Source organism: Vombatus ursinus, unplaced genomic scaffold (assembly GCF_900497805.2).
Source record: "Vombatus ursinus unplaced genomic scaffold, bare-nosed wombat genome assembly UNPS02014786.1, whole genome shotgun sequence".
Lineage (NCBI taxonomy): Eukaryota > Metazoa > Chordata > Mammalia > Diprotodontia > Vombatidae > Vombatus > Vombatus ursinus.
Genome location: NW_020954564.1, coordinates 142235 through 285007, shown reverse-complemented (window position 1 = coordinate 285007; position 142773 = coordinate 142235). Strand labels below are relative to the sequence as shown.

Here is a 142773-nt window from a genome sequence, read left to right as displayed (position 1 = left end):
GTGCTTAAGTCAGAAACCTGCTTGAAGGCACCCCCACCTCCTAGGACCTTGCGCTTAGGGATAACATAAGACCATTTTCCAGCGCAGTGTGCATATGTATATGTGCACACCCGTGCACTTGTACATACACAAAAATACTGCTTAGTTTTTCCCCAACCCCTGGGGGCCAGAGTAATGTAGTGGAAGAACATCAGATTTGAAGTTAAGACTACCTGAACCTCAGTTTCCTCATTTTAAAATAAAAAAGCTGTACTGAATATTCTATAAGGTCCCACTGGATCAGTGTCCTTTAACTCTCTCCCATCCCCCAAAATCTTCTTAGAGCCCATGCCTCCAAGTACTGTATCAGGCTCTTAATAACATGAAGCGCCCCCAGACTCTCTGTCCATACTGAGACTTGTCTCTGATGCCTACTCAGCCTTAGCTGTCTCTGGAGGAGGAAGCAGGCAGTATCTCTAGACTGCGGAAAGGGAGCTGAGTAGAAGAGCAGAATTATTCTGCCTTTCTTTCCAAATCCACTCCCATCACTAACCTTGGTCTCTCTCCCAGCTTCTCTCCTCTTCTTCCTCTTCCTTTGCCCTCCTCCAGAGTTCTGGTCCCAGCTCTGCCACTGACTTGCTGTATGACTTTGGGCAGGTCCCTTCCTTTCCATGGGCCTCAGTTTCCCCATCTGTAAAACAAAGGGGTTGGACTTAAATGGTCACTAAGATCCTTTACAACTCTAAGATTCTGTGATTCCTCCTCTTTTCCCTCCCTTCTTCCTCTCTGTCTTTCCTGCAGCTATGAATCTTCTGCTGAAATCTTGCCACACACTCCTCGGCTTACCCACTTCCCCACTGTCTCGGGCTCACCCGCCAGCCTTGCGGATTCCATGCAGCAGAAAGCGGCCTGCCCCCGCCGCCGCCGGCCACACAGCCCCAGCGCCCTGTAGCCCCCAGCGCCCTTTCTCCCTCTGTTTCCCTTCTGCTCTGTCAGGTAGGGCATCCCATTCTTCACCTTCCTACCCCCCCACCCCCACCCCAGCCAGCCAACACCACCTTTCTATACCAGCCCTTACCCCCGCCCCTTCCCCTAAGAGCCACTGGCTCCTTGCTCCTTTCTCCCTGGGGCACCGATTAGTGGTGGAATGTCAGCCCCAAAATGGTGTCCAGTTTCAGCTTTAGAGACAGGGCAGACCCAAGAGAAGCAATCATTTTTGTCCTTTTTCTTATCCATAACCCTGGGTTTCAGCCTGAGCCTCTCTTCATCTTTCTGGTGAGTTGGCCATCTTGTACTTGCCAAACACCTCTCTAGGGATCTCAAACACCTTGCAGACCTCAGTTCCTCCTACAGGGCAGGAGTGAAGGGTAGAGTCATTCTCCCTGTTGGAGAGATAGGGGTGCAGAGAAATGGCTGGTCCAAGGTGATGTAATCACACAGTGGAGCTGGGAGATGAGAGGCAGAAATCCCATCCTCTCCCTGTGAGCACTTGATGCTTCCCATTGAACCGCCAGGATGAGGGGAGAGAAATTTGTGTCACCCCAGGCTGCAACAGGCTGGTCGTTAAGGTAGAATTGTAGTGAGGCTGCTTGATCTGGAGTTGCCCTGTTTGCTGCCAAATAGAAATGAAGAAGTGAAGCTACAGGGAGGCACGGTGTAGTACAAAGAGCACTGGATGTGGAGTCGGAGAGACCTGGGTTCAAATCCTTGCTCTGCTGTGTATTAGCTATGTGACCTTGGGCAAGTCATTTAACCACTAGCTTCCATTTGCCCTGTCTATAAAATGAGGGGCTAAGACTAGATATTCTCTAAAATCCCTTCCAGCTCTAAATCCTGTGACTCTATGAATTAATCAGAGTGGCTACAAAAATGAAGGAAATGAGGCTTAAGTTTAGACTGCAGGGTCCCTGGACCTGGTCCCTTATATACTGTTTGGGGCCACAGCTTGGGTTATCTCCTAGTGGGCAGGAGAGGAATCTGAGCTGCTCAGTCCTGTCCCTTGTGAAAAAGGGAGTCCTTCCCTTCTCTCCGTGGCCTGTTTTTGTGGTGAGTGGGAGGGCAGCATTGATACAGACCCTTCCTCTTACTCCCCCAATCCCATCTACACCTTAGAACCCTCCTGCCTTTTCTGACCTGACATTTCTCCCCTCCCTTCCCTCTCCTCCAGTTACGAAGAGACAAATGACAAGGAGAAGGAGCCAGCCAGCGAGTGCAAAGAGGGAACACCGATATCGTCGTCGTCGTCGTCGTCGTCAACTCCCTCTGAGACGGAAAAGAAGGAGCAGTAAGGGTGGGCTTGGAGCCGGGGTTGGGGCCCTCCTGCCACCAGTGCAGGAGCTGTGGGAGACAAAGGCCCTGTAGAGCTGGGTGTTGATGTTCTAGGCCTCAGGCCAGGCCTCTCCTGTCCCTTCTCCCTCTTGAGCCCAGCCATGGATTTTCTCTCTTTGTTTCTGGTCGTGTATCTCCTGTGTCCTCCTTCCCAGCATGGGGCAGAGAAACCCCAGCTACCTTTTGTGGGGAGGGTGATGGGTGGTGAGAGGGCCTGGTTTTTAAATTTTTTTGTATTACCGTGAATCCCTCTCTCTCACATTAAAAGTCTATGTCAAGTGAAAAGTGAGAACCAAGGGGGTAGCACATCTGTCTTTGTCTCCACTTTGCCCTAGGCCTTGGGGAGAGGCATTAGAGGGTGGAAGCCTCTTGACGGCCAAAGCCTGGTTTCTCTTGGACCTGTGCTGGGTGTTAATTTCCATTGTTCTTTTCTAGGAGCTTAGGAGACAAGCCTACTCCTGGGCAAAGCTCAGGAATGGCTCCCCCTTCCTTCCTCTGGCCCAGAGCAGCCTTCCCTTTCTGCTGTGTGCACAAAATTCAGGGCAGAGAGTTTTTGAAAGGTACAAGAATCTTTGGTTTAGACTTTAGAAGGATTCCAGGTAGCCAGCAGGAGGTGCCCGCAATCCTGCCTTCTCTGGAGATGGAACCCAACAGCCTCTTCCAACCTTTCTCATTTCTTCCCCAACTATATTGACGTAAGAGGAGGAGAAAGGCAGAATTAGCTCAAAGTGTGTACTTGGTGTACATCCTTTATTCCAGTACACACTTTAAAAAAAAGAAAGAAAGAAACTAACTTGTCTCATCAGGGACCCATTTTTTTAACTCCAGACCCTACAACCTCCCACCCAGCACTAGCTCCATTTGGAGGTAGGAAGATGTGCCTAGTCAGAAGGTAGAGGGGCTTGGGTACATGCTCCATTGTTCCCTAGGCACTCCCCTTTTTCATACAGTACTCTTTCAGCCCTGAGGGCCCCTTCACCCCAGGAGAGGTTTGGGGGGTGGGGCCCATCATTGCCATCATGGGAAGAAGGGCACATGCTGGTCCAGGGAATTGCAGGGCTGAAGAAAACAGTTTTCAAGCTGTTTGAGAAAAGGAGTGACCGAGGGCTGCCTTGAAGGGGATGAGCAAGCTCCCTGGTAGTAGGGCTGTTCAGGTGGGGCTCAATGACCACTTGGGGATACTGTGGAAGGCTTTCCTGCATAAGGAGGGGTAGGATTAGATACCCTCCGAGATCCCTTCCACTTGTCTCTGATTTTGTGAATCCTCCAAACTAAATCCCAGTAGGGCTCCCCTCTGGTCATAAGGCCCCATCATTTAGCCATTGCTGATAAGACCGGGGTCATGAGTTTATAACTTTGCTTGGAGCTAAAGAAGGCCCCAAACTTTGACCTTGGATAGCTACCTTGCCAAAGTGAGCTCTTGAGTAAATGAGGGGTTTTGGCTGAGGATAGCTTATCCCCACTATTAGGAAAGTAAGACCTCAGGTCTGCCCTCCCACAATGAATAAATTCTATTATGGTACATGTTAGCTATGGGTTCTCTGCCCTTGTTGACCCACAGCCACTCTGATGTTCTTAGGTGGAAACCACAGAGCCCCAGCTGGACCCCAGACGAAGTCCACCCCACCCCCACCAGGACCACAGAGACAAACTGTCCTTGGAAGTCAGGGATCCCACTTGACATTAGCTCAGCTCTGCCCTGCCCACCCTGCAGCTGGGTGCTGATTTGAAGATGACTCAGAAGCAGTCAGTGCATCATAGGGCCTGTTTCCTGAACAGCAGGAAGGAGGAGCTACTGCTGGGTGGGGATGGCCCACAGGCACCTCAGCCCCAGGCACCAACCACGGGGACAGGGAAAGTACCTGGCCCTGGGGAAGGTGTCCAGGGAGGCCAGTGAGAGTAGGCATCCTAGTGGTTGGAAGTGTCAAACTAAGATTGGGTCTTTAGACTCTTGGATTTCAGCTAATAGAATTTAAAGCCTCAGAGATGGACCTCAGAGATGACCCAGTAATTAGGTTTCTAAGAGAAAATTAGAAAATCTTCCAAAGAGGAGATAGGACTTTAAGATCACAGCAAGTGAGTGGAAAAGCTGGGATATTTCAGCCCAGATCTCCTGAGTCTTCTGTTATCCAGTTCTGTCTGCTGTACCACCTAATCCCCTTGAGCCAAATAGCCAGTGCCCCCCACCCTTCTACCACCATTTCTCTGCCAGGAGAATGAGAAGAATGCTTGCCAATGGCTGGTATGATGAGAGTATTTTGCCATCTCTCTGAAAGGATCTCAGAGACCTTAAGCAAAGAGGGAGGGGTTGTCTCCCTTTCTCAGATAAAAGTAACAGGACCTACCTGAGAGTCTCCAGAATTTCACTCCCAGCTTTCCCCTCAGAGTTCCAAGACTGTTGGTATGTTGATGGTGAAGAACAGCTATTGGAGGATTGGCACTGAAAACGTGGACTCCGTGAAAGGGAGTGAGCAGCAATCGATGTGGCCTATGGGGAGAGCCCATCCAAACTTAGCTTGTTCTTGTACTCATCCCCAGCATGACCTCTTCCCAATTGAGATCACACTATCTGATCCCTCAGAGGTGCTCATACCTTAGGATTACAACCAACAAATCCAGAACAAGGCCTTAAACATGACAAAAAGAGGGCCTTTGTTGTATCTGTGAGGCCTGGATGAGGGATCCTGGAGGACCAGCCCTGAATTCAGAGGAAGGTGGCCTCCGGAGGAGCACTGACTGGCTCAGGTGACTGGCACAGGGTTCACGTGGGTTATGGTCTGTGAGTCCCAGATGTGGGGGTAGCTGGGAGGGACCCAGAGGAATCCTGTAGTAGAAAGTCAGCCCCTGGGGCCAGGGCCTTTTTCCATTTGTATGCCTAGTGCCTAGTAAGTAGTACCTGCTCTACATGCAGAACAGACTGGATGTCCTCTGCCCACCAGCCCTTTTGGAGTTGGCATCAGTCTATGACTAGAATTTCCCTGGTCTTTGGGAGCCTGGCATGGCATAAAACGATTGGCACAGTGGGAAGAGTGTCAGACTGAGTCAAAGACCTGAGGTCAATCTGACAAGGATTTAGAGTATCTACCATGTGCCAGGCACTGTTGTAGACTGGGGGCACAAATATAAAACCTAAGCAGTCCCTGCCTTCCAGGGGCATATCTTCTACTGGATTCATGACCTAGTGTGTCAGCTACCTAGCTGTATGACTGTGAAGAAGTCACTTGCCCTCTCTGGGCCTCACATTCCTCATCTGTAAAGTGGGTGGTCTCTGAGGTCCCTGCCAATTCTGATCTCTACCCCCACCATCCTGCTGCTTAATGCCAAGCTGAAGAATCTCGTGGCCGGGAGTGACGAGCCCTAGAGTGAGAGGCACAACAGTTGACATCCTCCTGGGCCCCTCTCTCCAAGGAGGTAGATAAGGAAAGAGGCCAGACCCCGGCAGATCCCAGCCTCCACTACCCACCCACACCCCAGCAGCAGCCCCCCAAGATCCCTCAGTCTGCCAGAACAAACATTCAGCAGAGTGTTTGCTGCCTTGGCAGCTTGGCCTGGCTCTGGCTGTCCATCCACAAAAGCGGTATTGAAACAGCTCTGCCCCACGCCGGCTGTGGCTGCTCTAAGCGGCGCCTCACATTCTGCCATCTAATGACCCCTTGCAGCCTCCCCCAGATGTTTTCTATGACTTCCAGCCCAGCTTCCAGCAGGCCTGTCCACAGGAACAAGGGAGGCCACTTTAATTCTAATTAAATACCTCCAGCTAAGCAAACAGTGTGGAGCAGGGCAGGCCAGGCCCAGCCTGGAAGCCCAGCCCACAGAGTCTCTGAGTCTAGACTCCAGATGTGATTTCACCAGCCTCCAATGTCCCATGGAAAAATGACACTCAGGCCAGGAAGGGCCATAAACGCTGAGGAAGATGGGAAAGGAAAGAGGGAAGGCTGGAGAAAGGAGCCATGACCCAGAGCAGCTTGCTTAGGGTGCCAAGTGGCCTTTTAAGGCCCTCTTTCAGAGTACCAGGCAAGGCATGGGATACAGATTATAGTGGATCTAAACAGCCCCATCTCTACCAGCTCCTCAGGTCCTAGGATTCCTTTGGGGTAGAGGTATCTTTGGGAATGTTCAGCCATAACTTTCTCCTTCCCCACCCATTGGAGGCTGAGTCAGGGAAAAGGAGGTCATGACCCTGCCTTCTGGTAGCTGTGTGGGTGAATGCCTTAACATCTCCAGGCCTCCTCATTTTCCTTTTCTGTAAAATAGGAATAAGGCTTGTCCAGTTTCATCTTGTAAGGTTGGGGGTGGGGGGTGCTTTGTAATCTGTAAAGCCTGGAAAGAGTGATATGAACTATTATTATCTTTATTAAAGTCTGTCCCTTCCTCTCTCCATCTACCTACCCAGCCTTCCAGTTCCTACTTCCTCCATCTAGTCCATAATGACTACTCCTAAAAAGGACCTCTTACTGCCCTTATGTGCATGTGTATTTACCACACAGTAGACTCTGTGGCAGAAGTCAGAGGGAGGAAACTTCATCTGCCTTCTTGGGATAGAGACCTGTGGGGTGGGGAGGCTGTGCCAGGCTAGGTGTCAATTCTGTTGGATTCTGCCAAGGCTTCAAGCCCAGGACAACTCAAGAGGGATTGTGGATTGTGCCTTGTGCCCTAACCTCCAAGGACCATCCTAGCCAAATCCAGAGGAAGCTCATTGCCAAAGGGCCGCCCGCTATGATAGTGACATTTTTAAAATCCAGTAACTTATGAAGAGAGGCTGTGGAGGACCTGGGAACTGTGGCAGAGGAGGGGACACTCAGGATGAAGGTCTGGGTCCTTAAAGGATTAGCCTTGCTCCAACGGTACTCACATCTTGCCAGGCCCTTGCACAGTTGTTCCACCAAACTGCGTCACATGCTGCCGCTGCCCCTGCCCCATCTTCCACCAGAATGGAGAGTGAGCTTCCTGGTCAGGGCTCGTCCATCACTGGCTAATCCTACCTCATCCTTCCCCTCCCCCCCCAATTCTCTCACGTTCTCTCTTTCTGCCGCCCAACTATTCCTCCACTCCACTCTCATCTTAACCTTTTTTGTGTCCTGGACGCCTTTGGCAGTCTGGTGAAGCTTACAGAACCTTCTCAGAATAATCTTTCTAAGTGCGTAAAATACAAAGAAATTACTCTGAAATAGTTATTAAAATACTTTTAAAATACCAAATTTAGGCTGTAGTAACATATGGGCTGTAATCTAACTAGATCCCAAATTAAGAACCCCCCACTCCACTCCTGCAGTGGCCTAGAGCCATGCCCTGGGAATCAGATGACTAGATTCTAGCCTGATTTTGCATTACAAATCGTATACCTTTGGGCAAGTCACTCCCACCTTTGGGTTTCAATAGGTGGCCTCCAGCTGCTCTTTCAGCTGTGAGGAGCATCTGCCAAAGCAAACCAGGACATTCTTTGCAATTTGCTGGCTCAGAGACCTGCCTGGGGTCCCACAGCCAATACATAACAGAGACAGAACTTGAACCAGGCTCTTCTGACTGATGGCAGCTCCGCTACACCACAGATGCTTCCTCTCTGTGGATGATCATAGTACCTAACATTTGTGTTGTACGTGGTTTGTTTCTCAAAGAGTTTTCCCCATAGTTGATACAATCCCCCTGGGAGGTAAGTGTAATAGGCATTATTCTCCCCTTTTACGGATGAGGAAACCGAGACTCAAACTGAATGACTTGCCCATAGTCACACAGTTTCAGAGGTAAGCTTCAATTCTGAATCACAGCTCCCAAGGCAGTCACTATCCACTGCCCTGCACTGACTCTCGATGATCTAAGGTCCTTTCTAGCTCTGACATTCTATGTTCTGTGACTTCACTGAGGGGGCATACTGGATTAATTTACACTTCCATGTTTTTGTGCAAGATACACCCTACTTCTTTTCCTCTCCACTATAGATCCTACCCTATCCTTCAAGGTCCATCTGAGGACCTACCTCATATTGCACAGGTTCCCCTGACCCCAACTCAGCGCTTGCTCCTTACACTTGGTTCCTACAGTTTCATGCCACACTGAAGGAGATCTCTTTACTCTGACTTGGCATGGAAGCCTGAGAATGGCCCTTGCAGAAAGGTCAGGCTGTGGGTCGCCGTAATCCATTCCAGGATGGCTCACTGTCCTCTACGCTTCCACGGCCAGCTCCTTCAGCCCTCAGATTTTGGTTCTTGGTCACAGTCTTGTATTGGTCACTCTTTTCCTATGAATGAAGCTTGTCTTCCCCCAAGCCAATGACCTCTGTCTTTGCAATAAGAGCTTACTGATCAAGTGACCTAAGACAAGACAATCAGTATCTGGAGATTTCTTTTGGTTTGTTTTTTTTAGGCAATTGGGGTTAAGTGACTTGCCCAGGGTCACACAGCTAGTGGAGATTTCTATTTGTGTAGCACCCAACACAATAGAATGGAGGTCCTCAACCATGCTGACTTTTTCCCCAGAGAACCCCAGGGACGGTGTGCTTTTACCAAGAACACAGCTAAAAATTATTTGACGGTGAGCATTAGCTCTGGGTACCCACATGACACAAAGCGCCTTGAGAGGTGTCTGGAAAGGGACTAAATAATAGCAAAGGTCTCTTCTAGCTTTGATGTTCTATATTCCAAAGTCCCTTCCAGCTCTGCTGTGTTCTCAGTCCTCTCAGTCGTCTCCCTATTCTGACAGTCTACGTGCAGGTAATCTGGTATTGGAAGGAGGTCTGGATTTGAAATGCATCAAATCCCAGCTCTGTCACTCACTAGCTATGTGACCTTAGGAAAGTCACTGGAACTTTCTTCAGCCCCGGTTTCCTCCTCTGTAAAATGAAGATGAGTTAAAGAAAAAAAAAAAAATAACAACCCTACTGCCAAGACAGTTGTGGGGAAAGAGATGGTAAAACCCAAAAGCTCTGTAGAAAAGAGTTAGGAGGTTCTGAAGGCCCTAGCTGCTCTGAGCCTCCTCGTGCCCTCCTGTTCCCGATGACCGCCCCCTCCCCCCAGGGCCCAGGAGGTGCAGCGAAGGGGGAAGGTCATGGGTTGAATTGCCCCCCACCCCTTCAGACCTTATGGCCAAAAACTTGCCCAGTTCCTGAGTGTGTGCAGCGGGGAAACCGGCTGTATCCTGCCCTTGGGGAGGGGAGGGACAGGATGGGATAGGACAGGGCGAGGCTGGGTTCAGGAACCCGAGGAGATGTCCTGCAAAAAAAAAATGTATATATATATGAAAGCAGCCTCCCCTAGCCTGAGCCCTTGAGTGTCTCTTCCCTCCCTCCCTCCCTCCCTCCCTCTCTCCCTCCTCTTTCCCGGCTTCCTTTCCCCACCACAGCCGCACACCTGGCCTCCTTACAGGCGGCCCGGCAGCTCCCCGCGCGGCGCCCCCCTCCTCCCCCTTCCCGCCCCCGCCCCAGCCTGGCTCCAGTGAGTCTGGGCAGCTGCGGGGACCGCCTTCCTTCGCCCCGTGGGGTCCGCCAGATGGGAAAGCCGGCGGGCTGGGGAGGAAACTGCCCAGCGACTCGTGCAGGAAATCTCGGGGTGGCCCTCCCGGCAGTGAGGAATGCGGCTCCTCCGGCAGGAGGGGGAGCAGGGCAGAGGCCGCTGGAAGGCTTTCCAGCGGGCTGGGGGCGCGTCTCCACCCCCACCCCTTCCCTTCCCCTACCTCCCCAATTCTTAGAACATACAGGAGAATGTTAGAGCATGAAAAGAATGTAAACTGGGACGCTGGAGCTAGAAAAGGCTTTTGAACATTGAATGACACTAGTATGTCTGATGTCTGGCACATCTCTTTGGGGTCTCTCCTTTGCCCCTCACATTTGAGCTTGCAGTTACTACTTTTTGCGTTTGTGTGCCCGTAGTTGTAAGCCCCTTGAGGTCAAGAACTGAATTGTTTTTGTTTTTTTTTCCTTCCCAAAGCCTCTAAGTATGGGGCTTTGCACGTGGTCTCGCTTGATAAATATTTGTTCAACTGAATTAGAAGGTACTTTAGAAGCCAGGATGGCAGAGCAGGAAGGGACCGGCTAGTTCAACCCTCTCATTCTACAGTTGGGGAGAAAAGGAGGGAGTGATTTGCCCACAGCCAAACAGAAAATTAATGACAGCTGAGCCTAGGCACCAAGTCTCCTGCCAGCCCGTCTTTCTCTCCACTGTATCCCAGCAGCATGTGGCATTTGGACTTTCTTGGGGAGGAAGGAAGACACCAGGCCTTCGGTCCCTTCTGGCTCTTTAGACTTGACACCACCCTGGGCCTCCCTATTCTCAAATCTCCCCTGCCCTCTCACCTTCTCTTTCAGTTCTTTGTCTCCCCCACCCCAACCCCACCAGTAGTATCTTCATGTTATAATGATACCTTACATGTCTTCAAGGCCTCATGGTTTTCAGAATCATATGGTACAGTGGAAAAACTGGCTGGCTCTGGAGTCGGAAAGGGAGTGTGTTCAAATGCTGCCTCTGCCATTTACCATCTGGATAACTTTGGGCAAAGCACTGTACCTCAGTTTCCACATTTATAAAATAAGGGGATTGGACCAGATGGCTTTTCAGCTCCCTTCCAGCTCTAAATCTAGGACTCCTGTTTAATCTTCACATCACCCCTGTGTGGGAGGCACAACAGAGATTATCATCCCCATTTAGCCGAGGAAGAAGCTGGGACCCAGAAAAGGGAAGTGACTACCCAGACAGTCCAAGTTAGTGTTTTACAGTGTCCATCAGGGCTGGAACCCAGGTCTTTTGCTCCCCTATGGCAGGTTTGTGAGAAATTCATGGTCCTTATGTCAATTCCTCCTTTTTCTTCTTCTTTTATTTATTGCATTGGATCCATTTCTCAACTTGCACTTGAGGGCTTGTGACTATGCTGGTCGTCCCTCAGGAGGCTAGGGCCTGCACAGGGGAGAGAGCGCCAATGGACCCATGGATCTCTGACTGGGCCAGGAGTCCTCCACCCAACTTTCAGGTGGCTACACACTCAGTAAACACCCATTTGGCCTCTGCATGCCTATCCTGGGCTAGATGCTAGAAGAGACAGATGTAAGCAACAACTTATTCCTACCCTCGCAAAGCTCACCATCTAGTTGGAGAAACAACATGTACCCAAAGTACTCTAATACAATAAAAACATGATAAAAAAGATCTGAGTTTAAATCATATTTCTGCTACTTGTTACTACCAGAGTGACCTTGGGTCTGTCACTTCTCTAGGCCTCTAGTTTCTTCTTCCTTAAAATAAGAGGTTTTCATATTTTAAACACGAATTACCCTAAGGCCAGATGGTGTCCAAGTTTCCTTCCAGCTCAAAATCCTATGATCGTAAGAAATGTCTACTGAGCTATGGAAAACTGGAAATGACTGCTTTGTTGAATAATGATCTCCCCAGTCATTGAAATGTTCAGGCAGGGGCTGGTTGGCCATTTCAATTCAACAAACATTGAGTGCCAGTTCAATGAAGGACACTACTCTCCCCTTTTGCCAGAAGCCTTTCCCAGTCTTCCTTAAGTCTAGTGTCTGCCTTTCTGAAACTGGCCTTCATTTGTCATCGATCTCGTTAATACATAGTTGTTTGACTAGACTTACAAAAACACAATTTAAAACAGTCTCTACCTTCAAGGAGCTCACATTCTTTAAAAAAAAAATTGTAATTATCTTTTGTTTTTCTGTCCCCTTCATTTCTGAAGATATCCCCCCTTTCCTCTACCCAGTGATCCATACTACTGCATCAAGAGAGTGATGATATATGCAATATTCCATATCCATAGTCAGTTCTTTGGGGACAAGCTTGGTCCCCCAGCATTTCAGGGTTTTTTTTTTTTAATTTTTATGTCCTTTCACCATTGTCATTGTGACTATCGTTTTCCTGGTTTTGCTTCCTTCACTCTGTATCAGTCTGTATAAATATTCCCCTGATTTGTGGAATCCTTCATATTCATTGCTTCTTACAGACTGGTATATTCCATTCCATTCATACACCACAACTTGTTTAACCGTCCCACAATCTGTGGACATCTGCTTTTGTTTCCAGTTTTTTGCTTTCTTAAAAAGGGTAGTTTGCATTCTATTGTTCAGGATCCATAGACAGAGTCCTTTACTGAGAACCAAGTGACCTAGCTTCAGATCTCTTCCATTTATGACATGTTCAGTTCAAATTCTAGCTTAGCTACATAACTGCGTAACCTTAGGTGGATGGGCTCATCAGAGGAGTATAGATTCAGAGCCAGGTAGGACCTCAGAAGTCACCTCATTTTACAGATGAAGAAACTAAGATACATGCAGAGTAAGTGACTTGTCCATGGTCATGGAGGTGTCACAGATGGGATTTGAACCAGGTGCTCTAAACACTGTACCACACTACCTTCTTCCAGATACAACTCCTGTGATCCACGATCCTTTAGAAAGCAAATTCCTAGATGACATGGGAGTTTGGACTACAAAACGATCTCTTCCAACTCTGACAGTCCATATCCTAAGGTTCCTTCCAATTCTGACATCCTATGTTCTAAGTCTCCTTCTATCTCGGACATGCTGTGTCGTATGATACTATGATCTCTTGCCTTCAAGATCCTGAAGTCCAGTACCAGGGATGGGGATTCATGACCAGGGGACCAGAGGAGAATCATTGTGCTATATGAGAAAGCCTGAATTTGGAGCTAGGAGACCTGAGTTCTGTTTCTAGTTCTGCTACTTGTCAGAGCCATAACTAGGAATTTTTTTTTCCAATGGGATGTGGGGCAGCAGTACAAAAGATACCTGACCATGGGTACAGCCATCCTAGGAGAGTCTGGCCCACACTTCCAGTGGGGGTAGAGGAGGCAGTGCAGTGTGGAGAAGGAAGGCCTCAGGAAAGGGCTTCCGTGGCAGAAGACCTCTGGGGTTTGCTGGCCTGGGGCCAAGCCAGTAGAAAGATGTCTTGCCCCAAACACAAACTGTCAAAAGTCTGGGTGGTTTGAGGAGGGAGGTCTTCGGACCACCACAAGTAGGAAGCATGCTTCTCCTGCCACCCTGGGACAAAGCCCCAGTCCTAGTCCTGGTCTCCTCACCTCTAACATGAGAGGGTTAAATTCTATACTCTCTAGAGCCATTCTTGGTCTTCTGACTCTCAGGGCAGAAGATACTTAAAAACACTCCTTGGAACAGCCTGGGCTGGGGGGGACACTCAAAAGGTAGTTTGGTACTGGGCAAGGAGAGCCCTAGAAAGGCAGGCAGCTGGAAGAATTGATTCTAGCCCTGTCTCCACTCCTGCTACCCTGCATGACCCTGGGCACAGCCCTTTCGTTATGTATAAACTGTATAGTGCCAGGAAATGGTGAACTATTATTACTGAAAATCAATGCTCATCCTTTGAAAATTCCCTTTTACTTCCCAGGCACTCAGCCTGTATGGAAGGTCCCCCCAGCTTGACCCTGAGCATAGCCCTCAGAAGGATAACTCCAGCCCCCAACCCAGTCCTCCAGAAGAACTGGGAATGAAGGCTAGAGTGGACACAGGGTGTCAGGGTCCTGAGTTTGGATGCCATGCCTGAGTCCTATCTTCCTTCTCCTCCAGCAAACCAAGGAGCCCCTGTTGGGTGGAAGCAAGGTTAGGAGACCCAGACCAGGTCAGGCTGACAGCTAGCCGAAGGAAGAACAGGGAATTGCCTTTAATCTCAGGAAGGGCTGAACGGCTCCAGTCAGTCTGGGCAAATGGTGCCCAGAGGAAGGGAAAGGGAAGTTAACTTGAGAAAACTGTGGTCAGGAGGGTGAGGAATTGAGGGAGGGGGTTGGAGGAGAAGAAGGGCCCCCTTCCTCATCCTCCCACCTCTACCCCTTTCAGTTTTCCAAGTAGCCCCAGGAAGCTGGGCCTTGTTGGGGGACTCAGCTTTGTGCCTGACCTGATACCAAGGGTATTCAAGGGTATACCACAGTCCTATGAGATAGGGAGAGCAAGTTATTATTATCCCCTTTTACATCTGAAGAAATCGAGGCCTAAAGAAGAGTGACTTGCTCAAGGTCTCACATCAAGCCTAGACTAGAATTCAAGCCAACTCCCAGGTTAGGTTTATTTGCTCTATTCTGCACTGACTCACATACCCTAGTGTTTGTTTCTATGTAAACATATCCTTCTTTCCTTTGAAAAAAAGAAAAGATGGTTTGTTCTGAAGAGGAATCCCCACCTCCCTAACTCTCAGTCCCCAGCAGAGGAAGAAGGTCCCAAAAATAGTAGGACCACTGGTCTAACAGGAGACTTGGGATAGAGTCTTGACCTCTCAACCTCAGTTTCCTCATCTGTAAAATGGAGATAACAATGCTACACTATTACCAGCAGAAAATTGTTTTGAGGAAAGTGCTTGGAAACTTTCAAGTTCTATAGCAGAAGGAAATGCTATTATCATCATCCTTATTTAATGATAGGAACCCATTCTGGTCAGGATGGGCCAAGGGACAGAGATTAAGCCAAGTTCAAGACCCAGCTCTTCTCTCAAGCAAAAGGGAATGTGTCCCTGTGTGGATACATGGAAGGAATGAGGTAGCTGGAATTTGTCGAGACCAAATCCGTGTCCAGGTTTGCTGAGGCCAACGTGAGAGAGCCCATTTGTTCAGAGCCCAGAGAGGTACTGCCCAGCAAGGCGTGTGTTCTTTGGGGTGGGGGCCCAGGACTCCTGGGCTCTCCTCTTTCCTCTCCTCCTCATACCCACCCACTTCATTTCTATTCCCTAGCCTAGGCTCTTCTAAGGCAGCAGGAAAAAAAGGTGGGTTTAGGAGAACACTCCCCCACCCCAGCCTCAGTGTCACTTCCTAAACAGAGATATGCAGACCTAGAGTCCTACAGTCTCTGAGCCAAGGAGGGTCCCCCAGAGCTCACTAAACCCAACCTCCTGTGATGGGGAAAACATCACCCCCCAAGGCAGCCCATTCTAGCTGGGACACTGAGTTGTGAGAAAGTTTTTCCTAATACAGAGCTGGAATCTGTTTCCTTGTAAGTTTTCCCTCATTAGTCCCAGCTCTGCCTTCCGGGGCTGAGCAGAACAAACCTAATCCCTCTGTCCTCTGAAGGCCTTGTACAAGGCCTTCAAATGTTTGAAGACAGAATATCCCTCAAACACAAATGGCCCCAAGTCTTGTGTTCTCTTCTCTGAATGCCTTCAGTCCAGATGCTCAGGAAGCCTGTTCTCCAGACCTCTCTCCTGCCTGTTTACCTTCCTCTAGCTCATTTTCTCCAGCTTTTGTCAGAGCCTCTCCTAAAACAGTGTCCTGAACTGGACAGAGTCCGACCAAAGCATGAATGAGGGGGGCAGAACCATTCACATCCTCATATCAGACACTCTGCCTACCCAGACAGACACAAATCTGTATGTGCTGAGACACACACAGCTCCGCAGGAGGGGTATGGGGGAAGATGTCCATACATACATCTGTGTAAGTTAATACGCAAACATACCTGCACCAACAGTCAGCATACCCCCGCCTCCCCAGCCTGGAGCCTTACACACCTGATAGCTGACTGGGCTTTTGCAGATGCCCAAGCAGACAGAGTTACACACACACACACACACACACACACACACACACACACACACACACACGAATCAACTGAGCTGAGCTGACACCCAGGAAGCTACCTTTATCAGGATTCCCCTCCCCCCTAACCCCTTGCTGGAAAAAAGGGAGATGGGCCTCCTTTAGCTCTGTTCTCTCACAAAAAGGAGGAAGGGGGGATGGTGTCCCTCAGCTTTGTCATGCTAAGGGCTGCTGAAGAGACAGACCCAAAAGCCACAGAGAAGGAGTCTCAACATCTGAGCTCTGTTCCCTCCTCCCCCTCCTCCCCAGCCCCTTCCTTTCCTCTCTTCCCTGGGATTAACTGTTAGAGGGGGTTTCCCAGAGCTGACCCAAAGGTATCCAGGCTTCCCTCCCGGTCACGCACACAGGGGTGGACGGTTATGGTCATGGTTGTCAGAATCATAGAACATGGGAGGCTGGAAGGCTAGAAAAGTGACTGGCCCAGAATAACATGGGAAATCAGTGATTCTCAGATTGCCCAAATCCTTTCCACTACCCCTCGGCAGCTTTCCAGTTAATGGCAGAGCTGGAACCAAGACACATCTGGAACATCTCCTGTCTCCCCAGGCTAGAGAACCTTTCACTACAACAAACAGCTGGAGTGTGTGGATGGTTTGGGCTAGCCTATCCCCATTGCTAGAGATATGGCACCCCAGGCACATATTGTTCTGAGGGGGTACCAAGAGCATTTCAGTTCCACAAATATTAATTAAACATATCAAATGTGTTGGAGCTGTGCTGTGAGCAGCAGGAGAAACTAGATCTCAATTTCCTCCTCTGCAAAATGTGATGGGGTTGGACCCTAGGGTCTCTTTCAGCTCCGAAATTCCATGTTGTCCTAGGTTCTGAGGTCCCTGTGGGCTCTGACACTCCCCCGTGTTCCAAGGTTCTTTCCAGCCTTGATATTCTAGATTCCAAGATCCCTATCAGGTCTGCCATTCTGAGTTCTAAGTACTCTCAGGGACCAGTTTGGAGGAAGAGATTGGAAACTGTCAAAAAAAAAAAAAAAAGGATCATTTGAAGGAAATGAAGTTGTTTAGCCTGGGGGTAGAGAAGACTTCAAGAGGCACGTGATAGCTGTCTTCAAGTCTTTAAAAAGCTGTCCTGTGGAAGAGGGATTACATTTGCTCAGTTTAGCCCCAGAGGGCAGAGCCAGGATCTGGCTGGAAAGGGACTGAGAAGTAGACTTCAGCTCACTTCATTAACACAGCCTCCCTAAATGAGGACTTCCCCAAAGTGCAACGGACAACCTGGGAAGAGCTGGAGCTGCCTATTGCTGGAAGGCTTCAGGCCTCTGTCACTTGGGATGTTATGAGTCCTAATCAGATATGAGTAGACATAGATCTCCAGGGAGATGTTTGTAAAGTGCTTAGCAGAGTGCCTGGCACATAGCAGGCGTGTAATAAATGCTGATTTCCTCAGAGGTTTCTTTCGATTGTAAAGTTTATTGATTCTGTGGCCTAACCCCTGTGTTCACCATTGTGGAGGATGTCAGAGGAGGGGGTCAGCTCCCTGGCTAGGGGAGCTCTTTGGGTAGCTTGAGAGACACACAGAAACAAATCAAGATAGACCAGAATGTGAGGTTCAGACAGTGGGTCAGGGCTATAGGACATCAGAAAGAGAGCCAGCCTCCTTGTGGGCTATGGTAGCCAGGGAAAACTCCCTGGAGGAGAGAGTCCCTAATTGTGAAGCTTAAAGAGCTTGAAACATAAGGACCATTTGTGATGTATGAGACACAGTTGTGACAGAGTCACAAGCAATGGTATGCTAGTAAGTGTTTAACAATAGGCTCACCAAAAAAAAGTATATAAGACACTTTTCAATTTAACCTGCATTATTAACATTTTCTCTTTCACTTTAAGTCTAGCTAATCAAAACAATAAATTAAGCCCTGATTTGTAGTGTTTGCAGATTTCCAAGGCATAAATGCTCACCCTAAAAATTTAGAAATCAATTTAACAAACAAAATTTAACAAGCTAGGTGGCAGTGGATAGAGCTCTGGCCTTGGAGTTAGGAGGACCTAGGTTCAAATCTGGCCTCAGACACTTGACACTTACTAGCTATGTGACCCTGGGCAAGTCACTTAACCTCGATTGCCTCACCAAAAAGCCAAAAAAAAAAAAAAATTAACAATCAGCTGTTCCTAGGAGCTGGTTCCTATCAGCGGCAGGCATAAGGGGTAATAAGTAGTTAGATGGCACAGTGGTCAGAGCACTAGGACTTGAATAAGGAAGATCTGAGTTCAAATCCAGCCTCAGATACTTAATAGCTGTGTGACTTAGAACAAGTCACTTGACTTCTACTTGCCTCAGTTTTATCATCTGTAAAATAGCACCTTCCTCCCACATCCGTCACGAGAATCAAATGAGGTAATAATTGTAAACTGCTTAGCACGGTGCCTGGCATATAGCATTAAACAAATGTTAGCTCTTCTTATTGTTATTGTTATTATTATTATTATCACTGAAGTAAGACACTATAGGCTCTTGGCTGAGAAATAAACAGTAAGAGCAGCAGTTCCATGCCAGAAATCAAAGGCCAAGGCTTAAGGGGAGGGCAGCCTGATTTTGCAGATGAGGAAACTGAGACCTTGCTGTGTTTCTCACTGTATATTTGTGGCTTCATCTCTGTGTCTCCTTCCGTTTGCTTCTGTATCTGTGCCTCTCTTTTTGTCTGTCCCTCAGATGATTTTTTTCTCATCTGTCTGTTTTTATCTCCCCATGACTCTTCCTATCAGTCTTTAATCACTGTCTCGGTCTCATTTCTCTCTAGCTATCTCTGTGGCTGTCTCTTTGTTTCCTGCCCTCCCAGCTGTTCCCTACTTCCTCACTTCCTAAGCCCTGCAGAGTGACCTGTCTCCCCCAGACCCCAGGGCAACCCTAGAGTTGGGGAGCAGAGCCTCCCTTCCCTCTAGGGTTCTCAAAGGACCTGAGCCCTGAGTTGAGCAAGCTGTGCCCCAGCGTCCCTGTGTGGTCTGCTGGGCCCTGGGAACCCTCTGTTGTCCCAGCCAGACCCCTTTGATTTCGGGAAAGCGGCTCCCAGCCACTCAAAGGGGCTACTCAGCCTGTGCCCCCCGCCCAGCTTAGCCCCAGCCACAGCACCATATGGCTGGGACAGTGTTACCGGTCTGGCCTCCCCTTTCCCAGAATTCACATGGTAATGAAGGCATTTGTCTTGGCCAGAGACACCAAAGCCTGGGCCAGTCGGAGCTTCAGAGAAGGAGCAGGGATCCTGCCATCCACCGCGCCCCCCTTCCACCCTTTGCCACACAATGGCCCCCAAAGTACAACCACCTGTTTGATTATCCCACGGAGAATAATGGAGAGCAAAGGGAATTCAATGCTCTCCCCAGCCCCAGCCCCTTTCTCCTGCTGGCCTCCTGACTTGCACTGGCTTTGAAGCCCCCCAGGGAGAGAGGTGGGGTGGGAGGACCTGGAACAGACAGAGATTCTAGACCCTATGGCAGGATTAGATTCCTCCCTTCTTTCCTCATTAATCTCGCCCCTCCTCTGCTCTAGCAAACCCAACCCAGACTTGGAATTGCAGACCTAGGTTCAGGATCCTGGTTTAGAGACCCCCGACTAGGAAAGGGAGCTGAGTGTTTTCTTTGTACTGTCCCATGATCCCCCTTGGTTCTTACTCTCCAATCCCACACCACCACCCCAAGATGAGAGAAGCATATGCAAACCCACTTTGGCTGGGTATCAGGAGACTTGGGAGCTGGTGCTGGTTCTGTCAGCACGGTGACCTTGTGTGACCTTGGGCAAGTCCCCTGCTACTCTCTCTAGCCCTCAGTTGCCTCATCTGTAAAATGAGGAGTTTAGGCAAGAGATATCCTCTCAGTTCCTATACTACTGTTTTGTAACAGGGACCCTTCCTAAGGAACCTCCTGGGAGTTAAGGAGAGGATGGCTCCCGGGCTGGCAAATTGATCCCAGTGGGGAGAGGGCCCCTAAGGGGATGACCTGTGGCCTCAGGGTCATGAGCTTTGACCTTGGGCTAATGAGAGCTTCCAGAGGACTCAGACCCAGGGAAAGCTAAGTGGAGCCTGAGCTGAGCTAGGACTTCAGTTGTTTAGTCCCCTTCCCCCTCCTTTCCTCTTAGCTTATCCTACACTGAAAGACATTCCTATGTACAATCTCCCTGCCTAACCAACCTCAAAAGAAGGCCAGCCCCCGCCCATTGGACAGCAGATGGGGCCCACTTGCTGCTGCTTCCCAGCTCGTGGGAACGGGAGGGGCACCCACTCTGTGCTGCCCAGGCTAGGGGGTTGGGGCTGGAGACTGAGAATAGTCACCAGGGCTGCTCACCCTGGGAACAGCCCCTGGGAATGGTGCGGACAGATGGGCTGGGGCCAGCAGATGGGTGCAGGGGGCCAGGCCCCAGGCAGGAATATAGCTCCAACCAGATGTTCGCATCCAGATGTTCATGAAAGGAAGGGGAATTGCTCTGGGGAAAAAAAAAATCATTCCTCCCTCCCCCCTGAGGCTACCTAGGAGTGCCCAGTATCTCAGCCTCCTAGGAGTAAAGGGGGCACACCAGGGTCCTGAGAAGGGCAAAGCAGGTATGAATACCACCAAGGGTTGGGGTTTTCACAGTGGTGAGGGCATCATTTCTCAGAGATCTCCAATGTCTCAGTAAAATGAATCTGAAGCAGTAGGGAGAAAGCAGAATTAAGAATCCTAAAGGAGAATACTGTAGTTTGCTGGTTGGAGGGGGGCCTGGCTCTCCAGGAACCCTCAAGACCAAGGGGCTAAGTGGGAACTGAATTGGTTACCTTACCCTCCAGACAAGTGAGGCAGGTAGAATTAGAAAGAAGGAAGGGAGAAAGAAGTAGGGAAAGAATAATGGGGAGAAATGGAGGAAAGGAGTAAAGAGAAAAAGGAGAGAGGAGGGAGACAGGGAAAAAGCGAGAGAAGGAAAGAGGAAGAGTAGGTGTGATGAGGGAGTGCTGGAGATAAAAGAGGAGGGGTCAAGGAGGGGCTGCAGGGAAAGGGTAGCTAGGCCAAATAACCTTCAGGAAGTGGGTCTAACTCTCCTCTGGCATTCCCCTAGCCTGGCCCAAGGCAGCAAATGGGTCCATCCCTCTGCACACCTGCTTGGCCCAGCTCCGCCCCCAGCCCTGGGCCAGGGTAGGACTGGCTGCTCTTCTGGGTGAGGAGGAATTGGGTAATGAAGAAGGCTCCTGCTCTCCAACCCTGTCCAGGAGGCTTCCCTGGAGGGAGCTTACAACCTGACATGCCCAGAGATATGGCATGTCACCCACCCACCTCTATGCCTCCTTTCCCCACAGCCCCACTCCCAGCTTTGCTTCTTGATGAAAGTAGAGCACTCAGTGACTTTCATGTGCAAACGTGTGTGAGTAAATGTGCACATCAGTATACACCACAGGCAGCTTGGGGTAATGGAAGGAACATGAGGCTGGGATTTTATTATTTGTTGTTCAGTTCTTTCAGTTGGGACATGACTTCTTGGGATTTTCTTGGCAGAAATACTGGAGTGGGTTTGCCATTTCCTTTTCCAGATCATTTTACAGATGACGAACTGAGGCAAACAGGGTTCAGTGACTTGCCCAGGGTCATACTACTAGTGTCTCAGACCAGATTTGAACTCAGATCTTTCTGACTCCAGGGATTTAGGAGGCCACATTCTAGCCTAAGTTCTCCTACCAACTCGCTCTACAACATTGGGACTCAGTTTCCCTACCTGTAAAACAAATGACTTAGACTTTATGGTAAGTTCTTTTCATCTCTGACACTCCATGTTCTAAGGTCCACTCCAACTCTGACACTGTATGAGTCCAGGACACATGTGTAAAGGGGGATTGGCCAACAGCAGCACCCTCCCCCTCTGCCTTAGAGCATGTGTATGTCTGTCTGTGTATATGTTTGTGGCCAAGAAGGAAGAGAAGTCATGGTGACAGGGGTGTGTTGGCACTGTGGGGAGAGGGTGTAGTGAGGTTGAGGTGTGACCTGGAAGAGCAGGGACAGTGGGGGTGGCTGGGGAGGGGAGGAGAAGAGGGTGTGGGCTGGTCCCAGAGGGGTGCTAGCCTGAGGCAGGGACATGGGTGGTGCTGGTGAGAGCAGCAGAATCATCCAGTTCCCCAGATTTCTAGAGCCCCCAGGGCAGGTGGAAGCCAGGTGTGGGGAGGCCTGTGAATCAGGCCAGTGGAGGAGGCTGTATCTTGAAGCTCTGGAGGGATAGGCCAGGGGCTGGGAGCCAGGTGGGAGGTGGAGGAGGCTGGAAGGAAAAGAGCTCTGGGAAGGAGAATTATTTCAGAATAGCAGATCTAGGAGGGGCAACTTATTCAATCCTGTCATTTTACAGGAAGAGGAAAAATATGTGGAGGGAAAGGAAGTGACTTTGCCCAAGAAAACACAGTGAGTGATAGGGAGAGCCAGAACTTGAACCCAGACCCCTTGACCCTTTTCATGGCTCCAGAGGCTTCCAGACTCACTCCCCATTCTAACATTCCATATTCTAAGGTCCCTCCCTGCTGACCTGCTAGGTTCTAAGGTTCCTTCTCACTCTTACATCCTATGTTCGGATGCCCTATTTACTGAAAATGAGGAAACTGGAACTAGGGGAGAGAGGCTGGGTTAAAAGGGGTATGCTACCCATCTGGTCGCTGCCTCATCATTTGTAAAAGCAGAGGCTGGGCCTGGTCTGCTGGGCCATTAGGGAGGGCCTAAGAAGAACAATGGGAGATCAGTGCAGGGGCTTGTGGGAGGGAGGGCCAGGCTGGAGCCCGGCTGTCTAGGACTCCCCAGCCCAACCTCCCCCTGGCTTTGTTCAGCTGCCGAGGCTATCAATACTTCCTGTGTCGGCCAACAATACCTCTGCACAGCTGGGGCCACTGCCTGCAGAGGGGTTACCAGGCCACACAGCCAGGGGAGGAGGAGGGGGAGGGGGAGGGAGTTTGCTTCTGGTCCCAGGCTCCTCGGCTCTCTTTCCCCACAGGCCAGAAGATCAGCTAGGGGCTAGGGAAGCACAGAGAGAGCTTGGCTGTGGGTCTTAAAGCTGGAGTAGGAGAGGAGGACATCAGGCCCTAAGTTCCCCAGGACCAGTCAGATCCCTGGCCAGCCTTTGGGCCCACAGGGCAGATGGGGGGAGGGGAATAGAGCAGGGGAGAAGTTGGGTGGGGTCAAGGTGGGGAGAAGATTAAAATAGAGATGAGGGTGCCTTTGCATGCAAAGGCCCAATTCACATACACATACAACCCATCTAAGTAGTTGTGAAAAGTTCTGTAATATTAGATTCTAAGTCAGAATACCTCACTCTAGATTGGGTATAAATCATTTAAATCACTTTGCCCCTCAGTTTCTTCTTAACATGAGGTTGGATGAGATATCCTCTAAGGTTCTTTCCTGTTATTATTGAACATGTACACATATACCCTAGACACACAGCACAACTATGCTACCACCACATACAACACATACCCTATAAAGTCACACAAATACTAGATATACCCAACACATGTATCCCCAACAAGTAATATACCAACTCAGTCTACAAACAGGACACCATAATAATAACTGAGATTTATCCAGTACTTGAAAGTTGCCAAAGCACTTTGCCTAACAGTATAATCCGAGACTCCCAACAATCCTTCAATGAAGGTGCTACAGGCTTATTATTAACAGGCACACAGTAGGAACACAAAAAATCCAGTCGACACCTAAATACAACTTACACATCCAACCACCCCCTACAAAGTATAACATCTGAACTTTACACAGTAAGTCAATAAGTAATTATTAACTGCTTACTATGTGCCAGGCACTGTGCTAACTGCTAAGGATACAAAGCAAGGCAAAAGCCAGTAAAAAAAATGATACACAAACAAGCCAGCCCTGCCCCCTTTTGTCAACCATAAAATGGAGACAATAATAGCACCTGCCTCCCAGGGTTGTTGTGAGAATCAAATGAGATATTTGTAAAGCACTTACTATAGTGCCTGGCACATAGTAGATGCTTAATAAATGCTTCATTTCCTTCTTTCCTTACAACAACACTCTATGAACTAGATATTAAAAGTGTGAGTGGACCCATGTTACAAATGAGAAAACTGAGGCTCATAATCACACAAGCAGGAAGTGTTGGAGGTGGGTAGAACCAGTATCCAGCCATCCAACCCTCTGTCTACTTCCTCATGCTGCCATCCCAAAACACATTCACCTGGACTGAGTGCATGCGAGCACACACACACACAGACATACACACACAGACACACACAGACACACACAGACACACACACACACAAGCTATCTTTCACACAAATATCCCAAGGTCCACACTAGAGTTGGAGACAATTAGTATCCTGCAACTCAAAGTTCCCACCCAGGGAGTGGGTGAATTCCTGCATGACCAAGTGAGCTGCGGCTGGTCCCTTCTGAAGCTCTCCAGAAACATCAGGGCCGGCCCAGGCTGGTGAGTGTTAAGTGTGTGTGACTGCATATTGGAGGTTAAGTGTAGTTCTGCATGACTTGGGGGGAAGGAGGTGGGGAAGGGAGGTGAGGAGGGAGTGAACTATATTCCATATGTGTGTGAGAGCTGAGTCTAATTCTCTGTGACTTGTGTGTAACTATGTAAGGGGTGAGTGCAGATGTCTATGACTGTGGGAGTCAGGGAATAAGTGTAGTTCTAGATGACTGTATATAATACACAGATATACATCACTCACAATACACACAGATAGCCAATATATATAGGGTGTTCCAAAAGTCTCAGTGAATAAAGTTTTAGGTTTTAAGTTATTAAAGTTTAAAACTTCACTAAGAAATTTGGGACACCCTGTATATACCACCAGGCAGAGTGAGTGTAGATTGGGAGGGCAGTAAGAAGAGCCTGCCCCTGAGTGGTTTCTGCCCCTATCTCCCTGGTGGCCACTGAGCAAGGTCCAGGGAGCCTCTCTCCAAAGCTCTGTTGGTCAGCTGCTGGCCCCAGGCCCTGAGGCGCCTGCTGGGCGGGTGTAAGAGGATGTGCTGCCCTAAAAATGTTGGCACATCTGGGGAACAGCTGGATATAGAGAGCTGTGTTACAGCAAGTCACGTGGGCACTGAATAGCCCCTTCACAGGCTTAAAGACATAGTCTCTCTAAGGTTATCAAGACCAGGGGCTGGCAGAAAAGTGGAGTTGGGGCAGGGAGGTGGGGGGAGGCAGAAGGGGCAGCATTCTCCATCTCCTACTGATTGCTGAGAGTGTGGTGGCTTTAAGTAAGATGCAAATTCCCCAAACCATACAAATATCCAGTACTATGCACACATCTGCCTGGAGTCACACATAGGATCTTCTACTCCTGTGCACACACATGTTGACATGCATTGGTATGTGAGCACATCATCCACAATGAGTAACAGCTCATATTTCTATTGTGCTTCAGGATTTACAAAGGGTTTTCCTCGGGACAAACAACCCCAGTAGGGATGGAATAAAAGTATTATTATACCTGTCCTTCAGATGGTGAACTTGAGGCTCCCAGAGTTCTTACAGATAATAAGGTGAGAAAACCTTGATTAAAATTTAGGTCTATTCTGATTCCAAGTCCAGTACTATTTACACACACACACACACACACACACACACACACACACACACAGAGCCTTTCCTCATTGCTTAACGGGTTTCAGACAGCCAGGATTCAAATCCTGAAGGAATCCCCCCATTGGAATTAAAGTCAGAAGGCTTGGGTTTGAATTACAGCTCTCCCATTTACCATCTATGTGACACTAGGCAAATCCTGTTCCATCTTGGAGTTTCAGTTTCCCCATTTGTAAAAGAAGGGCATTGCAGTCCCTTTCGTCTCCCTTCAGTCTGTAAAGATCTAACTTTGAGACAGGATCAGGAACCTATCAGTCACCTACTTCAGTTCATCCATTTTACAGATGAGGAAACTCATGAGGAAACTGAGTAGTTTCTTACCTAAGGCCATATAGTAGGACCAAGCCTCAACCTCAGATTTTCTGACTCTGAAATACAGTGTTCATCCTGTATACCACACTGCCTATGTCTCTCTCTCCCTCTCTCTCTCAGTGGCCCACGGGGTCACAAAGAACAGGACGTGACTGAACAACATGCAACTCTTATTCATGTGCTCTCATACATTTCTTTCTGGTGATGTCTATTCAACTTACTGACATATTAAACCGAAAATATCAAAAACATTTCCCCAAACCCTCTCCTCTTCTGTTGTGAGCTCCTGTTCACCATCCTTTCAATTACCCATACTTATAACCTAGTGCCATCCTCCACTTCTCCTCATATGCACTCTACATATCTAATCTGTTACCAAATTTTGTCTTTTCTACTTTCACAACATTTCTCAAATATGTCCTCTTCTCTTCATTCCTACAGCTGTTACTCACTGGTATAGGCCCCTGTCCTCTCTCACTCATACTACTACAACAGCCTTCTAACCGGTCTCTCCACCTCCCGTCTCTCTTGACAATACCTTCTCCATGTTCTTCTGTGTATATCTTCATTTCTAAGAGCCTGCAGTCTGCTATTGCCCACCATGTTCTTCTACGTTGCTTTCTGGGTGACTCAAAATTTTTAATTCTTCAGAAACTGGTGTTTCATAACTGGCAGCTGAACAGCATCACTAGAAGAATACTGATCTTTAAAAGATGTATATGTTTGGAGGAGGGACAGGTGGGACATATGTCTAGTGCCCTAGAGGAAAGGACACCACCCTGAGGATGACTGCTCTGGAGGGTGAGCCAACAATGATTGAGCTTTACAGGAGGGGTAGCTGGGGACTGGGCCATTTATTGGCAAAGACTCAGTTCCCTAGGGTTGCCTCAGTATATCGGGCCAGCAATCAAGTGATGATAATCGGGGTTCTGCTCTACCAGAAGGCAGATGTCCTAGGTTCTGATCTACTGACTTTGTGAATGTGGGGGGTGCCACTCCACACTTCAGACCTTCATCTGCCTTGTCAGTGAAATGTGAAAAATGCTTTACCAAAAGTGGGCAAGTGGCTGAAACTCACTTTCCTAGGCTTTGCTCCTGGAGCCAGCGATGACTGGAGGTCAGAGGGGAACTCAGAATTTAGAATATAGAACATTATTATCAGAAGGAGCCTTACTAAACAGGGTGTAAGAGTTGGATATCAGTTAGTCTTCCCAGTGTCCCTTCCCTCCCCCAAACCTTTCTTCTATGACCCCAGATCCCCAAGCTTAGGTAGATATGTAGAGTTTGAGGGTTGTTGTTGTTCATCCTTCATTCTCAGAGAGGACCAATGACATCCAAAGGGTAATGTCTTGACTTGCAAGTGTATTGAAGTGAGGCAGGGCTGTGCAAAGACATCAGACTCACTCTCTCCTCCAGAGTCATTGGGGTACAGTGGCAAGACATAGGTCAGAACAACTGGCAATGACCCAGGATGCAGTGGGAGACCCTGGCCTTTATAATAAGTTAAGGTCTTTCCCAGGTCTCAGTTTGTCTGAGTCACACCCATTCAGTGATTAAGGCTAGGTAAGAATTGAGGCAAAAGATGGCCTGGTTTGACTCCCCAAAAGAATCAATCTGGGGGTGGAAGACCCTCAGAGTTTCTGGCCAGAAGAGAGTTTGGGGATGAGGAAGCTCTAGAGCATCTGGGCTTTCCCAAAGGCCTCAGCCCTACGAGCAGGCCCCCATCTCACTCTGACATGTTTTGCTGAGAAGTTTGCACTGGGGTCAGCTGGAGGCTGGAAAGAGTTGAAAACACTGAATCATCTACAACTGCAAGAAGAAAGACAAGAATGCCCCCAGCCTACAAAAAGATAAACAGTGTCTCTTTATTTAAACTCCCTGTCATGCCCCAAAAATGCAGGAGATAAAACCGGGGAATGTAAAAATGTGACCAGAGAATGAGCCTGTACGTTAACTGATGAAAAGCTTCTGTTGTCTTGGGCTCTCCCAAACCATTTCAGTAGCTGGGGTGTGTGTGTGTTGTGTGTGGTGTGTGTGTGTGTGTGTGTGTGATTTCAAGGAGGGGAAGCTGCAGCTCTGGGAAATTGATTTGAGGGTAAAGTGACATTTGAAGTCCTTCTACAGGGGTGGGGAACCTTCGGCCTTGAGGCCACATGTGGCCTCTAGGTCCTCAAGTTTGGCCCTTTGATTGAATTCAAACTTCACAGGACAAATCCCCATCCCTGTTCTATCCCATAGCATCCATTCAGGATCCCCTTGGGTAGATAGGTGTGAAAATCTTCATCCTCTCCCTTAAAAAAAGGTCCAAGGCCCAACCAATCAAGAATCTACAGGTATACTGGCCCTGGACACATTGTGAGCATTCACCTGTTAACCTTCACAGAGCAAACTGAGGGAGAAATGAGGTATCTAGGCATGAAGGACAAAACCCTTAGCCAGGAGTCAAGTAGCCCTGGGTTCCTGCCCTGGCTAGCCTCTGCCTCTTTAATTCCTTTTTTTTTAATTTTAATTTTTTTTATTAATTTATTTTGATTTATCAATAATCACTTCCATATGCTTTTGAGTTTAAAATTTTTCTCCCCCTTCCTTCCCACCATCCCCCCCAAGACGGCGCACAATCTGATATAGGCTATACATTTACATTCGTATTAAACATTTTCACATTAGTGATGTTGTAAGTAAAAATTAAAACCAATAGGAAGAACCATCAGAAAGAGGAAACAAAACTCAACAGAAGAGAAAAAAAAATAGTAATTTGACTTCCATAGTTCTTTGGATGTAGATAGCATTTTCTATCACAGGGCCCCTGGAGATGTCTTAGATCCTCGTATTGCCAGGAAGGGTTAAGTTTATCAATATTAGCCATCACACAATATGGTTGTTATTGTGTACAATGTTCTCTTGGTTCTGCTCACTTCACTCAGTATCAGGTGCCTCTTTAATTCCTAATCATCCTTTAAAAGTCCAATAAAAATACCACCTTCCCCAAGGAGTCTTTCCTGATCCCTCCAGTGGGTAACAACTTTACCTGTGTATTTCACATGCTATATATGGGCTTCATAAATATCAACATATGTACAATGCTGTCCAGCACAGTGCTGGTGATTAATAAATGCTTGCTTGATTAACTAGAACTTTGTCTGCACTTACCTAATGTACTTATTATAACATAATACTGAGTGAAATGGTTGTCTCTGTATCTTAGCTAAACTTGGTTTCTGGTTCAGTACTATGCACAGGGCTCTCTCAATACTTCAATAGATCCTCGATTTCATCTGGGTGGCAGAAGCACAGCCACATTCCTCATTTTCTCATCCTGTGAAATGCATTTATTGTCATATAATCATAAATAATCAATTAGAGCTGGATGGAATATGAGAGATCATTTAGTCCATACCCCTCATTATACAGATTCATGCATTCATTCATTTAACAAGTATTACATGCCTACCTAGTGCCAGGCACTATGCTAAGTACCAGGAATACAGAGGCAAAAGAGTCCCTGCCTTCATGGAGCTTCAATTCTATTGAACAGAAACATAATAGACACAGCAAAATAAATATAAGATATATACACCGTAATTTTAGGATGACAGTCTATAGCTTTGGGAGTAAGGGATAGGTAGGAAGGAGGAATCAGGATGGGATTCCTGTAAGAGGTGGAACTGGGGCTGAGCTTTGAAGGAAGGGAGAGATTCAAAGAGTTGGCAGTGGGGAGGAAGTACATTCCAAGCATGAGGAACAGCCTGTGTAAAGATAGATAAATACGTAGATGAGGAAAGGGAATAAACATTTATTAAATGCCTACTGTAGGTCAGGCACAATGCTAAGCACTTTACAAATATTATCGCATTTGATCCTAAAAATATCCCTAGGAGACAGGTGCTTATTATTATGATCCACATGTTACAGTTGGAAAAACTGAGGCAGAGGTTAAGTGACTTGCCAAGGATCACATAGCTCATATTTGTCTAAGGCCAAATTTGAACTCAGGTCTTCCTGACTGTAGTTCAGTTTTCTAACCACTGTACCACCTAGCTGCCTCATGAGTGAATACAGATAGATAGATAGATAGATACATAGATAGACATACATAGGTAGATAGATAATTTCTTAAGTGCTTACTACATTCCAGTCATAGTGCTAAACACTGGGAATATAAATATAAATAAACAAGACCTTACCCTCAAGGAGTTTACATTCTAACGAGGGAAAGACTACACATAAAAGGAAACTGGAAAGGGGAAGGGTACCTACAAAGTAAGCAAGGAGGCTGGTGAGAAGTCTGGTAAGTGGAGGCATGAGAGAGGTGAAGCATGGCAGAACCAGTTCCTGAACTGTGTTTGTTTTCCCCCATTTTGAGGGTAGCAGCACTGACCTTATCTACCAACCCTCACATGCCATTCAGGATAATAGGATCCTAGATTTAGAGTTGGAAGGGACCTTTGAGGTCATCTAGTCCAATCCCCTGGATTTTATAAAAACAAGGAAAACAAGGCCCAGGGAGCATAAGTGATTTGTCCAAAGTCAGAGGGATTCTCCGTGGCAGAGTCACATTTGAGCCCAGATCTTCCATGTCCATGCCCTTTCCACCAGGTCACACTGTTCATTCAGGTCATACCATTTCTCAATGATATTGACTGTACAACTTCCTGAGTGAAGATCATCATTGGCAATATTCTGTGGCCTATTACATCTACCATGTGCCTTTGGGTCCACCATTGTCCTTTGGGTCCTCTCAAATGAGAACCTGTAAGTCATTTAGCTGAAAGTTATATTCTGGTTTATTTGCTGTGATTTCAAGAATATTGACATCTATGTGGTTCAGTTCTTCTAACAGATCAAATTATTAGTCACAAGACAAGCATCTCACATTTAGAGAACCTACAGTTAAGTTTTTACCACCCTATGTTCCGCCCCCCCTTTTTTTTGCCATTCCACTACTGCATAGGGCTGAGGGCCATTTAAATTTTTTTCCTTGGATTAATGGATTACTACTACCAAAGAATTCATCTCCACATAGATGCCAAAGTGATTCTTCAAGAACACAACCTATGTCATCCTTCTGTTCAATAAACTCTAGAGGCTCCCTATTACCTCTAGAGTTAAACTCCTTTTGGCCATGTAAAGTACTTTACAACCTGGCTCCAACCTAACTTTCCATCCTTATCATACATTACTCCTTTCTAGTCTACAAATCTTTGTACAGGTGGTCTCCCATCCCTGGAATGCACTCACTCTTCATTCCTCCTTGCCTCTTCAAGTTCCTAATATCCTTTAAAGCTCAATTCAAACACTACTTTCTAAATGCCTCCTTTCCTGATCCCCAAAGTGTAGCCAAAAAGACCTTATTTCAAGTCTGTATTGGCTGTGTGACCCTGGACAAGTCACAAGCTCTCATTGTCCCCAGAATACTGTCTTAGACGACAAATTGCAGAGAAGATACAGTGCTTTTGGAAGCCAGGAGCTCCCTATACCCAAAGAAATCACTGTTCCAATTCCTATCCCCATACTTACAGCCATCCACTTTATCTTCCCCTATAGAATATCCCATCAGACTGTCTAGTGTTATAGAACCTGCCAAAATTTACAGGCTCCCCAGACAAGGTAGCTTTCTGCAATTCAGAGTCAGGCATCTATACTCCACAATGGGGCATCTATCACTCTACACACACTAGGCATTTAATAAATATTTGTTGAATCGAAATGACTTTACTTTTAACCTGCTATATGACCTAGGTCAGGTTACTTCCTCTTTCAGGGCCTGTCTCCTCATTTGTAACATGAAGAATAGAGCTGTTACCAGAAATTTTTTCTTTCCTTTAATTAATCTTTATTATTTAAATTTTCTTACAACAGATCTAGAAGGGGCCTTAGAGGTCATCTAAGTCCAGCCTTATCATTTTTACAAATAATGAAACTGAGACCCAGGGAGATTAAGTTACTTGCCCAAAATCACAGCCAAGAAGTAACACAACTGAGAGATCAGAGATCCGCTCTCAGGACCCTCGGGATCTAACACTCTTATGTGCTAAGGTCCCTTCTGGACCTTTTTATGAATTGGGGAGTTGCTTCTACCCCCAAAGAAATCAACGCAAGAGGAAAAGGACCCATATGTAAAAAAAAAAATTACAACAGCTCTTTTGATAGTGGCAAAGAACTGGAAAACAAGCCCACGGTATGAAAAATCCTCTTGAGCTACATGTTTGAATTCACCGTGGTAAGTTTGCGGACCCTCCCCCCACTCTCAGCCTTCAGTTTTCCTTAAGCACCTCCAAAGTGGGGGCACTTTGGAAAAAGTAGTTTACAATTTCTCCCCAACTTTGCTCTTTGCAGGGAAATTTGGGGCTCTAGGGGAACACCAGAACAGCGGCGACAGCTGCAGGCAGAGCGGAGAAGAGGCGGCCGCGCTGAGGCAAGGGCTTAGACCTTAGCTGAACAGAGCCAAAGCCGGAGGAGGGGGTACGGCAGGGCCACGGCAGTTTTGCAGGTGCGAGATGTAGCTAATCTCCACTTCGAAGTTTTAAGGTGATAAATGACTGACTGGCTCCGCGTTGAGCCCCTGCCTTTGCACTTTTGCAGGTGACTAACTGTGAGAGAGTGTGTGAGTGTTTGGAGGGGCGGGGGAGAGGGAAAGGCGCGCGAGCCCCTGTTTGCGGTCTCCATGGCGACCGCCCGCGCGGCGCCAGCCTGACAGCCCGTCCGGGTTTTATGAATGGGTGACGTCACGGGACTGGCGTCTAACGGTCTGAGCCGCTTGTTTAGACACTGACACAAGGTTGGGCCCGCCAAGGGGGTCGGTGAAAGCTGGAAGAGGGGGAGGGAAGGCAGCAGCGGTCTGGGAGTGGGAGCTAGGGACCCCTAGACCGAGATCCGAGGCAGTGGGTGCTTAAAACCCCCCTCCCCAAGGAAACACGGCCAGGGAATGCGCACGGATTGGCGGGAGACTCCGGGGGGTAGCCGTACAAGGAGCCAGCTGGAGATTGGGGTGCGAGGGACCAGGGTCCTTTGATCCCAGCCCCAGAATCTGCAGTGGGAAGCCCAAACCCCGGAGGAAATCCCCGAGGCAGTAGCTACAAGCGGCTTCTGACGGAGGAAAGGACACACTCCCTTCTAACTCCCCAGCCCCCGCGGCCTCAGGTCCTCGCCTCGCCTGGGATTGAGGGGGGGCGGGTCCTCCTCAGAAATACTGAGGAGCCCCGAATCCAGGGGTGCAAAGAGACCCAAGGAGAGAAGTACTTTAAACTTCTGACATTACACCCAGGCTGTCTGAGCTGTCACCAAACCACTTAAAGAGGTTGTCACATTCCCGCAATCCCTTTCTCCCCTACCCCCCACCCCAGCTTCTCTAAACCCCCCAATTCCAGTCCCGCAGGGACCTTGGCTCCTTTAACTCCCTTTACGCTATGCCGCACGTGGGGAACGGGGGGGCGGATCCCTAACAAGGCGGCAGGCCCGCCCCCAACCTATGATTGGCTGCTTTTGAACGTTCTGGCTCCGCCTCTCCCTGGCTCCGGCTGGTATATAAATAAGAAATCAGGTCGTGGACCTCGCACAATTGCGTTCCTCTCTCTCCTAGGAATTTACCTGGTGTCTCAGCACTACCGGCTCCTCGCTCTTTCTCCACTTCCCCTACCTCGCGGTCCTAGCTCTCACCCGTGTCCCTGTTCTTCCTTGGTTCCTTGTTCGACGGCCGAGTCATGAAGGTTGCGAGTGGTAGCGCCGCCGCCGCTGGCCCCAGCTGCGCGCTCAAGGCCGGAAAGGTGTCCGGAGGTGCCGGGGAAGTGGTGCGCTGCCTGTCGGAGCAGAGCGTCGCCATCTCGCGCTGCGGCGGGGCTGGCACCCGACTCCCTGCCTTGTTGGACGAGCAGCAGGTGAACGTGCTGCTCTACGACATGAACGGGTGCTACTCGCGCCTCAAGGAGCTAGTGCCTACACTGCCCCAGAACCGCAAGGTCAGCAAGGTGGAGATCCTGCAGCACGTCATTGACTACATCTGGGACTTGCAGCTGGAGCTGGACTCTCAGGCGGCTGGCACCCCTGGGGGCCGGGGCCTCCCCGCCCGGGCGCCCCTAAGCACCCTCAACGGCGAGATGAGTGCCCTCGCGGCCGAGGTGAGCACGCTTCCCGGTTTTCGGAGCCTCTAATAGAAACGGCATCTGCTCCTGGGGTGGGTGGTGGGAAAGGCGGATTGGGAAGATCTGGTGGGGAGAGGGTCCTTGTCGTGCTTTGGGCTGAGTTAGAAGGGGCGTATTTATACGCTTAGTCCTTTTCAGTCCTGGGGTGCACTGAAGCTTGACGCGGCTCTTGGGGATCTGAACAGCCAACTCACCATCTACCCTCTTCCTCTCTTTCTCTTAGGCCGCCTGCGTTGGTGCAAATGATCGTATACTGTGCCGCTGAGACGTCCGTCAGACAGCCACGGACTCTGGAAGCTGGGGCTAGGGAGAAAAGCGCCCGTGGGTTTCCCAGATTTCCCCATTCCCCTCCCGTCTTAGTGAGGAAAGGGGCAGTCGGAAGGCTTACTGTCCTGCGTGGGAGGGCGACCTCCCACGAATCCCGTGGGATGAGCTGGCCCATCCCAGCGCCCCGTTGGGGCTGGGGGGCATGGAGTCGCAGCAGCCCTCGGGGCCAGAAACCTCCGGGCCCCAGTGAGACTCTTTGACTTCTCTGTGCTCGGGGGAGACCTGTTTATTATTTTTTTTAAATACACTTCTTGAAAAAAATGTAATTGTTTTTTGCTTCTCAGATTTCTGAGAAAATAATTGCCTGTATTGTATATTACAATGATTATTGAGGATATTGTTTTTTACAATAGTGTGTGGGGCGTTTTGTTATTAAACAAGTATTTGATAAATCGGAGTCTTCTTGCCTTGGTTTTGGGATGGAGCCCTGGTGGATAAGGGTCCTTGGGCTCAGAAGGGAGTGGAAATTGACAGCCTGTGGTTCTGATCTTTGATACTATCCTGAGTGAACAGTTGAATGCAAACCTTTATCGGACTCAACCTTCCTGGATCTTTAAAATCCTCCCTCTCCTTTCCCCCCCACCCTACTCCTCCCCCCAGCATAATACTTCAGCTGTGCCCTTTTACCCAAGCCAACTCATGACCCAGCTGGCCTGGAACAGTAGGCATTAGGCAGCCATTTATGTGCAGAGCTGGGGGAGGTAATACATGCCCTGAAAAGAGCCCTAGGCTGAAGAGTCAGGAGACCTGGGCTTCTTTAGCTCACCAGCTGTGTGACCTTGGGCAAATTAACTTGGCCTCCCTGGGCTTCCCCATCTGTAAAATGAGGGGGCTGGACTAGACAATCTGATCATTACAACTCTGAGGATTTATGACCTCTGCCACAAACTGGCTGAGTGGCCTTGGGCAAGTCAATTCCACTTTGAACCTGTTTCCCTAATTGTAAGAGGAGTGGTTTGTACTAGATTTCTAAATTCCCTTGCAGCTCTGGCATTCTGTGACAGATTGGTGGCAGGCAGCTATGTGCCAAGTCTGTTTTATCAACAGCAAAATGAAGGGGCTGGACAGGGTTATCTTCCAAAGCACCATCCCCCCCCCCCCCCCCCCCCCCCCCCCCCCCACCAACGGGGACCGCCCCGCGGGGAGAAAGGGGGGGCTGAATATTTAAAAAAAAAAAAAAAAAAAAGCCAAAACTAGGTATGGGGAAGGGGGTTGGAAAGGGTGAGTGGGTGTTCCCACCTGCAGCCCTGCCCTGCCTTTCCCACACACACACACACCTGCCCAAAGCCTTGGCCTGTTGGGGAAGGGGGATGGTACAGCAAACTGGAGGTGGTTTTATCTGGCCTTGGTGGCCAGGCCTGTGGGGGCCATGGAGGCAGGGTGAGCCTATTCATAGTTGGCATGTAGCCTAACAACTGACTTCTTCCTGCCCCTGCCTTGCCCTGGCAGCCACACCACTGCCCACTGGTCTCAGCTGCACCAGCCACCACCTGCCTAGGAGTTAGGAGGTGGGCCCTATTCCCGGTCTCTAGGCCCTACCCCTGAGACCAGTGCTCCCAGCAAGGGACATGGGGGTGGGGGCATGCACTAGGTTCAGACGTGGGAGAAGGAGGAGGATTTGGCTGGGACAGACAAGAAATAGGGAATGGGGGCAGAAAACTAAATGCCCAAAGAGAAGTTCCAAAATTAGGGATCTGGTCTAGACCCTAGGCTGAGAAAAAGTCTGATACACATACCCTTGTATATTTAGGAATGTATTATTTTGGGGTATGTGATTCATATTCATGAGTATGTACACATGTAGGCCATATAACTATATGTGTGCAAAGGTTTGTTGCCTAAAAGTATACAGGAATGTGCATATCACAATGTGTCCACTAGACATCTGTATGGGTAAATGTACATATATCTACATGTGATTCTTTGATTATATTTGTATGTATTTATATGGTCTCTTAATGGTTCATAGGTCACATTTCTATAGCACTTTACAGTCTGAGAAGTATTTTCCTTATAACATCCCTATTAGGTTAGTGCAAATAACTTGTTCCCATTTTACAGATGGGAGACAGAGGCTTAGAGAGAGTGATTAGCACAAAGTCACATAGCCAGGAAGTGCCAAACAGAGTGCTCCCACCCAGAACTAAATCTCAGGTCAGGACTCTTTTCACTCTATCAGATGCCTCTTACCAGTATATGAAAAGCACATGTATATGACCCGTATATGACTGCTGCATAAAAAGCTAGAAGGAAACCTGGGGGTCATCAAGTCCAACCCACTCCTTCAACAGATAGGAAATCTGAGGCCTAGAAAGGAAAAATGGTTTGTCCACATTTAGACAGCTAGTAAGTGATAGAGTTGGGATTTGAACTTTCATTCCAATTCTCTTTCCCCTATACTCTATTGTTCTTTTGTTAGATCTATAGATAGATATCGTATATAAATCTATATAGCTATATGTATGTGGGTCCAAACATTTATGTATATACATGGACATGGCCACACTGTCTGAATATGCAAATATCCATGTACATATATCCATATAGTGGTCAGAATGTCATAGGATTTGGGAATTAAATAGTTCTTAGAGATTATCTACTCCACTCCCGCCTTCATCTGTAAAAATAAATGAGGAAACTGAGACCCAGAGAGGAGATGCAACTGCCTCAGTATCACACAGCTAAGGAGTATCAGAGCTGGGGTCAGAACTCAGGATTCCTTTCTGACTTGAATTTCAGGGATAGGCTCTTTTATTTATGTACATATATATGTGTGTGTATCTATATCTATATCTATATATATATACATACTACCCTGCAGATATGAATGTGCATGCACATATCTACGTATCTCTGTGTACATGTGGTGTGGTCTTTAACAGGTCCCCTTAGCTCTGGGAGGGAGGGGTGGAGGTGGGGGTCCCTGAGCTGTGGACCCTCCCTACAGAGCTCAGCCCGCCGAGCTGAGCTGCTCAGAAATCTCTCTGTTTCTCTCTTTTCCCTTTTGGCTGGGCCCCAGCCCATCTGGAGCCTGGCGCAGCCGGCCTGTTTGTGAATGTTTCAATCAGCTGGGTGCAGAAGAATGTGTAGTCATTTAACCTGAACATCCCCAGGTGTACAGAGGCGCCTCTCTGTCTGGGGCTGGGAGGCCTTCCCAGGCAGCCGGCAGCTTGCCTTTGGCACCAGTGTATTAGACAAACATGACTCCCTCCCACCCTCCCTCCTTTTTCCCCTCCCACCCTCCCGCCCTTCCACACTGCCTGCTGGAGCTAACCACCTCTTCCACAGCTGCATCTCCGGCCTGGGAACTGCGGCCCAAGAATTGCACAAGAGACTCAGAGAAAGAGAAGGGGGGGGGGGTTGGAGGAAAAGAGAGAGAGCCTTTTTTTTTTTTTGAAAGCACACAAAACCCTTCTCGTTTCAACCATGGCTTGGGAAATCATTAGAAAGTTAACCCTTTCTGGGCTGGCTCTTTGGGAATAGGAGCAGGTCTTGGAAAGAAGGGAGGCCTGGCGGGTCCAGTCTCCTGAGTCCTTTCCCCAACAACCAGTATCTCTGAGCCAAAGGCAGAACCTCCCCTCCCCCTATTCAGGGGAAAAGGGTGAAGGGAAACCTGCAGGCAGAATGTTGGGGAGGATAGGATAGAGTTTGTTTTTCTGGGCAGGGTTTCCTGGGACAAATCAGTGGGTCTCTGAGTCCCTTGGGTGCTACTCTAGGATTTTGGAGATAGAATGATTTACTAAACCCTCTTGTCAAGATCATAAAATCCTAGACTCCAAATTCCAGCGTAAGAAAGGACCTTGGAATTTAGAATACAGACTCTTAGAGATGTAAAGGCCTGTAGCAGGAGGAATGTTAAAGCTCATCTAACATCTGATCATCTAGGACTCTCAATCCCTTCATTTGACAGATGGGGCAACGAAGGCCTAGGAAGGAAAATGAAATTTCATAGCCTAAGATCTCACAGCAAATGAGGAGCAAATGGGATTATATCCCAAGTCTATTGACTCTGGTGAGGTCCAGGGCCCTTTCCACTACTCCCCACTATAGCTGATTGGGGACCAGGCCCATTTTCTTATTTGTAAGGTAGTGATTTTAAAATGGTTCCTTCCCAAAAGCAGCTGCACCCAACAATGAAGTGAATTGAATCTGGAGGCAAAAGAGGTTCTCATTCTCCTATGACACCCCCTCCCCCATACTCATTTTTCTGTCATCCATTGCCCTTTTAGATCCAGATAATAATAGCTATCAACAAGCCTGGGAAAAAACTCAAAGGATTCAAGATTTCAAGGGACCTTAGACATCATCCAATCCAGGGGTTCTTAACCTGGGGTCCATAAACTTGTTTTTTTAAATTTATAATTATATTTTAATATAATAATATTAAGAAAGATTTTCTTTGTACTCCTTGTATTTTGTAAGTTAAGAACCCCTGCTCTAGTCCAATTGTCTCATTTTAGAGCTGAGGAAACTGAGGCCTAGAAACCTTGTCCCAGTGCTACACAGCCAAGTGTAAGTAACATGTTCAGGACCTCTAATTCAATTTACTAACTGCAATTCCAGGCTCTTCCTCCACACCAGGGGCCCTTCCCCAGGACAGTGGGGTACTCTACTTACTGATTCTTTGTGGGGAGAGCAGCAGGGTTCTGCATTCTGCCCCCCATACCCTCCCTAAATTGGAGGGGGAGGTGGTAATTCCTGGAATTGGGGTATGGGGCCTAGCCTTCTAAGAGAGCAGTCTGGAGCCCAGGCTCGTCAACCCCCCCCCCCAGTTGGGAGACGGGGCCGGGGAGGGACGACCTACTCCTCCTTCCCCAGGAGGGAGCAGCCCCAAGCCTCCCTCTTGCCCAACTCCCCAGCTGGGGAAGCTTCAGTTCCAGGGGGTGGAGTAAGGGAGGGTGGTAAAAAGGAATGACTCAGGACCCAAGGTCCCATCCGGGAAAGGGACAGGATCGGAGGAGGGAAGGGGCCGGGAGGGGCGGGGCGGCCTAGGGGAGGGGGTGCTCTTATGTCTCTGGGAACCGGGCGTCGCATTTCCTGCTGGCCAAGTTGCAAAACTCCTCGGAGGCTCCATGCTGGGGATTCTGGACTCCCCGCGCGGGGGCCCGGGCTTGTGCAATCCGGGGGTAACTAAATCAAAAGAGGGGGCAGCCAACGAGGGCCCTTCTGGATCCTCTCCCACTCCTTAGGGTTCCCGAGGACTCCTTATAAATTCAGAGAATGGCCAAACTGGCAGTGACCGTCTGGATCGATCATCCGATGGTCCAGTTTCTTCCTCATTTTACAGAAGGGGAAACTGAGGCCCAGAGAAAGGAAGTGACTTGCCCAAAGTCGCACAGCGAGGTAGTGACAGAACTGGGACTAGAACCAAGGCTCTGGACCCCAGGCCACTTAACACCTGTATACCCTGAGGGACAGCCCTGTCTGACTCCAGGGATCTCTGGGGAACGGAGCTGTTAGCTCAGGGAGAATGGATATAAAGTTCGAATCCTGGAGGCTGAGAAGGAGGAGGAAGGATGTTGAAATCTCTTAGTCGTCCACGCTTAAAGCATACATCTGGAGCCGTATTAAAAAAGAAAAAAATGTGGAAACTGGCCCAGATGTGCAGCCCCGGCCTCCGAGGTTTCACAGCCAGAGACACTACAGTGATGCTCCTGACCCGGTGCCCCTCAGATCATCTCCCTCCAGAAGGCACCTCCAGAAAGTGCCTTCTCCAGGGAAAAAACCTGGATTGCCCTGACGGAACCAAGCCAGGCATTCGAAGCTGGTGACTTGGTGTCCCCTGGTGGACAACGTCAGGTCTGCACCTGGCGTCTTTAGTCAGAATGGGATGCAGGGAGGGAGGAGACAGGGAAATGGGAGGGAGCAAAGAGAAGGGGGCTAGAATCCCAGTCTCAGGGATGGAAGCGTTATCTCGTCCAACCTTGTTCCAGATGCAGGGATTCTCTCTTCTTGGATACCTCTTGTGACATAGACCTCAGTTTCTTTATCTGAAAAATGAGAGGGTTGGACCAGATGATCTTGAAGGTATTTTCCAGTTCTAAAAATGTGATCCCATGTAATTTTTTAAAAAATCTTTCTCCCTTTCCTTTCTCTTTTTGTCTGCTTTGTGATCTCAAGTTTGTCCCTTCCTTCTATGGACTCACCTTGCCTATTGGTAAAATGAGGTCGGGTTAGATGATTATTATCTATTACAGCCCACATTTCTCCATGGGTCCCCTCAATAGGTCTGTGACCTTACCAGGAAAAAAATTGAATCTTTATTTTCACTCATTTCTAACTGAAGTTTAGCTTTTCCTTCGATTATTTAAAAATCATTCTTCTGAACAGGGATGTATAAGCTTCACCAGACTGCCAAAGGGATACATCCATGACACAAAAAGAGGAAACAACAGCTTCCATAGTACTATGTAGTTTACAGTGTACTTTCTTCTACAACCCTGGGACAGAGGTGGTGCATTGACAGATTAGGAAACTGAAATTCAGCTAGATAAGTAAATTTCTCACTTCTTCAAGTATTGGACTTGTGAGTAAAAGTGAGTAAAAGTGAAGTCTTCTCACTGGGTTGATGTTCCTGTCATATAGTCAGTTACTATTCCATGTTCTAAGGTCCTTTTCATCTCTAATATTCCATGTTCTAAGGTCCTTTCCAGTTCTAACATTTCAAGTTCTATGGTGCTTTTACCTCTAACATTCTATATTCAGAGATCCTTTCTACTTCTAATATTGTTCAGAGGGATCCCCTCCAGCTTAGCACAGTGCCTGGCGAGCCAAGAAATGATCACTTGATGGATTGCTTGATATTTCAATGTCTCTTTGAGCCCCATCCTTATATTTTATCCTCCGTTCACCACCTCTAGTATTCATTAGCACTGTCCTCCTCTGGAGTTGGTGTCTGGATCAGGAACAGTGGCTTGTAGGGCATAAAGGAACAGGAAAGGGAGAAGCTTCAGAAGTGCATTTTAGATTAAAAACTACCAGAGAATAGATTGGAGGGCACAAGATCTAGTTCTATGAGAAACAGATATAAAATGAATGTTCCTCCTGCACAGGAAAATGAAGGCCTTACACAGGGATGAACAAAGGTAGAGCCAGACCTGCCCTAGATTCTCCCTAGTACTATGGACCAGGGATTTTCAATGGATAAGACCCAGAATACTCCCTTTGGATTGCTTAACTATGGGCAGACCATCAGCATTCGAAAGAAGGAACAATGGCTGTCCATCAGAACTCTTGTGTTTAATCTCATCTCTTCTATTGCCCAATCTATGAGGATTTGGGAGGTCACTTTAGTTCAATTCAGCAGCCCCTCTATTAGACACCTGCTCTGTACCAGGCACTGTGTTAGGCTCTGCAGCTTCAAAGACAAATAAAAAAACCAGTCCCTGCCCTCAAGGAGCTTATGTTCTACTGGGATGTCTAGTTCTAATTTTGTTCTGTTAGTCTCATTTTCTAGATCTGTTAAATGAGGAGCTTGGGTTAAATGATTTTCAAAGTCCTTTTCAGATCTAAATTCTACAAAGTCCTATGAACCCTCTTCTTTAAAAAAAAATATTTATTTTTAGTTTTCAACGTTTACTTCCATAAGATTTTGAGTTCCAAATTTTCTTTCCATCTCTCCCTTACTCCTACCCCAAGATGGCGTATAAATTGATATAGGCTTAGGGCAGCTTGGTGGTGCAGTAGATAGAGTACCCGACCTGGAGTCAAGAGGACCTGAGTTCAAATCCGGCCTCAGACACATAACATTCACTAGCTGTGTGACTCTGGGCAAGTCACTTAACCCCGATTGCCTCACAAAAAAAATTGATATAAGCTCAACATATGCATTCATATTAAACCTATTTTCACATTAGTCACGTTGTAAAGAAGAGTTAGAACCAATTCGAGAGACCATGAGAAAGAAGAAACAAAAAAAAAAGAGAGCAAATAACATGCTTCCATCTGCATAGGTCTTTTTCTGGATGTGGACAGCATTTTCCATCATGGGTCTTTTGGAGTTGTCTTAGATCCTTGCATTGCTAAGAAGAGAGAAGTCTATCAAAGTCAGTCATTGCATAATATGGCTATCATTGTGTACCATGTTCTCCTGGTTCTGCTCACTTCATTCAGCATCAGTTCACATAAGTCTTTCCAGGTTTTTCAGAAATCTGCCTGCTTACCATTTCTTATAGCACAATAGTATTCCATTGCATTCATATACCACAACTTGTTCAGCCATTCCTCAAGTGATGGGCATCCCCTCAATTTCCAGTTCTTTGCCTCTACAAAAAGAGCTGCTATAAATATTTTTGTACATGTGGGTCCTTTTCTCATTTGTCTGATCTCTTTGGGATACAGACCTAGAAGTGGTACTGCTGGGTCAAAGGGTATGCACAGTCTTATAGCCCTTTGGGAATAGGAACCCTCTTCTACCTTAGTTCAATTTAACAAGCATTTTTTTTTTTTTTTGGTGAGGCAGTCGAGGTTAAGTGACTTGCCCAGGGTCACACAGCTAGTAAGTGTCAAGTGTCTGAAGCTGGATTTGAACTTGGGTCCTCCTGACTCCAGGGCCGGAACTCTATCCACTGCTCTACCTAGCTGCCCCTCAACAAGCATTTTTTAAACACCTACTTGTAAGCAAGGCCCTGTGCTATGTGGTAAGGAAACAAAGATGAATTAATGAAATAGCGTTTATTAAGTGCTTACTTTGTACAAATGCACTATGTTAAGCTTTGGGGACACAATAGAATAGGAAGACAGTTCCTGCTCTTAAGGAGCTAATTTTCTTTTTTTTTTAACCTTTCTTTTAAAAATGTAAATAATATTTTATTTTTTCCAGTTACATGTAAAGACAATTTTCAATATTCATTTTTTATAAGATTTTGAGTTCCAAATTTTTCTGCCTCCCTCCCACCCTCCCTAAGACAGCAAGCAATGTGATAAAGGTTATACATGTGCAATCATGTAAAACATATTTCCACATTAGTCATGTTGTGAAAGAAGAAACAGAACAAAAGGAAAAACCATTGAAAAAAACAAAGAAAGTGAAAATAGTATGCTTTGATCTGTGTTAAGACACCATCAGGTCTTTCTCTGGCTGTGGATAGCATTTTCCATCTTGAGTGTTTTGGAATTGTCTTAGATCACTGTATTGCTGAGAAGAGCTAAATCAATCATAGTTAATTATTACACAATGTTGCTGTTACTATGTACAAGGTTTTCCTGGTTCTGCCCACTTCACTTTACATCAGTTTATATAAGTCTTTCCAGGTTATTCTGAAATCTGCCAGCTCATCATTTCTTATAGCACAATAGTATTCTATTACATTCATATACCACAACTTGTTCAGGCATTCCCCAATTGATGGGCATCCCCTCAATTTCCAATTCTTTGCCACCACAAAAGGGGCTACTATAAATATTTTTGTACATGTACGTCTTTTTCCCTTTTTTATTATCTCATTGGGACACAGACCTAGTGGTGGTATTGCTGTAAAGGGTAGGCACACTTTATAGCCATTTGGGAATAATAAGAAGCTAATTTTTTTTTTTTTAGGCAATCGGGGTTAGGTAACTTGCCCAGGGTCACACAGCTAGTAAGTATCAAGTGTTTGGTCTGAGGCCTGATTTGAACTCAGAAACTTCTGACTTCAGGGCTGGTGCTCTATCCACTGTACCACCTAGCTGCCCCTAGAAGCTAACTTTCTAATGGAAGAGACAACACATATGGAAGGTTTCAGCTACAAGTCAGATGAAAAGGTGCTTTGGGTTCAATAGCAAAGTAGATGGTAATATATCTTCTTTAGAGCCATTTCCATTAATAAAATACCTCTTTCTGCTGTTGAACCATTTGAAACATTGAAACCATTTCAAAGTGCCAAAGACTTTGTTGACAAGAGCTTTCTTTTCCACTGAAAGGCAGTTTAGCAAAAATTAAGTATGTAGACCAACATCTCACACCTGCATTCTGATATAGATTCAAAATGGCTGCATGATTTAGGCATGAACTAAAGGAGCAAAGAGGAAATTACCTTTCAGATCTATGGACAGGGGAAGAATTCATGACTAAACAAGTGAGAGAAAAGATCACTGAAAATAAAGTGGACAATTTTGATTTTATAGAATTGAAAAGTTTTTTTTACAAACAAGTCAAATGTAAAGTTAGAAGGAAAACAGGTAACTAGGAAAAATCACTGTAATAAGTTTCTCTGATATCATATTCAAGATATATAAGAAACTGATTCAAATTTATGACTTCTGAGCCATTCTCCACTTAGATAAATGATCAAAGGATATGAACAGGCATTTTTGTCTCCTTTAGCAAGATGTTGACTTGTTTTTCATGATTTTCTTACATCACTCTCAGTTTTTCATCTACTTCTCTTACTTGCTTCTCAAAATCCTTTTTGAGCTCTTCCATGGCCTGGGATCGATTCATATTTCTCTTGGAGGCTTTGGATGTAGGAGCTTTGATTGTGTTGTCTTCTTCTGGTTGTATGTTTTGATCTTCTTTGTTACCAAAGAAAGATTCTATGGTATGATTCTTTTTGCGCTGCTTGCTCATGATCCCAGCCAATTGAGTTATAAACTCTTTGTTAAGGTGGGAGTCTGCTTCCACTGTGGAGAATATACTGTCCCAAGCTTTTCGGGTATTGTGCAGTTGTTTTCAGAGATATTTCTATGGACCTATAAATTTTCAGTTTTCCAAGGTGCTATGATCAGGGGCGAGGTGTTTACTCCTTTCCTGGCCTATGGTCTGGTCTGTGAGTGACCACAAGCGCTCTTTTCTGTCTTGGAACTGTGAGGAGGATTCTCTCTCCACAGCCACTACAAGCTCCACCACATCAGCGGTCCTCCTTGCCCCAGGACCACCACTCAGAACTATGACCCAGATCCAAGCACGGGCAAAGCAAGAGAATCCTGCACCAGCAGAGAGATCCCTGCAATTTCCCTCTGATCAGCCCCTCGATTTCCCCTCAGTCTGTGGGCTGAAAGCTCTGGAGGCAGCCGCTCCAGGGGGATGGAGTTCTCTCACCACAGACACAGACTTTTCCTACTTACCTTCTAAGTTGTCTTTAGCACTTTGTGGGTTGAGAAGTCTGGAAACCACCACAGCTGCCCGAGATTCAGTCCTCTGAGGCCTGTTCCAGGTTCACTGAGGCCTGCTTTGCCTATGTGCCCACACCAAACTGCACTCCTCTCCCAGCCCGGCACAATATACCATCCAGGTTGTCTTGGGCTAGAAATTTGTTTCACTCTGTCTTTTTGTGCGTTCTGCTGCGTTAGAATTTGTTCAGAGCCATTTTTTGCAGGTATTTGGAGGGGTTTGGGAGAGAGCTCAAGCAAGTCACTGCTTTTACTCCGCCATCTTGGCTCCCCTCTGAACAGGCATTTTGCAAAGGAAGATAGCCAAGCTATCAAGTAGCCATATGAAATGATGCTCCAGATCATTAGTAAGTAGAGAAGCACAAATCAAAGCAACTTTAAATTTCTACCTCTTATCTACCATACTGTTAAAGACCACAAAAGAGGAAAATGACAAATGTGGGAGAGGCGAGAAAACAAGCACACTAGTATATTGTTGGCAGAGCTCTGAATTGGTCTGACCATTCTGGAAACAATTGGGAACTATGCCCCCCAAATTACTAAATTGTGCATACATTTTTTTGTTTGTTTTCTTCTTTTTTTGGTGAGGCAATCAGGGTAAAGTGACTTGTCCAGGGTCACACAGCTAGTAAGTGTCAAGTATCTGAAGTCAGATTTGAACTCAGGTCCTCCTGACTCCAAGGCCAGAGCTCTATTCACTGCACCACCTAGCTGCCCCCTGTGCATACACTTTGATCCAGTGATACAACTTTTATTGTTGTGTCCAACTCTTCATGACCCCATTTGGAGTTTCTTGGCAGAGAAAAAAGTTTTCCTTTTCATTCTCCAGCTCATTTGACAGATGAGGAAATTGAGGCAAACAGGGTTAAGTGACTTGCCCAGGGTCACACAGCTAGTAAGTGTCTGAGGCCGCATATGAATTCAGGAAGATGAATCTTCCTGACATCAGACTGGCACTCTATCTAGTGCACAACCTAGCACTGTCATACCACTACTACACCTCTACCCCAAAGAGATAAAAGAAAGAGGAAAAGGACCCACATATATAACAATATTTATAGCAGCTCTTTTCATAGTAGCACCAAACTGAAAACTAAGGGGGCACCCACCTATTGGAGAATGGCCAAACAAATTGTGGTGTTATGAATGTAACGGAATATTATTGTGCCATAAGAAATGATGAAATGGACTGTTTCAGAGGAAATTGAGGAGACTTTTATTCAGTGATGCCGAGTGATGTGAGTAGAATTAAAAGAACAATTTACACGATGAAAAAAAATTACAGATAAAAATAACTTTGAAATTCCTTAAGACTCTGATTAATGTAATGCTAAACCACAAGTCTAGAAGAATAAATATGAATCATGCTGCCCACCTCCTGCCAGATAAGTTATAAACTTAAAATCCAAAACGAGACATACATTTTTGGATATGGCCAATATGAGAATTTTCTTTGTTGGACTATATATGTTTATTATGTGAGAATTTTTTTAAAAATTTTATTTATTCAGTGTGAGAGAGGAAACAGTGAGAGGGAGAGACAAGGAGAAAAGGAGCATTTTCTGGGTCTTCAGGAGGTATGGCTTCTGAGGAGATGGGGCTAGATCAGACACAGAAGTAGTTGCCAGATCACATCCCCCAAAGATGCTTCCTAGGGTAATGCTGAGGGACTGGCCTGGAAGCAGGAAGTCCAGAGTCACTGACCAAGATAGAGCCCTTCCTCAGAATGGCAGCCTTTCTGTGGTCCCCTTCTTATTGCCCCTCAGTCTTTAAGGCCTGAGCTGGCTTGTGCTCCATTAGATAATGAAAACGGCAGAGGAGAAGGAAATTCGTACCCTACCCCCAATGAACTCAGGCAAGCACACAGAGGAAACTATGATATCTACAGCATAGCAATAATATTTCCATCACTCCCCCCACCTCCTCCCAATGGGACTTGTCATTTCATTGGGGTAGACTGATCTCCATCCGTGCAAACTGGCTGCAAACTCCCAAAGACCTACAAAATGTTTCCTCACTGATCACATCCCTATTAGCCAATTAGTAAGGTTGATCTGGGGGGTTTTGTTCTTGGCTTTTTTGTTTTTTTGTTTTTTAAATGGACCAGATCTGTGGTTTCATGGGAATAGGAAGTCCATGTTCAGAAACTCCCTCTCCTTATGCAGACCACTAAAGTGTGAGATCCTTTATCTTGTTGAGTTTCCTGAGGCACTGAGAAATTGTAACTTGCCCCTGGTCACAGAGGACCTATCAGAGGCAGATCTGTGTGGATAGGCAAGTGGGCTAGTCTTGGAGGGAAGCAGCACAAATATTGCTATTGCCAATGAGAAGTGAAGGAACTGAGGCTCAATTTGTGACCAAAGTCACAAATTTAGAGATTTGAATACAAGTCTGATGAGTCCAAACTAGATTGTTTTTTATATTTGGCCAAGCTCTCTCTGCATGCAATAACTAACACCTATTACTGCCAAGAGAAAGACCCTGGGGATACAATGTCAAAAAAAAAGAATGAATTCCCTTCATGAAGGCAAGGAAACAGATTAGATATTCCTTGGAGATTCCTTCTAAATCTAATGTTGGTGATGGAATTAAAGTGGTTTTTAAAAATGTGTATATTTTTAATTTTCGTGGTTACATATCCTTCTTTATTGATGTAGTAAATGAGTGGATGGGACGACAGGGGAAGAAATACAGCAGCAGCTGAGGGAAGAGTAAATCATGAGGCTAAAGGGGAAGAGAAAATCTCTAGAAAGGCCTATGACTGGCAGTACTCCTGACTGGGGCAGGGAGATAGGAACTAGAAGGCCTGAGCACTAGACACCTCCACCTTACAGTTTAACTCTACCCCTGACCTCATTCATAAATGACCATTTAAATACCTATTATGTAGAGAGCCAACATTGTGTTAGATACTGAAGGAAAGCAGAAGCTGCACCCTGAGCTTCCCCACACCAACTCAGACAAAAACCTGAAGTTTGCATCAGAGCAAATAATAATTTTAAAATCCAAGGGAAAACTCCATGTAGTAAGTGACTTTTTTTTTTAATCCTAGAAGGGCACAAGATATCAGCAAGAAGCCTGAGTGAAACAGGAAAGAAGGCAACCAGCAAAGCTAAGGTCAGTGAAGTATGACCTACCAGCTTGGCCAGAGACGGGCCAGAGGCATGTGGAGCCTGCAAGAAGCGTCTGTATCTGAAAGCAGCAAGAGCCCCAGGATGACAATATTGGGAATCCTAGGGGGCAACAGAGGGCAAGGATCAACAGATCCCAGGGGCTCTGAGGCCCCTAACATTCTGTCCTGGGAAACGAAATAAAAGCTCTGGATAATAGAGTTAGAAGGAGAATAAATAGTTTAGAAGATAAAGTGGTCATCTTTATCCAAAAAAATGGACTCTCTGAAAACTAGAATAGACCAAATAGAAATCAATGACTTCATGATACAGGAAGAAATATAGCAGAACAAAATCAAGAGATTCGGAAAAAAAAAAAAAGGAAGAAAATGTAAGATATGTGATACCAAAGACAACTGACCTAGAAAGCAGGTCAAGGAGAACTAATTTAAGAATCACTGTGCACCCTGAAAACTATGATAGATGCAAAGGGAGACATGAAGTTTAGATGAGACATAATTCCTGTTGTCACTAAGTTCACAGTCTAGTAAGGGCTTCATAAGCCCCCAACACAAAGATATAACGATGTTATTAACACAAAGAATGAACCTGGCCTCAGCTACCCCCTCATCTTTCCCCTCGTCTCTCTCCCTTCCCCTCCCGTCACCTCTCAACTCTCTTCTCTTCTAAACTTGCCTATTTCTGTTGAAGGCACCACCCACTTCCCAGCTGTCCTTGGAATCATCCTTGACTTTCCCCTTTCCCGAGCCACCCATATCCACTCAATTAACAAGTTCTGTTAATTCTGCTTCCACAATAGTTCTTGCATCTGTCCCCTTCTGTCCAAGCATACAGCCTCTTCCCTAGTTCATTACCTCATTACTTCTTGCCTAGACTAGGACAATGCCAGTATGGCAGTGGGCATAGTAGAAAGTATACTGATCTTAAAGACAAGAAAACCATGGGTTCATTCCTGCTCTTAGCCATGTGAGCCTGTGAGACACCCCTGAGCCTCTGTTTTCTTATATGTAAAATGGGAATGTGTAGTAGCATCCTTGACTACTGGTACCTGTAGTAGCTATCTATAGGGTTGTCGTGAAAATTCAATGAAACAATACATGTCAACTATTATTAATTATATCTCCCAGTTGTTTTAGAAGTCTCCAAACAAGTCTGATCATATTGCTCTCCTGCTCAAAAATCTTTAGGCCTCCCCATTGCCTCTAGGACAAAATACAGACTACTCTGTCTGATATCTCCAGTCCTCCACCAACTTTCCTGACTTTCTACCTACCTACCTTTCTTTTCCTGACTTAGTTCATATTATTCCCCTTCATGAACTCTACATTCCAGCTAAGATGGAGTAGTCTTTATTCCTCATTCTTAGCATTCCATCTCCAGCTTCCATGGCTTCCCACAAGCTGTCTTTCTAACCACCACCACCCCCAGCACCCATGCCTGGAACCACCTCCCCCTTCTTCATCTCTACCCATCTGAAACCTTATCTTCCTTCAAGGCTCCACTCACATGCATTTTCTGTGATTCATCCCCAATCAGTGCTCACCCTTTCTGTCCTTAAATGTTCTATTTCCTTATTGTCTCTGGGTACTGTTTCCCCACCAGAAGAGAAGCTCTCCAAGGACAGGGGCTGTTTCAATTTTTTTTTTTTTGGTATCCTGAGGGCTTAGAACAAAGCTTTATGCTCAGTAAAGGTTTATTGAATTAAGGTGTTGGAGAGAAGCAAAGGAAAGTGTTAATTGAGGTCTAAAGAAGAAGGTTGTTACTGGTAGGATTTGGGGAAGTTATTGGACCAGGGAAAGCTTCCTAGAGAAGGTAGCATTTGAGTTGGGCTTTAAAGGATGAGATGAAGACAGGAATGGAAGAACATTCCAGACATAGGAGGTGGTAGAAAGTAAGATATACCCCAGGTGCACAGTCCTTAGAATGTTGAGATAGTGGAAAGAAATCACAAGAGATAATAAAGGCTGGAACAATAGAGTAGTGCCAGATTGTAAAAGGTATTGAATGCCAAGAAAATAAATTTGAACTTTACTCTTTAGGCAATAATAAAGTCAATGAAGGATTTTGTGTTGAGCAATATGACCAGACCTACAACTGAGGAACAATCTAGCAATGTGTAAAGGACAGATTGACGAGGGCAGAGAATGAAGGCAGGAAGACCTTTTGAAAGCTCTTTTGCCTGGAGGAGCCAAGGCTGAAGCTCATTTGCATCTCATCAGCTCACTGTCTTCCCCACTTTTCTTTGCCTCTGTTCTTTAGCTCAACCTTCCTTTCACTTCCCCATTATCATATCCTGTCCTTACAGCCCACCCCTCAACTTCCCCTTCCTCAAAATGACTCTATAAAACCCAAGGGTGAGAGAACAGACTCCTGCTCCTTCTCTGAAACGGCTCACGGTAAGGAGAAGGGGAAGCTCTGGCTGAGCCCAGAGGCCAGGGCTGGGGCCTCTTGTGGGTATGTCTGGGTATGTGTGTATCTGTGTGTGGAGGGTGGAGGGTGGAAGGTGGGGCAGGGAGGGCAGCAATGCCATCCCAGCTGCAACCAATAGCAGATGGTGGGTGGGAAGTGGAAGGCTAGCCAAGGTCGGGGAGAGAAAGCTCCACTCAGTCAAATAGAAGTGGAAAATGTGCTTTGGGATCCTAATGGGTAGTTTGGGTAGGGAGGGAATTCTGTAAGAGGTTAAGCCCTCTCTTGAATAGCTTGGCCCTTTAGCTCAGTCTTCTTCCCAGAGCCCTCTTTGTGTTGGGCTGGCAGAGATAAATCCTAGAGGAAGACTCTGGTGTAAGGTCCCCCCAAGGCATGGCCCAGACACTGGCAGAGGACCCTGTGAAGGACTTCAAAGCACTTTTATACTTCCACTCTCAATGAATGTTGGTGAAGATGGAGACACAGCATTCAATACTCAGAAAGACCTGATAAAGAGAGAGAGAAAGACTTTGACCAAATTCAGTAAGCATTTATTAAGCACTTTTGTGTGCAGGGCCCTGTGTATGGGGCTATAGGAGATACAAAGGTATCTCCTTGAACAGTGCTACACAAACCCTGCCCTGGATCATATCAGCTCTCATTTCTGCACAATAACAAGGTTTTTAAGATTTTATGAAGTACTTTTCCTTACAGAAGAAATCTGTGAAAGAGGAATTATTATCCTCATTTTATAGATGAGAAATAAGGAGGAACGACTAGAAAGAGGAAACAAAACAGAAGAATAAATAAAAATAAATAAATAAAAAGAGCAAATAGTATGCTTTGATCTGCGTTCAAACTCCATAGTTCTTTCTCTGGATGTGGATAAGCATTTTCCTTCTTGAGACTTTTGGAGATGTCTTAGATCCTTTCATTGCTGAGAAGAACTAAGTGTATCAAAGCTAGTCATCACACAACATGGCTGTTGCTGTGTACAACATTCTGGTTCTGCTCACTTCACTCAGCATCAGTTCATACAAGTCTTTCCAGGTTTTTCTGAAGTGCACTTGCTCATCATTTCTTATAGCACATACCACAACTTGTTCAGCCATTCCCCAATTGATGGGCATCCTCTCAATTTCCAATTCTTTGCCACCACAAAAAGAGCTGCTATAAATACTTTTGTACATGTGGGTCCTTTTCCCTTTTGTATGATCTCTTTGGGAAACAGTCCTAGAAATGCTATTCCTGGGTGAAAAAGTAGGCACATTTTTATAGCTCTTTGGGCATAGTTACAAATTGCTCTCCAGAATTGTTGGATCAGTTCACAACTCCACCAACAATGCATTAGTGTTCCAATTTTCCCACATCTTCTCCAACATTTATCATTTTCCTGTTTTGTCATGTTGGTCAATCTGATAGGTGTCACTCTTATTTCTTTTCCTTCCCACACTAGGGCAGCATTTTGCTCCCTTCCCCTAATGGGAGGACATGCTTCTTATATCCAGTTAGGACTCTATACTTAGCTAGTATATACTTTCATTCATTGCTGGGCTATGCCCAACAGCTTTCTAGCTTGGTGAGATCTACCAAAAGTCTTACTCTGCTGATGTAACTCTGAGAGCCCAGGGTCACTTCACAAAATGCATAAATGCTTGCTAATTAACTGACTGATGGAGAGTAAAGAAGCTATCCCACCCCATTTGCTGGTGTTCGGTCCTTCCCTCAGCAGGGCCTGGAGAAGCCGTAAGATGCTGTGGCTCCTAGTGGTGTTGTTGGGGGTAGGAACGGAGGCAGTAACTCCTGGAATAAAAACGAAGATCACCCTGAAGGGCCTGGACTATGGTGAGTGCCCCACAACTGGTGGGGAGGCTGTGATGCTGGGGAGGTAAAGAAGAGGTAATGGTCGTGTTGGTCTCTGTTGCAGGGAAGCAGGTTGGGATGGAGTTTTTGAAGCTTGCTCTGCTGCAACTGCCCATCCCAGACTTCCGGGGCTCCTACTCAGTGCCCCTGGTGGGCCAAGTGGAGTATGCAGTGACAGGGTGAGAGAGATAAAAATCAAGGGTCTTCCCACCTTCCCAACTGTTTCTCATAACCTCAGCCCACCAGGTGACACCCTTCCTTCTCGATCTCCCAGCCTTCCCCTTCACTCCACTCAAATCCCTCCATGGACATCTGATTTTGCTCTTAGTTACCCTGGTTCCCCCCCACCTTCTACTTCCCTTCCAAACCTTTGCAACTCAGGCTTTGATTAAAGACTCAAAAAATGTCATAGCTGGAAGGAATGTTTGAACAGAGAAGTTCAGACTTAGGTGGTGTGGTATAATAGGAAGCCGCTGAAATTAGAGTCAGGACACCGACCTCCTGCACTTTTTTGTGTGACCAAGGGCAAGTCACTTAACCTATTAGAGTTTCAGTTTCCTCATTTGTAAAATAGGCATAATAAGATAAATGCTACCTACCATATAGGGTTATTGGGAAGAGAGTGCTTTGCAAACCTTAAAGTACTACATAAATGTGAGTTACCTTCTAGTCTAATTCCCTCTCACCTCATTTGTAAAATGAGGAAACTGAGGCCATCAGAAAGCAAGCTTTCTACTACACCAAATAATAGGATTTTGAAATCTTCGAGTCCCACAGCCTACTGTCTTAGGTGTCAAAATTAAATAAGATAATACTTGTGAAGTGCTTAGTACAGTACCTAGCACATAGTAGGCACTATAAAAATGATTATTCCCCATTCCTCTCCCCCCCACCCCAAGAGACCTGGATTATACTCCTTGAACTGCCATTAACTAGCTTTATATCTCTTCCTCTCTCTGGGTCTCGCTTTCCTCCACTGTGAAATGGGAGTTAACCTTAGATAATCTGTAGTATTCCTTCCAGTTCTGATATTCTGTGTTACCTATTCTAAGGATCCTTTCAGTTTCAGTGTTCCTCGTTCCGAGACAGCTCAGGGTACTTAATGGCCTCAAACTCTCTCCCCAGGGGATGTCCTGGGCAGGCCATCTGTTAATGATTGAGGAGATTTCAAACTTGGAAATAATGGGGTCTGGGTAATGGGGCTGAGGGGTAAGGGAGACCTTTTGGGGGAAGCTGGGCCAAGAAAGTGAGCTTTGCCTGGTACTTTCCTACAGGTTCCAGGTAAACACTATAAATTTGGGGGAGTCTTTGGTTGCATTTGCTCCCAGCTCAAGAATCAAACTGTCCATGGGATCTGCGGAGGCCCAAGTCAATGGTCACTGGTCTGTGAAGGTATCATTAATGTAAGGACTTTGGAGGGATATTGGAAAGGGACAGCTGAACCACCCCAACCCCCACTCTCACTTTTATCCTTGGGGCCCTCCTTTTCCTGATGACAGACATATGCCTAATCCCCCATCAGAGGCTTCCAGATCCTCCAAGAACGAAGGCTTTTAATACAGTGGACTAGGGACCATCTTGTTCAATTCCTGCCCCCCCCCATTTAAGAGATGAACAGATGAGGTAACGGAGGCCTAGAGAGGGAAACACGTTGCTAAGGTCACACATTACATAAGTGATAGATACAATATTTTAACACAAGGATTCTGGGTTCGAGGCCCAGGCTTTTCCACTTATACCTTCCTGTACCCTGGGACCCCAAATTCCTATGCTTCCCAAACCCAGCCATTTGAAGGTATCCACTGCCCCTACATTCTCTGTAGGGCTCTGGAGTTGGGTTCACAAGTTCACAGAGACATTAAAAATCATCTGATCCAATCCTATCATTTTACAGAGAAAGGCCAGAGGACAGTTAAACTTCAGTGTTTTTAATGATGTTTTACTTGCTTTGGCCAAATTCTGTCCAGCCTTCCAGGTCCAGCTCTTGCTTCACCACTTCTTCCTGGAAGGCCACTCTGAGCACTCCAGTTTTCAGTGAGGGCTGGCACAACACAGTCTAGCCAGAGATCTTACAGATTGTTCCTATGGCGACCTCAAATTTGGGTGAATGCCTCAGTGGGCAGCTGCTGCTCTCTGGTGGCCATGAGTGGGATCACTCCCAAGCTATTTGTTCCTGTGGGCTGCCTCCTTTCCCTCCCTTCCCTCCTTTCCTGTTCCATCCCACTCAGCAGACATGACAATGGAACCCTTAAGCTGCATGTGGGGGACATGATGTTGGCTGTGCTAATAGAAGTGGGCTGGGATGGCACTGGACGTCTGGTCGTGAGCCCTGCAGGTTGTAGCTGTCACATTGGGCACTTGGATGTCACCTTCTATGGGGGAGCCAGGTAAGGACAATGTTGGGGGGCTGTCCAAGGACAGGGAGAGGGTGTCAGGTCCACACATTCCTATCCTCCCTTCCCCTAGCTGGCTCTATAACATCTTCACTGGAGCCCTGGAGCATGTCCTTCGACAGGAATTGGGCAACAAGGTAAGGTTCTACTGTAGCCCCTTCCTAGGATCCTACCCCACAAAAACCACCTCAACCTCTTCCTCCTCCCCAAGACCATCCCCACCCTTTCAACAACCCAAGCTCTTTCCCCTCGAATCTCTAGACCCCTGCTCCTTTTTATTTTTTCCTTCCTAGGTGCCCCATTCTTTTCCCTTCCTTTTCAATCCTCTCCCCTCTCTAAGCCCTGCTCCCTCTCCCAAGCCTCACCTAGTTCCTTCAGATTTTTCAATCCCTTTTAGCTCTAGGCCCTCTCTGTCCTGGCTCCTCATCCCTCTAACAACCAGAGGGCATTCTAATACACACATCAATGGCTTATTATATTAGTATTACAAGGTCCTTGATATCATGACATCAACAGCATGGATCATGGCCCAGGTTACGGGGCCATTGGCACTCGGATGGTTGGTGTTAAAACTCAGAATCTGCCCAGATACCCTGAGTTTGTCTGGGAAATGTCTTTTGGTCTTGTTACTCCCATGGAAAGGCAGTCAGTGCAAAGGCTGGTTCTGTCAATTAATAATTGGTACCCTTGGTCAAATCACCTAACCTCCCTGGGCCTGTGTCTGCCTTTGTCAAATCAATAATTCACTTTAACAAACATTTGTTCAGCAAAGTCCTGTGCTGGGCAAATGGGGATATGAAGACAAAAAGGCAACAGCCCTTGGTGTCCTGGCACTTACATTCTGGAAGAGGTAGGGAAGAAAGATACCAGTTGACCATACAAGTAACTATAGAGCATATGCCCAGGAATACACAGAGACAGAGACGGAGTGAGACAGGAAGAGAGGAGGGAGGGAGAGGGAGATAAAGACATACAGAGAGACACACAGAAAGAGAACAGATACAGAGAGTCAGAAAGAGGAGGGGGGTGGAGAGAGAGAGAGACAGAGAAAGGACTTAAGGGGCCTTTCAATGTGAAGATCAAATAAGACAATGCATATAAAGTGTTTTGCAAACCTTAAGACAATAAAATATTATTGGTATTTATTATTGCTCCCTGCCAATCAGTCAGGTCACACCCTCTCCAATCTCCAGTTATCACATCTGAGAGTCTCCCTACTACTCCACTCCCATCCCTCCCCCCACCCCAAACAAGAGAGGTGATATATGGAAGAAAAGACTAAATGGAAAAACCCTGGGCCCAGAGCTCTGAGGATGGGATTCTGGGGACAGGAAGGACCACAGCAAGGGGCCGGTGAAGTCAGTGAAACTACCTCACAGTCACACTCCCTGAGATGTCCCCCATTCCCTAACTCTCTGGACCTTTCTCCTCGTCCAGCTTTGTAAAGAGATCCAGAATGCAGTGGAGGCTCTAGAACAAACATTGCAGACCATCCCAGGTCAGGAGGTGGCACCGAGGAGCCTGGATCTGGGAGGGAAGAGGGCTGGGGAGAGAGACACGAGCTGTCAGTATAAATACTAAGACAGGCTGGGATCTAGGATCGCAGGAGATCCCTCTGAGGACAGGTGGTTCCCTCTTTCTCTGGTCCCCAGAATCCAGCCACATAAGCTCCCTTGCAGACTTGGACTATTCTCTGGTGGCACCACCGCTGATTACAGAGCAAAGCATTGAACTGAACCTTAAGGTAATCTCCCTTCCCATACTCCTTGCTATCTTTCCCTTCCTACATCCTCCCCATTCTTGTCATCCTTCTCCCTATTGTCCTTCTGCCTCTTCTTCCTCACTCCATGTTCATTTTATCATTAACAACCTCCCCTCTCCTTCTAACCCTCTGATTCTTCTTCCTCCTCCTACTCCCTCTCTGCTATGCATCACACTTTCCTACTCATGCTCTCTGAGAGTCCAAGGAAATTGTTGTTCCCATTTTGCAGATGGGAAGAAGTCAGAGAGAACCAAGTGACTAACCCAAGGTTCCATAGCAAATCTGTGGTATATTGGGTCTCCCAGGCTACTTCTTTCTCTTTTGAGAAAGCATGCCTTTTATGGCCCCATCAAAAAGCACATGAATACTCACTTTAGTCAGCTTGAGCATCCTAAGATCCTATTATTATATTAATAATTTATAATGATATACAATAATTAATATATTAACATAATAATTATCTTAATTATCAAATAAGGGGGCTGGATTAAAGTCCCTTCCAGCTCTGGCCTTCTATATTCTGTGTCCTAAGGTCTCTCCCAGATCTAACATGCTAGAATTCTACTAACTACTAACTCCTTATGCACTGTTCAAGTAAAGGCTGAATGACCCACATAAGAAAGGCTTGTAGAGATTTCTGCATGGGGTGGTGACAAGTTTTGGACTTGGTACCTGCTCAGGTCCCTTCCAGCTCTGAGAGTCTATGATTCTTAAGCACTTTACATTTTCTCCACCTAGTATGCTGTTTGGGTTTCATGATTCTGCAAGGTCAGGGATGATTAGCTTTATTTCATTGAGAAGCAAAATGATGCCAAGAAAAAGGACACACACAGCAAAAGAATGGCCCAGCTGGTATTAGACCTTCCTCACTGAGGGCTTGATTGGGCACTTTTGAGTGTTCCTGACTCAGTTTCCCTGTCCTTTCTCCTCCCCATAATTGTCTCCCAGGGTGAATTTTACAGCCGGGCCGGCCACAAGGAAGCCCCAGTGCCCCCCGCTCCATTCTCCTTCTGGGAACAGAATGACCGCATGCTGCTCTTGGGTGTCTCGGACTTCGTGGCCAACTCGGCCGCCTTCGTTTACTATGGGGCAGGGGCACTGTCCTGGAACCTCACGGATAGCACGGCAAGGGGGCGGGGCCTGAGTGTATGGGGGCGGGGCGGGGCTAGGAGGGGCGGGGCACGATGGCTAGAAGAGTTGGGGGTGGAGCTGAGGATTGTTGGGAGGAACATGAGTGACACATACGGTCTGGAGGTGGAGCCAGAGCAGCATCTAACAGGTATTGGCACTAGGATTGGAAGGAGGGGTGGGACCACGGAGTGTGGCTAGAAGGAAATGAATGACAGCCAGCTGAGGGCGGGCTAAGACTGGAAGCTGGACCAAGCAGGGATAGGCGGGGCTGGGGTAATATGAGTGACAGCTGTCTGAGGTTGGGGCCAAGACTGGAGAAGGGACCAGGCAAACAGTAACAGTCAATCAACATTTATTTAGGGTCTTCTATATACACAGAACTAAGCTCTGGCGATACAAAAAAAGCCAAAGAAAAGCAGTCTCTGCCCTCAAGGTGGTTGTTGTTATTTATCCTTGGTTCTCTAAGAGGACCATGACATCAGGAAAGAGCTCCTAGTCTAAGGAGGGAGACGACATGCAAACCACTTTGGACAAACAGGAGATATACAGAATGCATTGGGGGTGGTCTCTGAGGGAAGGCACCAAGATTAAGAAGGGTTGGGAAAAGCTTCTTGCAGAAAGTGGGACATTAGCTGGGACTTGAAGGAGGGCAGGAGGGGTTAAGGGAACGTGAATGACAGCTAGCCATCAGTGGGCTCAGGGAGCAAGAGGGCTGCCTGCTTGTGAAAGGGGAGGGCTGGATAAGGCTGAACAGGGGATCTTCCTTCATCATTTCAGGTGCCCAAGAAGTTTCCCATACATATCAACACCAAGATCTTCAAAGGCCTTGTGCCTGAGGTAAGGGTCATCTATTCTGCCTCTCAGGCTGGAAACTGCCTGCCTACATCCTTTTGCTCTCTGTAGTCTCACTTAGGTCTGTACTGCATACACAATTCATGGTTAATTCTCCCAAAAATCTGTTTTGTTTTGTTGTGATGAAGACAGGAAACACCAGGCACTGTGCCTGGCACATAGTAGGCACTTAATGGGAGTTAAAGAAAGGGAAGATGGGGAGATAAAGAAAGGGGGGGGAAACTTTTCCTGCTCTCAAGAGCTCACAGTCTAATAATGGGGGAGAAAATATGCCAACAACAATATACAAGTACATGAACTGATAAGAAGTATGCATAGAATGGTTTTCCATATATATACATATTTGTGTTTAATGGCAGCCATTTCTAGGGTGGATGGCGGGGGGTGTTAAGGAACAGGAAGAAAAAAAGGAAAAAAAAAGAAAATTACATGATAACTTCATTATTTAAAAAGAATAGCAAGTTGTATATAATAAATTTGCAGTTTCATGTACAATCATCTTTTTTCTATTCTACATTATAGAGATGCTTGTTTTATTTTTTAAGTTCAGAATAAAATAAACAAAATACAAATATATGCAAATAAGATCTATCATACTGAATAAATTGTAGATAATCACAGCAGAAAGGTGCTAAGATTAAGGAAGAAAAGGAAAGGCTTCTTGCAGAAAGTGAGATTTTAACTGGACCTGAAGGAAGCCAAGGAGGCCAGGAGGTAGAGATGAGGAGGGAGATGGTTCCAGGCATGGGTGATGGGCAATGAAAATTCCCAGAGTAGGGAAATGGAATGTTTTGTTTTAGGAACTACAAGGAGGCCAGAATCATTGGATTGAAAAATATGTGAGGAAGAGTAAAAAGACTAGAAATGTAGGAAAAGGGCCAAGTCATAAAAGGCTTTAAAAGACAGAAGTGAAAGGAACTTCAGAGACCATCTTCTCCTACCACTTCTTTTTTAAAGAGGAAACTGAGGTCCTGGAATTCCCTGAAGTTGTACAGTAAGTGTTAGAACCAGGCTTGAACCCTGGTTTTCCTGTCTAGGGTCCTCTTTGCTAATCACACAGCTTTCCTTCATTTGACAAAGACGGAACCTGAGGTTCAGAGAAGGGAACTGACTTGTCCAAGGATCATGCCATATAAGGCTTGGTTGAGGGAAATGGGACCTGGAGAAGAGAACAAGAAAGCTGTCTTCAGGTATTCGAAGGGCTTTATTTTTTTTTTTATTTCAAAGGTATTTAATTTAAAATCAATGTATAGTTTAACAATTCAAGTAATTTAGCTGAACACTTCTGAAGAAATAAGTCCATCCTCTCTCAGATATCCCATTGGCATATCAAGCTCAACATGTCCAAAACAGAATTCATTATAGATCCTTCTTTCTCCCCTCTTTATTAATTTTTTACTGTGTCCTTCACATGTTATTTTTTCTCAATTACATGTAAAATTTTTTTTAAAAGTTCTAAATTATCTCCCTCCCCTCCCTCTCCTTGAGAAGGCAAGCAATTTGATACAGATTATACATGCACAGTCACATAAAACACATTTCCATATTAGCTATACTGTGAAAAAAAACACAGACAAAAAAAAAAGAAAAAGAAAAAGAAAGAAAGTTTAAAAAAAAGTATGCTTCAATCTGCATTCAGACTCCGTCAGTTCTTTCTCTGGATGTGGATAGCATTTTTCATCAAAAGTCCTTTAGAATTGTCTTGGATCATTGTATTACTGGAAATAGCTATTCACAGTTGATCATCATACGATATTGCTGTTACCAAGTACAATGATCTGGATCTTCTTCACTTTGCTCTGTTTGTACAGGTCTTCCTAGATTTTTCTGAAGGCATCCTGCTTGTCATTTCTTACAGCACAATAGTATTCCATCATAATTATATACCACAACTTGTTCAGCCATTCCCCAACTGATGGGCATCCTTTTAATTTCCAGTTCTTTGTCATCACAAAAAGAGCTGCCATAAATATTTTTACATATATAGGCTATTTTCACTTTTTTAAAAATTCTCTTTGGGATACAGAGCTAGTAGTGCTATTGCTAGGTCAAAGTTTTAGAGCCCTTTGGGCATGGTTCCAAATTCCTCTCCAGAATGGTTGGATTGGTTCACAACTTTATCTACAGTACATTAGTGTCCCAGTTTTTCCACATCCTCACCAATGTTTGTCATTTTCCTTTTCTCACATATTAGTCAATCTGATAGGCATGAGGTGGTACCTCAAAGTTGTTTTAATTTATATTTCTCTAATCAATAGTGATTTAGAGCGTTTTTTATATGGCTACAGATAACTTTAATTTTTTTCTTCCGAAAACTGCCTGTTCATATCTTCTGACCATTTATCAATTAGGGAATGACACATATTCTTATTTGACTCAGTTCTCTCTATGAGGCCTTTATCAGAAAAATTTATAAAAAAAAAATTTCCCCCAGTTTCCTGCTTTCCTTCTAATGTTGGCAGCACTGGTTTTGCTTTTGCTCTTTATCTCTTGTTTGGTTATAAATTCTTCCCTTATCCATAGAACTGACAGGTACATTTTTCCATGCTCCCTTAATTTTTTTATGATATCATCCTTTATGTCTAAATCATGTCCCCATTTTGACCTTATCTTGGTACATGGTGTGAGCTATTGGTCTATGCCTAGTTTCTGCCAAAGTGCTTTCCAGTTTTCCCAGAAATTTTTGTCAAATAGTGAGTTCTTGTTCCAAAAGCTTTGGGCTTACCAAACATTAGGTGACTATAGTCATTTATTACTGTGTGCTGTGTACCTAATCTAATCTACTGATCTACCACTGTTTCTTAGCCAGTACTAGAGTGTTTTGATGATTACCACTTTATAGTACAGTTTAAGATCTGGTACATCTAGGCCACCTTCCTTCACATTTTTTTTCATTAATTCCCTTTCTATTTTGTTCTTCAAGATGAATTCTGTTATTTTTTCTAGTTCCCTAAAATAATTTTTGGTGGTTTGATTGGTATGGCACTGGAAAAATTAATTTAGGTAGGATATCCATTTTTATTATATTGTCTCTGCCTACTCATGAGCAATTAATATTTTTCTGGTTGTTTAGATCTGACTTTAAAGTGTTTTGTAATTGTGTTTATATAGTTCCTGGGTTTGTCTTGACAGGTAGCCTCCCAAGTATTTTATGTTGTCTACAGTCACTTTAAATGGAATTTCTCTTTCTAAATCTTCCTGCTGGGTTTGTTGGTAATATACAGAAATGCTGATGATTCTTGAAGGTCTTTAAAGAGGGAGATGGATTATATTTGATGTTTGTTGTGGGGGGGGGGGGAGAAAGAGAAAGAAATTGTCACAGAGAGGCGGATTTCTCTTCCATAGAAGCAAAAATTTCCTATCACTTAAAGCTATTAAGAATTACTCAGAATTGGAATGGGCTGCCTTAGGAGGTCATGGGTTCTCTCTCACTAGAGGGCTTCAAGCAGAGTTTGGATGACCACTCAGGTGTGCTAGAAAGGGGATTCTTATCCAGGGAGGCTAGACAGCCCCCAAAGTCCCTGTCAACTTGGAGATGCTACACACAGTGAGTTAGTGTGTTAGTAGAGTCTAGGTTTCTTAGCTCCCAGTAAAGGCATCTTTCCACTGTCCTCGAGTCAGGATTATCAATTTTCCAATAATTCATCTATGCTAACACATTTCTGTTGATCAGTTGTTTCAGTTGTGTCCAACTTTGTGACCTCATTTGGGGTTTTCTTGGCAGAGATATTGGAATGGTTTGTCATTTCCTTCTCCAGCTCATTTTACAGATGAAGAACTGAGAAAAACTGGGTTAAATGACTTGCCTAGGGTGACATGGCTAGTAAATGTCTGAGACTGGATTTGAACTCAGGTCTTTCCGACTTCAGGCTTGGCACTCCATCCACTGTGCCACCTAGCTGCCCACAGTAAATATATACTTGCCACTAAAATTGGTCTGTACATCTGTTCTACCCCTCAAGTTACAACCTAAAATCTCACTTTCAAGAAGCCTTTCCTTATCTTCCTTAATCTTAGCACCTTCCGTCTATGATTATTTCCAATTTATTCAGTATTATTTCAAAATTTTTGTTGGTAATTTACATAAATATCACTGATGGGCATCACATAGAACAACAGTCCAACAGGGAGGCACATGTCAGGGGAAATCAAGGAAGGCCTCTGGCACACTGGGTGAACCCCCTTGTGGCAAATCTTTGGGAGGCATTGTGGACAAGAGTCATATAGGCTGGGCAGGAATAGGTGGGATGCGATCAATTGGAGAGAACTCTCAAATCTGTCAGCTCCATTTGACTATCTGAGGGATTGATTACCTGTGATATTAATAGTTCACCTGTATGTGGTGCTTTAAGGTTTACGATTCATGGACAGGATCTCATTTGTGCCTCACAGTTCCATGAAGTGGATGCTGTAATTGTCCCCTGTTACAGATAGGGAAACTGAAGTTCAGAGAGGTAAGTTGACTTGCCTAGGGTCATACAGCTAGTCCAGTGCCCAGCATTCAAACCTAGGTCTTACCAACTTTCAAGTCCAGTGCTTTACATAACCATACTGCTTCCCTTGCTGAATGTTGTATCACAGATGGATAGTGGATGTAGGGGTGGGGAACCTGCAGCCTTGAAGCCACACGTGGCCCTCTAGGTCCTCAAGTGTGGCCCTTTGACTGAATCCAAACCCCTTAATAAAAAGATTTGTTCTGTAAAATTTGGACTCAGTCAAAAGGCCACACCAAAGGATCTAGAAAACCACATGTGTCCTGGAGGCTGAAGGTTCCCTACTGTGATACAGCGCCAGGCCTGGAGTCAGGAAGACTTGAGTTCAAATCTGACCTCAGACACTTACTAGCTGGGTGACCCTGGACAAGTCATTTAACCCTGTTTGCTTCAGTTTCCTTATCTGTAAAATGACTGAATGACTGGAAAACAACAACTTGCTACTGATCACAACAATAAAAAACCCAGGACATAGAGATTATTCAGTCTGAACATCAGCACTCATTGCACAGCATTGGAAGGGGGTGGAGGATGGGAACATTTGAGCTTCCTTATTATTTGGGGTTGGGGAAGGGAATAAGTATTTATGTAGTACCTATTGTGCGCCAGGCACTGTGCTAAGCGCTGTACAAATATTATCTCATTTCATCCTCACAACAACTCTGCAAGGTAGGTGCTGTTATCCTCATTTTACAGTTGAGGAATCTGAGGCAGAGAGAGGTTAAATGACTTGCCCAGGGTCACACAGCTAGTGTCAGATTTTAGATTTAAACCCAGGTCTTTTTGACCCCAGGTCCAACAATCTATCCACTGAGCCTCTAGCTGCTTTGATGTGTGTGTGTGTGTGTGTGTGTGTAAATGGGTGTGTGTGCAAAGAACTATATATATGATGAACCAGATGTGGACCTTATTTGAGGGCCACATGGTACTTGGGGTTATGGGGGGGGAAGAACCCCTGAGCCTTGCAGGACCTTCAAGTGACCAGAATAATGCAATATCCCACCCCTAGGACCAGCCTAACAATGACTGACTGACATTCGAATGGTACTTATGCCATTTAGAGGAGTTATGTCATTTGAACCTCATAAACAGTCTTGTGATTCGGGCATTATAGACATTATTATAAACCCCATTTGACAGATGAGGAAACTGAGAGTCAAGCTGAAGAACTTACCCAAGGTTTCAAAGCTAGTGTCAGAGGTGGGATTCGAATTCAGGTCTTCCTGAGACCAAGTCCAGATCTGTATCTATTCCACAATGTCTTTAAGTGCAGCAGGAGGGAGGAATTTACCTGACACTGTTTAAGGGGCTCTGGAAAGTGCTTCCCTGAAGTCAGATCTCTAATTCCAACTATTAGATCTTCATGCCTTTGAATCATAGTATCACAGAATTGAGAGCTGGAAGGGACCCAAAGATCATTTAGTCTGACCCCTTCATTTTACAAATGAAGAAACTGAGGTCTAGAGAGGTGAAGTTACTTGCCCAAGGTCACACAGCCAGTAAGAAGCAGAGCTGAGATTGGAAGTGAGTTTAGAGCTTTCCCAACCAAGATGAGGCTAAGAGCAGCACATTGAGGGCCAAGTGTCCCCATGTGCACCCCAGGGGGTTCATTCTTTCCTCCTGGGCCAGGAGTGGGAAGTTTGGTGCCACCAAAGACAAACTTGGCCTATGAGGGCTGTCCATGTCCCACCCCTAACCCCCATCAATGACTTCCTATACTCTTCTGGACCTAGTCTAATTGCTCCCCCCTCAACTCCCATTCCCTATCCCCAACCCCAGACAGTGTAGAAGGGGAGGAAAGGGGTCACCACAACCTCCCTTTCTGCCAATCTCTCTAAATGTCAGTTTATTAACCTGCTTGTCTCCTCTCTTCCATCTCTGTACCCCACCTCCAGCTCCTGAAGAGATTCCCGGACACACCTATGGCCCTGCAGATCTTTGCTCGACTTCCCCCCTGGCTCCAGACTCAGCCAGGCACTTTGCAGCTTCTGTTGCCTGGGGCAGTGCAGGCTTTTATTCTGCCCAATGGAACCTCACCTGTACCGGTCTTCTTGTTGCATGTTGTGAGTGGGCAGCCCCATCCTCTCTGGGCATGATCTCCCTTTTACAAGATGACCCCAAGTATTGGTTTCACTCTCATCCTTAGCCTTAGGCAGGCTTTAGCTTACTCTCTCAGTAATGGTCCCTGCTTTTGGCTCATGGGTACCAAGGGCTAGGACTCCCTTAGCTCAAATAACATGTAGGCTTTGTAGCAACCTTGGAGGTCCAAGTCAGATTCCAAGCTCAGGACAGGGAACTGTCCTGTGCCCTAAGTCCTAGCTGCAGGAGGTCCAGGCCAGAGGACCAGACTCCCTTACCGAGTATCATCTTTTGCTGGTGAAAAGTGACAGGTCCGTGGAAGGCTCTGCACACACGGGAGCTCAGCAAAGACCATCCAATTTAGTTCCACTGATATTTTCTGAGTCCCCACAGTGTGCCTAGCCCAGATGTTTATTGACTTAACAAACATTTATTGGCTGAGGTTGGAATGGGGGTCTGAATATAGAAATAGAAAGGACCTCATACCTTAGAACATTAGAACTCAGTTTGGCTTATTCAACCATAAAATGTCAGTGATAACAAAGGCCTTAGAACATCTAACAAAGTGTGAGAACTAGAAGGGTTTTAGAGAACATTTAGCCCAATCATCTCATTTTACAGATGAAAAAACTGAGGTCCAGAGGGGGAAGTGACATATAGCTTTCACAATTTTATTGGATCATAGACCAGAGGGTGAGCTACAAGGGTCCTTGGAAGTCATCTGGTCAAATGCCTTCATTTTACAGATAAGAAAAGTGAGGCCCAGGGAGGTTTAAGTGACACATGGTCATACACAGGTAGTTAGTAACAAGACAGGATTTGAATCCTGAGGCAGTGCTCTTTCCAGTGTATCATACTGCTTCCCTATATCTCTGTCCAGGGCATTTTCCACAGCACAGATTAATTGGATCAACAGGATTCACACACAGGAAATGAGGCAAGAACAAGACAGGATAGGGAGGAGACATAGATTACAAGGTTCAGGCCATAAGAGCTGCAGGGACTCTGGGAAGAGAGGCTTCCTTAGGCCTTGAGTGGTCTTCCTTCCTGGAGGAGGTGGAATGGTAGTCTGGGCCTGAAGGCTAGCGGAGGCAGAGAGGAGGAGGAGGCAGGGAGTTCCACATGGGGTGAGAAGAATGTTTGGAAGGGAATGAGAAGACAGGTCTAGCTGTAACTGAGGTGTCTCCTATCCTGCTCACCGTCACTGCCTCAGGGCCAGCCCTCCACTCCTAGGTTGGGCTGAATCCCTAGAGTGGAGGTTAAGAACCTGCGATGTATGAACTTTAAAAAAAAAAAAGATAGCTGTATTTCAAAACATCGATCCTATGTATTTTATTTTAAGCATCTAGCTTCACCAGACTGTCAAAGGGGTCCAATGGCCAAAAAAAAGGTTACAAAGCCTTGCCCTAGAGGAACTCCATTTCCACTGAGTTCACATCCCTATGGAGCCCACTTGGCTGGTGTGGAAGGGGCAGGGGCTGGGGATGCTTGGGGAGGGGCCAGGTTTTGAACTAGGCTCTCCTTGACAGGATATTGAAGCCTCAGCCCAGGTCTTTATTTCTGGAAAGAATATTGGGGCCTCTCTGAAACTGACTAAGTGAGTCCTCTCCTCTTCCCCCATCTCTAGGTGCTGCCCCTGTTCCTCAAGGGGGTGATTCTGGATTTTGGGGGGAGGGTGGGAGAAAAGAATAGGTTGGTTTGGGGTTGGGAAGCAGAGGGTGTCTGCCCTACCCCCTTGCCCTCTTGCCTCCCCTCAAGGGGCCCTAGCAACCCTTCAAGCCTAGGATATAGGGCAGGTTCTTACCCATCCCCTCTTCCTACAGTGTCAGCCTGACTCTGGCTCATTCAGATGTGGGGCCCTTCCCGGTAAGTCCCTGTGTGTCTGAGTCGGGGAATCGGTATGAGAACCTATGGTTACTCCCCTTAATTTCTCAGGGTCCAGCAGTCACTCATACACTGTCCCATATCCCATCCTCTCTGGGCATTTTCTCCCTGGGCAAGTAGGGAAAGATTATGTTTCTGAAGTTTCCCCTACAGTCAGTCAAGGGAGGGAGCTGGGGCAGTGTCAGGCCTGATGTGCTAGGGGCAGGGGCATGGCAGGGCCTATAAGCCCCCACCTCTACCCCCTCCTTCCTCTCCTGCTTCTCTGCTTTCCCCTCTTTCTCCCTTCTTCCTCCTAGACTCCTAAGTCAGAGCTAGAAGGGCCCTCAGAATTAGACTGTTTAACCTGGAAGGGACCACTGCCAAGCCCAGCCCATTGCTGGGCTTCCATTCTACCCTCTATCCTTCCCTACTTCATCTCATCCCATCCTTTAGTCCCTCTCCTGTGGATTCTCCCATCTCCATCCCCAGGTTGACAGAATAGAAACTCTGCTGTATGTCGCCCTGAAGGCAGCCATACTGCCTAGGATCAACCGTGAGTTTTCACCACCCCTAACCACTCCCCTCTTCCAGGAAAATGTTAATAAATAATAATAAAAAATAATATCAAAACACATCTGGAATTCCTTCCTTGGAGACAGCAAGGCAAGGGACTGGAATAAATCCTCACATCTGTCCTCACCCTCACAATCCTGGGAGGGAGGCCAGTAAGAGTTCAGCATCAATCTCATTTTACAGATGAGGTGTAAAGAGAAGTGACTTGCTCATGTCACTTGGTGGCTCAGTGGCTGAGCTGGGATTCTTGCCCAGGTCACTTGTCTTGCAGGAGCCTCCAGGGAGCAAGGGTGGAGGGAGATTAGGGATAGAGGGATGGAGAATCACTGAAGAAATTAAGCAAAGGAAGAGAGAGGATGAAATCTAGATGGGGAAAGAGACCCTGAATATACCTGACCAGCGGTGCAGCTCTCTCAGTACACAGAGCTGTATCCTCATGCCAGGGGAAGCCCCCTGAGAAGCAACTGGGGCTAGGGGCTCCATGGGTAGATGACAGAACTCAGGTAGAACTTATTTGGGTTTAGTGGGTGCCAGGCTCTGGGTTGGGGATAGAGAAGTGAACTCAGCTTATAGCCTTCCCCCAGGAAAACTCAAGGAAGGCTTGCCTCTTCCCACTCTGCCCAAGACCAGCCTTCAAGATACAGCCATCAACATCCAAGAGGTGGGTGTAGTCTTAATCTCTTTAGAGGAACCCAGTTCCTGTAAAACAGGGATTAGCAACCTGCTCCCAGAGTATTATTGCCTGGTCATCTCCTTCCTCCCCTGCCATTAGGTTTTCAGCAGTGTTCCTCCATCCCCTTGCCCCATCTCCCCTCCCCCGTCAGTCTTCAGCGTATGATGCACTGTATAGTAAAGAACCAATCCCTTTACTTGCTGCCTCCCATCCTTGCCTAGCCCCTTCTGTTTTGGAGTAAGTTTCTTGTCTTTTCTGGGCTTCCTTTTCCCCATCTGGAAAATCAGAAGGTTGTGTTCACATCCCTAAGAACACTTCAGCTTCTGGCACCCTGTGCCCTCTATTCTTAATTTCCCCTCAATGCTATTTTCAGGTCTCTCCAGTTCTGACGATGCTCCGTGTTCCCCATGGAAAGGTCCCTTCCAGTCATAACATTCTCTGTTTGATTCAAAGGTTCCCTCCTAGCTTTGACATGCTACCAGCCTGGAGTACAATGTTCATTTCTCTCTCACACATTCTGGATCTCCCACCCAGAAAGAACAGAGAACCAAGAGTGGGACCTCCAGGAACAAGAGTTCTATTCTTGCCATCAGGCCGTAGGGAGACCTTGATAAATAAGCAGCTCTGTTAGTGGGATAGACTGCCACAACAAGTAGGCAGTTCTTGCTATGGGAAATTTCCAAGTGGTTGCTAGGTGACCCATCCCTTCCCCCTGTCCTTGCCAAGGCGAGCTGTAGAGAGCCAGCACTGGGAGAGAGGGTGGAGGCTACAACTCCCTGAGGGCCCTCTCTGGTTCTGGTAGTAACCACCAAGGAAAGTGCTGTTCCCTTCAATGACCACAGGGTAGCGCTGTGACCACCCTATTGAGAGAGCTGGGAGAGTCCTCAGACACCATCTCATTCAATCCTTTGATTTTACAGAAGAAGAAATTGAGGCACTGTGAGGTTAGGTCATTTGCCTAAGGCCACACCAGTATTGATCCAATCTCCTTATTTTATAAAGGAGGAAACTGAGGCCCGAAGAGGGGAGGTAGCTTCCCTAATATTTCATGTTGTTGTTCAGTCATTTCAGTTGTGTCTGGCTCTTCCTGACCCCATTTGGGGTTTTCTTGGCAAAGATACTGGAGTGGTTTGCCATTTCCTTCTCCAGTTCATTTTACAGAAGAGGAAACTGAGGCAAAGAGAGTTGAGTGACTTGCCCAAGGTCACCCCGCTAGTAACTGAGGTCTGATTTGAATTTAGGTCCAGGGCAGCTAGGTGACACAGTAGATACAGCGCTGGAGCTGGAATCAGGAGGACCTGAGTTCAAATGTGACCTCAGACACTGACTAGCTATATGACCTTGGTCATATCCTTTAATTCTGTTTGCCTCAGTTTCCTCAATTGTGAAATGAGCTGGAGAAGGAAATGGCAAATCACTCCAATATCTTTTTTTTGTTGTTTTTTGTTTTTTGTTAGGCAATGAGGTTAAGTGACTTGCCCAGGGTTACACAGCTAGTAAGTGTCAAGTGTCTGATGCCGGATTTGAACTTGAACTTAGCTCCTCCTGACTCCAGGGCCGGTGCTCTATCCACTGTGCCACCTAGCTGCCCCCCATACCAGTATCTTTGCCAAGAAAACACCAAAACAAAGTCTCAGAGAGCTGGATATGCTGAAAGGACAGCAAGAATTTTCTGACTCCAGACCTGGTGCTGTATCTATCTCACCCCGTACCTACCCAATACCTCATAGGGATTCAAACTCAGGTCTTCTGACTCTAAATCTGATCCTCTTCCAGGGTGCCATCCACTCAACTCTTTCAATATAACTTAGCTTGGGACCTGTGTGTCCTTCAGAAAGGCCCTTGGTGAATCTGGAAGCACTTAAAACTTAGGAGAGTGTGGCTAGAGAGCTCCCTTCTTCATTTCACTGACTGAAGGACTTTTGTTTCTTTAGGGATTTTTGGTCATTGCCACCAATGTCCAGTATGGAGCCTGAACCAAGGCTGCTGCCTGCTCTGGAAGACCCATCCCCAAATGGCCCCTGCCTGCGCTTGGTCTTTGTCCACCTTCAGCTGTGCCTGGCCCCCTCCCTCTTTCGTAGGGTGTCTGATTCCTACAGAAGCCAGCTTTCAGGGCTGGAGGTAGGAGAGGTTGTGGGGGCCTCAGGCTCTACTCCAGGCCTCTTCTTATTCAGAGTTCATGGCCTCAATTATCTATCAGCTGCTGCTCTTTGGGAATAAACATCTCATGCTATTCTCCTTGAACTCTTAATTTAAACTCTTTTTAAAAAAAAATTTTTTTTAAGCAATTGGGGTTAAGTGACTTACCCAGGGTCACACAGCTAGTAAGCTTTGAACTCAGGTCCTCCTGACTTTCAGGGCCAGTGCTCTATCCACTGTGCCACTTAGCTGCCCCTTTAATTTAAACTCTTAAGGGACCACTATGATACAAGGAGCCTTGCAGGCGGGTGCCTGGAAGAAGATAATCTGGAATGCCCATGGCCCTCTGAGCCTGAAGAGGTCCATACTTGGACAGCAACTATCAGTCAGTTGATCTGTCACCATGTGTATATATTAAGCATCTATGGAGTGCCTAGCTCTACATTAAGTCATATGAAGGATATGAAAAAGTGTTAAGACCCAGTTCAGATGCCATCTCCACCATGAAACCTTCCTTGATTATCCTAATCCAAAGTGATACCTCTCCATAGTCCTTTGTCCTCCTCCTAAGCACAATTGGTCTCCTAAACCCCAATTACCTCGCAAAAAAAAAGAAAGAGAACGAAGGACAACAACCAACCCATCTTCCATAGGCAACTGGGTAGAGCAGTGAATAGAATGATGGACCTAGAGTCAGGAAATTGTTATTAAGTGGTTTTTCAGTCACATCTGACTCTCTCTGTGACCGATTTGGGGATTTCTTGGCAAAGATACTGGAGTGGTTTGCTATTTCCTTTTCCAGCTCATTTTACAGATGAGGAAACTGAGGCGAACAGGGTGAAGTGACTTGGTCAGAGTCACACAGCTAGTAAATGTCTAGGGCTGGATTTGAACTCATGAAGATGAGTTTTCCTGATTCCAAGCCCCGTGTTTTATCCACTATGCCACCTAGCATCCAGAGTTAGAAAGATGAGTTCAAATCCTGCCTCAGATAACCTCTTTCAAGTAAGTTTTCTCATCAGTGAAGTAGGGATAATAATAGGGTTGCTATGAGGATAAAATGAGATATTATTTGTAAAACACCTTACAAACCTTAAAGTGTCATACAAATACTAGCTATTATTATTATTATCTCCTTTGTGTAGGTGCACTCTAGAAATCTATCCTAGGTCCCCCTCTCTCACTACAATAATTCTCTTGGTGATTTCATCAACAACTTTCACAGGTTCAATTATCACCTCTATGCAAATGACTTTCACATCTTTAAAATACATCTTAGCTACATCCTCTTACAGAAGACCTTTCCTGATCTCTTCATAACAGATATTTGCACATAATCCCTTGACTGGAAGCTTTGTGAGAGTTGGGACTGGGTCTTATTCTTCTCTAGACTTACCTCAACAGCCATAACTGGAGTTTAAATAGCACTTTAACACTTGCAAAATACTTTATATATTATCTCATTCAAACCTCAAAACAACCCAGTGAGGTAAGTGTCATTATCATCCCCATTTTAGAGATGTGGAAACTGAGATTGAGAAGGGTTAAGTAATTTACCCAGAGTCAAATAGCTAGGAAGTGTCTGAGACAAAATTTGAACCCAAGTTTGTCCCAGTGCTAAATCTCACACGCCACTGTACCACTGCTGCTTCCTCTCATGTGCTCAGGCCTCTACTCAGAAACCTTGGGGGAGGTAACGCAATTAAAGAATTATTAAGTTCTAGGCACTGTGTTCTCTGTGGGAAAAATGAAGATTGAAAAAAAAACCTAATCTTTGCCCTTTGGGAACTTACATTCTAATAGTAAAATAAGTGTTCTGTATCCTTAAATGTTCTATATACATAACTGCTGAGTACCTGGGCAGACAGTAGACGTCAATCGACACTTCAAAGATCTGTGGTTTTATTGGGGTGAGTGACCCTCTCCACTCCTAACTACACATAGTCTCAGTGAGTTGTTGTAGCTGAAAAAAATTCATTACGTGGGGCAGGTAGGTGGTGTAGTGGATAGAGCACCAGCCCTGAAGTCAGGAGGACCTGAGTTCAAATCCGGCCTCAGTCCAAACACTTGACACTAGCTGTGTGACCCTGGGCAAGTCACTTAACCCCAACTGCCTAAAAAAAAAAAAAAAAAAAGGGAAAAAAATTCATTACCCAATAGCCAACAAAATGTTGAGCTTTTCTGAACTTAGTGTGGTCCTTGAACGACATGTGTATAGACTGCCCTGGCTTGCAAGTTAAAAATCTTTTGAGCTTGATAGGACCTGACCTGGCTTGTGCTTGACTGACATGTTCTTTAGGAACCCAGGACCTTATGGTAAAAAAGTGACTAAAATATTCATATACTTTGATCCAGAGATCTCAATGCTAGGCACATAACCTAAGGAGGTCAGAGGCAGAAAGAAAAGTCTCATATACAACAAAATATTCATTCAACAAAAACAAAAAGCATCTATTAAATGTATTGTTAAGTGCTTATTATGCACTGTGCTAAATGCAGGCAATATAAATATAAGCAAGAAGAAAAACAGTCCCTACCCTCAAGGAGTTTACATTCTAATAGAGGAAAATACACAGAAAAGGAAGTTGAAAAGGGGGCTAGGCAGGAAGAGAGAAGCTACCTGCAGGGACATGATGGAGAAAATCCAGAGAGTTGGAAGTGGAGCCAGAGAGGAATGAAGATATGAATGGCTTGTGCACCTTTCTCAAAATAGAGGTTTGGGAAGAACCAACCAATCAGAGGAAGAGTATGTAGCAAAGAAGTAAACTTCTAGCATGAGCACTTTTTGTGGTAGTAAAGAATTAGAAATAAAGTAGATGCCCATTTATTGGAGAATGGCTTAATCAAATGTCAGAAATGAAGAGAGTATAACTGCATTGTAAGAAATAATGGATATGAAGAATTCAGAGAGGCATGGGAAGATTTATATGAACTGATGCAAAGTGAAGTAAGCAGAACCAGGAAAACAATATACACAAAGACTACAAATGATGTAAACAGAAAGAATAACAAAACAAAAACAAATTATGAGCTCCTTGGGTAGGGATTGTCTTTTGCCTTTCTTTGTATCCCCAGCACTTAGCGCAATAGCTGGTACATAGTAGGCACTTAATAAGTGTTTATTGACTGACTATTGGCTGAAATTAAATGTTGTGACATTATAATGACTAACTGTGTTGCCAAGAACACATATAAGAAGGTACCTACCCCTCTTCTTTATAGAGGTAAAGACTGTGGATATGGAATATTTGACTTTTTGATTAGTTGATTAGTTTGTTGATTAGTTTTGCTGGATTTACCCTTGCCCCCCCCCCTTTTTGTTCCTTACTGGGAGAGATGGTCCTCTGGGAGGCAAAAGGAAGATTGATATACTGGTAAATATAGGTGATATAAAAAAAAGATAAAAAATATATTTAAAAAAAGAATTCAAGGCTACTTCCACTTGTAGGGGAGCACTGAAGGATAATTTCAGTAGAGGGGTCAGCATAGATTGGTTAAATGAATGTGAATAAATAGCATGAGACACTCATAAATTTGAAATAGGGAACAGGCAGAATGAAATTACCAATGTTATGATGCATTCAACTGGATTGGTGGAAAGTTCTCCTGTCTAGGAGGCAGGATCCCTGAGTTCGGATGTCAGTTCTTCTTCTTCTTTGGTTTTGTTTTGTTTAAATTTTGAATAATATTTTATTTCCCCCCAATTACATGGAAAGACAATTTTTAACATTCTTTTTTTAAAAATTTTGAGTTCCAAATTTTCTCCCTCCCTCACCTTCCCACTCCCCAACACAGTAAACAATTTGATATAGGTTGTACATGTTTAATCATACAAAACATATTACCATATTAATCATGTTGTGAAAGAAGATACAGACCCCCCCCCCAAAAAAAAACAACAGACACACACACACATGCACAAACCCAGAGTGAAAAATAGTATGCTTTGATCTGCATTCAGATTCCATTAGTTCTTTCTTTGGAGGTGGATAGCATTTTCCAGATAGTATTTTCCATCATGAGCGTTTTGGAATTGTCTTGGATCATTATATTGCCTAGAAGAGCTAAGTCATTCATAGTTAATTATCACACAATGTTGTTGTCACTGTGTAAAATGTTCTCCTGGTTCTGCTCACTTCACTTTGCATCAGTTCATGTAAGTCTTTTCAGGTTTTTCTGAAATCAGCCTGCTTATCATTTCTTACAGCACAATAGTATTCCATCACAATCATATACCACAACTTGTTTAGCAATTCCCAACTGATGGGCATCTGATGCCAGTTCTATCAACAGCTAACTGTGTTCTTGGGCAAACTACCTCTCCTCACTAGACCTCTAGACTTTCACCAAATGAGGGGTTAGACTAGATGATCTCTAAGGTCACTTCCACCTCTAGCCTCCTAAGTTCTAAGACTGAGTTATTCTATCTTTGACATTCTATGCGTAAGGCCTCTTCCTACTCTAACATTCTATGCTCTAAAGCCCCTTCCTGCTCTAACGATCCATGATCTAAGGCTCCTTTCATCTGACATTCTATGACCTAAGGCCCCTTCCAATGCTAATATTCCATTATCTAAGGCCCCTTCCATCTCACATTCCATGTCCTAAGGCCCTTCCCAACATTAACATTCTATGTTCAAGGTCCCTTTTCTATTTTAATATTCTGTGTTCTGTGATCCTTTCTAGTTCTGAAATTCCGTAAGGTCTGCTATAGCTTTATCCCAGATCCTCAAGGGCCTTGGCTCATCCCCTCCTCAACCTCTATGCTTAGTATATTGGGGAATGGGGGTGGAGAAGTGCTTACAAGCTAGGAAGAGTGGGTAGGAAATGTGCCTGACCCCTACTCCTGCTTCTGAACATCCCTACAGATCTCTGTCACTCGCACAGCCCCTGCCCCAGGCTCATTCCCACGTGGGGGAGGGATGGGAAGCTGCTGTGTGGAGTCCTGGGACTTGTCCCTGACACAAAGGAGTGGGAGGATGGGGTGGAGGGGAGAGAGGGAGGGATTGAGGGAGAAGAGGTTGGGCTCTAGCTCTTGTTCTACCCGACTCTAGGAGCAGCCGTTCTCCACCTCGATCTCTCCCTGGGCTAGTAAGCTGAGTCGTCCTGCCCTAATGTCAAAAGCGGTGAGTTCAGAGCCCAACTATGCCCAACTTGGGGGGTGGGGAGAAAGGGGAAAGGAGGTAGAAAGGGAGACCAGTCATCTAATCCCAGGATGGAAAGAGGTTTTGGGGTGGTGGGAATTATGGGTTTCTTTTCTCCAACTAAAGGTGGCTAACCTTTCAGTTTCTAGATGTTAAGAACTGTTCCTAGCACCTAGACATGGGGATCCTCTCCCAGTCCCTGGATATAAGTCTTGTTGTCCACAGATGTGGGGCACCTCACCTAGACCCCCCAGAAGTCATAGATATGGTAGCTCCTCCTGACAACCCCAAGTATAGGGAGCCCTTTTTATCCCTTTTGAGAAGCCGTATGGGATGAGGAGAATCTGAAGATGGTTTGGGTTTTGCCAAGCCTGAGAGCTTCTCTCAGGGCACCAGGATGCGCCGGCGGGCGTGCGTGCATGCGTGCGTGTGTGTGTGTGTGTGTGTGTGTGTATATGCTGTGAAAAGAAGACCTGTTAGCCCAATAAATGTGCCCCCTCTTCCTAGGTTGCATTAAGCACGTAAGCTGACAATTACTAAGCACCTGCAGGACCAGAGACAGAACAGACACGGAGAGCTTGCTGGTGGGGGAGGGGTCACAAGCAATACCGGGTCTGGGAGTTGGGCAGCCAGGCTCAGGCCAGCACCTCCCATACTCAAAACATATTCCAGATGCAAGTCAGATTCCTAGAATATTAGAGATAGAGGGGCTTTTAGAGACTATCCAGTTTAATTCTCTCTTTTTAGAGGGAAGTATGCTGAGGCCCAGAGTGGGGAAAGGACTTGCCCAAGATCACACGAGTTAGTGGTATCAAGAGGCACAAAACCCAAGTCACTGAACATTCTGTCCCATATACTTTCCCATCACACATGGCTATCTCAACTACTCCCCCGGAGTCAGAACTCTACCTATTTCAAAGAGGGAAAACTGAGACCAAGAAAAAGAAACATATTTTAAGAACCAATCTATGGGGGCAGCTAGGTGGTACAGTGGATAGAGCACTGGCCCTGGAGTCAGGAGGACCTGAGTTCAAATCTGACCTCAGATACTTGACACTTACTAGCTGTGTGACCCTGGGTGAGTCACTTAACCCCATTGCCTAGCCAAAAAAAAAAAACAACAACAATCTATGGGGAACCTTGTGTCAAATTTAAGAAAGCCAGGGAAAATTTGGTGGGAGAGGGAATTAAATAGCTAAAGCTCTTGGGAGGACTCTGGGATGGGATGAGGGGCCTCTCCCCTACTAAGATTTCTTTGGCCAGCTGGGAGTAGAAGCAGAGAAAGGTGGTCTGTCCCCAGAAGGTATGGCTGGTGCATGGAGTGTCTGAGCTTCAGAATGGACTTTCATAAGTGGAGAGCTCTGCGTCTCCTTCCCTAGGTCACAGATGGAAGATCATTCCAATTGTGGGGAGGGGTGCCTCTTTTCAGGTGTGTATACATGGGAGGAAGCCCTGAAGTAGGTATTCCTAGGCCTGTGTCTCCTCCCTTATTCCCTATCCTTCCTTCCCACAGATGTTCTTTCTGCCCTACTCTCCCTGGTTCACCTTGGTGAGGAGAGGAGCTGTGGGGGTCCAAAGCATCCGGCACGCCCATGGCTCAGGAGATACTGGTAAGGTCCACACCAGCCATCCCAGAGATGGTACCCAGGGCCTTGGTCCCCAAAAGCTGACCTGGCGTGGGGGAGGGCAATGAAGATAAAGAGACAGATTTAAAGGAATAGATTGGGGGATAAAGTCTGGTAGGCTCTGTCTGGAGCCTTTCAGACCACATTCCCTCCCTCTGTCCCTTCCCTCCATTCCTTCTTCCCCCTTCCCATGGGGCCCCTAAGCCTGAAGAGTTCAGTTCTCATGGCCATGAAAGCAAGAACAAAAAGCCAAGTTCCTACAGGAAATGGACAGTGCTGTGCAGCTGGACTCCGGGAAGTGTCATTCTCAGATATCTTCATTTTATATGTGCCCAGATGTCTTGGTCACCGTCTTGGCCACAGGGCCACACCAAGTCCTTGGATCTGAGGTTCTGGGAATCTCAATCAGCCTGTCACCTGTTTCCGGCACTTAGTATAGTGCCTGGCACTTGACAAATAAATGTTTGTTGATTTGACTTGCCCAGGAGAGGGGCATCTTGGGTTGGCACAGCCCAGATGAGCTAAGGGGAGGTGGCTTTTTGATCACCTAGGGTGAACCAAGAAGATGGACCTGGAGTCCTTTTTTTCTGGGACTCAATGAGAGGGACGAGGTGCCCTTCTGGTTGTCATTCTCCACATCCATGGAGGAATAAGAGGAGGGGCTTGTGTGAAAGCAGGATGATCTTCAGTCAGACAGAAGTAAAAACATGCTGATTCTCAGAATTATTAGGACTGAGGAGGTCATAGAGCATTTCTCCCAAATTGAGGATAGAGATAGCAGCACTTTGTCCTGAAGGGTACAGGTTTTTCCTGCAGGCAGGGCTCTAGACCATACGAGCTCTCAAAGTTCCTTCCAGGGGCTGCTTAAGCATCCTTAGGAAACTTTCCTGGGGTGAGGAGCTGACATGTCCAGGGGACATCTCTGAGATCAACCAACAGGTAGGGCCAATTCTCTCCTAGTCTCAGAATCTCTTTTATTATACAGTGAATCAAGCAGAAGTTTATTAAGCACTTGTTATATGCCAGGTACTGTAAAAAGTAAAACACTTTTCCTCTTGAGGAGCTAACTTTCTAATGGGGGAAACAGCATGTACATACATAGGTACTTATAAAACAGATACATGGTATAAGTTTCAGGGGAGAGGCCCAAGCAGCTGAAGGGACCAGGAAAGGCCTCATGCAAAAAATAGCACTTGGGCTGAACCTTGAAGGAAACAAAAAAATTTCAAGGGGTCCAGGCATGGGAAACGCCTAGGGTAGAGGCTGAGAGACAAGAGATGGAGGGCTGTGGATGAGGTCCAGGAAAAAGGCCAGTTGATCTGGGCCACAGAGTATATGAAGGGGAGTAATAGGTAATAAAAAGCTGGTAAGTTAGGGGAGGGCTGGTTGGGAGGAGCTTAAAACGCCAAACAGAAAAGTTTAGAATCACAGAATATAGAACTTGGAAGGGATCAACAAGGTCATCTAATCCAGTTACATCATTGTACAAACAGGGCCCAGGGAAGTGATGTTTATCTAAGGTCACACTGCAAGTTAGTAACAGAACAGGCCTAGAGCCCAGAGAGCCTGATTCCTAGACATTTCTTCCATTCTTTCAAGAAATATTTGCTGAGCACTGACAGTGTCCCAGGTTCCATGGAAAATAATAATAGCAATAATAATAAAAATAATTTTAAAAGCTCTCTTTTCTACACTGCTTTCCAGTTTACAAAGGCCATTCCTCAATACCACCACCAGCACCACTAGTTTTGGGAGAGATGTTTGTACCAATTGTCCTTACTAGACCTTAGTAAATACACAATCCTAAAATTCTAAAAGGTAATTAAGTCTGGCTGACTAATTGATATCAACTGATAATCATGGGAGAGAGCTTTCCAACTATATCAAGAGCGAATGTCATTGAGAGGTTATTTGATGGAGAAGAAAGAAGACTGACTCTGATGTCAGGAGACCAAGGTCCAAGTTCTGGTTCAGATATTTACCAGCTGTGACACGGGGTATAACGCTTCATTTCTCTAGTCCCAGTCTGTTTTCTCATACGTAAAATAGGTATAATAATCTTTGCTCTACGTCCTTCTTAGAGTTGTTGGGAAGAACTTACTTTGCAAACTTTGTAGAGTGATACAGAAATGTGAATTATCAGTATTGTTATATGTGTGGCACAAAGTGTGAAGATGGGGGGGCAGCTAAGTAGCGCAGTGGATAGAACACCGGCCCTGTCAGAAGGACCTGAGTTCAAATCCGGCCTCAGACACTTAACACTTACAAGCTGTGTGACCCTGGGCAAATCACTTAACCCCATTGTCTAACCAAAAAAAAAAAAAACCAAAAACAACCTAACGCGTGAGGATAGTAGAAGGGAAAGGATTCCATAGACCTGCAGTTGTCAAGGAAGGCTTTTCGGATAGGAGAGTTGGGACATAAGGTAGGATTTATATGATTAATACGCAGAAACAGAATGCTGGAGATAGGGAACCAGGAGGGGAAGGATCACAGAATTCATAGCCTGGAACATAGAACACAGAATGTCAGAGCTGAAAAGGACCTTAGAACGTAGAATGTTACAGCTAGACAGGACAGAATGTCAAAGCTAAAAGGGACCTTAGAACATTCAACACCAGAACTGGTAGAAACTTTAGAACATATAGAACATCAAAGCCGAAAGGGGCCTTAGAATGTAAAGCAATGTTAGAGCTGGAAGGGGCCTTAAAGACTTTCCAGTCTAGACCGCTGACAGACAGTGTGGTTTAGTAGAAAGCACACTGGACAGTATCAGGCAAGATATGGTAAGAGAAGGTTCTGGTTTTCTTGAAACAGAAGCAAGATGTTTTAGAGTCTCTCAGAGTCTCAGTAGTTTCATCTGTATAATTGGGACAGTAAATATGTGCATCCTTTCCCTAACTCACAAGGCTGCTATGAGGAAGGCATTTTGTAAACCTCCAAGTGCTATAGAAATGCGGCTTACCATTCGTGCAAAGTGCTCCTCATTTTATGGATGAGGAAACTGATGCTAAGGGGGGTGGTCTGAGCCAGGATGAGAAGGGAGCAGTGGGTTGGGGGGCAAGAAGGAGGTGGGAAAGAGAGGGCAGGAGATGCAAGGGGTCAGATGATCATGGGCCTCTTCCCAGGGGGCCAGTGTTATGGATAGGGGGGGAGGAGAGCTCTGAGTCTTGTCGCCCCTAGAAGTAAGGCTCTGGGAGGAGATGCGGCTTCTGTAGAAGGGAAAGCTGGGGCAGGCTTCTCCTCCCCTCTGGGGCAGGCTCCTCCTCCCCTCTAGCTCAGCCTCCTTGTGGCCCTAGCCTGCAGCCAGAAGATGCCTCCGTACACGAACTACCATGCAGAGCGCAATTACCCCATGCCGGATGAGCCCTTCTGCAGTGAGCCAAGCCCCCAGCAGCGGGCGCTGAAGGAAAAGGAGAAAGGGCCGTGGCAGCAACTTACAGATGCTGAGAAAGTGGCCCGTAAGTTCTTGGCGGGATGGGAGGGTGGGATCTGCCTGGCAGGGGTGGGAGGCGAGTGAGAGAGGAACAGGGCTGAATGGGGTGGAGCTATTGGCCTAGAGCTGAATATGGTGATAGGCCTAGAAGCCTTAGTCTCCCATTTTGGTCAAGCTCGCCAATGGCATGGGAGAGTGTGAGTTGGCAGAAATTAGGAGGGGGCCTGGAAGAAGCTTTTCTCTGAATACATGAAGTTGGAGCTCATTTTGAGATAGAAGAGAAAACTTCATTCCCCTGTCGGGATGAAGGGAGTAGGAACAGTGGAGAGCAGTGTGGCAACGGACAGCACTAGGAGCCTTGTGCCAGGTGCCACACAAAGAACACTGAGTTAGAGGAGCTGGACTGGAATTCTGCATCAGCCACTTCATATCTGTGTAGACTTGGACAAGTCACTTTCCCTCCGTGGGCCTTAGATTCCTCCCAGAAAATAAGCATGGCGTGGGATGGATTCATGCTTTTTAAGGTCCCGTTCAGTTCTAAAATTTATGATCCTGCCTGTTCACAGAAATATTCCAGAATAATAGTTCTCATTTCTATGACACTCTAAGGTTTACAAAACATTTTCCTTACAACAACATGGTGGTAGGAAACCCAAGTATTATTTTACCCACACTACAAGGGAGGAAACTGAGGCCTAGAAGGGTCACATAGCTGCAAGTATCAAAGCTGAGCCTTCAGATTCAGGGTCAGCTGCCACTGTTCATTATAGAATCATAGACTTAGAACTGGGTGGGGCCTGAAAGGCCATCTAGTCCAACCCCCTCATTTTACAGATGAAGAAACTGAGGCCTAGAGAGGCAGTGACTTTCCCAAGGCCACATAAGCAATAAATAGTACTGCTGGGATTCAAACCTAGGTCCTCCTCTGACTCTAACTCCAATAATCTTTCTCCTGCACCTCTCTCATTCCAGAATGGCTACCTGGACCCAGCTCTCTGACTCTAAAGGTACAGAGATAATCCTTGCCATCAGAGAGGAGAAAGGGGAAGAGAGCTGGAAATTAGGACATGTACACTTAGAGCTGAATGAGAGGCTTTAGACAGCGACAGTTGTAGGAGTTGCAGGGAAGAATAGCTCCTCTTGGGCCTGGGTAGTCAGGGAAGGTTTCTCAGAGGAGGCAGGTTGTGAGCCCTTAAGGATGGGGAGGATTTAAAGGTAAAGAGGGAAGAGGTAGTACATCATGTTTGAGGGACTGAGAAAATTGGTAAAGCAGAAGACAGGCAGAGATACTTACCTGCCTTAGGGGGATCCCCCTGGATAACTCAGAGAAGAGGGGAATGGAAGGAGCCATGGTGGAGGCTCCCTGACCTCCACTGCCTTGGCCATGGGTTAGAGGAATGGCCCTCAGGGATATGCAGAACCCTGAGGACCACCTTTACCCCTTTGGTCCCAGTTTATCGCATGCAGTTCCATCAGACCTTTGCAGAGATGAACCGACCATCCAATGAATGGAAGACGGTGTTGGGAGGAGTCTTCTTTTTCTTTGGTTTCACTGGAATCCTGATATGCTGGCAGCGGCTATATGGTGAGTGGCTGGTTAGACAGGGACACAGTGTGGTGAATGACAGTTTTTACTTTCCCACCACCTACCTAGGCCCCCACAATTTCTGGGACCTTCTTTCAGGCCAGCAAGGCATGGCTATGGGGAGGTTTTAGTCAATTTGTCTGAAGCCACAGATTAAGATAGATGGAGTTGGGAGAGGGGTGTTTTTGAAAATAGGGACTTATCCTTAGACGTTAGAAGTATTTTACAAGGGCCTCAACCCATTCCATTCCCCTTGCCCAGAAAGCAGTTTAATACCCAGGGTTTAGAGGTGGATGGACAAGTCATTGGTTCATAGTATTGATGGAAGAGTTTTTAGAACATAGAATGTCAAAGCTGGACTTTAGGAAGGAAGGGAATAAGCATTTATTAAATGCCTACTGTGTCAGGCAGCCACTATGCTAAGTGCTAAACAAATATTATTTCATGTGATCTGCACAACAACTCTGAAAGTTAGTCACTATTATTATCCCATTTTACAGTAGAGGAAACCGAGTCAGAGGTTAAATGGTCACACGGTTAAGTGCCTGAGGCTGAATTTGAACGCAGATCTTCCTGACTCCAGGCCCTGCACTCTATCCACTGTGCCACCTAAATGCCAAATTTTCAAGTATAAGGATTCTTTTTCAATGTCCAAAAATATCATGCATCCCCACATGACAGCAATTCCATTAAATCCATTGACTGAGAAAATACATGATAAAAAATCATAATATAAAGATGAATAAAAATCAGTAGTAGTTTAAATGAATTTGTATTTTGTTAAATACAATGTCAATTACAGACATTTGGAAAATAATTGTTCGAAATATTCAGCCTACAGAAAGCACGTTCGTTATTTGTGTATTTGCAGGCTTCCTGCAGTTAACTCCAATTACCACCAACGATCGGGAACCACTGCCTTTGAACATAGAATCCCCACACTGGATAGAACCTTATAACACAGAATATTAGAGCTAGTAGGTGTCATAGTGGTAGAGTCAGGAGTAGAACCCAGGTTTCTGAACTCCCAGCCCACTGCTCTTTTCTTCTCATGGTAATAAGAGGGAAAGAAAAATATTCTGGGAACACATGTGACTGGCCAAGGGGCTGAAGAGGAAAGGGAAGGCAAATATAGGGAAGCTCCCCCTCCCCATCTTTCTCCTAACCCCATTTGAAGTTGAGCCTGAAGCTCTCTTGGAGAACTCCTAGGTCATTTCCCATCTCAGTCAACACCATGAATATGGTCTTGGCCCTAGGGTGGCTGAGACAGGAGAATCAGGTAAGGATGGTCCCTGAGCCACAGTACCAACCACTCCTCCCCTTTGCAGTATTTCCGGAGAAGCCCATCACATTGTCTGAGGACTGGAAGTCCAAACAGCTGCAGCGGGTATTGGACATGAAGGGAAACCCAATTCTAGGCTTGGCTTCCCAGTGGGACTACAGTCGGAATGACTGGAAGAAGTGACTCCACAGCCTGAACTTTCCTGGCTCAGCCTTTCCAAGTCAACAGGCCTGTCCCCACCAACCCCATCCTTGGGCTAGCTCCCACTGGATGCTTCAGTCTCTATTCCTTTCACTCCTTTTCCCTCCCCTTCTTTTCCTCCATCTGCATCTCTTCCTGAACCCTTTCTCCCTCAATAAATATCAAACCTGGTACCTGGCCTTCTTAGAGTACAATTTAATTAATGGAGGTGACATATTCACAAGATAACCAACAATTCAATCTTGTGTGTGCTCAGGGTCCCATAAATGTGAGTTCAAACACCAGGGGCTAGGATGGTCAGGGAAGGTTTCTCAGAGCAAGTGGGATTTGAGCTGTTATTTGACAGGGAGGGAGCAAACATGCCATGCAAGGGGAATTCTGTATTTATGTGGCAGAGTCATGAGCAGACAAAGAGATAGGAAAGCTCAAGGCATGTCTTGGGAATGTCGAGAAAACCAAATTGGCTGGATCTGAGGTTCCCAGAGAGAAAAAGAATCATAGAATTTTAGGGACTCAGTGACCTTGGACAAGTTACTTTCCCTCCACCAGTTCACTCCTTTGTAAAATGAGGGTGTCGGACTGACTCCATGGTCTCTTAATACAGTCAGTTGTTCAAATGAGCCATCAATGGAAAATGGGATAAGATGGCATGAAGACAGGCTGATGGATGAAGTATGTGGCATTTGCCTCGGTTCATTCCAGCAAGAGGTCCTGCTTGAGAAAGCTCATGGGTTCAGAGTTAGGGACTTTCAGAGATCAACAAATTGAAACCTTTATTTTTACAGATGAATAAAGTGAAGCCCAGAGAGGTCAAGTGACTTGCTTAGCTGAAGTCACAGAAGTAGCTAGTAGGAAAATCAGGATTCAATCCCAAGTACTTTGGCTCTCAATTTCAGCACTCTTTTCACTACACCATACTATTTCAAGTTTGTGCAAAAGCAGTGGCTGAAGGAGGGAGACTGGGGTCCAGTGAGTCTGGTTGTGACAGTATCAACTGTATCCACAAGAGGGCAGCTGAATCCTATACCTTACACAAAAGCAGGGGTAGGGACTTGGCGGTAAGGCCTGGGTTAGGAGCTAGGGTTCAGGTTCAAAGGGGAGTGATTCTCCCCTTAACCCCAAAACATTCCAAACAAGAGAGAATGATGCTATGCAAGGCCCATCCCCATGACCCTAGGAGTGGCCCCCCCCACCCCCCACCCTGGACCTCCCTTTTGGACTCCCCATCACACAAGAAGCACTCGCTACCAGCAAATCAAACACAATTTATTAGTTGAACTGCACTTCCACCATCACACAGACTACTTCAAAGAGCCAGGATATGGGAGAGGGAAGACCCTTAGGCCTGGGCTGGGGAGTTATCAGTCTCCCCTACACCTAGGGGCACTGAAGGGGAAGGTGGGGTTAAATGGGGGAGGGGGAACCATCTCCCCAAGCGTTCACCACACGGCAGCCCTGCAGAGCCTCACATAAATACAGACACGCTTAACAAAAATAGTATATCATCTTCACAAGGAATAAAAACTAATCTCAAATATATACAGCAGAGACAAGACTATGATACAGGGGCAAGGTGGCATGGGGAGAGTCAAAGGGTGGTGATGAGGAATTGGCTGATCCATCAACTGGGATAAGAAAAGCATTTTTAATGGTAGGTTGGTGCCACTTACATGACGGACTCAGACCCATGAGAGAGGTCATAGGTTGGCAGGCTGCGGAAAGCGACAAACAGCCTGGCCTGGCTAAGCAGTAAGCACCCAAAATATGAATTCTGAAAGCTCAGGGAGGGAGTTTTGGGGTATGGCCCGAGAGGGAAGTTAGTATGGTGGAGTCAAATCTTTCTCAGAACCAACCTCCCTTCTCCCTCCTCCCCATTTTCAGTCACCAAGCAAACACAGTCAGGCTATCAGGATCTTAGAGATCAGCCAGTCCATTCCCTCATTTGACAGAAGAGAAAACTGAGGCTCAGAGGACTGATTTGCTCAAGGTCACACAAGTTCTTAGTGGTGAAGCTGAGATTTGGGCCCAGGTCTTCTAAGTCCTAGGAGCAGTACTTACTCCACTAGAACATGCCACCTTAAATGGGAGGGGTCCTGAGAGCCCCGGTAAGCACTCCCAGGTATTGCTAGGCATCCTGGGGCTCCCCTTCACCTTTGGGTCTGAGTTTCACCTTTTTTCCAGGGCATTGGTTGAAAGTGATTCAGGAGAGAGGCAGATCCACATTCTCCTGAGATCTCCAAGAACTAAGATGACTAAGGAATACAGCTCTAAACAGCTCTCAGTTGCTACTTTTCCTGGGTCTCTCCCTATACCTCCTGTTTTCTCTTGATGGGCAGGAGCTAAATGGGGTGGGAGGGGCTATTCAGCAGTTTGAGGACTCAGATATGGTGTTGAACTGACAACCATCAATACCTTCCTTCTGTAAGCCCACTAACTCCAGCAAGAAATATTGGTCCAACTCACCAGCCAAGACAGTCAAAGCCATGGCAGGTCACTATCCTGAGACACTTTGGGTCACCTGTATGACTGGATTCCTAGGCTACCTCTGAAGGTGGTGGGTGAGGCATGATTTGGAGTTACCAGAAGGGGCAGTATGCTTGGAGAGGTGCCTAAGGCTGGCCAAACCTGGTGATCTGGAACCTGTGACAACTAACTACAAGGTTACACAAGCAAGCCACCCACCCCCTGCTTCAAGCAGGAAGTCCTTACAGAAAATCTGACCTTAGTAATAATGTAGAGGCCTAGATCTGAGAATACCTCTTCTTGGCCCTTCCCAACATTAGGGACTACAAGGGGAGTAAAATTATCCATTCTCATAACACACACGCAAAAAAATGAAGTTGATTTATTATTTTTTCCCCCTGGAAAATTCTATGGGTGTTTTTATAAGTTTTTCTTTTCTTTTTTTTTTTTTTTTGTTGATTCTTCTTGATTTGGTCAGGTTTGGGGAAGGGCCCAGTTATAGAAGTCTGAGGAAGGAGAGAAGTCATGACCAGGCAGCCAGCACCCCCAGTGTGGTAGAGCTTCAAGAAATTGCATGTTTTTGTTTTTTTCTTTTTGGAGGACTTAGAAATTGAACAGAAAAAGGGCCCAAAGGGTCTCAGACTGTATACTACTGGGGACCTTGGAGGTGGGAAGGGGGTTGGGACCATAGGAGAAGGTCAGGTTTAGCCCCATGTGATAGACATCAGCTGCATGTAGTGGATTGCCTCTGTGTCAGCACAGAGTATAGGCCAAGATGGGTTGAAGTGGGTGGATCAGAGAGGTTCCAAGGTAGATTCAGTGTATGGTCACTTCCGGCTGAATAGGGACCCCAGTAGGACTACACCAGCCACTGTCATGCCAGTCAGCAGCCATCGGTTGAAGCGTTCCTGGCCCTTCCGGCTCTCTGCAGCTGCATCATTCCCATAAAGCTCCACGAAGGTGTCCTGTGGGGGAGAAAGGATTTGTTGGGGGCAGTTGCAACTAGGAGTCAAAGAAAAACCAACCCAGACAAGAGCCCAAAGCACTATCTGGGAAAAAGGAGAAAGACCAAGGACTTTCTTGCTACATGAATATAGTGTACACAAATATAGTGGCCATTTTTTTTTTAAAATTTCCCAATCCCAGCCCACAAAATTACCTATCACCAGTCCAGTAGCAAATAAAGAAATGCAACCAAGTCATTCTTGTAACACCAAAGTGAGGGCAGGGCAAAGGCCCAGAGGCCTTTTTTCTAAAGGCCAGGGAGAACATCACTCACTTACTAATCATAAGACTCAGTATGGAATCATAAAAGGGACACTGGACTGTGCAAACTGGATTCTACCATCTACTAAATGGGACTCTGGGCAAGTCATTTAACCTCTGTGTTGGTATCTCATTTCACTGAATTCTAGAACAAGAAGGTCCTTAGAACATGTTGGCACAAAGAACATAGAATATCAAAATTACAGAGGACTTCAGGACATTAAGTAGAATGAAAGAACTGGAGAGGACCACAAAAGAGAAGGAATAGAGAAAGGAGAATGTCAGAAATTGGAAGGGCTCACAGAACACATAGAATGTTAGTGCTGCTGAAGAGCTGAAATAGATGTCAGGGTTGAAAAGGGCCCTAGAACATAGAACAGAAAATGTCTGAGTTAGAAAAGGCCTTTGATATCATCTAGTCCAACCCCCACATTTTACAGATGGGAAAACTGAAGTCCCAAACTGGCAGAACGACTTGCTCACTGTTACACTGAGGTAGAGATGAGAACCCAGTCCACACGTACTCATTTTAAGCTGCCTTTCTCTTTAAAAATGGGCATAATAATCCTGTCCCACCTCTCCTGAAGGTAGTTGTGAGATAACGGATTGCATTGTGCTATACAAACACAAGAATTCAAGGAGGCAAAGCGTCGCCTTCCTCAGATGGAGGAGGAAAGAGGAGGAAAAGAATGGAAGGGCTGTGTAGGTCAGGGAAACAGGGCTGGAGATCCATGTGGGAAGGAGGGACTATGCCCAGAAGACAACTGTTTGGTGGTTCTGCTGATGGATGTACTCTCGACGGAGGCATGTGCGATGGGAGTGGGAAGGCATAAAATTAACCAGATTTGGAGGCACAGTCATGATAGAGCATGGCTTGCTTTGCTTCAAGGGGAAAAGCAGATTCTCACTACCAAACCCTATCCTAGTCAATGACACCACCCAACTGCTTTTGGACCTCCTACCTCTCTAACACCTCCTCTAGCAGAATGCCAAATAGCCTGAATCCTAAGAATCTAGGCAGGGGCTCCTCCTCCTCAATCTACTTCCTGTACCTTCTTAAACCTGGATCAACACACACCTCCAGGAAGTCTTCTAGGATTGCCCTCCCCAAAAGTATCTTTATTGCATCCCATCCCAGCACTTAATCAATTTATACTGATCTACACTTGTACCTATCTGCCTCAGAAATTTATTAAAGCATTCTCCCAAAACTACTGCAAGACAGGATCTTCTGACTCCAAACTCAGGGCAGATACCTGATGGCAGGGTCCATAACTTGGCTTCCCTCTGATCCCCACCATATATACTCACAGGATGATGGGATGTGAAGGGGTGGAAGGGATCTTAGAAATCATTTGAAAAGAGAAGAAACTGAGGCCTGGAAAAGGGACACAATTTGCCCAAGATCACACAGGTAGAAAGTAGCAGAGGCAAAAACTGAACTCAAGTCTTCTGACTCCAAACCCAGTGTTTGGGCTCTCAGGTCTGGGCATCCCATGGAGGCTTGGATTAGGAAACTAAGGTCTCTTCTAATTTTAAGATTTAGATTTCAAGCTAAGAGGACACAGCAGACTGATTACTCATATCCAAGAATCTCTTTCTACAGGATGATAGAATGTTAGAGCTGGAAGGGACTTTAAAAAGCACCTAGTTCAATGCTATTTTATAGAGAAGGAAATTGAGGCTAACAAAGGGGAGGAGATTGTTCAAAGTCATACAGCAAATCAGTGGTGAAGCAACAACAGGATTCCAGGTCTCCAGATTCTCAGTCTCGCTTGCCTCTTTAATATGGACCTTAGACCAGCAGGCCCACCAAGCAATTTGGGGCCAGGCTTCAAGTTCATCCACTGAGGCTGAGCCTACACTTGAGAGCTGCTCATCACCAACAAGCATGAGATATACAAAGATATAAAAGACACATTCCCTAATCAAAGCATTTGTAAGGTAGCTGGAGACATGGGATATACATACATCACTAAAAATTCAGGCCATCTGTGCTAGTGTAGTACAATGGAAGGAGCAACAGACTTGGAGTCGGAGGATCTGGGTTCAAAGCCCAGCTCTGCCAGTTACTACCTATTTGCAAAACCTTGAACAAATCATTTAACCTCTGGGCCTCAGTTTCCTTCTCTATAAAAGGAGGGTACCAAGATCCTTTCTACCTCTCAAAGCCATTCATCATGGTGCAGTGGAAAGAACACTGGGATGAAATCCTCGCTCTGTCATTCATTGTTACCTATGTGACCTTGGCAAGTGACTGAACTTCTCCAGGTGACAGTCTGATCACCTATAAAATGAAGAGGTTGAACTAGACAACCCTTAGACGCTCCCTCCCAGCTCTAAGTCTATGATCCTATGAATCCACAAGATCATGGCGGGCTGGAATCATCAAGTAAGGCTTCACAGGGGAGTAGGACTTGAGCTGAATTTTGAAGGAAAGGCAAGATTTAGGTAAGTGGATCCAGGGTGGGAGGAAATCTCAGGGTCATTGGTCAAGAGACCTGAGGAATCAACTACAAAGGCGTGCCCACAATGGAATGGGAATGGGGTACTTTCCATTATTGGAGGTGAGCCAGATCCAAATGGACTCCTTTTTCCTGGGAAAGACATCAATAATTTTTCCTGATCCCCAGGGAGTGAGGGATCCAAAGCCGAAGCCACGTGATCTACTTAGAGAAACCCTAAGGCATTCAGTTCTCAACTGTAACCCTTTCCCAGCTAGAGGAAGGATCAAAAAAACAAGTACAAATGGGCAGAAAGGATCACTGGATCAAAACCTAGTTATTTGGTGGGGCAGAGGAGGGTACCCCATATCCCAGTGAGGCTATTTCCTAACCAGAGGAAGAGATGCCTATGTTCCCGGCAGGGCCCCTTCCTAAGAACTGAGCTGGGAACTACAGGGAATTTTAGGTCTTTGCTGGGGCCTAACGAGTAAACAGGCTGTTGTCCCCACAGAGACACAAAGCACATACTGTCCAGGAACAGTCACTCAAAGAGAGCAGAGAACAGTAGTTTTGATGCAACAACAAACAAAGCTCACATATTTTCCTCTCTCCTTCCCTGCCCTCCTCCCCACCCCACCCCCAGCTCTGGTGCATTCCTGTTCAGCTTCTGGGGAGGTGGACAACAGGAATTCATTGCGGGTAAAACATGCCAGGTTCTCCCTGGAATTTGGATCCTGGGCATAGGTCTGTGCCCAGAAAGATGGGCTCTGTTTTTCTAATGCAGCTGAGAGGCAGTGGGGTGTGGGTATATTTAGCTATTGGTTCACACAACACCCTTGGAAACAACCACAGCCATTTTCTCTGTTGGCCCAGATAAATAAACAGGGCTGCCAGTCTGGAAAAGCAGAGATAAGCCCTGACCTGCCCCCTTTCCCCTTGGCCTCCCTCATCACCAATAGCCTAGGTGTTATGTTATATTACAACTAGGTTTATGTTTGTAGATGAGGGTTCTGAAATCACAGGGGCAAAGAGAATATTAAGGTTTCTGGGAAGCTCCTAGTGAGGAGGCCTTTGGCTTAGACCAGGACAGACGCAGGGACACTGCTAGGCTAATGGTAATAGTTGCTATGGGGAAATATGTGGAGCTTCTACTTCCTCATAGCAACATAGTAATGGATGTCATCCTTTGCCAAAAGCTTCCAGTTGGCCACCCGGAAGAAAGGTTACAGTATCACAGAATGGTGGGGCTGGGAAAAACTTTAGAACGTGGAGTGTTAAAACATATAACGTTAGAGCTTCAAGGGATCTTTGAACATACAATGTCAGAGCTGTTAAGAAATTCAGATCATCCAGTCTCACCCCTTCATCTGAAGGAGGAAGAAAGAACCTGAGAAGCGATCTGTCTAGATCACTAGCTAGCAGAGCTTAGCCTCGAACCCAGCTCTTCGGGCTACTCAGCCGATATCTAGCTAAAGTCTCTGCTTCTAAGAGACTGGTCAAACTTGTGGATCCCCAATTCCTACCTTTATGGCTTTTCTCAGATCTTTCTTCCTCCTCTCTACTGAGCCAAGTACAGCTCATTCTTGAAATCACACCCTCTTCAGGAAGCCTTTCTTGGATATGCCAGCTCATAATCCTCTCTTCCTCAGAACTCCTGATATTCTTCCTGCCATGTGCCACTCACGGGGTCCTTGGCACTGTCAGTGATTTAGCTCTCTAGCTAGAGCCTGCTGCTCTGCAAGGCTTGTGTTTTGTTCCTTTATCTATTCCTAACATTGAACAGTCAGTGCCTTCCCAACTAAACTCACAGTACGTCTCCAATAACATAGGATGGACTGTGGTGCTATATAGCGAAAAATGCAATTGACGTGGATACAGAAAAGCTGGGTTCAAGTTCTGATTCCAACATGTACTAGCTGTGCAATTCTAAACAAGTCACTTCAGCTCTGAGCCTCAATTTCCACCACTGTAAATGAGGATAATAAAACTTGCACTATCTACACCTCACACATGGTTGTTTTGGTAAAGCATTTGTAAACCTTTAAGTTTTACAGAAACACAAGTTAATCTTAACCTCTTCCTGTAGGAAAGAATGTAATGCTCTTGGGTATGCAATGCCAATGAATAAGAGCTACACTTGAGGGCCAGTTCAGCAGCTCAACAGGAATGTCAATTCTGAGGTGCCATATCACACTTATCAGATTGGCCAACGTGACAAAACAGAAAATGATAAATGTTAGAGAAGATGTGGGGAAATTGGAACACTAATGCATTGTTGGTGGAGTTGCAAAACGATCCAACCATTTTGGAGAGCAATTTGGAACTATGCCCAAAGGGCTATAAAAATGTGCATACCCTTTGACCCAGCAATAGTACTTCTAGGGCTATATCCCAGAGAGATCATACAAATGGGAAAAGGACCTACATGTACAAAAATATTTATAGCAGCTCTTTTTGTGGTGGCAAAGAATTGGAAATTGAGAGGATACCCAACAGTTGGGGAATGGCTGAACAAGTTGTGGTATATGAATGTAATGGAATACTATTGTGCTATAAGAAATAATGAGCAGGTAGACTTCAGAAAAACCTGGAAAGACTTGTATGGACTGATGCTGAGTGAAGTGAGCAGAACCAGGAGAACATTGTACATAATAACAGCTACATTGTGCGATGACTAATATTGATAGACTTAATCCTTCTCAGCAATACAAGGACCTAAGACGTGTCCAAAGGCCTCATGATGGAAAATACTATCCACATCCAAAGAAAGAACTATGGAGTTTTAATGCAGATCGAAGCATACTATTTGCTATTTTTTTTCTTCTGCTGGCTGTGTTTTGTTTCCTCTTTCTGGGTGTTCCTCCTACTGCTTCTAATTCATACTAATGTGAAAATATGTTTAATAGGAGTGTGTATGTATAGCCTATATCACATTGTGTGCCATGTTAGGTGGGAGGAAGGGAGGGAGGGGGAGAAAAATTTAAAACTCAAAAGCTTATGGAAGTGATTGTTGATAAATCAAAATAAATTAATTAAAAATTAAAAAAAAATGAGTGGATCAATGTTCAACTATCCCAGTTTAAGCACTGAACTGGAACTGCTTCCTGGATTATTTTCCATTTTTCAAGGTCCAGATGAAGGCCCATTTCATCTATGAAGTTTTCCCTAACCACCCAAGCCCAAGGTCAACTATCCCTCTTCTGGCCTCTTACAGCCCTGCAGACACAGGCTTGTGCTTGCAAGGAATAATCCTGACCTCAAAAGAACTTGTATCTTTATCCTGTCTTCCCAACCAAACTGTACACTCCTTAAGGATAAGGGCTGTGTCTTGTACCTTGAATGTATCCCATATAGCTCTGAACCCAGGTTAGATATGAAATAGCCACTTGGTAAAACATCCTTCAACTGGCTGAAGGTAGGAAGATCAAGTGACAGACCCTACACCACAGGAAAGTGGGAGGAAGGAAGGGTTGTTGTTGCTCAGTCATATGACCCTGTGGACCATATATACTTCACACATGGAGTTTTGTAGGCAAAGATCCTAGAGTGATTTGCCATTTTCTTCTTCAATGGATTAAGGCAAACAGAAATTAAGTGACTTGCCCAGGGTCACATAGCTTGTGAGTGTCTGAGGCTGGGTCTTTCTAACTCCAGGCCCAAGTGCTCTATCCACTGAGTCACCTCGCTGCCTCTTGGGAGGAAGGGTAGAGGTGATCAACAGTTAGATTTCAAAGTGGTTGCAGGATCTAGTGCAGGAGACCTTAAGAGTCAACCAAGCTCAACCCCTCCATTTTACATATGAGGCCTAGGAGAAATGACTTGCCTACAAGCTCCTCCTTCTACTTGCTTCCCTCTCTCTCCACTTGCACAGCACACATTTATGTAACTTTACAGAGTGCTATACATACATACATGCATATACGTGTGTTTGCCGACCTTGGCAACAGCTCTGTGATATAGAAGTATAAAGATTATCCCTATTTTAGAAATGAGAAAACTGAGGCTCAGAGAAAAGTAGTCACCCAACTGGTGAGTGCCTGAACCAGAAATCCAACTCAAATCTCATTTACAATCCAGGGTACTTTGTAATACCATTGAGTATGGGACTTTCCTTACCTGGGCCAACAAATACTTTGTTAGTGGGGACGATAAAAAACAAACAATTTATCTGGTAGGCCTCATGATCTGTTCAACTGTGGCGTGTTCTCCTAGTATAAAGGCTCAAAGTAAAATCAGGCTGGTGATAGTGGGAACAAAGTTTATTGACTAAACCTCAGAAGGCAGAGTGAGAATGGACGACAGAAAAAATACACAATATAGGAATGAAGAGGGAAAATAAAACCCTCCCTTCTCCATGTCACCATTAGGAAACAAACTCCCTTACCAAACCCAACCTGCCCTTCCTCTTGGGTGGTTCCAGAGGGAGCTGGGTTCATTGCTTCCTTCCGGGCTATTTTGGGAAGAGGTAGTCTGGGAAGAGGAACAGTGGTGGGTTGAGGGGGGGTGGAGAAGAGATGGGCGTGACTTCAGGCAGAAAGATCCCCCACACCCTTCTAATCTTAAGTCCAACATGAAGGCTGTGTCACTCACTGAGTCATTTCCCCTTTCTGTGCTTCAGTTTCTCCTTTGAACAAAGGGATGATAATGTCCTTTGGGTTTAAGAACACGACTATGTTAGGAGAGTCTTGGGAGACAGCAGGAAGAGAGTGGAAATAGGGGAGATGGGAGTGTCTATTTAACACTCTTAGCAAATTAAGAGGTCAGGGATTTCACCAATTGACTCACTGATTCAAGGGACCCTGGACATCATTTAGTTCAGTATGATCATTTTACAAATGAAAAAACTGGAGCTCAGAGAGACCTACCTGAGGTCACACAAAGTAAGAAGTAGAACTGGTACTCCAATCCTGGTTGGTAAAACCCTAAGTTCAGGGCATTTCCCACCACACACACACACATCTCTAAGTCTCTTTATTTCCTCTTTCTTCAAGTGAACACACCAAGTTCCATATCCCAGTAGGACTGGAAGTTTTGGGGGTTTTTGGATGGGGAGAGGAGAGGAGGAGGGTAAGAGAGAAAGGAGAGGCTTTTCTCCAGAGGACTGTTATGAACTTGAGGATAAAAAAATGAGACTTCAGGGAAAGGGTTCACAGAGGTTACTATGGAAACTGGGGCAAACTGTACCTGGGGAACACACACAGGTGGGTTTCTTGGTATTGGAAAGTAATGAGACAGGTCTCTTCATGGCTATCTTTCTCCAACTCTGAGGTTAGCAGCTACTCTCCCTTCCCCCTACCTCAACCCAATTAAATTCTGAGAAGCCACTCACACTTGGCATCTTCATTTCTTGGAAAAGGAAATGGGGGAGGGGAGAGGGAAGAGAAGATAGAGAGTTATCAGGCACTACAGACAGTGTTCAGAATCTGCAATAGGTCCTCAAGAAGGCTAGTTTGACAATCTTAGGGTCTGACTCCTACCCATTCCAGGCCCATATTGCCATTGCCCAACTCGGAAGTGGAATTAAAGAAGGGCACCCTGGCTAGGGAGACACAGGGCAAGTAAGTTATGATGACATATTGTGCGGGACAGACCGGACGGATGATAAGAATGCTTTCCTCTCTGGGCTTGTTTCCTCATCTGTACAAAGAGGTAGCTGGATGAGACAGTCTCTAAGACTCCTCCCAACTGAGGCATTTTATGTTCTAAGAACAAAGTGATTTGCATTAAAGTAAGAATTACTTTTTTCCTTCTTGGGTCAACTCTGTGGGGTAGACAGGGGCTCACTCTTATTAGTACTTAACAGGCCGCATGTAGTAGGATGAGCACTGGATCTAGGGGCAGAGGATCTGAGTTCAAACCTGGCTCTACCACTTATTGCTTATCTGACATTGGACAAATAATTGTTCCTCCTCAGGGCTCTGTTTCCTCAACTATAAAATGAGGGATTTTAATGAGATTCTATCTAAGATCCATTCCAGCTCTAAATCCTATGATCCTGTCAATTCATTACTTTAGAGTCTCATGTACCTTGTTCCTTCAATATGAGATGGACTTGGTCTTAAGCATATTTCCCACTATAAAAAGACCTGTTTCTTTCCTCCTCAGTCCTATATTCCACCAAACTACCCTGCCAACCTGGGAAAGGTAGGAAGGTCAGAGACACTGTAAACCCATGTTCTATCCTCTAAGTAAGATTTTTAGAGACCCAGCAGGGAAGGAAGAGAAAATGGTACTCTTTCACCTCCCTTTCTAGGCATGTCTCACTTCTGGGGTCTTCTTACCTTAGTCCACTCAGGGATCCATGGGCAATCAAAGTGCTTCTCTGGCTGATCAGGGTATCCTCTGTGCTGCTGCCTCCCCCAGGTTTAACCTTTTCCCAACCCCTGCTCCAACTCTCCTTTCCTTACCCCATTTTCATCATGGTTGATCTTCACTAAGTGTTTGTGACAAGGTAAAAAGAGTCAGAAGACTAGCTGGTATGACCTTGAACCAGTCCTCTCTAGGCTTCAATTTCCTCATGCCTAAAATAAGTGGATTGCAGTAAAAGCCCTCCAGGGTACCTCCCTTCCAGTTCTAAAATCTATAATCTCTGGTTCTGAGTCCTAGTTCCAGATCTATGACTAACTAACTCCTTGTGTAACTTTGGGCAAGTTGCCTCCCTTTTCTGGGTCTCAGTTTCCTTCTTTGCAAAATGAGGGGGGAAGACTAGATTATTTTTCAGCTCCAATACTCTAAAATTTTGTTTGAAGTATTTTACACTAAGGTATGAATGACTAATAAATAGCCTAAACCTTCCCAAGGACTCTTTGTAATCCCAAAATAAAAGAAGATTCATTAATTAGTGGAATGCATGAGAGAATATATTTTTCCTGCGTTTCTGTTTTGCTTTTTCCTCCTCAAGCCAAACGAATGATGTCATATACTTGCCAAACTCTCCCCCCACCCCACAAAGGTTCACTATAAATCATTTAATGTTAGAGTTGTAAGGGACCTTAAGAGAGAGAGCACAGAATAATGATAAACCGGGTGGTCAAGTGGAAAAAGCACTGGATCTGGGATCAGAAGGCTAGAGTTTTAGTTAAAAATTCTAGTTCTGATACTGGCAAGGTGTACTGCTTTGGACAAATCACATAGTCTCTCTGAGTCATTTCCTCATTTATAAAATGCTGGTTTGGGACCAGATGGTTTCTAAAAGTTACTTCTGACTCTATCCTAGTATTCTTTGAGATTCACTTATGTCTAATCTAATCCCTCCTTTCACAGATGAGTGAACTTGAGGCTTAGAGTACAAGTGACTAGTAAGTGGCAAAGTTAGGATCAGAATGCAGGTCTCTGGACTCCCTGTTCTAGAAACTACACGTATTATCTCCTGGAGGCTGGCTCGGGCCGTGAGAAGCTGCACTTCTCTACACAGGCTGTACATGAGGTTCCCCAGGGTGCTCTGGACAGCCGCCTGGCCTGCCTGTGTCACTGAGACCTTTTTGCCCCAGCACTAGCTCAGACTAGCCCAGGCAAGTCCGGATATTTTCAGGAACCTTTATCTGATAGGAAATGTTTGGAATTCCTGAGCTGATGGCAACAGCCCTAGACACCCCAGATACTAGCAAATCTCTGTAACATCCCTTTCTCCCCAACCCCCACCATTTCTCCTGCCAAACAAACAAACAAACAAACAAACAAAAAACCTCCTCAAAACTAGGGGGGGCCTTGAGAGAGGCTCAAAGTATTGCATTTCCTACATTCCAGTTTGCCAATCTTCTGAGTCCCTCCCCTATGGTCAGTCTCTCCTCTGAAGACGCAGAAACCAAGATGTCTAAGATAAGAAGGAAAATCCCCTGCCCATCAAGAGTTTGTGTAATCAGTACCCTGTAGCCAACTAGAGTATGGTTCACTATTTACTGACCATCAGCAAAAAACAACTTCTTGATGGTTTTCCAAGGCTATCTCAGAAGCTCCCTGGCCATGCATGGTGTCACACTTCCTCAGTCCCACTGCATCCCATGGGTTGTTACAGAGACAAGAGATCAATTTGGTTTTACAGATGAGGAAGCTGAGGCACAAAACTGTTCAGGAATTGGGGGAAATCAAGGAAGGCTTCCTGACAATGAGGATATTTGAATTGGGCCTTAAAGAATAGTCTTAGTAGAAAAATACTAGGTCATAAGATCTAGATTCTACTTTCATCTCCATCTCTGACTGAACTGATTAAATGACTTTGGACAAGTCATTTCAGCTACTCCAGCTCCAGATTACTAATTAGTAAAATACATGTAAAATGCTTCTCAGGAAAGACTTTTTTTTTTGCCTTTGTATCACTACAACCTCATGATACTGCCTGGCACACAGTAAGAGCTTGCTCAATTAATGTTTGTTGAATTGAATTGAAGATGAGGATCATAATGGTGAGGTAGGAAAAATATTTAAACTAGAAGCCAAGAAAACCTGGCTTTAGTCTCAGTTCTGCTACTACACTCTCTACTAGCTAACTTTGTGGACCTAAGTAAGTCATCTCTCTGCATCTACACTTCTTCCTTGGCAAGAAAAAAAAAAGAAAGGAGGAAGTGATTTGGAGTAGCTCATCTCTAAAGTATATTCTAATCCTAACATTCTATGACTATATGACAGTGACGGATGGTGGAGAAGAACCAAGGATTTCTAATTTCCAGTCAAAATTTGGAATATACTTACTTTTTTTTAAGTTGTACATAGAAAATGTTGGCTTCCCATATGTCCAAAGAAGGTGGTAAAATTCGGGTCAGATTATGAAAGTAAGAAGTTGATGGCAACACAGCAGTAAGTGATCCTCTGTTGTCTTGCCTAGCCCGGAAATACAGAGCTACTCATAGACCCAATTTTGCTGGGATGGCAAAGGAGCTTTGACCCACTCCCTATCTACCCCTATTAAGCTACCTGATGGCTCTCAATGCCAGGGGCTTGTCACATTAATGATGAACTTAGTGCAGACACCTATCAGCTTAACCCACTGCTTCTCAGAATTCTCAAACTCATGCAATTGGCCAGCTTCCCCAGCAGCCATTTTATAATATATTACATCTATCCTGTTTCCTTCAATCACCCTCCCAGAGCCCTTCTTGCCTCTTGCAGGGACTAACAATACCTTACTAATTGACCTCCCTGAACCCAGTGTCTCTTTTCTCTAGTCCATCATCCTCACAGCTGCCCAAATGATATTCCTATAGCACAGATCCAACCATGCCGCTCCCTAAACATGCCGTGCCCAAGGGCAGCAATGCATCCCCCCACTGCACATTATGAAATCGCTGCATCTTTCAAGTGCTTGGGTGCCACTTCCTACAGAAAGCCTATCCTGAGCCCCTCCAGGAGACAATTATGGTACCTCCTCTCTACATATCATTTGATATTTAATTGTTTGTACATGTTATTTCTCCCCTGATAGGATATAAGCTCCCTGAGAGAAGTTATTTTCTCTTTGTCTGTGTGTCCCTAGCACTTAGCATAGTACATTCAGTTAGATTAGCAAATGCTGGTTGAATGAATTGTGCAAATGTTTAACATTCTCCATTCTAAAGTGTCCTCTGGCTCTGACACTCTTCCTAGTCCAACATTCTATGGAGTTGAGGGTACAGTTAACACAATAGGTGGCAAATGCAGGTAACCCCAACACATACTAGGAAAAGGTGACTTTTAGCATGTGGTGACAATATATTTCACTCAGTTCCCACATTCTCCCTGCCTTTTTGCTAAGTCACTTTGATTAATTAAGTGTCTTTCTCAGAAAGCAAACAATAGAGGGTAAGGCAATTAGCTACCCCTTCTGGGATAGGAATTAGCCTTTAGCACGGCCTATCTATGGAGTCACAGGAAGGATTATGCAAACTGTACTGCTTGACTTTCAGATATTTCCTCACAGCCCCAGCAAGCTATGGAAAGTACAACAGCATAATTCCTGTTAGCTTCATGGTGGCAAAAAAAACAACTTGCCAGCTATGCTTCAAAATCATGAATAAGAAAAGAAAGGATCTGGCAGGTGAGGGGACAGCAAAGATTCATCTAAGACATGGCCAATGCCTTTGATGGTTCTCCACTACAGGGCTCACAAACTCCTACACGGGTTTACCCTGATAGCAAAATTTAGGGAAAGGCATTTAGAAACAACCTAATAACTCTTTTGACTCTCTCTACACATACATTTTCTCCTTTAACCTGACTCGTGAGAAACAAAAGAACAGAACTCTCCTGGTAGGGATATCTGGGCTAGGCAGCAAGAAGCCTAAGGGGTTGATAATACCCTCCTCCAAGCTAGGCAAGGAGCCAGGGGCATCACCAACAAGAACAAAAGCCTGCTGAATTAGTACACCAGGACTGCTGAGTCCTATGGGGCTCCTGTTGGGGGGGACGGGCATGCACAAACCTGCAGGTGAAGTCCTGGGAGGCCAGACAGCTGAGAGCAGAAATGAAAACAGGGTTGGTCCCAAAGGAAACCATCTTCCATCCCACAAACACCAGATAGTTGTAGGGGGATGGGGGGGGGGAGAGTGTTAGATTTGGCCCAGAAGGGGTAAGGAGGAATGAAGAGAGTCCACAGGGAGAAAGGGCTAGCCCTACATAAGGATTTCCTGTCTATCTACCACTGAGCCACGTGGTGTCCAGGAACACTCTTAGTTTCTCCCAATTCACTCAAATGGCTCTGAATACAGCTGAGGGGCAAGCCCACTGTTGCAGCTATAGGTATATTGGTGCAAGTCACCAACTGGAAGCAGAGAAGCCTAAAAATACCACTTTCAACAACAGTCCAGACATTCTAGAAGGTCTCCTGTACATCTCCATCCCCATGGCTGAGAAATCAGATTCTTGCCTATTCTGGATGTGATCTGCCTGCTTGACCCTTTCTTTGGTTGCTTAGTCCAAATGCAATATATCCCATGGGTTTTAGCCTATGTTGCTGCAGGTGTGGAGGGTTATAAAGTTGGGGTAGTTATAACTGTTATGCCCACAATGGATGACCTCTAACTCCATGGTTGACTGACTCCAAAGATAAATATCAGGGATTTCAGTTTCCTTTTCCTCAGTACCTCAGCCCCCTGGGAGGGCTGGGGTATCTAACAGTCCTAGAACAAGTATAGTAGGAAAGAAGCTGAGCTAGGCTCCCACCTGGGGGAGGGGGGTAGAGTGGGTAATTGAATGACCAAACTAGACCAACTCTGGCAATTTCCTATTTTTTCCTTGCTTTAGGGGACTCCCTTATTAAGAGGCCCACTGACTGGGGAAAGGCTCAACAGGCTGTAGTACGAGGGGGAAGGGAAAGGCATTTATACAGCACCTACTAGTTGTCAGCAACTGTGCTAAGTGCCTTATAAATATTATCTTATTTGATACTCACAACAACCCTGGGAGGTAGATGCTGTTATTATCTTTTTTTTTTTTTTCAGTTGAGGAATCTGAGGCAAACAGAGATTAAGTGACTTGCCCAGTTACAGAGCTAGTAGTAGGCCTGTTTTGAACTGAGATCTTCCTGACTCCAGGCCCAGAGCTATATCCACTGCACCATCAGCTACCTCGAAGTAAAGGAATGTAAAGGAATATTACTATAAAAAATAGTGAACGTGATGAATAGAGAAGGGGAAACCTTATATGAACTGATGCAAAGTGAAGTAAGCAGAACCAGAAAAACAATTTATAAGATGACAACAACAACATAAATGGAAAGAACAACAAAAATGTCAAAAATGAGTACTGTGGAATTATCATAACCAAATCTGGCTCAAAAGAGAAGACATGAGAAGGAACCTTTGTCCCTTCTTTTCAGAGGTGGGGGACTCGGGGGTAGAACATGACAAATAAGGTCAGACTTTTACAAACTGCTCTTTTTCACAAATTTTACAATTTTACAAATTGCCACCGTCCCACTCTGCTTTGTTATAAAGTAAGGTTCCAGTTCTAAGGAGGGGCAGTAGGTTATAATAATGTAAATTAAGTAATATAGAAACAAAAGATATCAAGACAAATTAAGAAACAAACAAGCCTTTAAGGACTTGGTATTTTAGCCAGCCACCTCTCCTTCAAGGTATCACAGAATCTGAAGCTAGAAGAGACCTTAGAGATCATCTAGTCCATATCCTTCATTTAGTGATGAGGAAACAGACTCAGGGATGAGAACTTGCCCATGGTCACAATGATTACAGTCAGGTTTAGCAGAGCTAATGTCAAAACCAGGGTTCTTTCCACTCTATAGAAGGCCCTTTAGATGGTATTTCTTTGGATTCTAGGTACTTCTGGGCCTTTTGCTTTGATAGAATGGCACAATGATTTGGGAGTTAGAGGCCTGGGTTCTTGAGCTGCGTCTGTCATTAACTCACTATGTGATTTAGGACAATTCACTTCACCCCTCTAAGTTTCATTTTTCACATCTGTAATTAGAGATAAAACATAATTAGTACAAGTAAAAATGCTTAAAATTTTTTTGTAAGTACTATACAGGCTGGCCCAGTCAGACGGCCCCCCAAGGTATATGGCCTCAGTGCTTTAATAAACTCTTTTTTAACTTAAAAAAAAAAAGGTACTTTATAATAATAGGTATCATATTTCTTGCCTTTCAATGGGTGGGGAAAGGGCTGGAGGAAGAGATGTTGAAACAGAGAATAAAATTTTATTTTAAAAGTACTATATGAAATGTATGGTATTACTGTTTCTTTCACAAATGAAGTTCATTACACACCCTTTCCCAGGTTGTCAGAGTATCTGTTATCGTCTCTTGATCTCTATGGTGTCTTCTAAATTTGACAGTCTTTATTCCAAGTTCCTTTTTGGCTCTTGCATCCTATGACCAGGACTATACATATTGATACTATAGTAGGAAAATCTTTAGACCATGTAGAGATACCTCTTATGGCCTGCAGATGACATTATGAGAACTATGTGTTTAATTAAATGCCTGTAGCACATGTACAGAAGATAGAAGGAACGGCAGGTAACAGGATGAATACAAAAATGTGGATAGGCCGTAAGAACTGCGTTAGGCTTACTACAGATAACAATGAGCGGAGGTGAGTGAGGATGGTAAAGAAAGCCAATGGAAAAAAAAATGTGTGTGTATGTGTATGTGTGTGTGTATAGATATACATGGGAAAAAAGAGGATAGAAGAAGGGATAGGACAACATCTTGGGGAGAGAGGGAGAATGGAATGAAAACAGCAGGTAATGGAGAGAAGGTAGAGCTACTCGACTCATTTTGCTTATTTCTTTTACCAAGAATACTCTTTGAATTGGAGAAAGGTAAAAATAAAAATGGCTAACAGAGTGTTGAAAACCAAAATAAGTTGGAAGAACAAATACTGTCCCAATTTTCAAAAATGGGAAAAGAATGGAATCTACAAAACTGGTAAGTTGAACTTTGCTCAAGATCAAAGAAAGTCAGAAAAAGCTTCATCAAGAACAAGTTAGGCCAGACTAGCCTCATTTCCTTTTTGACCAGATTATTAGACTAATAAATCAGGAATGATGTAGAAATCTTTACCTAGGTTTTAGCAGAGCATTTTTTTTAAAAAATTGCAAAATATCACTGGAGAAAAGCCAGGAGACAGGGATTAGAAAACAGTAAAGTGGATTGAGAGCTAGTTGAATGGGGGGGTCATTAACCCTGTCATCAGTGTTATCTTGGGAAGAGGGTAATTAAGTGGAAGGCTCCACGGCAGCTTGGGCTGAAAGCAGTTGAGCATTTTTATCAATGACCTGCATAAAAGCATAGATTACATGTCTATCAAATTTGCAAATGAAACTGGAGATGTCACCAAATAGTTTTACAAAAATGGCTACAACTAGGAATTTCAACAACTTGAGAAAATTTCAGTTAAGCAGAGTGGGTCTAAGAAAACAGGAGATTAAGCAAATGGTAGGCCAGGCTGTCCAAAAGGAGAAGGCATTGGGTAGAGAAGACAACTGAAAACCAGGTACTAAACTTATTATGAAGGGAGGAAAGTGACCTGAAGCCCACAAATGAAAGCAACAAGGATATGAATAGGCTACAGTACATTTTAGATGAGGTGGTTACTGAATGATAGTGGCAGACATAGGGTATGAAAGTAGCAGTGGGAAACAGGGAGTATGCCAACTCCTCCTCCTGGCCTTGGACTTCAGGGGATAAGACAGAAGGAGAAGCCAGCTTTGGAAATGATGCCAAGAAATGTGGTATCTTAAGAAGCTGGGTTTCAGTGAGCACCAAAAGATGAAGCAAATGTGAGAGGAAGTGATCTAGTATCCACTGATAATAGAGGTTCCCAAAGGTACAGTGGAAAGGGAGAACAGAATGGGTTAGAGCTAAGTTTACTTTATATGTATTCGTCTGTGCTTTGTAATGGAGGAGGTCGTGCAACAGCAGCTGGTGTTCACTGTCTTTTCTGATAATCCCTGGCATCCTTCATTCTAGACCAGGTGGCATGTTGGGGGCAATCCTGGGGGATGGTAGCCTGGGGGCCAGGTGAAGGAGTGGGACAGTAAGACTTCTCCACGCTGGGGGAATGGAGTGTCAAGTGGAGGGAGGAAATACATTCAACAGATGTCACCATGTAGAACAAAATCCTGGTTGCACTGTTCTGGCTCTGCTCAGAAATTATCTTGCCAAGCTAGAATCGGGCCAAATTTAAGAAGATGAAATTTAATGTGGACAAATGCAAGGTGTTGCATTTGGATCCAAAAAATCAACTTTACAAGAACAAAATAGTGGAGTTGTGGCTAGATAACATTTCATCTTAAAAAGATGAGGGTTTTAGTGATTTAGTTTAGTATGAGTCAACAGTGCATTGAGAGGTATGATACCCAGGCCCAGAATGGGACTGTCCTGTATGTTGCCCTGGTCAGACCTCATCTAGAATACTCTATTTGCATTTTAGGAAAGATCTTTAAGTTTAGGAGTATTAAAAAGAGAGCTATGGGATGGTAAAGAACCTGGAAATTCTGCCTTATGAGGATGGTCAAAGGACTTGAGGGCATTTAGGCCAGAAAAGAAAATATTCAGGGGGTGACTGGTGTCTTCAAGTACCTGAAAGACTATTATATAAAAGAGGTTTGTTTGGTTAGGCCCTGGAGTGCAGAACTAGAAACAATGGGTAAAAGCTGAAGAAAGGTTTTCTGTGAGTAAAAACTTCCTAATGACTAGAGCTATCTCAAAGCAGAATGGGCTGCCTTAGAAGCAAGTGGGTTCCCACTCACTGAGGTCTTGAAGCAAAGGCTGAACTTGTCAGGAATGCTATAGAGGTGACTCTTGTGCTGGCACAGGTTGCACACTGTGGCCTACTTAGTCCTATACAACTCAGATTCTCAGCTCTGTAGGAAAGGTGCTCCAGACAGGAAACCTTTAGATTGAGATATTTAAGATATCTAAAGTAGGTACATATAAGAAGTGCTCTGAGTACTTCTACAATTCCACCTCCACCAGTTGGGTCCACCTAGGAGGAAGTTCCCTAACCTCTCTGGGCTACCCATTCTATGGAGTTCCCTGCCAGCACAGTTCTACCTGTATCAGTTGTCTTGCTTGTACTTGGGCCTGCATGTATACCCACCGCCCCTTTCCAGATCAAGGTCAACCCCCTAGAGATGATGATAATGTACCTCATCTCATTCCTCAATAATTTAGAAATAACCACCCCATCATGTCCCACATCCCATGATTCCAAACTCCAAGCTGTCACTGTTCAAACCCAATTCTGTCCCCCACTGCCCAATCTCTTATTCCCATCTCCTTTGATTCAACTTTCCTCCACACTCACTGTAAAGCTAACCACACCTTCCCCTGTGCACTCTACTTACTATGCTTTATCTATGCCTGCTCCATAGGTAAAAAAAAACTTGCTTGAATCTTGAACTTTGTCCTTTCTCACTGTTTTGGCTTCTTCCATTTACTGAGACCTGGTTCCCTCCTGATGGATGACACAGCTTTCCTGGCCACAGTTTCCAGCACTGATTGCTTTTATACTCATGCCCACTCTTCCCTGTACTAGTCCTGGAGGAGGAGTTGAAATACTCCTTGCTTTCCATTGCCACTTCCAAGCTCTCCCTCTACCACCACCACTCAGTAACCACTCCTCCTTTGAGATTCATTCAATCCATATTTATTATCCAATCAAGATTGACCTTTGGGTCACTCCGTTTCCTTCCTCAATGAGTTCACCATGTGATTTAAAAGCTTTCTCTCCTTTCCAACTCCTGCCCTCATAATGGAAGTCTTTAATGATACCCCTTCAAGCCCCATCTCCTAGTTCCTCAACTTATTCATTCCCAAAAAACCTCTGTGAGGAGTAGTAGGAGTTGCCCCACTGGGGACACAACTGCAACCAGACAACACAGTTGGGCAACACAGCTTTTTCTTTCTCTCATTCTTTCTCTCTCTCACCTCTCTCCCCTCATCCTTTCCTCCCAATCCTTTTCCTCTGTCCACATAGGATCATAACCTTACCTGCAGGTGCTCTGCCCAAAGGAATATAAATTTTGATCGCTGAATCTTTGCGATATCTTAGGATTTACAGGCTAGAGTTCCTTCTTAAGGACCACGCCTTAAACTCAAATCACTCAGGCTCTCAATGATTGGCCAACGATAGGTCCCAGGTCAAGCCCCACTAGGCCACTGTTTGGACCTGATTGGCTCAGAGTGAATGTAAATAGCAATTGTTTTTGTTCTGGCCAGAAACTCTGAGGGTCTTCCCCTCCCATATTGATTTTTTTTTTTTACTATGTAAAAAAATGCCTCATTTCTTTCCTAGTCTTAATCAAGGACTGAGCATTGCCTCAGTCAAACTGAGATCCTGGAAAGACCTCAGTTTAATAAGGCCAAGGTGTTCCACTGCATCCAGGGCCATCTCCAGTTGTCCTGATCTATATTTTACCACTGGACCCAGATGGCTCCAGAGGAGAAAGTAAGGCTGGTGACTTTGCACAGCCCTCCCTCACTTAAATCCAATTCATTTGCATGTCATGGCATCACCTCTTTGATGTCATGAGCCTCTTTGAGAATGAAGGACAAGTAATAATTCCTAACAGGGCAGGTAGGTGGCACAGTGAATAGAGTGCTAGGCCTGGAGTCAGGAAAACCCATCTTCATAAGTTCAAATCTGGCCTCAAACACTTACTAACTGTGTGACCCTGGGCAAGTCACTTACCCTGTTTACCTCAGTTTCCTCATCTTTAAAATGAGCTGGAGAAGGAAATGGCAAACCATTACAGTATCTCTGCCGAAAGAAAACCTCAAATGTAGTCATGAAGAGTTGGACATTACTAAAAATGACTGAATAACCCCTCCACACCACCTCAGCTACACATGAGAAAGGATCATACCCTTGATTTTGCCATCACCCACAAGTGTTCCCCTTCCAAGTCCATGAACTCTGAAATTTCTTTCTGATTACAAACTGTTGTCATTCCACCTTTCTCTTTGCCTTGCAACCAAACCCTAACCCTGTTATCAGTCCTTACCAAGCCTTCCAATCTTCCCATCTCTCAGTTCCTTCCTTGCACTAGCTACACTCTCCTCCTTTCCCCATTTTGACCCCTCAGTGAACCAGTTCAACTCCAGAATGTTCTCTTCTCTAGTCCCTTGCCCCTTGCCAATTTTGCCCTTCCAAGCCTCAGCCCTGGATTACTCCCACCATCTGTTGCCTTCACTCCTTAATGACATGTGGCTGAAAGGAGCTAAAGAAAATCATGAAAATCACTGGTCCACCACAAAATTACATAATCTCACCTGGATCCTCACCATGGTAAGGAAATCCTTTTACATTTTCCTGATTGATTCACTATATCCCACTCACCATAACAGCTTTCCAAACCTTTCCACCCCTCCCCAAATTGCCTACAGTTCCCCTTCAACTCAGAACCTTGCCTCATACTCAACTGAAAAAAACTGAAACCATTCCAGAGAGCTCCCTCTTCTCTCCTCATTTCATATCACACGGATGCCTCTGCCACTATTTCCTCCTTTACCCCATCTCACATGAAGAAGTGGCCCTTCCCCTTGCCAAGGCTAAGCCCTCTATAGTGATCCCATTCCATCTAGTCTTCTCTAGCAGACTGCCCCTTCTAGCATCTCCACTCCCTCACCTGTTCTCAATCTCTCCCTATCTACTGGCTGCTTTCTAGCTACCAACAAAATGCCTATGTCTCTCCATCCTCAAAAAAACCCTCACTTGATACAGCCATCCCACTAACTATTGCCCCGCATCTCTCTTCCCTTCTCCTTGAGAAGGCCATCTGACCATTAGTGCCTTCAGTTCCTTTCCTCTAACTTATCTTTATCCTCATCCTTCTTGACCTCTCTTCTCTAGGTTTTTGCAACACTACCCTGTCCAGATTCTCTTGAACATTTCTCAATATTCCTTCTGAATCACTTTTGCTGGATCTTCATTATGGTCACACCAGATAAGGCTCTGTCCTGAGTCTCTTCTCTTTTTTACACTATTTTGCCTGGTGAGCTCATCAGTTCCCATGGATTCAATAATCATCTCTATGTAGATGATTTTCAGATCTACTTATCCAGCTCTAACTTCTCTCCAGATCTCCGGTCTCACATACCCAACTGCCTATTGGGCATCTTGAACTGGGTATCCCATACATATTTCAAACTCCAAAACTAAACTCCTTAGTATTTCCCCAAGTCTCTTCCTCTCCCCAACTTTCCTATTACTGTAGAGAGCAACACTATCCTCCTTGTCATCCAAGCTCCCCACCTAGGTGTTACCCTCACTCTCACCTCCCATATCCAATCTGTTGCCAATACTTGTTGTTTATACCTTCCAAACAGCTCTCACATACTCTCCCTTCCTTTCTCTAACAGTACTACCATTCTAGTGCAGGCCCTCATCACCCCACACCTGGATTATTGCAATAGCCTGCCACTTGGTTTCTCTTCCTTAAGTCTCTCTCCATTCCAAACCATTCTCCATTCAGCTGGCAAGCTAACTTTTCTAAAGCACAGATCTGACCACATCACTCTTTACTGAATAAACCTGAGTGACTCCTTTTAATATTATCTTTAGGATCAAATATAAAATTTTCTTTTGGATTTTAAAGCCCTTCATATTTTTCCAGTCTTCTTACATTGTACTTTCCTCCATGTGTTCTTCTATATAGTAACACTGGCCTTCTTGCTTTTCCTCACACATAACATACCACCTCCCAACTCTGGGCATTTTCACTGGTTATTTCCTGAAACTTTCTCCCTCCTCTCTGTCTCCTGGCTTCCTTCAAGTCCCAGCTAAAATTCCACTTTCTATGGGAAGGTTCTCCTGATCTCCCTTAATTCTAGTGCCCTCCCTCTGTGATTAGCTATTTGTCAGGTATATATCTTGTTTGGACAGTCACTTGCATGTTGTATCTCCCATCAGACTCTTTGAAAACAGGGTATTTTTTTTTTTTAGTCTTTTTTATATCCTCAGCACCTGGTACAGCACCTGGTACATGGAAGGTGCTTAATAAATGCTTCAGTTGAGTTACCATGGTAACTTAATTGTTGGAGTTGTTACCCATCACCCAAGAAATTAAGTCTAAACTCCTTGGCCAGTGCTCCAAGATCTTATAAACGGTTGTCGACTTATCTCTTACCTCTCCCCTGAACATCCTCTATATTCTGGTCAAATGAACTACTTGCTGTCTTCCAATATGCATGAATTTTCTTCTCTCCTTGCCTTTGCTCATGCTGTCTTTTCCACCTATAATGCCTTTTTTGCTCATCCTAGGATTGGATTTTACAGCTAGAGGGGACCTATCTAGTGCAGACCTTTCATGAGATGAAGAAATTGAAGGTTCAAGAAATGAAGTGAATTGCCTAAAGTCACCCAGCTAGCAATCCGTGAAAGCTCAGATCAAATGCCACCTTCTCCACAAAGCCTTCCCTGATCCCCCTAACTAGAGGTATCTCTTTATCTTCCAACTCCTCTAATACTCTGTTTAGACTTGCCTTGCACTATTTGTGTCCATGTTTTATTTTCTTACTAACTCATGTACTCCTCAAGAAAAGAATCTATATCTAATTCATCTTTGTATTTTCTTCACTACAAGAATGTGGCTCTAAGCATCTCAATTAATATTTGCGGAATTATCCTCCTTGGAGATATGGATTGTTACTGCTATTGCTGAGCTCTGAAGGGTTAAATCTACCTCTTTCTTCAAACAAAACAAAACAAAACCCAGCAGCTGGAGCACAGGGGGAACCCTTGGCTCTGGCTAGATCTGATCTGGATCAAGCACAAAATCTAGGCAGCAGCCTCCCTGAAGAGCCTCTGGACAGGTGGAACCTATAGACCAATTAACCTTTGGTGAACCATAGCTGGCTTCTAGACACACGGAAAGGTTCTGTCCGAGGTTTAAGAAGTAAATCCCCCAATAGGTCCTGCCTAGTCCTTCATAACAGAAATGGGGAACAGCCTATAGCTCTGGCATAAAGCAGGAACAGTAGGATTAGCACCTGCTGGGAAGGACGAGCCCTTTTAATGCTCCCCAAATGCTGTCTTGCTACAGCTTTTCTCTGCCCGACAGATGGTGTCTGAGCTGCAGGGAAGACAAGAATGGGTTGGTTTGGGGGATGGGGCCTTTGGTAGTCTGGAAACTTAAGTGGAATTGGCAGAGAGGAAAGAACCAAACTGAAGGAACTAGAAATCTTGCCTAGGTCCTTCCATCTCTCTCATTCACTGAGGCTGGAGTCCATCCTTTCTTATTACAAAATGTCCTGGCTATCACATGCAGAGTCATAGGAGTTGGAACAACAGTACGTTGAAGAGAAGAGAATGGGGTCCTATTACCATCTTGTTATATAATGGGAAAAAATATGGCAGAGGGGAAAAACACTGGCACTGGAATTGGGAAACCTGGGCTCTGATTCCAACTCTGCCAATAACAAGGTGTGACTTTTGGCAAGTTACTTCCCTGCTCTGGGCCTCAGTTTCCTCATCTGTAAAATGAGTTTGAGATAGATTATTTCTAAGGTCTCTTCCAGCTTATGTTTGTTCTATGTTCTAAGGGCCCTGTCACCTCTGACCTTCAATGAGTGGTCTAAGGTCCCTTCTAGCCCTGACATTCTTCATTCTAAAATCCCTTCTAGCTCAAACATTCCTTATTTTATGTTGTAAGATTCAGTTCTGGAATTCTATGAATCAAATATCTCATGATATACATGTTAGGGAAGGATAGTACTGGTCAGTAGCTTATTTGCTTGACCCTATAAGGAATTTCTCCTGAGACTTCACTCCTGCCAGTTTCTCCTGAACCCGCACCTTCTCTCTTACCTTCTCTAGCTCCTACTCATTCTTAAAAGTCTATTTTAAGCCCTATCTCCTATGGGAAGCTTTGCCTGACCCCCCCCCCCCCCCCCCGCATTTCCCTGAACTAGACTGTAAGATCCTCAACGACACCAACTACACATTATACTTCTTGCTATTTCACAGAGTTCTTTACACAGCAGGTGCTCAGAAAGTTTATTAATTATCTCACCACACAGGCCCCAAAGAAAAAAAGTATCATAAGTCTTGGAATTAAAAGGGAGTTCAAGAGGCAATCTAGTCCAATCCCCTATTTCAAATAGGCAAAATACTGTAATCCCATTTTACAATGAGACATTGAAGACTAGAAAGGCAAATGTAGAAAACTGTCTTACAGTTGTCTGACATTGTAGACATTGTCTACAAAATGTCTTACAGTAACACAGTGGTGTGGCAGAGAAGAAATAGAAGGCAAGTCTTTCTTCTGGTGTAGTACTCCTATTATACTGTTCTTCTTCTGCTATAGAACCCTTCAAACCTAGAGCTTCCCTTCCCAGGCTAAGGTGAGTCTCCAAATTTAGCAACTAATATAATGGTATAATGCTAAGAACATGGGCCTGGGAATCAGACTTGGGTTCAAATGCCTGTTCCAAGCAGTGTCAGGTCACTTACAAAAGTCACTAAGCCTTTGTTTTCTCATCAATAAAATGGGATGGAGATAAAAATATCTGTACTCGACTTCAGAGAGTTGGTCTACAAATTGTAAAGCACTACAAAAAAGGAAAGTTACTAGGACAGGGGAACTGTGCCCAAAAGAAGCAACCCTTGGCTAGGCAGGCTTCCCACTCTCCAACTTCTCAGGAGAGAGGGTGAGAGAAACTGCTCTCCATTCCTGTTACTCAGCAGTACAATGATGTTGATTCAGCTCCATGATGTCACTTTCTACAAAATCATGACTAGCAGCTGGGGGTGGAGGGAGGAAAGGAAGTTGTGCTTTAGCAGTTAAGCCTGGACGTGCCGGTGGAAAGATACTAGGGTAACTGAGGGTCATTTGGGTAACCCTCACTGGAATCAAGGGTCATACTCCTAACCATGGAACCTACTTTATGCAGTGGAATTAAGAGTCAGGGAACAGGAAAAATATAGTAGACTCTGCGATCCCAGCCTAAGTTAGATGCTATCAAAAGGAGCAGTGACAAACTTTCAGAACTGATTATAGTCAATGTTACTCCAAGGTGCTCCCCTAACCCATTTTCCTCTCCCCCCCTCCACTTTCTTTCTATAAAGCAAGGATTTTAAAGCATTTTACTGATAACATCTCTCTGCATCTCAGGGGGTATATGAAGGGCCATTTCCATTTAACAACTATGTTATAAGTGAACTTGGAATCACTAGACCTGAGTTTGAGTTCTAGCCTCAACACTAGCACTGGTGTGGCCATGGGTGGCCATGGCTAAGTCACTTAGCCTTAGTTTCCTTCTCTGTCACATATACGTAACGGATTAGATGGATATTATGTTCTGGTTCAACTCTAAAAGTCTATGATTTATATCCCAGAATACATTCCTATACGATCTTTATTACTTTATTACTTCTCTCTCTAGCAATCAAGTTTCTGACAGTGAAAAAGTAATTTTTTTAAAAAGCAGTAATTATTACTATAGTACCTTAAAGACTACCTGGAAAGTAATTCTGCTCCCATTATAGAGATGAGGAAACTGAGGCTCTTAAGAGATTAAAAAGTAATTGTACAGGGTTCCAAAACTAGTCTCTGGACTAAGATTTGAATCCAGGTCTCCTGATTCCACTTTCAGGGCTTTTTCAACCACACCACACTGGTTAAATGGAAGTTGTCTTTCTCACAATGCAGCTTCTCTATAAACATAAAAATCTTATTTATTAGTGGCGGTATTACTGTATTTCTTTATGTTATCCCCAGTGTCTAGCACATTGTCTTGCACAGGGTACATCTATATGCATTTAATAAATGTTTACTGAGTTCAATAAAAATTGGCTGGCTGACTGGTTGATGAAGGGAGAGAAGGGGTCTTTCCCAGAAGAGAAACCTGTAGGAAATTTTGTCCTCTGGTGCTGTGCCCTGGAATTCCCCAGGTTTCCCTCCCTATGGCTTGGGATACTAATGTGGAATCCCACCCCCACCCCTACATGTATCTGAGACACCCCCTCCAGGTGCTCCACCAGCTTCCTCTGTTCTGGCTTCTTGCCTGTTCCTGTCCATCTCTCTCTCAGTTTCACTGAGTGGCTGCCAGCCCCACTCTTGTCTGCACCTGCTGCTTGCCAGTATTTGAAGATCCCCTAATTGCTCCCAACACTCGAACTGGATTCCCTTGACAAAGACCAAAATTCTACTTTTGGATCATTCATTGGGATTTTTGGCTGATTTGGAGATGCATGGCATTTTATCCACCTCCAGGAAATGTGGGTAGAATGAAATTTTTTTTAGAATGAATCAAGTGGTGCTTTCAATACAGAGTTAAGGCCAAGCAACCCTAGGAAATGTAGTCTGGAGGTAGCAGTGATACAGTCAAGACTCCCACTCTTCAGGCCAGCCTGGGTGGGAAAATCTAAAATCCAATATGCAGCATCCAGAGAAACCCCACATCTCAGAGTGCCCATACCTGAGATAAAGCAACAATAGTACCACACATCTGTATAGTGCTTCAGACTTTCAATGTGCTTTCGCTCTCATTTCATCTCCCCAACAGTCCTGTGACAGTAGGTACAGCAGGGACTTAAACAGGAAAACAGATGCAAAGATATTATATGACTTGCCTCAGATCACTATAATGGACAAAAATACTGGTTTCACAACTCTTAGTCAAGCGTGATGAACTGGGAGACTACTTTTCCCATCACCAAATATCAATCACTCAAGGCTGCTCTTTATTCCTTGAACTAGAAATCTGCTTGCTATGGAAAGAGAGAGATAGAAACAGACAGACAGACAAAACAAAACAAAAAAACCTCCTTGAGGGCGGGGAGCATGATGTTTTTCACTTTTGTATCTCTAATACCTAACACAGTGCCCCACAAATAATAGGAACTTAAAATTAGTTACTTCATCCAACCTGGATTAAACATCTACTGTATGTAGAGTACTGTGCTAAATGGGGAGCCAGGGGGAGGGAAAACCAACATTATCAAATACTGTAGGGTGAAGGAGAATGAAGATTGAAAAAAGGTCACTATATGGGATTTGGAGATTTGAGAATCTTGGAGAGAGCAGTTTCATTTGGGTGTTGGAGACAAAAATCATACCTTGACTTGAAGAAAACAGGTAGAGTTGAGAACATTTACCTGCCAGCCTTATCTCACACTACCTGCACTTCACAGAGCCTGTATTCCTACCAGACGAGGCTTGGTACCATTCCCTGAACACAGCAAGGACTTTCAGCTACTGTGCCTCTGCTCATGCTTGTCTATATCTAGAACATCAGCCTCATCCTTCAAAGCCTAGCTCATATAAAGCTTTCCCCAGTTCCCAAAGTTCGTAATCACTTTTTCTTTATCTGAATTACTCTGTACTCCTCTTCTATACTTATATTTGTGTTCTACTTATCGTGTCTTATTTCCCAGCTGAACTCTAGGTTCCTTGAGAACAGGCTTGTTCTCTCTCTTAGATCTCAGTGCCCAGCTCAGTGTATTTCACCTACCATCTTACATTTCTATACTGCTTTACAATTTTAAAAATACCTCAAATACATTATTAGTTGGAGAAGCTGGGAGTGTCTAGCCCAGAAAAAGGAAGATTCAATGGGGATAAGATGGCTGTGGTCCAAGAATTCGATGAGCTGCCATGCAGAAGAGGGACTGGCCTTCTGTTTGGCAATAAATGGAAGAACCCAGGAGGATTGAGTGAAAGTTGCAGAGAGGCAAACTTAGTCTCAATATCAAGAAAAGAAACTCCAATTAGAGCTATCCCAAAGTGGAAAAGACTGGCTTGGGAGGTAGTGAGTTTCCTTTTATTGGGAGTCTTCACCTCTCAGAGATGACCACTTGTCAAGTAGGTTATAATAGGAACGAACTCCTTTTGGCTATGTATGGGTTGGAATTGATGGTCACTGAAGTTCCTTCAAATGGTAAAATTCTATGATCTCATTTGATTCTCAAAAATTGGAAATATTCTCATGCTTTTACAGATGAGGAACTGGGCTCAGAAAAAGGAAGTGACTTGCTAATAAATTGGCAGAGCTGGGACTTAAGCCCATATCTTGCTCAAAGAGGAGGGACAGATGGAAGAAAACAAACAGGCATGAAAACTAGAGCAGGACCTAGGTCCTTTCTAAACTTTTATTTCCCCCAGAGCCTAATATAGCGTCCTGCACATAGTAGGCATTTAATAAACATTTGTTGACTGGTAGGGATTAGCAAATACCACCTACTATGAAATATTTGTGGCCTTGAACAGCAGATCTTCCTCAACAGAGTGCTGGAGACAGACAGGCAACTGGGAAAGAGGGACAAACAGCAGCCCTTTGCACTAGAAGATGATCATTCATGGGATCATAACTTGGAGCTGGAAGAGACCTTACAGGCCATCAAGTCCAACTCCCTCATTTTACAAATAGGGAAATTGAGGCCCAGAGAAGTTAAGTGACTTTCCCAGGGATCAGAACCCAGGTCTTCCTGACTCCAAGTCTAGTGCCCTCATCACTGTGTCATTCAACACCCCCTCACAGCTTGCTCAAGTCAAGGCAAAGGCCGCTATCACCCTCAATGGAGTAGGAGTCCTTCTGTTAAAATCTCAAGGGATAAGACTTGTCAGCTGTGTTGGCTTCTCCTTAGAGAGAACTGGAGGGGACCAACTGTGCTGGGAGGGAGGGATGTATCTGTGTTCTCTCCAGGGGGCACCAGGGATAAGAGAAAGAAACAGTGGATCAGATCACACAAACTACCTAGAGGGAGTCCACTCCTGTTAGGCCCTGTCCTGTGCTCTGAAAGATGGCCAACCCTCCACTTAGGGTTAGGGACCTCTTAGGACCCCAAGAACCCTTTTTGAACTTCAAGACACAAAAAAAGAAAGATGTATACAGACTAAAATGAACAAACCAAACAGGCTGTTTCTAAGCACAGGAACTAGGTCAGTTGACTGCTGAAGAAGCCAGCTGGGGGGTTGAGGAGGGGAGAATTTTGAGGCCCCCCCCCCCCCCCGCTTCCCTTCAGGCCCTGCCCCTCCTGAAACCTACACCTGTTCCTCCACACCCCCAGCTGTCAACGGCTGCCACCCTCCTCTCCCCACCCCATGGGTTTGCCTCACCACCAATGGGCTGGAACTGTTTTTGCTTATATGACAAATTACAGTTATCTTTATGCGAGCCCTTCAAAGTCTAAGCTGCTTGTGGTTACTTAACCCCTAGGGGTCTGGGCTAGCCAAAGACTTTAGGATTTCCTCTTTAGAATGTAAGGTTCAATTCAACAAATGTACCTTCTATGGGACAGGTATCATACTCACTGCTAAGGAAGTAGAAATGAAAATGAACCATAGTACCTGCCCTCAGGGAGTTTACAATCTAATGAGGTGGGATACAACACACACACAAGTATGATAAAAGTAGAATGTGATATACTGCAATGTGGTATAGTAGAAAGAATGCTAGGCTTAGAATAAGAGGACCAGGTTCCATGTGACATGAATCAGTAACTTAATTTCTGTCATGAAATTTCCTCATCTATAATATGGGGGTAATGATTCTAGCACTATCTACCTTACGGGGCTATTTTAAGGAAAGTATTTTGTAAACAAAGTGCTATAGAAATCTGAGATATTATATTATCATGGGACAAAGGAGAGGTTCATGCAAAACGTCCCAGGAAAACCTGGGGAGAAAAATCACTTTCAGTTGGGGAGATGCATGGAGAAGTTTTGTCTCACCCAAGGGAGCAAGCAGGCTGGGGCACTTTAGGGATTGCCAAGAGCTCCATTACTACCATCACTGCAGGTGGCAGGAACCAGGTGATGTTTACCCTTCTTTGGCCAAGTCTGCCAAAGGGCTACAATCCAGCTTCTGAATCTGCACCTGTGATTAAGGGCCCAGAAATAACAACTTAAGCAACCTACCTGATCTGCAGGTGCCTCTGTTTGCTTCCCTCTCAGCAAGCCAGAGCTAGGCAGGAGCCTTTTCATTCTAAGCCTCAGGCTGTAACAGTCCTCCTCATGAGCTGACTTCAATGCAAAAGTATGCCAGGCCCATATCCAAATCTGCCCACCTCTATGCTAACCCTCTTTCTCCACTGCTAAACCTACCTACAGGATTAAAGCCAAATTCCTCAGCTTGGTATTTTGTTCCTTAGACCTGACCTCTTCACTCTCACTACATTTATCCTTCCCACCTGTTTTCACTATATTCCTCTCCTATGCCTAGAATGCCATCTCTTCTCCTGATCCATCATAAATCTTTGCCACCTTCTTGCCTTTGTACCATGACTCACTGTTTCCTACACTTGTAATATCCTTTCTTCCTCTTTCTGTCTTTTAAATTTCTATCCATCCTTTAAAGGCTGATTCAGATCACACCACCTCAAGATTTCTTGGATACTCCATCAGTAATGAACACTCCTCCCTGTCCTCACCTCACACAGCATATCTCTAATGCTCTAAGCTCTATGAGGGCTGTGTCTGTCTTACTTAAATTTTGTTATCTTTATGAGTGCCCGGCATAAGGCTCCACCTATTACAAATTTTTTTTTGGGGGGAGGAGGGTTTGAAGAAAAAAAATTACAAGTCAGGGCCTCAAGTTGACTCTCTTCTAGCAAGCCTTTTCTGGTTGAAATGTCAACTCAGCACATGGACCTTAGCCCCTCCTGACTTCTTCAAGTACTTAGGAGTCTATATTATACATTTGCCTTTCAATCCTGTTATACATCAACATGAACAACATGCATTCTCTAATTAAATGATTAACTCTTTGGTGCAGGGACTAAGTCTTAAACTTCTTTTAGGGTCCACATGACACCTACCCTTTCAGTCATTTTTCAGTCGTGTCCGACTGTTCATGATCCCATTTGGGATTTTTCTTGGAGTGGTTTGCCATTTCCTTCTCCAGCCCTCAGATGAGAAAACTGAGGCAGAGTTAAGTGACTTGCCCAGGGTCACACAGCTAATAAGTGTATGAGACCAGATTTGAACTCAGTAAAAGGAGTCTTCCTGACACTATGCCCAGCACTCTCTCCAATGCACTACCTAGCTGCTCCCTACACCTACCTAGTACAGTGTTATGGGAATGCTTAGTACATATGTAGTAAACTAAATTGAACCTGTCTAGCCAAAAGTGATACGAGTTTTAGTCCTCTCTCCTGGTTCTCCAAACCATTTGACTGCTCCTTCTCAGTCTCTTTTCCTGCATCTTCATCCAGGTCACATCCACTAACCATGGATGTCCATGGGGCTCTTTCCTGGATCCTCTACTCTTTTCCCTCCATACTATTTCACTTGGTGATCTCATCAGTTCCCATGGATTCGATTATGTTCTCTATGCTGATAATTGTCAAATCTACTTACCCAGCCCAAACCTCTCTCTTGACCTGCAGTCTCACATCTCTAACTGCCTAGTGGACATCTAGAACTGGATGTTCTGTAAACATCTTAAACTCAACATGCCCAAAACCAAACTCATTATCTTTTCTTCTTCCTAATTTCCCTATTACTTTGGAGGGCACCACCATCCTCCTAAATCACTCCGACTTGAAATCTAGGTGTCATCCTAGACTCCTCACTCCCCTCCCCCCATCCAATCTTGCTAAAGCCTATCAATTTTATCTTTATAACATCTCTTACTTATGTCCCTTTCTTGCCTCTGACACCGTCACCGCTATAGTACAGGCCCTTATCACCTTATGCCTGGGCAGTTGCATCAGCCTGTTAATCTATGAAGCCCACTCCAGACTATCTTCCACTAATCTGTCAGAGTGATCTTCTTAAAGCACAAGTAAGATCACGTCACACATACCCCCTCCCCCACTCAACAAACTCCAGTGGCTCCCTATCACTCCATGAACACACACACACACACACACACACACACACACACACACACAGCCTTTTGCCAGGACTCTATGAACCACTGACACTAACCTTCTTGTTCTTTGAACAAGATGCTCTATTTCCCAATTTCTAAGCATTTTCACTGGCTGTTCCCCCATACCCAGAATCCTCTCCTTTCTCATCTCTACCTCTTAGGTTCCTTCAAGTTCCCAGCTAAAATCTCACCTTTTATAGGAAGCCTTTCTTAATCCCCCTCAATTGCATCCTCCCTCTATTGATTATCTCAAGTTTATGGGCTGTATTGTTGCTTGTACACAGTTGTTTGCACCTTGTCTCCCCCATTAGATGGCAAGAACTCCTTGAAAGCAGGGTACTGTCTTTTCTATATCTATCCCCAGCACAATGACTGGCACATAGTATGTACAATAAATGTTTACTGACTCTCTGTATTCAGTACTTGAATTTAACCTACTATATCTGATATAGCCTGAAATGATGTCTCTTGCAGGTGCAGATATCTGATGACACCTATAAACTCTATGAATAGCCCTGAAGTAATGTAGCTAGCCTTAAAGAGAGAGAGTAGTGTAAGATAAAGTCACCATTGCCCATAGAAGTGAAAGAGTTTGTAAGGGTATGAATGCCTTTGCAGATTAAGTTAGCATCAGAGCTATTAACCAAAGCTGACCAAAAGTAGTGAAAGGGACACTGTTTAAGGCCACGAGCATTCTGTAAAATTATGCCAGTGGTATTACTACCCCTTAACTCAGCCTACCCCATCCTCAGCTTGTTAGCGAGTTTTCAATAATGAAAGGGGTGCCCTGGCCTCTAAAACACAGTCCAGAACCAAAGGACCTATTGGGAAGGGAGACACCTGAGGCCTCTCTGAATCAAAGTTTCAATGGGACCAATGAAGGGGCCAATCATTAGGGAAGAGAATCAGGATCTTTGGAAGGGACACTATATTTCTGAACAGCCTGCCTAGTCTACATTGAACAAAAATATAAGGGAATAAGTTGGGAAGGGGAGTTTCTCTTTCAAACAGATCAAAGAATCTGAGAATGGTGTGAATTCTAATACAGTTCATAGCAGCCTAATTTGCTATCATTCATTAGCTATCCAACAGACGAACTAACTCCTCAGCCTTTGTAACCCACTCCTGGAGAGTTTGGGAAAAGCTCAGCAGACTAAGTTCTATCTCTTTGCCCTCTGTACAATGTCTCCTCAATCAAAATTTTTATCTTCCAAATGTAACTCTTAGGTGATCCACTGTCAGGGTCTTTGGATGATTAATTGACAGATGATTTGGGGAGATACAAATAGCCCAAATGTATCTCTTGGATTAGCACAGTACAAACTGGAATCTCCTGAGTGACAGAACCAAAAAGAACCCAGGAATACTGAACCTCATAGCCTCACACACCCAGGCAATGTGGCCTCTGGCACAAACTTTTCTCAAATGAACTGAAAGAACAGAGGAGAGTTCATTTACTGGCTCATTAGTCATTCAACAAACATATATTAACCAATAACTATTCACAAGGCCTTCTGCTTGGTGTGGTGGTAGATATAATGATGAATATAAGATAGCCCTTGCCAGTAGGAGAATTCAAAGGAAAAGAGTCACAAAGGACCACGCACAGACCAGAGGGGAAAGCAGAGGGTGCAGAGAATACCCGGGCCAGGAGGAAAGGGCTGGGGGGATGGGAGGGGGGAAAAGATGCCAAGTGCCCAGAAGAGAGAGTGACATTCGAGGCACTACTTTTCAGTTTCCACTTTCTCGTCAGAAGGAATCCTGCCACTTAGCTGGGACAGGAAAGTGGTTATGGAAGTCATTGCAATGGCATTTCCTGACAGGCTACAGAAAAAAACCCTCCCATTTTGGAGCCAGCTAGCAACAGCCTTATGCAATGAGCCCAGTTTTCTATCACAATGACAGACAAGCCCAAGACTTGATCCTGGCCTGATAATTTCACTAGGCAGCACTGGCAGTAGATAGACAGGAGTTCTAAGTCCAAAGGAGCAAGACGGACCTAGAATCTGGGGACAAGGTCAAGAAATCTGCCCTCAGGGGCAGCTAGGTGGCACAGTGGATAGAGCATTGGCCCTGGAGTCAAAGGACCTGAGTTCAAATGCAGCCTCACACACTTGACACTTACTAGCTGTGTGACCCTGGGCAAGTCATTTAACCCCACTGTCTAGCAAAAAAAAAAAAAGTTGCCCCCTCTCAACCAGAAACTTCAAGAATCACACTCAGAGTTTAAGCCTGGAAGGACCTTGGAGGTCTGATTCAACTCCCTCAGGCCTTGGGAGTTAGGTGATTTGACAAAATCACACACAGCTAGTTAGTGATATATCAAGGACTAGAACCTTTTGGCTCCTGGTTCAGGGAACTCTTCCACATTTATGTTGCCTCAACATATAATGAAAAAAATTAGTTGTACTCTACCCTGAACTGTAATCTGGGGATACTTTACTTCTGAGATTATTTTGTTTCTTATGAGTTAATAGAAAACATTCACCAGAAAATATAATATAAATTATGATTTTAAAAATCATATTATGTTCTGAGTGAAGCAATGCTCAGCATCAACAAGAGTTTGCTGAATTCCTACTATCTGCTAGCCCTATTAACACTGTAATGGCAAATACCACAGGATAAGTGATAGGCATGGAATCTAAAAAGATTACGAAGAATGTGTTGCTACCTCCAGCAATATTCTGGAGATCAATTCTTCTCAGTTGGTACTGGTTAAAAACAAAATGTTGAAAAGTTCAACTGGTTAAGCCACACTAGTTTGACAGAAATGTGGGAAGAATATTCAGCTCCAGGAGGGGTGATAGAAAGACAGGGACATTCATACAATTTTAATAGAACGTGAATTGATACAACCATTCTGGAAAGCAATTTTGAATTATACTATGAAAGCAACTAAAATGTTCATATACTTTGATCCAAAAATACCAGTACTGCTCATATACTATAAGGTCAATGGTAAAAAGAAAGGTCCATATTTATAACAAAATATTCATAGCAGTACTTTTGGTAGTTAGCAAAGAACTGGAAACAAATCAGGAGCTCATCAACTAGGCAGGTAATGGATAAAAAGTGTGTGTGGATGTAATGGAATATTGGTGCAGAGAAAAAATGATGACTATGAAGTATTCTGAGAAGCAGAGGAAGAACTGTATGAATTGATACAAAGTAAGCAGCTAGGTAGTGCAGTGGATAGAGCACTGGGCTTGGAATCAGGAAAACTCATGTTCATGAGTTCAACCAGGCCTCTAACACCTGCTAGCTGTGTGAGCCTGGGCAAGTCACTTAACCCTGTTTGCCTCAGTTCTTCATCTTTGCTTCAGCTGAAGCAAATGGCAAACCACTCCAGTAGCTTTGCCAAGAAAACCTCAAATGGGGTCATGAAGAGTAGGACACAACCGAAGAAGAAGAACAACAACAAAGTAAGCAAATCCAGGAAAATAATACACACAATGACAACAATGGGAAATGGAAAGAACAAAACAAGTGCTGTGAAAAGTCCTGCCCCTCTCTTTTTTTGCAGAAAGGCACAATTATGGGGAATGAGTGCTGCGTGTCAGATTTTTGTGACATTAGTTTTGCTGAACTACTCCAATTTTTCCCCCTTTTTAAAACTTTTTTTTATCATTTATTATAAGAGTGGATCTTGGGGTGGGGCATATTGGGAAATGTTGGTAATATAAACACAAAAGCTAATAAGAATTTTTTAAAAAATCAAACAAAAAGAACATCCAACTTCCTATCACTAACTTTGTTAATCAAAGATCCTTTTAATTAATCATTTTGTTTCCTAAGTGAACTTCCCATGAGCAATGGGAGTTTCTACACATGGGTTCTTTGGTCAACTGTACCCATCAACATAGATGAATAAATTGGCATTTTTATTACTAAAGAAGTTTGTAGTGAGCTGATCAACTAAGGTGAATCAATTCTGATAATCCCTGGGAGAACAGATAAAAATGAGTTTCAGAACCTGCAAAGCAGAGGACTGGACCCTGGAACCTATGGTGACCTTGTAAATGGGCAGCTAGCCTATGACAGGTCAAAAATGACCTCTCCTACCCTTACCCACTACAATACAAAGAGGAGGCTCACCCACCTCGTGGGACTGCTGTAGGAGGGGCTTGCCTTTCTGAAGGCTGGGAGTAGGGTGAAGATAACTTAGACTGGGGAGAAACTAAAGTCAGAAGTGGAGAGATTCCTTCCAAAGCGAGCCTTGTTGGGATCATGTTTGTGGGTATTAGATTGTGAGCTCTTTGAAGGCAGGAACTGTCTTTTGCCTATTTTTAGGGGCTTTGCACAGTGTGTGGCACATAGTAGGAGCTTAATAAATTTTTATGGATTGGTGGTAGTGGTGTTTTTAGTGGGGGAGAATGCTTAAGGGCAACAATCTGCTTCTGCAGAATGATAGTTCATTGGAAATCACCCCTAAATCTACCTAAAACACCGAAGTTGCTTGAAGAAACTCCCTGTAAGGAGATACAACAGGCAATGAATGTGATTGAAGAGGGGGTACCCAAATTACAGACTGGTATCGATCTGGAGTAAGAGAAAAGAGAGGGAGGAAGGTGGCAGGAAAGATTAGTCATCTAAACCAACCTGCCGACAGCCCAATCCCAAGACCAAGTGATTCTTACCAACTCCTTTGTAGAATCCCTAAAAAACTTTTTCAAGGATTTTCCAAAGGCATTTAGGAAGAGCCCACCTGGTAAATTAGGTGCTGTGGGGGGGTTCTGTGGAGTTCAGAAAACCCTGTGATGCTAACAGAGTTTTAAAAAGATCTCCCAAAAGTGAATGCCCAGCAGGCCTGGCAGTCAAAGGGGAAGTACCAGCAACACTTCCGCCTCCATCACAGAACCTGAATGAGATGTTCAAAATTTCCAGGTTTGGGGTTTCTGATGGGGTTTCCCTGAGAAAACCACAAAATTACCAACAGCTGCCAAGAAATGCAAAAGTCTGCATGGTAGCACTAAAGGAGGGAAGCCTACAGAAACTGAGAGACCACAAAGCCAAGAAGCCCAAGGGCAAAGATCTAATTTCTCCATCCAAAACACCACTTTGAATGAACAATAATCACTCATATTTGCATAGAGCTTTATAATTTATAAAACTCTTTCTTCACAACAGCTCAGTGAGAGGCAACTTAATATAACTAAGTAGTTTTATCTCCATTTTACAGATAAAGAATTGGCATCAAGGAAGTGAAGACTTCCTTGCTTAAGGTCACAAACCAAGCAGCAAGCCTAGAACCCACATATTCTAATTCCAAGTCCAGAGCTCTAGCAACTACACCCAGCTGGTGTACAAAAGTCTATTAAGGGTTTCACAAAAGTCTATTAAGATGGAGAGTTTAAGTTTCCCTCAATTATCATCACGTTGTCATCCATGTATAATAATGGAATTTCCCCTCCCTTCAAGGCTCAGATCCCCACCTAATCATTGGTCCTGGGCATAGACAGCAATGACTCAAGTTGCTTCCTGAGTAATAACTGCAAGGGTGAAACTCGGCTTCTTTGGGGAAGCAGGACAGCCCATTCTGTTCTAAGAAAGGCTCTTACTCCATAATTAATGCAGATGCATTACCCCTTAATCTACATCCTTTATTGGAGTCTTCTCTCTGCCCTGGATGCTGGGTATTATTATCCCATTTTACAGGCAGGAGAAACCTACTCACAAACAGGTTCAACATCTCGCTTAGGTTACCAAGCAGAGAGGCAGTGGTATGGCTAAGAATAAAACCTGGGGAATACACAACCCCAATCTTTGGCCCTCTACCTCCTGACCCAGTCACAATTAAGTAGAAATATACTGAACAGTCTTCCTCCTCACACTATACCCACCTCCATTCCCATAGCCCCCTGCACAGACAGAGCCGCCAGTTATTCATGGGGATTACAAGAAATTTCGGTTTCGGAGAAAGAAAAATCAGTTCAAATGAGGGCATAACCCTAAGAACTAAACACTACCCCTACCCTTTCCTGAACTAGACAGAGTATTATTTGGGGCATGGCTTTGGGCTCTTCCTGATTCATAATGTAAACACAATAGGATTTAAAGCCAGAAGGAATCTTAGAGATCATCTATTCTAATCCTCTGGATTTTACAAGAGGAAGCTGAGGCACAGAGATGCAGAGCACTATAATGGAAAGAACAGATTTAGTCAGAAGATTTGGGTTTAAATTTTAGACTTGCCATCCATTTACTACCTGTGAGGCCTTGGGCAGGTCGAAACCTCTTTTGGACTTCAGTCTTTTCATCTGACCTGGGGATTGGCCTAAATGATCTCTGAAGTTCCACCCAGCTCACATCCTACCTAAAAATGACTTATTCTCAACTACAATCTTAGTTATAACTCTAAATCCAGTGTTCCTGAATCCTGGTAAATTCTGCAGATTCCTAGAAATCCAGGACTGTGTGTCCATGGAGAAGGCAGAAGACCTTTACAATGCTTTTACTTGGTTGGTTTACCCCTCTTCCCTCCCAAGGGGCTCAGCATCCTGATGCTGAGCCCAAGAGTGGATGATAGATCAGTACTATACACTACATCTCAGGAAAGGTGTGATGGTGTGATGAAAAGTACACTGGGAGTTAAGAGACCTGGTTTTTTTTTTTTTTTCCATATTCTGACACTTACTGTGTGACCTCAGGCAATTTGCTTCCCTTCTCAGAGCATCAGTGTCTTTCTCTGTAAAAGGAGGCTGCACTACAAGATCTCTAGGGTCCCTTCCAAGCCTAAAGGCCTATCAAACCTGGGGTGTATCGATTAGCATTCTGGCCTCTCAATGAAGCAATCTTAGTTCAAATCTTGGTAAAACTTTAGTTTTCATCCTAGGCAGTGTGGTAAAATGAAAAGAACATTGGCTTTGGAGTCAGAGGACCAGATTGTGGATCCTAGTTCCGCTACTTATTACTTGTATGGCTTTGGGAAAGTCAATTTACCTCTTCAGGCCTGAGTTTCCTCATGTGTATGTGTGTGTGTGTGGGGGGGGGGATGATGATGATTATGAGAGACTAGATGACTTCTGAAGTCCCTTTTAGCTTATAGTTCTATAGGATTTCCAATTTTAGGGGAAGAGAAAAAGGGAAGAAACAATATAAACAAAGCTTAACTCTTGTGCAGAGTGGCACCATCCAGCCTTCTCAATGCCTTTGGGCCCTAGATCTAAGATTATATTAAAAGGACATAGTGCCTGCCACTTAGCACAGTGCCTGGTACACAGTTAAGTGCTTAATAACTGCAAATCAATTGACTGACAGACTGCTTAGTACAGTGTACAGAGTTGGTACTTAATAATTGCTTGTTTCCTTCCCTTCCTTCCTCCCATATAGATCCTATTCTTGGTAACTTATGTACCCTGGAAAGCCTAGGCAGAGCTCTACACAGGCAGGGATCCAGGTGATCCTTCCTTGGCTGCTGACTGGCTACAAATGGCACAACTCATGGGGCAATGTCACAATAGGACAAGGGTCAGAAGGAAATGGTGCACGTTCCCCACCAAGAGTTGCCACAGAGGATATATCTGAGCCAGTGGAATCCTGTCCCTCCTGTAATCAGCTGAACAAATATTTGCCCCAAAAGACAAGCTAAGCAGGAGGGCAAGCTGCACAATCAACAGGAACCATTTAATCATTATCCCCAAAGGAGTTCATTTACAGAGTAGATTTCCAGGGCTGGGTCAGCCAGCCGGGGGAGAGGGTCACAGAGTCACCTAGGCCCCAGTTCAATCTCCTCCCTTTAAAATGGAGGTGGAAACAGGATTATGGAGAAAACAATGGATACCTAAATACTGGCTGGGGGAGGTTTTGGACAGGCTGAATAGAGATGAGTGAGTGATCCCTTTAGCAACTTCAGAAGGCTCAAACTATAGTTCTAAGACTGCCACACCCTGGGCACAGCCTCGGAACAATCACATTCCTCACATTCCAGAGTCCATGGTACAGCTACTCCCTTTCACCTCAGCTCCTTCAATCAATCTCTTATTTTTGAAAATATGCTGGATTTCCTGGGACTCCTGAGAAGTCTGCAAGCTAATGGAATACTTGTACCTGCTCCCAAGCAATGAGAGAAAGGAAGATGGGCTGGGATAGGCCTTTGGCCCCACACACCTCCCCCTCCACAACTTTATGACTTAGTAAAATGTGTGATGTTTAAGTCACCTAACCTGTCTGGGCCTCTCCTTCAACATCTACAAAACTAAAGGATTGTATATGCTCTTTAAGGTCTCTTCTAGCTCAAAAATATAGGACCCTATGCAAAGTTCGGATTTCACTCTTCTTAGGCAATACAGGGATAAGAGGTAGTGAACAAGAGTTGCTTTTTCCTGGGAGAAGCAGAATTAATTGTTGCTTCTGAGTTCTTTGGCCTTGGTCCTAGCCTCAGTAGCAGAGTGCTCTGAGCAGAACCAACAGGACCCTTTCTGAAAGAAGAAAATTGGGGGATGAGGTGGGAGAAAGAGTATGGCAGTTCAGCTGCTGTTTACTAACTAACCTCAGGCAGTGCACAATTTATACAGCATGACACAGCAACAGCTCAGCAAATTGACAGATCATGTGAAAAGTTGCACATAATGAAGAATTACAGAGCAGTGCCAGGCACAACCAGAATCCTGAGGGGCATGGCCCACTTTATCCTAAAAATCTATAGCCATCTTTGAGTCACTGAGTCTCCTGCCTAGCCAGACCCACTCTCCGCTTTAGTCCCATGTCTAAAGGCCCCTTTTCTGCTCTGGTAGGGAAATACAAAGAACAGGGAACGAGGGCTCCCAGAAGTATTCCTACTAGGGGCCAAAGTCTTGGATTTGTATCCTGCATCTGCCATGAATTAGAATGTCACTTTGGTCAAGTGATTTGACTTCAACTTTCTCATCTGTGAGATGATGGAGTTGAAAACTAGATTATTCTGAAAGGATCTTACAGCTCTAAATCCTATAATCAGTCTATGAGAAAAGTACAGGTCAACTATGGGGTTTACTTGTGAAGTAAACAGAACCTTGAGTTTTCAGAGGGAAAAAGCTCACCAAAATAACTTCCCTTGCTTTCCCTGATACTTCCCAGTGCTTGGGACAAAAGGAATGAACCAACTAACTTCAATTGTGAGACAGTGTCCTTCAGGATGAGCACTGGCCTACAGAGGCTCTCAAGATTTTCAAAGCTTAGTCAGCCTATCCATTAAAGGATGGGGCCTGGTTTCTAGACAACTACTCCTTAAGATAAAGACACTAAAAATACAAATGGTGTTTGCCTATTCATTGGTATGTGCTCCTCAATGCCCACAATGTTTACCCAACACAACAGCTTGACTTGTACTACATGTTAGAAAAATTTGGGGATATCTCTAGCCAGAGACTAGGGAGAAGAGAGAAGCAGAAAGGGGTCCCTGGTCCTTACCCAACCGCCATTTTCTTGGATCCAAGGGTCTAGGTGGTCATCCAAGTAAGTGGCCATCCAGGAGGTGATTCGTCCTACCAAGACTTCCATCTCCTTATCCACGCTTTCCACACACAGTGCCCCTCCGAAGGAGAAGAATGCCACAATTCGGCCCCAGTTCACCCCATCCCGAAAGAGTTCATTCACTACCTGCTCAAAGCTCTGATAAGCCGTCCCTGGAGTGATGTGGAGCTGGGATGTCAGGTCACTGAAGGCCCGTCGGTACCGGAGTTCAAATTCATCTCCTGCCTCCCTCAAAGCTTGCTTCACAGCAGCCACTGGTATTGTCTCATGGGCATCCAGGCTGCTGCTGTGTCCTGTGGCCCCACTCACTGCATGGCTGTCAGCAGGGTGCCAAGAGGGGCTACCATTCACAGTACTAGGTATTTCTGTCCCTTCTGGGGCCTCAGTCCTATTCTCATCTTCAAACTGACTCCAACTGTATCCTTTCTGTGAGAGCTTGTAAGAAAGAAAGTCAACCACCAGCTCCCGGTTGCCGTGTGACATTTTTACATCAGGAATGGGCTGATCCAGTTCATTGTCCAAAGCACCTGCTCTCTGGGTCTGGGATCTGTTTGACAATTCTCTTCTGAGATTCAGGGCAAAAATGCTGGTTCTGAACAGAGAGAGAAAGTGAGAGAGAACTTAAGGGGGGGGAAAAACGCAAAGGCCCCATCCACCCTACCGTATCTTATTCACCCTCCCAAGGTTCTAGGTTTTCTTACAGATCTCAGTAATTTTCCATCTATCTTTCAAGAGACCGGGACTGAGTAAGACTGAAAACCCACATCTAGGAACCGATCCTCAGACTGGGCTCTCCACTGATTATCACCTCCTCTCGGAAATGCCCCTTCCACCCGCACCATCCCCCCACCCCAGGAATAACCTTGCATTCAAATCAGCTGTCTGAGCCCGGGTCAGGGAGGCTGGAAGCGCCGGCCCCCTCCCCCCGGGCTGCAGGTTCGGACCCCAGGAGCCGGTGCTCTCACTCCCCCTCCATCGCCCGCACTGAGAGAGGGCAGCGCTCAGCCGCGCTCCCGGCCCCCGGGGCAGAGCCCGGCCCCCTCGCCGATCATGCCCGCCCCTCCGTGCTCCGGCCTACCGGCGGGGCGAGCGGAAAGGCTCCCGGGCCCAGGCCGACTCGCCGGAGGTGTGTGTAGCTGGGGCTGGTGTTTAGTTTGTGGTTTTGTGATGATGTTTTGTGAGCGTCTGTTGTTTTAATTTAATTTAAAGGGCCCAGCCCCGGGGGAGGCTGCTCAATGGCAGCCGGCTTTCCGAGGGTGGGTCCTCAGCGCCGGTGCCTTATCCCTTTTTCCCTTCCCCAAGGCCGGGGAAGCGCCGGTGGGCCCGGAGCCAGCGCGCTTTCCTTCTCCCCGCACCCTGCAAACGTCCTCGAGACCGAGGGGCGCCCCGGGTGGGCTCGGGGCCGGCTCCGATCGCCCCTGGCAGCGTCCGAGCATCATGGCTGCCGGCGCTTCAGACAAAGGAGCCGGAGTCCGGGCCGGGGGGCTTCGGCTGCCCGGGGGCGCCCGGCTTCGACCTGCGTGGGCCCCGCTTCTCCCCAGCTTTTCTTTCGCGGGGGTCCCGGCCGGGATCCCGGGACTCCTTCCCCAGCCCTCGGCTCCACAGCGCCGCCCGCCGGGGAGGTGCGGCCGGGCCCAGCCCGAGCCACCCACGTTGCCGGGCAACCGCCTTCCTTTCCTCCTGGAGCCCCCCGGACCTCAGCACAGACTGGAGGGAGGGGGAGGAGGGGGCGTCCCGCCCCCCCGATCTCCCGGCGGCTCCGCCCCCCGACGGCCAATCAGAGAGGTGGTCAGGGCAGGGGGCGGGACACGAAGGCCTCCATGCCGCCCTCCGATTGGGCGCGGTGCCCGTCACGCACCCCCCCCCCGGGCGGCGCGCTCACCTGCGAGCCCCACGAGTAAAGGGGGGGCGACATCCCCTCCCCCGCCTGCGTTGTCCCAACAGCCGAAGGGCTCTTGTCGGCCGATCTCCCGGCAGCGAGCTGAGAGCAGGTGGCCTGCGCGCTTCCCTGTCGACTGCCTACCTGACTGGCCTTCTCTCCCAGAGTTTGATTCCAGGCGGACCCGGCCTCAGTTTCCCTCGAAAGAGGCCGGGGGAACTTGCGAGCTCAGCCACTTCCGGTGCCTTGGCAGCGCGCGCGTGCCCGAGACGTAGATGGGAGCGCGCACTCCGAGGCCGCCCCCCCAACCATGGAAAGGAGGGAGAGAGAGAGACAGAGAGAGGGAGAGAGGGAGAGAGAGGGAGAGAGGGAGAGAGAGGGAGAGGGAGAGCTCCCCTTGCGGGCCATGTGGAGTAGTGACCAAATATCTCTTTGCATTGGGCTAACTTCTCATTCATTAACTCCATTCATTCATGATTGGTGGCCTGGAAGGGACCTTAGAGGTCACAATTCATTTCACTAACACTTAAAAGTTTTTTGTTCTTTATTTCAATAAAATTCAATAAATATTAAGCGCCTACTATGTGCCATGCACTTTGATAAGTGCTGGGATTTGTTTGCACTCCTATTTTAACATTGGCACTATGGCTTATTTATAGCTTAATTTTTCAAATATTTCTCTTCAATGTGAGATGAATGAAGACCTGGTCTAGACTTGAGTAGAAAGAGATCCCACAGATCTACATTGGGAAAACTGCAGTATTCTCAATGTTGCCAAGATGCCACAGCTGCAAAAGACCACCTTCCTAGCAGCAACATTCTTCCATTTATAATGTATGACTTTGTATATACATGACCAGGGATGTGGCCAATCACAGTGAGTGCAAGGGCAAACTAACAGATCCAAGTATTTCACTGGTATACACAAAATATTAACAGAACTCCTTGGGTCTCTTAATCTAGCATATTGACTTCTTCCATGAATTTGAAAAAAAATCATACCCAATGAAGCATGTATAGATTGGAATCTGCACCAACAGAGGGGACACACAAACCAATGAGATCCATCAAAATATCACTGGCCTACATAGACGTAGATATATGGATAGATAGATGTATATATACTTTTGTTGTTGAGTCATTTCAGTTGTGTCCAATTCTTCATGACCCTTTTGGGGTTTTGTCAGCAGAGATACTGGAGTGGTTTGCCATTTCCTTCTCCAGCTCATTTTACAGATGAGGAACTGAAGCAAACAGGGTTAAGTGACTTGCCCAGGGTCATACAGCTAGTAAGTGTCTGAGGTCATATTTGAACTCGGGTCTTCCTGATTCCGGGCCTGGAACTCTATTGACTGCACTACCTAGCTGCCCCACAGTTACTTAACTACTCTCAGCCTTAGTTTCCTAATTTGTAAAATGGGGGGGGTGTAGATTGCTTTGCAAACCTTAAAGCACTATACAAAGGTCAGCTATTATTATTCCCCCTCCATGAACCTTCTCTTATAATAAAGAAAAACAGTTAAGTAAAATCAACCAACAAAACTACCACATCTGAAAATATATTAAACATTTATCATTCACAGGCTCACACTTTTCTATTGAAAGGAGGGAAATATATTTCAAAATCCAGGAGCAAAATTGTTCTGACTTTGCCTACCTCAACTCAAATATGAAGGGGGCCTGACCTCTCTCTGCCCACTCCAATCCATCCTCCATCTAGCCACTAAAGTGATGTTCTAAAAGCACAGGTCTGATCATGTCAGCTCCCCTGCTCAGTAAATTCTAGCAGCTCCCTATCACCTTTGGGATCAAATACAAAATTCCTTGTTTGATGTTCAAAACCCTTCATAACCTAGTTGTTCTCCCACTACCCCCAGCCCTCAATTTTTCTGGTCTTTTTCCCCCAGATATTCTTCAATCCAGTGATAGTGGCCTCCTGGCTGTTCTAAGAACAAAACACTTGTCTCTGGCATTTTCTCTGCCTGTCTCCCAGGCCCAGAACAACTAACTAGCGCCTACTAGCTTCCCTGGCTTCCTTTAAGTCCCAATTAAAATTCCATCTTTTACTGGAAGCCTTCCCCAAGCACTCTTAATTCTAGTGCCTTCTCTCTGTTAATTATTTCCTATTTATCCTGTATATATTTATTTGTATGTTGTCCCTCCCATTAGACTGTAAGTTCCTTGAGAGCAGGGACTCTTTTGCCTCTTCTTATATTAGCATAGTGCTTGGCAAAGAGTAGGCACTTAATAAATGTTGGTTGACTGATTGATTAATTTCTTTCTGTCTTTGACCACTCTGGAACACATGCCTAATAGTAGTACCATTGGGTCAAAGGGCATGAAAAATTTAGTTATTTTTGTCACATAATTCCAAATTGTTTTCCAGAACTTTTGGACCAATTTACAACTCTCCCTCCTCCTATTCAATTAAATAAGCAAGCATTTATTAAATACCTATTATTGACAGGATGAAAAGACAAAAATAAAACAGTCCTTGCCATCAAAGAACTTACATTCTATTGATCATCATTGTATCTGTCTTCCCACAACCCCAATAACATTATTTCTATATTTTATCATCTTAACAATTGTGATGGGTAGAATTTGAGGTAGAACCTCAGAATTATTTTAATTAATGCTTATTGTTAATGATTTGGAATGCTTTTAATGGTTATCTACAGCTTCTAATTCTTTTCAAAATTTCATATTCTTTGACCACTTCTCTATTGGGGAATGGTTCTTATTGTTTCATATTTCTTTTTTTTTTTTCTTTTTGGCTAGGCAATGGGGTTAAGTGACTTGCCCAGGGTCACCCAGCTAGTAAGTGTTATGTGTCTGAGGTCGGATTTCAACTCAGGTCCTCCTGAATCCAGCGCCGGCGCTCTATCCACTGCGCCACCTAGCTGCCTCTATTGTTTCATATTTTTTGGACAAATCTTGGATAACAGGTTTTTAATCAGAGGCTTGATACAACATTTAACAGTTTTACTATAACTTTATTGATTTAGTGCAACAGTTTTTTGATTTTCTATCATTTGAAATTGTCTATTTTGTCTTTTGTGATCTTTACCCTTTCCTTGGTTATAAACTTTTCCCCTAACTATAGCTGTGAAAAAGTATCACCTTATGCTCTCCAACTTTTTCATGACATAACTTTTTTATATTTAATTTGTTTATCCATTTGGAGTTTTGTTATGTAATACATATGTCTATGGAACATATGCTATAAGATGTTGATCTAAACCAATTTTTTGCTAAACTATTTTCCAGGGTTTTTTTTTTTCTTTAAAAGTAATTTTACTCATATATTGTGTTTTTACATTGCCTAAATTTTCCCAAGTACCTTACTCCTCACCCACCAAGCTGTCACATATAGCATGGAATGCTTTCTAGGATTTTTTTTTCAGTATTTTTTGTCAGATAGGGCATCCTTCTCCAAGTACTTTGCATTTAGGGTTTTATCAAACAGTGGTCTACTGTATTAAATCGCTTCTGGATCTTGCTGGTCTAATCTTTTCTCTCTATCTGCCTCCATCACTCAGCAACTACTTTTCCTTTGACGTTCACTCTATCCAAATTTATCACTCAATCCAGATCCCAGTGTCAGTTATCTACTGGCCTCTCAGGTCATGCTTCCTCCTTGCTCAAAGAGTTCAGTATCTAGTTCACATTCTTCCTCTCCATGCAACTCTTGACTTTATAGTAGATAGAGTGCTTTAACATACATATTTATGGTTCTTCAAACACACCTTAGCTTTCCCATTTCCCAATCTCTTCAACTTTTGTGACTGCTCCTTCCCTCCACCTCTGTCACACACAGGGACAATGACCCCTTTGATCTCACCAATTCCCACAAGATTACATATTAAGTAAGTAACTAATTAAGATTACATATTAATTACATATTACATATTCCAATATTAAGAATTCCTGAAATTCCTTTATCCAACCACAATCACCATCATTTCATCTCTTCCAATGCCTTATTTTTCCTAAATCTGTTCTTCATCCTCATCTTGACCTCCAGTGCCTCCACCTCTGACTGTTCTCCCAGGCTATCACCCCTACTCTGGTTTCACCTTCCCTCCATTCTGGATCTTGACCCTGTAGCTAACCAATTCAGCATTGTACTTCCATCTGTTCTTGAATCCCTTGCCCCTTTGTACTATTACTACTCATGCTTTGTCAAACTCCAATTATGTAAACTCATACCATCTGCCTCTTCCATTCACATGTGCTGTTGAACAGAGTTCAGCAATCAATGAGAAATCAATAAACAACCCTTTCTTAAGTCCCTATTATGTGCTAAGCACTGTACTAAATGATTGGGATCCAAATACAAAGAATGTGAAAAACCATACTATCAACACCTGGGAAAACACTCTTGGCTCAGTTCCTACATAAAATTGGTCCCACCAAGTTCATTTCCAAATGAGCCTGACTGCTAGATGAGTCCTTGCCTTAGGTATTGATGGCCTGGGTCTAGAAGGTCACTTCTTGCTCCTGGGGAGCTCTAAGCCTGGACCCTGAAATACTGGGTTACCCTTCTTACCTTTTGAAACTCACGTGGTAGGAGCCTTCATTCCCTTCACCTACAACAGAAAAGAACAAAATGAGGCCAAGGAACGATGCCTGTTTCTCAGAGAGGCCAAGGATGAAGAGGTTTAACTATTCACAAAACAGCTAAAAGGATTGAGGCAAGAGAAACAGTGGAAGCCTCAACCGATCTAAGAACCTCCCATTCACTACATGGTCAAGCTGACCAGAATTAGTTACAGAATGTCTGTACTGGCTTCCCAGAGCTCCAAGGCATTGAACTTAACACCTCACCCAAACTGTCCCAGAATCAAGCTCTATAGTTTCTCCACTTGGAGAGATTGCATCAACTGGGCAAGCTGATGTATTCAGTGCATGTGCCATGCCTCCACTACATCAGAATCTTTAGCTGGGGGTGAAGGGGAAGGGGGGGGGGGCTTGGGCAGAGAAGAAGTTCCATGGAAAGCTTGAGAAAAGAAGTTTTGGACCAGCCACTGTAGAGACTGTGATAGAGAATCAGGGAGGAATAAAGGGATTTCCTCACTATAGCAAGGGCCCAGTCGAGATTAAATAGCATAAATTTATAATGGATTCAGTTAGCATGGTTGTGGGGCTTCCTATGTCCCAACTTGCCTATGTAGATTTATTATGCATTACTCCTCTTCACCCACTCCATAATCCAGCCAAACTTGCCTTACTGAGATTACTTACACATAACCCTCCATCTCTTCTCTCTCTGCCTTTGCGTTGCCTGCCCCCCATACCTGGAATGCACTCCCCCCACCCTATCACCTCTGGGCATCTTTGAATTCCTAGTCTCCTTTAATGCTCAGCTCAAGTGTTATCTTCTACATGAAGCCTTTTCTAATCCCCCCCAGCTTCTGGAGCCTTTCTCCCTCTAATTTTTTATTGTTCAGTTGTTTTAGTCATGTCTGACTCTCCATGACCCCATTTGGGGTTTTCTTGGCAAAGATACTGGTGGTTTGCCATTTCCTTCTTCAGCTCATTTTACAGATGAGGAAACTGAGACAAACAGGGTTAAATGACATGCCCTGGGTCACAGAGCTAGTAAGTGTCTGAGGCCAGATTTGAACTCATGAAGAAGAGTCTTCCTGACTCAGGCCCAGCATTCTATCTACTGTGCCACCTAGTTGCCCCTCCCCCAATTACCTGGTATTTATTTTGTATACATAAAGAGAGGCTGAATGGTGTAATAAATAACTAGCTGGCACCTGGATTCAGATCCTGTCCCTGTCATGTATTGGCTTTATTTCCATAGACAAGTTTTTTAACCTCTCAGTCCCCTAAGCAACTCTCTAAGACTAAAATCTCTATTGATAGAAGGATTTTCCGTAGCTAGGAGTTCTCAATACCAATAAAATCACTGGACCTGTTCCTTTCCCTGATCCTATATATATATATATATATATATATATATATATATATATATATATGTTCATATTGTCTCCCCTAATAGAATTGAGGGCAGAGACTGTTTCATGTTTTGTATTTATATCCCCAGTGCCTGGCACATATTAGGCTTTTAATAAATTTTGGTTGACTGATTTATTTACTTTTTATTTCTTTTTAACCAATGCTAAATAGTTTTGATATTTTTTACTCTCTAATATAGTTTAAGATCTGGTAATTGTATTTCTCCTTTGTTCACACTTTTCCATTATTTTCCTTGAGATTCTAGACTTTTTGTTCCTCTAATGTATTGTTATTATTTTGTCTAGTTCTATAAAGTAACCTGTGGTACTTATGGCACCTGTGTAGTCAGAATGCTGCTTTTCTTAAATGTGTGGAAGACAGTGTGTGACTATGTTAATTATCCAATGAAGTACAAATTCTGACTTGCCCATCAGCTGGTGCTCTATTTGAGTTACCAACCCACTGGCCTCCTCAGTTTCTTTCTGACCATGCCTAAAGGAATTCAGTTTACTCACCGACTACCAGAAGGTTCTTAGCCTGTAGATGCTGATATTTGTTACCCAAACCACCCAGTTCTATTGCATCAGCATCAGCATTACACAGTTCAGTTCAATCTCTGCTGGCCTGATCTGGAATTAATCTAGAGTAGGGAATGGAATATTACTCAAGATATTAAAATATAAAATCCATTCTCTGTACATAAATCATGAATCCCCAGCCCAGCTGATCTCCCTTCTTTATTCATAATCTGTTACACTCATACATTCAAAAACTTAGCATACTGTAGTCACAGTTTATTGTAGAAAGGGTAATTGAAAGGAAGAAAAATTCAGAACTTCTGTATGGACTCATCTGCCTTCAATCAGCTTCTCGTGTACCTCTGAGTTCTTTAGATGTGGAAGGAGAATTCTAGAGCACATGTATCACCAAGCTCATGGAAAGGAATAATGGAAAGGAGTATTTGTAATTCATGCCAGCATCATGGACTATGAACAAGGGGAATGGGTGAAAGGGTGGTGGAAATCAGTGTCTCTCCCAGATCACTAGCCCATCAGGATTCACAATGGCTGGCAGTCTTGGCGACTTGGGGTGTTTTTTCTCTTTGAGACTCTCGTCTTTGACTCTGTCTCTACTCCCACAGTGTTAGTGTCTGGTCATCTTGCTCCTTGACTGGGTGCATCTCTGCAGCAGACTCAGGAGCAGTGGTGCTGCAATCACAGCTCTGGCCATTCTCACTAGGCTCGTGGAAACCCGGTAGTCTGAAGCCAAAGTCAATGGCTACTTACCCCATTACCTTCTTGAGAGCCCAGAACTCTTAATCTAAGGGCACTTGAAGGAATTGAAGAAGCCAACTCTGGAGAACCCCCAGTGAAGAAGGAGAGAACCATTACAAACTGTTCTGCCAGTCTCTCTCTCTCTGTCTCTGTCTCTGTCTCTCTGTCTCTCGATCTCTCTCTTTGGGTTATCATCACCCTAGGCCCAGGAAAAAGTAATAATTCAGAAAGACAACAAAGAACAAGAAAAGCAAAAGTTATATGTAGTTTGATTGATAGATAAATCTGTGAATTTATTTAGTATCATCAGTCAATCAATCAACAAACATTTATTAAGTGCTTACTATTTGCCAAGCACTGTGCTGGGGACTGAGGATGCAAGTACAGTAAATGAAAGACCCTACTTACAAAGAGTTTACATTCTAATGAGAGAGACAACAAGTATATAGATAAGTAGGTACTGAATAGAGAATCACAATTATCCTTTGTATTATATTGGCATGATATTGAGAACTTTAATTGTCAAGTTGAGGAGTTTGCATACTATTCCAGAAGTAATAGTGAGCCGGTGAAGGTTTTTGAGAAGGGAAATAACATGGTTAGTCTATATTTTAGGAATATTAATTTGGCAGTAGTGTGGATGATGAAATGGTGGGGGAAGAGAGTAGAAGCAAGGGTTCTAATTTGGAGTCTATCGTAATAGTCTAGTTGAGAAGGTGATGAGAGCCTGAACTCTAGGGTAGTGGAAATATAAGTAAAGGAACTTTGCAGGGGGATTGAGGAGACAATAGGAGGTCTGGAAAATCCACCTCAGAAAAGTATAGATGTGAGAGAGTCATAACTGAGGGAGAGAATCAAGACTTCACAACTGATGGGATAGAGAAATGGAAGGAAAAGGAAGAGTCAAGGGTGACTCTGAGGTTGAAAACAAAGGAATCATAAAGGATAGTGGTGGCTGTACTGGACATAGGAAATTTGGAGAATGGGTCTGTGGTAAACAATGGTGAATTGTGTTTTGGATATATGAGTCTGAGGTGTGGAATTGGAATTCAAGAGAGATGTTAAAGCAGAATATATAGCTCTGCATAGAGGTCATAATTAAACCCATAGAAGCTGATGAAATCATCAAGAGAGGAAGTAAAGGGAAAAAAGGAAGCTGGCTTAAGACAATCCCATACTGACTGGGGAGGACATGGATGATGATCTAGCAGCCATTGTGACTCCTGATGGGCTAGTGATCTGGGAAGGACACTGATTTCCACCACCCTTTCCCCCACTGCACCACCTAGTTGCCCTCAAATTTTTTTTGTTGTTCTTTCCTTTTATACTGTTGTAGTCATCATGTAAATTGTTTTCCAAGTTCTGCCTATTTCACTTTGCATCAGTTCGTATAGGGCTTCCCCTTCTCTGTATTCATCACATTAACCTGAGTTGAAATCTAGCATCAGCACTTACTAGCTGTATGACCTCGGGCAAGTCATTTAACATTTATTTGCCTCAGTTTTTTAAACTATTAAAATGAGGGTTATAATAGCACATACTTCACAGAGTTGTTGTGAGGATCAAATGCAATAATATTTGTAAAAAGCACTTATCACAGTGCCTGGCACATAGTAGGTACTATATAAATGTTTATTACCTTCCCTTCCCCTCCTTTTTCATTCCTTCCATCTGGCATAGACACCTAATTCCCTTCTGATGATATTGCATCCTTGGCTGCCCTTTCCTGTAGTAGCTACATTTTTACTTGCACACACACACACACACACACACACACACACACACACACTGGTCGTGGTGGGAAATCAGAATATTCTTTGTTCCCCATTGCCACTTCCAGACTCTCCTTCTACAACCAGCATTCAGCAACCTCCCTTCAGTCAATTAGTCAGTCAATAAACATTTATTAAGTACTTACTATGTTCCAGGCACTGTGATAAGTGACTACAGATATAAAGAAAGGCAATGTCAATCCTTATTCTCAAGGAGCTCACAGTCTAAAGGGGGAGATAAAATTCAAACAGCTCTTTGCAAACAAGCTATATAGAGGAAAATTAGAAATAATTAACAGAAGAAAAGGCACTAGAATTAAAATCAGGAAAGTCTTCCTGTGAAAGGTGGGATTTTAACTGGGACTTGAAGGAAGTCAGGGAAGCCAGAAGGTGGAGATGAGTTAGGGAGAGAGCATTCCAAGCATGGGGGACAGCCAGTGAAGATGCTTGGAATCTTTGCAGTTCTTCAACCCAAATTTATAACAAAATTCAGATTCTGGTAGCTGTTACCTATGAACTTCCCTTTTTCTCAAGAAACTCAGTGTCTGAATCACAGACTTCCTTTCTAACTCAACCTGTTCCCTCAATTCTAGGGGACTTCAACCTATATAATGATGTTATCTCAAATACCCCAATTTCCAAGTTCTTCAATCTAATCAACTCCAATGGCTTCCCCTATACTTTAAGATATGACAAAGAAGTACAAAAGATTCCCCCTTAACTGGGGCACACTCCTCAGTCGTTGGGAAGAGTGGGCTCAATTTAAAGTGGTTGTCATTAAATATTCACAGCCACCAAGTTCCCTTCTGAATGCTTCATAGCTGGTGAATGAGTTACTCCTTTGTAGAAGGACATGGGATCTTGGCTGCTGAGCTCAGTCCACTGCTGGGATCCCTCAGCTAGACTGTCTTGGGAGTTATATTCCTTCTGAGGCTAAGGAGCAGGCCCTCTGGTGGCCCTACACCAAAAGGAAAGAAGATATAAGCAGAAGATGACCCTCTCCCCAAAATCCACTTGCCTAGGAGGACATGCTTATGGAACAACAAGAAGGGAACCACCCTACCAGCCCTCCAGAGCTCAGGAAGTTGTCCTTACACCCTGTGGAACATAGTAAGGAAAAAGAGTTATTTGGCCTGTTGTGTGCTTTTAGTATTCATACTCAGTTCTGGCTTAACTGATAAGTAAAAGGTTTCTCTTTACCACAGAACAAGCATGTTTTTCTTTACCACAAAACCACAAACAGCCCCATGTCTTTCTACAGTAACACTCACATAACAACAATAACAATAGCCAGCATTTATATAGCACTTTAAGGTTTGCAAAGTGCTTTATAAACGTTATCCTCATAACAACCCTGAGAGGGAGGTGTTGTTATTATTCCCATTTTACAGATGAGAAAACTGAGGCAGAGGTTAAGCAACTTGCTCAGAGTAACACGCTAAGTGTCTGGGAAAGGATTTGAACTCAGGTCTTGCTGAGTCTAGGGTCAGGTGCTCTGCTATGCCAATTAGCAGCCTGCAAATTCTCTAAATATGGCTGGGCCCCTCCTTTTTTTATGTCATGCATTTCTAGAAGCAGTTTACCTAGATGGCAGTGGGAAGAGGCCCCTCCCATGCTCTGAAAATTGGGCTCCCACTGGCCAGACCTCTGTAACACACTAATAAAAGAAATGCATATTAAAACAATGGTGAAGTTCCACTTTATCCCCCATCAATTGGTAAAAATGACAAAAAAAGGAATGACAATTGTTGGGGGGCAGTGCATGTGGGAAGACAGGCATAGTAACACATTCTTGGTGGAGCTGTGAATTAGTGGAAAGAAATTTGAAACTAGACCCCAAAAGTCACTAAATCATGTATTTCTTTTGATCCAGTGATTTAACTGCTGGTTTATAGCCTAAAGAAATCAATGTAGAAAAGGATCCATATATACAAAAATATTCAAAGCAATATTTTTCTTGCCACAAAGAATTGGGGAAGGACTGAACAAATTATGTTATGTGAATGTTCTGACTTATATGTATTATGTATCCCGTTAGAATATAAGCTCCTTGAGTACACAGAAACTATTTTTGCTTTTTCTTTGTATCCCAGTGCCTGGAACATCATAAGTGTTTAACAAAGGCTTGTTGATTGACTGATTAATTACTTGCCAACCCCCTAGGTGATTAGGGTAGGTTAAAGATGAATGTTATGGCAATTAAGGAGGATGAGTGATTGGGAAGCCAGGTACATCAATATCTATATTGAAGTCCCTGAATATTGTGTTGTTGTTAGTTGTTTCAATCGTGTTCTGACTGTTCGTGACCCCATTCAGGGTTTTCTTGGCCAAGATACTGGATTGGTTTGCCATTTTCTTCTCCAGCTCATTTTACAGGTGAGGAAACTAAAGAAAACAAGGTTAAGTAACTTGCCCAGGGTCACCCAGCTAGTAAGTGCCTGAAGCCATATTTGAATTTAGGTATTCCTGACTCCAGGCCTGGCCCTCTATCCACTTTGCCACCTAGCTGCTGCTCCCTGTTAGCTGAGTATAGTAGGGCCCATTAAAACATGACTGCCAATATTCATTTCATAGTGTTTGGTTTGTGGGTTCTACGACCTTTAATTATATAAGGATATGTGTACTTCTTAAAATTTGTTAACTGTTAGTGCCATATCCTTCCTCTACGAAATACAAATGAATTGATATTATTTGTTAACATTTGTGTGTGTGTGTGTGTGTGTATAAAATATATAGTAGTACATAGCTATATTAATAATTAAGGCCTTTTCTTCATTGTGGGATTTTTGTGAATTGGGAAGTTTGTTCTCTTATCCTTGTATAGTCTGAATCAGCATTCATATGTAGAATTTCAAGAGAACACTCCATAAAGCACCTGGCTGGAGGGCTTTAGAGCCTCATTTGAGAGAACAACCCAAGACTTGGCAATGGACAGGCAATTTAGAAACTGCACTCCTCGGAAAGACTCATATACATATTAATTGGCTTCTATCCTGCATAACCATGTAGTTTTAATTACTTCTGGTTTTCTTATGAATTTGTCCCTCAAACCAGCAGATGAAGTC

At 44.9% G+C, this 142773-nt stretch overlaps 5 protein-coding genes across 12 annotated transcripts in view; 4 read left to right on the top strand and 1 right to left on the bottom strand.

Annotated features, from left to right (window-relative positions):
* LOC114046891 (minor histocompatibility antigen H13) overlaps positions 1-2603 on the top strand; it is a 34875-nt gene extending 32272 nt beyond the window's left edge. Inside the window, exon 12 of the mRNA XM_027867496.1 lies at positions 2147-2603. Coding sequence (XP_027723297.1) covers positions 2147-2267 — 121 coding nt within the window. The 3' untranslated portion in view covers positions 2268-2603. The remainder of the gene's footprint in view (positions 1-2146) is intronic.
* Positions 2604-33135: 30532 nt separating this feature from the next.
* On the top strand, positions 33136-34606 carry LOC114047102 (DNA-binding protein inhibitor ID-1-like). Its single transcript, XM_027867833.1, has 2 exons — positions 33136-33863; positions 34111-34606. Exons 1-2 carry the CDS (start codon positions 33450-33452, stop codon positions 34150-34152), a joined length of 456 nt encoding a protein of 151 aa, XP_027723634.1. The 5' UTR covers positions 33136-33449; the 3' UTR covers positions 34153-34606.
* Positions 34607-50740: 16134 nt separating this feature from the next.
* On the top strand, positions 50741-70765 carry LOC114047066 (bactericidal permeability-increasing protein-like). 2 transcript variants are annotated; one of them, XM_027867759.1, is made up of 16 exons: positions 50741-50829; positions 52569-52684; positions 52767-52881; positions 53977-54105; positions 54934-55089; positions 55169-55232; positions 56533-56593; positions 56748-56839; positions 57806-57982; positions 58766-58825; positions 65229-65396; positions 66942-67009; positions 67236-67278; positions 67765-67828; positions 68433-68509; positions 70456-70765. In XM_027867759.1, the coding sequence occupies exons 2-16, from the start codon at positions 52591-52593 to the stop codon at positions 70495-70497; spliced, it is 1410 nt and encodes a 469-aa protein (XP_027723560.1). In that variant the 5' UTR covers positions 50741-50829; positions 52569-52590; the 3' UTR covers positions 70498-70765. The 2 variants fall into 2 exon arrangements, with proteins under 2 accessions (XP_027723560.1, XP_027723561.1); XM_027867760.1 differs by having other exon boundaries at positions 50745-50829; positions 52572-52684.
* LOC114047067 lies at positions 69983-84106 on the top strand. 2 transcript variants are annotated; one of them, XM_027867761.1, is made up of 6 exons: positions 69983-70017; positions 75715-75786; positions 77318-77414; positions 80729-80890; positions 82319-82450; positions 83779-84106. In XM_027867761.1, the coding sequence occupies exons 2-6, from the start codon at positions 75775-75777 to the stop codon at positions 83913-83915; spliced, it is 540 nt and encodes a 179-aa protein (XP_027723562.1). In that variant the 5' UTR covers positions 69983-70017; positions 75715-75774; the 3' UTR covers positions 83916-84106. The 2 variants fall into 2 exon arrangements, with proteins under 2 accessions (XP_027723562.1, XP_027723563.1); XM_027867762.1 differs by lacking the exon at positions 69983-70017 and adding an exon at positions 83322-83427 and having other exon boundaries at positions 74898-75786; positions 83779-83868.
* Positions 84107-85178: 1072 nt separating this feature from the next.
* LOC114047093 (bcl-2-like protein 1) lies at positions 85179-130942 on the bottom strand. 6 transcript variants are annotated; one of them, XM_027867809.1, is made up of 3 exons: positions 130837-130942; positions 128751-129405; positions 85179-87361 (listed from the first exon to the last, which is right to left on the bottom strand). In XM_027867809.1, exons 2-3 carry the CDS (start codon positions 129294-129296, stop codon positions 87224-87226), a joined length of 684 nt encoding a protein of 227 aa, XP_027723610.1. In that variant the 5' UTR covers positions 129297-129405; positions 130837-130942; the 3' UTR covers positions 85179-87223. The 6 variants fall into 6 exon arrangements, with proteins under 6 accessions (XP_027723610.1, XP_027723609.1, XP_027723608.1 ...); XM_027867808.1 differs by lacking the exon at positions 130837-130942 and adding an exon at positions 130696-130812; XM_027867807.1 differs by lacking the exon at positions 130837-130942 and adding an exon at positions 129892-130133.
* Positions 130943-142773: the final 11831 nt, after the last annotated feature.

What these genes read in the sequence shown, in the direction of transcription:
- LOC114047102 (XM_027867833.1), top strand. Translation starts at nt 33,450, where the DNA reads ATGAAGGTTGCGAGTGGTAGCGCCGCCGCCGCTGGCCCCAGCTGCGCG. An exon ending in TGAGTGCCCTCGCGGCCGAG is followed by an intron (nt 33,864 to 34,110) that starts GTGAGCACGCTT and finishes TCTTTCTCTTAG; the next exon opens with GCCGCCTGCGTTGGTGCAAA.
- LOC114047066 (XM_027867759.1), top strand. Translation starts at nt 52,591, where the DNA reads ATGCTGTGGCTCCTAGTGGTGTTGTTGGGGGTAGGAACGGAGGCAGTA. An exon ending in AACATTGCAGACCATCCCAG is followed by an intron (nt 56,594 to 56,747) that starts GTCAGGAGGTGG and finishes TCTGGTCCCCAG; the next exon opens with AATCCAGCCACATAAGCTCC. An exon ending in GCATTGAACTGAACCTTAAG is followed by an intron (nt 56,840 to 57,805) that starts GTAATCTCCCTT and finishes ATTGTCTCCCAG; the next exon opens with GGTGAATTTTACAGCCGGGC.
- LOC114047067 (XM_027867761.1), top strand. An exon ending in AGATGCTGAGAAAGTGGCCC is followed by an intron (nt 80,891 to 82,318) that starts GTAAGTTCTTGG and finishes CTTTGGTCCCAG; the next exon opens with TTTATCGCATGCAGTTCCAT. An exon ending in ATGCTGGCAGCGGCTATATG is followed by an intron (nt 82,451 to 83,778) that starts GTGAGTGGCTGG and finishes TCCCCTTTGCAG; the next exon opens with TATTTCCGGAGAAGCCCATC.
- LOC114047093 (XM_027867809.1), bottom strand. Translation starts at nt 129,296, where the DNA reads ATGTCACACGGCAACCGGGAGCTGGTGGTTGACTTTCTTTCTTACAAG. An exon ending in TCCAAGAAAATGGCGGTTGG is followed by an intron (nt 87,362 to 128,750) that starts GTAAGGACCAGG and finishes TCTCCCCCACAG; the next exon opens with GACACCTTCGTGGAGCTTTA.